Source organism: Sabethes cyaneus, chromosome 2 (genome assembly GCF_943734655.1).
Source record: "Sabethes cyaneus chromosome 2, idSabCyanKW18_F2, whole genome shotgun sequence".
NCBI classification, from domain to species: domain Eukaryota; kingdom Metazoa; phylum Arthropoda; class Insecta; order Diptera; family Culicidae; genus Sabethes; species Sabethes cyaneus.
Window position 1 is genome coordinate 147,157,256 of NC_071354.1, and position 121,115 is coordinate 147,278,370.

General features: G+C 40.0%; 3 protein-coding genes across 7 annotated transcripts in view; 1 reads left to right on the top strand and 2 right to left on the bottom strand.

Moving 5' to 3' along the window:
• LOC128733804 (uncharacterized) overlaps nt 1-1,009 on the bottom strand; it is a 10,744-nt gene extending 9,735 nt beyond the window's left edge. Inside the window, exon 1 of the mRNA XM_053827608.1 lies at nt 745-1,009. Within this exon, the coding sequence (XP_053683583.1) occupies nt 745-794 (50 nt within the window). The 5' untranslated portion in view covers nt 795-1,009. The remainder of the gene's footprint in view (nt 1-744) is intronic.
• A 6,879-nt stretch (nt 1,010-7,888) lies between these two features.
• Nucleotides 7,889-13,688, bottom strand: LOC128733712 (tyrosine-protein kinase transmembrane receptor Ror). Its single transcript, XM_053827480.1, has 7 exons — nt 13,457-13,688; nt 12,744-13,156; nt 10,903-11,991; nt 10,637-10,841; nt 9,863-10,575; nt 9,482-9,807; nt 7,889-9,422 (listed from the first exon to the last, which is right to left on the bottom strand). The coding sequence occupies exons 2-7, from the start codon at nt 12,839-12,841 to the stop codon at nt 8,437-8,439; spliced, it is 3,417 nt and encodes a 1,138-aa protein (XP_053683455.1). The 5' UTR covers nt 12,842-13,156; nt 13,457-13,688; the 3' UTR covers nt 7,889-8,436.
• A 32,150-nt stretch (nt 13,689-45,838) lies between these two features.
• LOC128738444 (G-protein coupled receptor Mth2-like) lies at nt 45,839-111,622 on the top strand. 5 transcript variants are annotated; one of them, XR_008412115.1, is made up of 9 exons: nt 45,839-46,081; nt 66,779-67,465; nt 87,305-87,443; nt 97,661-97,925; nt 98,063-98,232; nt 98,334-98,508; nt 99,300-99,485; nt 99,919-100,159; nt 110,877-110,987. XR_008412115.1 is itself a non-coding variant. In XM_053833574.1 (8 exons), exons 2-8 carry the CDS (start codon nt 66,971-66,973, stop codon nt 111,189-111,191), a joined length of 1,749 nt encoding a protein of 582 aa, XP_053689549.1. In that variant the 5' UTR covers nt 45,839-46,081; nt 66,779-66,970; the 3' UTR covers nt 111,192-111,622. The 5 variants fall into 5 exon arrangements, 3 of the variants coding, with proteins under 3 accessions (XP_053689549.1, XP_053689552.1, XP_053689551.1); XR_008412116.1 differs by having other exon boundaries at nt 99,922-100,159; XM_053833574.1 differs by lacking the exon at nt 99,919-100,159 and having other exon boundaries at nt 99,300-99,489; nt 110,877-111,622.
• The last annotated feature ends 9,493 nt before the right edge of the window (nt 111,623-121,115 follow it).

A 121,115-nucleotide genomic window follows, 5' to 3' on the forward strand; every position in this document is an offset into this window, starting at 1 on the left:
ACAAATGGTTTAACTGCAAATTTTAACAAATTTCTTCTAGGTTGGAACCCTATTAATTTTCTTATTGGAAACTTTCTCATTGTAGATTAGTTTAGAAAACTACATTCATCCTTGCGGACTTTGTCAACACATTCGTGTTATCTATGTCGCTTCTAATACAAATTATATTACTGGATAATTTGCCAACAGAAACGCTTGGCTGTATCGTACATCGCTTCGTAGCTAACCTGTTAATGATATTCCCCTTCATCCTATTGATATTTGAGTATCCTTTCAATTTAGTTTAATGGATTTAAGAATCGATCGAACCGGTCAAAAATTAATTGCGTAGGACAATGGAATATCCCGACCGGTTTGTGGATACAGTACATACATAAGTATATGCAGGGTCGTTAAAGTAGAATAGAGTCTGTGAACGGCGGTGGTGAGCCGGCAAAACAAAACCATAAACAGATCTAGCCTATTCGCAAAAAGAGCGGCTTTTTTTTCTCTTGCATGACCTCAGCTGATTTTATCGAAAACCAGTTTTCAGCGCAACGTCCGGCCATACGAAGAGGCAACAACACTGCACTGGCATTGCTTTTTAGAATGAACGTCACGTTTCAGCATATTGAAGACAATGCACCTAACCAGACAAGCTGATGGAAATTCAGTTTTTCACCAATGGAATTAGGTTTTGAGTGCTATGTACAATTGGCACTGTTAAGCAACAAACTCAAAGTGAAATGCATTGCTATTTCTTACCTGCCGCTTTCGGGACCTCCCCATATATAGGAACTCAAGGATGAGAACATTGCTCTTCTGCACCAAATATTTCCAACAGCACAGAATGTTAATCTTTCACTTTATGTTAACTATTATCCGTGCAAAAGCAATTGCCAACCTTCTTATTGAACGAAAAATAAAACAAACGAAGGACGATTTTCACTTCACACACGGTAAACAGAACAGATGTTTACGACGTCCTCTCACTACGACTGATCGTGAGCGAGTGGCACGCGTTTGGGCTCAGTTTTGTCTCAATGATTGATGCCGCGACAGCTTTTGGTGGCTGCAGAGATGTGCACACACAAACTCAGAGCATGTAAATAATTGCACATGGGGTTGTTTGGGTTAAAACGGATTCTGAGGGGTAAATTTGAAAAGAGTAGCAAACAGCAACAGTGTTTTGAATTATTTGTTCAATTATTGAATTATTTGATTAAATAAACAGTTAAATATTTCACAAATTTTGAAGAAAGTTGTAAGTTGAACAACTAAATCTGACCACAGCATTATCGTGCATGGACGTTTCAATCGAATTTATCGTCTGCGGATTAGAGTGCTGCTCACTATAATCTTATCGAAGTACAACGACAAACAGTAGGTAAATATAACTTTTAGTGTAACAGCTGGGTTCGGTTCGGTAAACGGAAACGGTAGTTCCGGTGTTTATCTGTCCAGAATGTGCACATTATTCATCAATTACGTAAGAAAGCAACTGGAAAACTATCGAATAATATGCAAATAAATATTGTTTGATAGGATTATCAAACAATTCGTTATTTCATAGCATGGTGGATGGGTCCCATTGAATAATATGACCCATGAGCAGGCTTCATTCTCGTTTTTTTTTGTGCGTTAGATGTTCATTTGACTACAGCGTCTCACCTAAATAGAATTCGAAAATGCAGTATAAAGAGCAATTGTAGAGCTAATTATTATCTACATTATTGTTGAAGAAAGTATAGTTTTATCATTTGAATTTACGGTGTTATGCGATTGCTACCCCATTGGTAGCCAAATGAGCGCTGTTTTTGCTACCAACGGTGTAGCAGTTCCATAGCACTGTTAATACAAAAGACAGAAATATAGTTTCTTCTACAATAATATAGATAATAATTAACTCTACAATTGCCTTTTACATTAGTTTTTCGAATTCTGAGCAAAAAACTGAAAATGAAGCCTGCCCATGAGTACGGAGATAAATCATTGGCTATGTGCTGGCCTAATGAAAATGAATGATATAAATGGAATTGGTCAAATTTTTCCCATGAAAATTTAATTTTTTTAGCATATTATTTATTTTGATTTACAACAAAGAAGGTTAATTTTAATTAATTGTGACGGTGTCATTCATTAATGTGTTGAAATAAAGTGTATTTTTATAAATAATTACGCTGTCCGGATTTAATACCATGTTTTTAATTCCGGACATGTTTGACTATTGATGGTAACTACTTAACGTTTTTCTTAGTAAATGGGAAAGGACACGTTGAACCAGGCAGAAGGTGTGGTAAGAGAAGAAGTCTCGATCCATGGAACCGTCAAAATATTTGGAAATCCAAAATACTTTAAGAAATTTAATGTAGAAGTACTTAATCACTTTCACTCTCTGGTTAGGTAAGTGGGTCTGTGTAGCACTTGACTAAAATCGTACCATTAATTACACCAAAGCGGCATTAAAAGTTAAAAGAATATATAGAGAGATGATTATTTAATACTACGTTTTACAAGTGATAAGTTATATGTTATAGGCATACATTTCTTAGACAAAATAGGAGAAAGTTTTGCCTGTCCGGAAAACGATTCAAAAGTGTCCGGATATTGATTCACTGAGATGTGAGGTGTCCGGATTTATGAACAAGGCAAGCCTGCTTATTTCTCTTATTTTAATGTATTTTATTGAGTTTTCATTGTAAAATTGATGCGTTATTGCAAATTTAAGCTTCATATTTGATTATAGTACAAAGCAATTACTAGAATGTTGCGAAATAATTGTTTATGAAGCATATTAAACATATGACCTGCTTAAGTGTCCGGATATTGATGCAGCATGGTATTATAATTTCACCTTAAAGAAAGATTACTGCTTTCTTTCAATTATTTTTTGTTTATTTTGTCTCAGTTATTGATGTGCTGCTCGAACCACAGATGCTGATTCATTCAAATTTAAGTAATCGATCCGTAGCAACCGAAAGTTTATATGTACGGCCTCTAATCAAAGAGGTGGGACACGTGGCACAGTGGCTCCCGGTAACGTTTAAGCACGGTATTTAATGTCGATTATAGGAATATGAGATCATTCATTTTGAGCTGGTTGTATTTTTACCGCTGACAGTTTTTCGAAAATTGGAAAAAATGGCGTCATCCGAAAAGCAACGTAGCGAATTGATTTTGGGTAAGTACCTGAAAAATCCTTCCTGAAAAATCCTGAAACTCTTTAATTGGGACATAGGAAAACGACTCGGAATCGTGCAGTCATGTGATTAAACATAACTAGGGTATGTTGCTACATCGTCGTAATTGTCTATTCCCGTCCTATTCAACACAAATTATTAAAAATATCACCATTTTTATGACACACAATGCAAAACTAGTTATTCCCTAATATTTTAGTTAGTTGTCTATCATACGCAATCAATCAAAGTGAGCTGAGATCTATTTAAATGCTTTTTATCATTAAAGAAGTCCTACCAGCCAAATTTCCTACGTTTTTTTGTGCGACGAAGAAGACAATGTCGACTAATCGTTTTAATTTCCGTCATTCATAAATGAAAATAACTCACGCAAGGCATTGTCGTTATTCTACAGCCAGAAAAACTTGCCTGACCTGCAGAAATTGTGTAGAATAACATTTGTCATGCCGTCCTACACAAATACATGCGCGTTAGCTTCGTAAACATTGTTGTGATTTTTAGTTCGGGCGATGAAAAATTTTGTTGGACGGATTTTAAAACGGTACGACGAATTTTAGTAATGAAGTCAGTTGCGTAATTTCAATAATATGCTTTAATAGTCACTTTTCAGTGATTTCAAAGTTCACGGATCGGAAGGTAAGTGTGTTTTAGTCAAATCAGTACAAGAACTTTTGGAGTATTCACTAAATCCATCCAGCAAATGATGAAAATTAGAATGGCTTTCCTTATTACGACGGGAATTAGAAAAAGACCCTACGAAACTCTGAGCATCGAATGGAAGGAGAAATGCAGTCAGAATAGATGTTCTACTAGTGATCCTGTCACAAGCGGATTTTAAGCGGAATCCCAATGCTTCGGTCAGGGATGTGGTCAAAAAGTTGAATCTGTCCAAGTCTTTCGTTCAGAGAGTCAAGAACCGGGAGGCACTGTATACGTAAAAAGTGCAGAAGGCTCTAAATCGTGACGAACGGCAAAATACGGTGGGAAAGTCGGGCCCGGGAACTGTACACCCAGATATTGACGAAGCCTCATTGTCTCATCATGGATGATTTCAAGCCGGACTTCCGGCACCTTCGGGAGCTACTCTGTTCTTCGCCGCTCAGCACAAGTTTGACGTTCTGGAGGAAGTTAGGAAACATGCTGCTACATATAATAGAATGTACAAACGTCTGTCTTAAAAGGAAATAAAAACATGTCAAAATTTACATTTTCTCTGACAGCCAAGCGACACTAAAAGCCCTTAAAGCGTTTAATTACTCCTCAAAAATTGTCTGGGACATTGTCTGGTGCATTTGCTTCTTACGGAAACTAAGCTAAGTGAACTCGGTAAATTTGTACTGGGTATCTGGTCATTGCGGTAAAGAGAGGCATGAACTTGCAGACGAACTAGCCAGATGTGGACATAACTCTCCATTCACGGGTCCAGATCCATTCTGCCGAATCTCTGACTGTGTGCTGAAGGGTGAGTTGAAGCAATGGGAGAGCCGAACAATCATGGCCAATTGGACGGCCGTACAATCGCTCAAACAATCAAAAAAAATCATAACGCCGAGTATTAAGGTTACTCAAAAGTTGCTGAGTCTTAATAAGAGAGATCTCAGCACGCTTACCCGTCTTGTGATAGGACAGTAAATATCATCTTCGGAATCTCGGTTTCGTATAAGATGATATTTGTCGCCTGTGTAACGGCGAGAGCGAAACCTCGGAACACTTGCTCTGCAATTGTGGAGCGCTAATAGGATGTACACTGCAGTATCTCGAAAAGGGCCTACTAGAGCCTAGGGAGATCTGGTTTGCGTCGCCGATCATAGTAACAAGGTTCATAAACCAAGTCATCCCTGATACGTAACCGTCTCACGCCAACTTCCAGCCTATCACTTCCTCAATAAGTGATAGGTAAGCTTGAGGCGTACGGTAAAAGAAATAAGCGGGACATATCGCAATAGCTCAAAATAATGGACGCAGTGATAGGAGTACCCAACAGAGGGAGGAGAAGTAAGGAAGCAGAAACTTTCAAAATTTACCAAGAAATATATGATTTGACAAGCGATCTGCTCATGTGGCAAACGGAGTGCGCCGTTCGTGACTACCGGGACAGTAAACGGGCGGATCTACCTGGAGTGTCTACAGTAGCGTCTGCTTCCTCTATTGGAGCAACCCGAGAGTCCTACGAACTCCTGGCCAGATCTAGCTTTGTGCCACTATTCAAAGGATGTTCTGGAGTGGTACGAAGCTAACGGATTATGGTACCCAAGGATATTTACTCCCCCAACGCAACGGAACTAAGGCCCATCGAAAAATACTGAGCTATTATGAGGTCAAATCTGAGGAAGACAAGAAGAAAAATTGGGTTTCCGTACAGAAGAAGCTGCAGCCAATTGTTCTGAGCCAGATGTACAGAACATTATGAGTGGAGTTAAGCGTATGGTGCGAGCATACGGTTATGATATTGGAGTTGAATGAAATAAATATGCCAAACGCTTACTAATGGATTATATTTTATTGTCTGAATGTTTGATCGGTCATCTAGGTAATTTTCTACAGCACTTTTTCCGTGATACAATTTGGTGTGAGACACCCTTTAGTGGCATTGGAGCATTTTGATATATCAACCCACTAACGACTCAAATTATAGTCTTGAGAAAAAACCCATGCTAATCATGGTTATTTGACAATGACTGGCCTGATTCTAAGAAGATTCGAACCCACGACCACTCTCTTGTCAAAGTAGACTCGGTAACCTTGCGACTACGGAGCAATTCAGATAGATTCGTAGTACGATGTAGGCTCTCACGCTTCAGGTCTTAGGTTCAAATCGCTCGGACAAAGGCGCATAGCATATTGCTTAAAGTAATTTTGTTCATTTCCAACCCAACATATGGGGGCCTTTACACTGAATCACACATTGGCGATCCTGCCAATTTGGGCTTTCTATATGCTTGTGAAGGTAAGGTTTTTGTTTTGCAAGGGATGCAATGATGAAAAAGGTTGTTGAAGTAAAGAAATGGAAGACTTGTTTTGGTTCGGTATTTGTGTCTACTGAATTCTCCAGCTACTCATGTTGGTTATCGGGCAAGTAGGGGCATGTACTTATATTTTGTGTTGGTTATTTTTGGTGCTGTTATGCGCTACTAGGCTGTTAGTGTGGTAAGAGGGGGGCTTGGTAGCCGCATGGTTACCGAATCTGGAGTAACGAAAGGGTAAAGCTGAGCAAGTATTGAAAGTAAAGTAAACCACATTATCACAAGCACGCATAAAATTAATAATCGCTCATTCAATAGCGATTATAGCAAAAACAAATGCAGTACAGTTTATACAGCAAACATCCGGACAATATTACAATAGATTCCCAATGTCAATGGTTGTAACACCGAAGAAAACTTAATTTCTAGTATTTATAAAGCTCGATGGAGTGGAAAACAACCACGAACCGTTGGTCGAAAATTCATAGACCTAGGGCACGGGAGGGTATTTTCAGCCCATTGGGCGAGGGCATCTATTTTTTCGGCCTATGGCCTAGTTTTAGTGGAAGAACAGGTGGTTTTGCCATTCTTGAATAAAAAATAGTAGATTACTTACATTCTTGAGAAAATAGTTATAACATATTAAAATTGTATGTCGGTAAAGTATATTTATTAGCGAAAGAAGAGGCCAATAGGCTGAATTTAGAAACCTGCTGAAAATACCCTCCCGTACCCTACGTTGTTAATGGCTATGTAGTATTTTTTTATTTTGAAACATCACATGACAAGACCAAAATCCATTTCTCTTGGTGCGGGTTTCTAATATAACATTGAACCTATTTTAGAACGAAAAACAAAGATAATTTAATGGCTGCACCAATACAAAACTAATGTAAATAATCATTCGTAGTTTACTTTAAATAATATCATATATTGAACTGCCTATTGCATGCGGTGGGAAGATGCGACTTCCGGATATGTGTACAATATTAAAAGGGTTGCCTGATTGGTATACCAGAGTGTTTAAATAATACGGGGAGAGTCGCTGGAGGCGTGTAACTGGATCAGTGAGAAAGTTATACAAGGGGATGGCAACATCCCGCGGCAATGAAGTTTTATAGGGAATTCATATCTTAATCTGGTACCGTGTAAACTCTAACCCGAAAATTTTCAACGATATTCAAAGCTTGACAGAATGAACACTTTCACTTGGATCAACAGTCCTGCAATTAAATCTGAGTGCCAATCGGCCTAAGCCAGGTTTGTTTATGAATTCACTATTGGTGAGTTGTGTGAAATGGTCGCAATACCGGATATTACGGGGTATTTATGAAACCAGATAAGATTTTCCACTGGCTTCTACTGCCTAAACTAGCGATGCTATAGTAATTTAAAAAAAACGGCCATATACCAAGAGGAACGGACTTTGAGATTCTAACCGAGAACCGTTGAAAAATTATTTAATTTTTTTGTCGATATTGTTTTTTGCTGCATAGTCCCATGTTTCTATATTCGTCCAACAATAATTGGAGGATATAGTTTTATGTCACCCGCCATATTCACCAGACTTTGGGTCGTTCATTGATTTTGATCGATGTAAAACATCCTCACTGAAATACACTTCGCTTTTCGTAAAATCAAAGCTCCGCAGTTTACATGGTGAATTGCACGAAGGTTGCAGAAAAGAACTTCGGAAAAATAAAAACATCCAGATGTGTATGTAATACTTAGTTTTATTTCACCCGACATAAAGCTATGTCGTCGTTTTCTTTGAGATTAGTTCATAAAGGGTGAGAACATGATTGAGATGGATGCATATTTCTGTAGCGTACATGGATTTAAATTAATTCAGTGCTATGAACCCATTTTTAATTTATTTAAATACGCGCTTATTAAAAATAAAAAAAAACATTTGTCGGCAAAGATTTGAATGGAAATATAAAAAAAAATAAGGCAGTCTCTAAAAATGCAATACATGTCTTGTAAAACTTCACTGTCTCACACACTGTCGTGTGTTATCCAGCCATACGGACTAAGAGATCATCGTTACACAAAGAGTAAAAAGTCATCCATCTCACTATCTTCTAGCTACTTGCTTGACGACTTTGAGAACCGTTTGTCCTAGGCGCTGCCAAATGAGCTCACTTTCATCCTATATAGTCTTAGTATTGTGTTTTCGCTTATCTAAAATCCTTCCACGCTCATGATTTCCACTTCCTAACTTATCGTATTTATGATAAATGCATGTATTGTGTTAAATAAATATTAAAACAAGAGACACCCTTCTAGGATTATCATTCGTGATACGAGCTTTGCATCAGGGGAAGCCCAGAACTGTCGCCACATGGCGTCGTTGCTGTCACTGCCGGACTATTACCGTTGTTCTGGCTGCTGCTATAGTTGGCGTTACCAAAGGAACTGTTAGTTTCACTGGCGACGCTAAGGATGCTTCCGCTGTTGCTCGGCTTGCGACTCATCAATGGTTGTGCCAGTGATTGAGTGCTATTCTTTGGTATTATTTGATTCTGCTGATTTAGATCAGCCTCACTGGTAAGAGACGAAACTGAAATGGTTCCGGTTGATTGTTCCATCCGCCGACTTCGTCCGGAGCCGTGATGGTGGTGATGATGATGGTGGCGATGCGGGTCTTTGGGAGGACGCTTAGATTCTCGATTGGAGTAGCCCGCTCCAGGACTGCTGGCAGCCGTTGTATCGCCATCTCCGAATTCCAGGCTGCTGTCGATGCTTTTGCGAGGCAAACTGAAGTTCTTGTATGATTGGACGCTTGATTGATGCTGGTGCAGATGTGATTGCGATGGAGGGTTCTCCTGCATAGAGTGTATGCTTTTACTGCTACGACTAGTTCCGGCATTATGGTAAAAACTACGGTTGCTTTGTGTTTCGAACTGTTCACCCTCTTCAAGCTTTCCGCTATTGGAGCGATCCAATGAGTTATGATGTTGATGATGGGATCGGGAGTGATGATGGTGAGGTTGTTGTTGCTGCTGCTGTTGTTGTTGATGGGTATGCTGCTGGCTCGTGCGGAGCATTTTCTCCCTTTCCAGCGAGTGATGATGCTTGCGAGGTTGATGGCTTGGGTACGGTAGCTGCTGTTGCTGCAGCTGATCTCGGGGATCTGCCGAAATGTTTCGATTGAGCGAATGGTGGCTGGACGATGATGAGGGAGTTACTGCATTTAGATTTCCTTGCGAGGACATTCGTTGATTGTTGACACTTAAGACGGATCCTTTTCGATTAAAACCTTGTTCGTTTTGTTCATCTGAAAGTAAATGGTTAGTATTATTTTTTGAAAAAGCATCAATACAATCGATTGCATACTTCGCTTTTGAGCTTGATACCAAATCTTGAGGCGATGGCCAATTTCCGGGAATGTTGGACGGCGAACAGCTTGCTCGTGCCAACATTCAACCATTAGCGAATAAACTGCACTTGGGCAAGCCTCTGGACACGGCAGCAACTGCCTGGCTCGGACCATATTAATAACTTCCTGATTGCTGTATCCGTAGTACGGTTGCAGACCGTAGCTGTAGATTTCCCACAAAACTACTCCGTAGGACCAAACGTCACTCTCAGTTGTAAATTTACCATACAGGATCGATTCCGATGGCATCCAACGAACGGGGAGCAGTGATTTAGATTGAACCCTACAGTAATGAACGTTCAGATAGTAGTTCGCAATGATATAATAAACAAACTTACCGATAATAATCAGAACTGTATATATCACGCGACAATCCAAAATCGGAGATTTTTACAGTTAGATGTTCTCCAACTAAGCAGTTTCTTGCGGCCAAATCCCTATGAACATAATGATGGCTAGCCAGATATTCCATACCATCGCAAATCTGCTGAGCAATTAGCAAAAACTGCAACTGTGTCAGTTGCTTTCCTTCGTTCGGAGAGTTTGCGATAAGGAATTCATGCAAATCGCCTTGTGCCATATATTCAAACAACATGCAAAGAGGCTCTTCCTTCAGAACAACTCCCAGTATACAAACAATGTTGTCATGTTTGAGGTCAGAAATCAGTTCAATTTCTCGTTTAAAATCAGCTTGAGTTTTCGCACTAGCGTTTTCTTTTAAAGCTTTGACAGCGACGAAAATTTTGTCGCCATCTTTTTGCGTAAGTTCCCCTTTGTAGACCTTACCGAAGGCACCCTCTCCTAGTTCTTCTACAAAACGTACATCCTGCAGTGTGTATTGGGGGACGCGAGCTATGCCGTTATTGCGAGACTGTGACGATTGACCCTGGTTTCCATTTTGACCGCTGGTCAATCCTTGGATTCCTCCATTCTCCGAGTTTCTATTGATAGCACCAGTTGTGTTTTGGTTTGCGATAAGAGATGTCATTTCGATTGGTGAATTGTGACGTGAATTTCCGTATATATTCTTGTCTGCGTTCGGTAGGTTAATCTGAAATTATCAATATATTTATGAGGATTGAATCGTGAAGGTTAAAAGAGACCAAACCAACATTTTGAATGTTTGAGACGCCATGTTTCCTGTACTTTTTACAGCAGAGGATTGTGATAATTACGATAATGGTGGCACAAAATGCTACAAAACTAACGATCAAATACAACCACATTCGTTCCGAGCACCTTTGGATTTCACAAAACTCTATGGTTTTCTTAAGATCTACGTAACACCACGGTGAAGCTTGTTCACCTCCCGGGTTCCTAAAAAATAGAAATGCAACTTACTGCGGGTTTTATAAGAGAGTAAAATAAAGCTTTTTACCTGCAATAGTTGTGGCCAGCCAGTTCTGGGTAATTGGAAATCTCTCTCATTAGTTTCGACCACCGCATGCAAGGTTTGCCAGTATTGGATTTTGCCAAAATTCCTCTGTAAGTGATACCGGATTCCCAGTAGCAATCGTCATCTGGGATGATATCCATTTTGATACCCAACCGCATACATTCCATGTCCCCAGAACTTCCGAGCCCTCCGATTCCATTCAGTATTGTTCCATCAACTGAGTCTTGCAGTGGCAGATCGTCACATTCTTCCAGCGGAAGTTTTTGTCCAATTGTGGGATGCCGCTTTGCTATCGCGTATTCCGTTTGACACAGCTCATTTTCCAATAACTCGCAATCATTCCTGCAGATACGTCTTAAGTTTTCGGTGTTTCTCGTTGGAGGATAGTTTTTCTTACTGTTGGCATTAGCCGAGTAAGATGAGTAATAGCCATCATCGCTTATGTAGGTATTTTGCTGCAGGAAACGACGACTTTTGTCTGCTTCAAAATCGCTTGATCTTCTTTTCCGTGTACCATCCAATGTGTTTTCCGTAACAATTTCTCCATGGAAATCATTGATGTTAAAGGCTGGGGTTACTCCACCGCTAAAGTACACTTTCAGTCTTTCCGTAGTTGTCATCACCGTAGAGGGCGTGGTAGTCATTTTTATTGCTGTTTTACGATTGTTCTTCTTCTCATGGGATTTAAACCTTGATCGGTTGTATCCATTGCCGCGTCTGACTGCTTCAGCCGCCGCTTTATTGGCAAAATACTGGTGATTGGTCTTTTCCGGGGTTCGACATACGGGTAAAATACTGTAGCATAGACTGGGAAGAGCGTATACCCGGCAGTTGGCGTTCATGTCCTTCGATTCCTTGATGACACCGTAGGCTGCCTTGAGTCGTTCTTCCAAGACATCCATCGTAATGTCCGGTGTGATGAATACTGTTTGATTCCGAAGAAACTCATCGCAAGTGGTTCCGACGTACACCTGGCATACGCCAAGCTCAATTTTTTCCTCTTCATCGCGGTACGGCAGCTTTTCAGTCTTTTTTCGCCGATTGAATTTTTCCACCGTAGGTTGGATCAACCTGATCAAAAGAAAGGATGCAAAAATTGTGTAGAATTTGTAGTAAAATATATGGGTACTTGGTAAAACTTTTTCCTCTCTACTTAATTTGTTCTACTTATCATCAAAGTCTACCTTCAAGTATGCTGCTCTAAAAACAAATTGAAGCTTAAATTTTCATATATTTTTTCTAACGCGTCATCAATTTGTACTGGACTTGTAGTAAACAAGATGAGAATGCTTCATTCTGAAAACTTATAAATTTTTCATGTTTCTCTTTTGTTCGTATCCGCATGTTAGGATAACAAATAGTATTATATAATAGTGAATAAATGTCTCTTGAACAATACTATCACCTATCGTTGCATCAACATGCTAATATATGGTTATATTGAAAATCTACTTGATATCGGTCACAGCTACGGAAAACCGTCTAAACAACACGATGATTGCTGTATATGTTATTGTGTGTGTACTTGAAATTATTTGAACAGTTATTGGCTTTCTGCTTTCTTTAAACATCCTTATCCGGCACATCTGCTGTAGATTTAATTTCTGAGCTGCAATCAAGTCAATTTCGAGCATATGTACCGCATTTTAAATCTGAACCACTCCGGCACTATGCAATCAAATAAACAGAAATTGGTCATAATTTTATTGGGCTCGTTAAATTTGGTGGTGCCCACATTTCACTAAATATATATATATATTTTTACGCAACCGCACTTCATTGTATTGCATTATGTATGGAAGATAAAAATGACATCCATTTACCCATTATTCGCTATATCCAGCACATTGGTCGTTTCCCCCAGTGATGCCGAGCTTTGTAAACAAAATACCACTGCCGCAATGTAGACGACTGTTAACATAATTCTCCTTCTGAACGTCAATCAGAACCGTTCTGCGGTCAACTTTCTTCGCTTACGTCGCACGCACACTCCCTCTCGTTGGGATTTCTTATCAGCACACACTGAGGAAGATTTTTTATTACTGTTCGGTGGCCATAAAACAAAAAGAACTTCCCCGCAGATCTTCCGACACCCCTGCTATGCAATGGGTGCGTCACTGTTCTTTTTTTTCTAACTGCTTTCTTAATTTTTATGATCACAAACAGCACACACCTAAACGCACATGTGTAGGTTTTCTACACTTTATGTCGCCACTATGCCGCTAAGCTGTCTAAGCTAATCATAAGAGGAGAAACATGAATGGCATGAGAAAGTGTGTCTACTTTATGAACATGATTCCTATGCACTCCCTAAAACAATGCAACTCTTGACACTGTTATTTACCACGATGATTGAACTAGACATACAAATGACAACAAAAGGAAACTTCAGAAGTTTCATAGGAATCATAGCAGCTATCACAATCAAGAATGCACTGCGGAGCGCTACTGTTATTTCGCATGCCGTCGCCTCCCCCGCCAGTGTGACGCATGCAAACACACTCACACCGCCAACCAAGCGGCGACTTGTACGTACAACACTCTTCAGCACTTCTACCAACACCACTGAAACGATGGGTCGTTCCCCCTTTGCTGCAGATCTCCGAACTGAATGAAAATTTCAATTCAATTTCCACCCGTGGAAAATTCGATCGCTTCTGCTAGAGAACACACTTTCCACATGCCACCATCTATCACTCGTGAAGAATACGCTTTAGGTGCACTTTTTTCACAACAAAATGCATGTTTTAAGCATTTAAAACACTTTTTTCGCGGATGCTTTTGTTTATCGATGCGACGAACGCAGAAGAATAGTGAGCTGAACAAAAACTGGCAGTCGTCTCATGGGCAGATCACAAAGTAGAATGAGAGAGAATTTGTGAATTTGTCACGCAGTGAGAGCGCTTCGAATGGGAAATTCAACAAGAATGAAAGAAATTGCGTGAATGCGATGAAATGTGAGAGAAAGGAGAAAAATTAACGCACACAGTGTTGATTCTAAATGAGATGGTTTTAAAGTGTTGTTGTTTAGAGTGTGCAGAAATCTACTGTGGTTTTCTTTGAAACAGAAACCCGTTGGTTTTTGATTAGACCTAGCAGTTTCTTATAAGATGGGTAAAGGTAAAACCTGAGTTGAATGCTTCGCCCAAGTAGCACACGTTGTCACAATTGAGTCGCAGCGGCTGATATGCGACAAATTTAAATGTAAAACTTCGGTTACAGTAACCTAAAATATAACAGTTGTGTAACCGAAATAGCGCAACTTATGTAACTAAATCTGGTTGCATTAACAGTTACTCAATAACCAATATGTAACATGTATAGATACAAAATGGTTACTATTGAAGTTACACATAAACTGTAAATTGACTTTCAATTGGTGGCAAATTAGTTATCTTGTAACTTTTATTGCATAGCGAAAATGTAGCAGGTTTATTATTTCAATCTATGGCTGTCAACGTCAAGCAGTAAATTTAACTATTGAATATAGAAGAGTGTATAAATTATTATTTCAACACAAATTTTAATGCAGTTTCAAATTTATGGTGAAATGCATGATTCTAGCTTTGAAAAATTCACGCGCTCTTATTTAATATAGCTTTTCGTTACTTACTTCTTTGAAAAATTGATGTTTTGTAAATCAAATATAAAAATTTAAATTTTAATTTTTTGATTTTTTAAATTTATTCTTAGCAATAATGAATTAGTGGAGCATTCACCTAGAAACCATTAAAAATCAAGTTGTTTTCGCTATCACTTGTATCACAGTAAAATTCACTACTACACCATCGTCCTTGAATCGTTTTCGTTTCCGTATCGTTCGTTTTGTATCGTTTTCGGCATATTGCATGAAATGATTTTAAGCAGCCATTGTTCATTGTTCACATTGTTGATATCGGGAAAAGGTATTTTTTAGTGATTGTTGTGAAAAGAAAGTGTTAATTTAATATCAAAGAATAGTTTCAGTTTGAATAAAACAGTTACCACTAGTGTTAATCATAGAAGGTTACATTTCAGTTACATTCTAGTTGTACGTAACCTTAGCCTTCGACCTGGTTACGGTATCGGTTATACGGTAACCAATATTAAATCTGTTGTAGTCACTTATTTCTTATGTCGTCATTTCTAAGTTACACTGTAACCTATTTTCATTGCCGGTTTCGTTTCGATGTAACTTGATCGTTTTGACGTTTGAGAATAATCATCATTTGTTTACTTAATACCAATGTCTGGGCGGAGAAGATTCCAAGTACCATCAATTAAGTAAATAAACGCATTTACAAGAGCATTTCACAACCCGTGTACCAATTGTTTATCTTTACCATTAGCAATATTCTTCAGGTCTAGTTTTTCCTTAATTCGTTGTGTTTACAAGGAACAGTGAACAAATTGTTGCGAAAATGTTACTAGCCGACTTTTTTTGACTTCGTAACTGCTCGTAACGGAAAATTAACTGTTTTGCGACCAGCAAGTTGATGACAGTTTGGAAAAAGGTTTCATTTGTGTCACTTGATAACTATTTGGTAACTCGTAACTGAAAGGTGACTATTTTGCGACGACCAAGTTGTTGACAGTTCGAAAAAAAGGTTTCAATTTGGTCATTTGGTAACTACCTGGTAACTTTTTGAGATTTTTGTCACTAGAAAACTAAAAAGTAACTATTTTTAATTTTATGTAACCTAACTCGTTACAAGTATCCTAAATGTAACTGCTGTGCAACCTTTTTGTATTTTTTTATTTTTATGATTAGTTACAAGTGCTACTTGGGCGTTAACAGTGGTTTTCCATTTCAATCATGGACATTCTTTTCGACTTTGACTGGCCAAGGTTTTCTGTTTCGGAATGAACAGGAGACGCAAATGGAATCTCTCATTTGCACATGGACCTTTTAAAATGTTGCTTGTCAAATAATATGTAAATGTACCCAACTGAATGTTGTGATTCTATAACCTAGAAGAAAATTGAGAGCACATAAATGAACTAAGCTCTCCTTCTGTCGTTCATCAAAGCAAAAAATAAGCGCTTTATCGTAAACCCAGCGGAGGAGAAAAGCTATTAATCACTGGATATTTACGTATTCCACATTTTCTGTTTACAGCCCACTAAAGGGCCAAACAGAATGCTGCGTCAACGCATCCGTCGCCGTCAATTTGACAGTAAATCCATGGGAAAACTGTCAGAAACTCTGACGGACGCGTTGACGCAGCATTCTGTTTGAGCCTTAACCCTTTATAAGGCAGTGGCAACTATATTGCCACCAACAAAAATTTTTTATTTTGCTTCTATAATTATATTAATGTCATTATAGACGCAAAACAAATCTTTTTCGTTGGTGTCAAAATAATTGCCACGGCCTTATAAAGGGTTAAGTAGTAGGGAAACAGCCTTCAGATGATATTTTTCTATTCATTGCTCAAAAAGATCACAGCACGCATTGCATTTGTGGATTTGAATCGTACCGTTTTGAGCCTGAAACCACGCGAAAACATGTTTAATCGCAGTCCTAAAAAATCTTGTTGAGATGAGGGGATTTTGTCACTTTTTCTGACGCACTTTCCTAACACAGACATTAAATTAGTCTAGGTTTAATCGCGGTCGTAAGAAATCGTAAGAAATATCCTTTCAAAAACTACTAATATTCTCTTAAAAGATTGTTGCGCACTGGACCAAACCTTTGATTTTCCTTTATCATATTTCGTCCCGGCCTATCAGGCTGATCATCTCCACTGTTTATTGGTAGTTCGAGCTTTATAATATCAGAAAAAACCGGTTTTGCAGAATGATTCCAGTTTCTACGAAGCATATAAAGGGTTTTCTGTAGCACTATCTTCTCAATAAGCTGAATGATATTTCCGAATTCACGAAACCCGCGCTTAGATTATTCCACGATAAATGCTTGTCCATGTAAATTGATTTCAGAAATTTTGGTAAATAGACAATCGACTGCAACGTAGCATGCGTTATCGCCTTTGCGAGTGTAGGAATTAGGAATGATAATTTCGGAAAAATACTTCAGTTAAAGTATTATTATAATATTGAAGTATTTCACGCCAACTCGACCAAATGAAACTTTGTGTGTGAAGAGAGTTTATGCAAATAAGCAACTTGGCGTACTTAGTTTTTCCAAAATAGGTCTAGACTAACTTTTGGATAGGGCTTAAATTTTTGTCGTACACACTTAAAAAATGGCACCGAGTTCGGCAAAATTTTGCCGAAATCTCAACAGCCGAACGTTCGGTAAAAATATCGATGGTGTATATCGACGTTTACGCATCTTTAGTAACGTTTGGCAACATACAAAATTCTACCGAACGGTCGGCTGTTGAGATTTCGGCAAAATTTTGCCGAGCTCGGTGCTTTTATTTAAGTGTGTAGGACTACATCTTACGGCAAGGTCATTCCAAAAAATTAAAAATCCGAGGGGTTGTGTACAAGACACGACCGCATATATAGGTGACGCAGGACTACGTAAGTCTCTTTGTAGTGATAGTAGCATGTATCCATGCTTGTAATCATACGATTCTTCATGTATACATGCTACATGCAACATAATACATACTGCATGCGTGGTATATAACATTTATCAAAGTAGTAACATTGCATACGTTCAATTCTCGAAAGATTTCAGAGTTATTTCTATGTGCATTTGGAAACAATTTAACAAAATCAAGAACACAAACTATTGCTTTCCTGCTACCTTACAGAAATTAAAGATTGTTTTTATTACCCATGGTTCCCCACGTTGAAGGGATTTTACCAATTCAATCCTATTTTATCAACAGCACATCTTTTCACTACACTTCTAATGAAACGGCAAGCATGCGTATGAAACACTGTACTGTATGAAACAGAGTCATATTATAACCGAACACACAGCTGTAGCACATTTTTCCAACACAGATATCAAATTCGCCTAGGTTTAATCGTCTCGCAGTAAAGAATTTGCGATATATTGCGGTATATTCATAATTCCCCCCAAACAAATAACATTTATTTTAATTAATTAACTAAATTAAAGTTTAGTTCAAATCGTACCCTGTTACTTGTGTGCCTTCATGTGATCTTTACGGACGAAACGTTTTCCGCACTGGTCACAAGCATATGGCGACGTTCCATGTCTCACGACCTTGTATCGTTCAAGATCTCTGTGGTCAGCGAAGCGCAGCTCGATGCCATCGCTAGCACACTACTAGCAGGAGAATCGCTTAAAACTTAGAATTGATTCTTTTCATGATCAGCTAGCCTCAGCAGACTCGGAAAGTATTTCCCACAAGTGTCGTACTTGAACGACCAACCACGCCAATGCTGAGCAATCATGTGCTTTGCAGCCGAACTTCCTCCCGCATATATTGCAATACAAATCAGTGTCGTAATCTATCTTTTTAAATCAGTGTTCGTGATCGTCGTTGGGGTAGTCCGGATACTAACGAGACTGGCTTCTTCACAAAATAAAACACTAGATTGTCTGAGAGCAACCATCCGCCAGCGACGGTGGCTGCTAGTACACTGAATGCTATTTATTGATCGCCTTTTATACACTTGTAGTAAATAGATTTCTTTCATGTTCAGAACAATAGCTCCTGCGTATCACGTATGGTCGAACGGACAATAGTCTTTTGTGACTAGATTCAGCTGGACAAGCTAACTGCGAGGGAACATTACAATGCGGCTTTCTGCCGCAACATATTTCACTACAAAACCAACGGTTTTTCATTATGGTGTACGGATGAACAAATTTAAATGGAACAGATGATCAGCATTTAGATGGAACGGATGAACGATGTCAGCGGATTAGCTGAATTCTGCTTCTGGCGAATGACGCGGATGGTAATTGCACGCTGGTTACAGTGACACAATCCAAGTCTGACTGTGCGTAGTCCAAGGCCTGCATTCCCAGACGAATTTTTCTAACCGCAAACTGAGCACTTACTGAGACGAATGCATTCTCGGATGCTGCAAGCTTCCGTGCTGTACAGTCCTCCTACTACTACGCTGAATCCAAGAACGGGAGACTCAGGAGCTGAATGTATCTTGCTAAGCGGCTGTGATTCGCCCACACCGGCCGCATAGCTCCGCTGCGGGAATTGATTGCTAAGCGACTGCGAAGTCACCTACACCCAGTGTTGCCACATATTCATCTGTACTGGAAGGTAAAAAAATCTTTTTCATCTGTACTTTTGCTTTCAAAAATCTGTACCAAAATCTGTACCACAAAGTTGGTTTGTTACATAAGGAAACCTGGTTTGTTTGCTTTAAAAAATACAAAAATCGCAAATTACCAATTTCTTTGATGATATTGGTACATAACCTTAAAGACAGACACGTTTTGTTTTGTTTGCATTCATGTCAAGAGGTGCTCCTCTATTGATTTCAAGTAACAAAACTGAAAGAAAAAAATTATTTTTTGACACCCAAAAAAATCTGTATCCATCTGTACTTTATGACAATAATCTGTAATCTGTACCGTACAGAATCTGTACCAAAAAAATCGGAAAAATCTGTACTTTTCCAGATAAATCTGTACATGTGGCAACACTGCCTACACCGGCGTACGTACCCGATAACGACTAAACGCCGCACTTCCTCTAGTACGGCAAACAAAATGAACGTCTAACAGGAACTACCAACTGTCTTGATACCAAATGCACCACCTCCAGCAGTTAGTCAGCAACACGGTCGACGGACTTGATGTCCCGCGAGTAAATCGATGCTGATGCAGTCAATAAATCAGCTCCAAAAATATCGTGTTGCTGCGAAACGATAGAACGATCGTTAAAACTGACGTTCCGTTAGTAACACGTTGTTAGTGTTAGGGCAAATCCTGGTCACGGCACCAATGTTCGTGATCGTCGTTAGGGTAGTCTGGTTACTAACGGGACTGGCTTCTTCACACAGTAAAATAAAACACTAAATTGTCTGCACGTAACTATCCGCCAGTGGCTGCTAGTGAACTGAATACTGAATGCTATTTATTGATCGCCTTTTATACACTTGTAGTAAATAGATTTCTTCCACGTTCAGAACAATAGCTCCTGCGTATCACGTTCGATCGAACGGAAAATAGTCTTTCTAGATTGAACTGGACAATAGAAGCTAACTGCGAGTGAATATTGCAATACGGCTTTCTGCCACAACAATCGGCGTTTCGGCATATGCTGCGTATCTTGTTGCGAAACTTGGACATTATCAGGTGCTGGATGTCCAACAGGGATGGTTACCGGTGCGGTGGGCCAGAAGAGCACGGTTGAAGCGGTAAATGACCCAGCTGGCTAAATTCTTTAGAATAGAGCTCAATTGGATACTCAATATACTGCACTTGTGCACCTTCTGGAATATTCACGACTGTACCCACCATCGACCACTGAGCTGGTTGATCATTAAAATTTCTGTTTGTGACTTCCGATGGTGTTTGTGACTTCCGAGACATTGAATCTATCGAGCAGGGAAGAATAGTTCGTGAAATGAGATGGCATAACTGCACTTTCTAAATCATAATTGCCTCTTTGATATCAGTTGCATGATGCAGCTCTGTAACTGACGACGGTGTTATCGGGCGCTAGTAAATTGTTGATGGTGCCTTCCGACGGTGGCGCTGTTTCATGCGGTATCGGGATATTGAATCCATCGAGCTCGCACTGGCTGCACTTGCCGGATCATTTGTCGCATGTTGATATTCGTTGCACTATGCAGTTCTGTAAGTGACTGTAAGTGTCGGACGCTGGCAAAGTATGCATGGCGACTTCTGCACTAACGGGCGTCGCTTCCGATCTTCCGAAATTGCTTAAGAATGTTCGAATGCCCATGATGCAGTGTTTCAATATTATAATAGATCGATCTTCACTGGATGAAACTTGAGAAGCGTATGTTGTTCTGAGCCGATTTTCGCCATCTTAAATTTTTTTTCCATATGTGGACTCATTACTGCGACCCGTATAGTTATTCTATTGTAATATCGCCCGGGTGTTTGCTGTATGACCTGCACTGCATTTCTTTTTGCTATAATTGCCATTAAGTGTGCGAAATGCTTATTAAATTTATGCGTGCTTATGTGTATTGGGGTTTACCCTTCCTTCAAAGCTTGATCTACTTTACTCACTCCTCACTGCCTGCTTGATCTACTTTACCCATTCCTCACTGCCAGCACTATCCCATATTATAGCCGTCCCTGGCGAGGACTCATTCGTACCTCTGACCAGTACACTTAACTATAGGAGGGACATTTGCACTGTCAGGAGGCTTCAGTGGGTAAATATATAGAATTCAGCATGAAGGAAGGGTATATGGAGGGGCCTGAGAATAAACCCATGCTAAAGTCACTTGACATCGAATGGCTTGATTCTACTAAGATTCGAAACCACGACCACTCGCTTGTCAAAGCAGACTCGGTAACCTTGCGGCTACGGAGTCCCCCCGCCTTGTTAAATAGTATAGCAGGTAGTTATTGAGCTGAGCTGGTTGATCATATAAATTTGTGTTCATGACTTTCGACGGTGGTAGCGTTTCAACCGATATCGAGATATTCAATCTATCGAGCAGGGAAGAATAGCCCGTAAATTGGAATGGCATGGCTGCACTTATTGGATAATTTAAAACTGCCTCCATGTTGATATTCGTTGCTTTATGCAGCTCTGTAAGTGACAACGGTACACTGTCGGACGCTGGCAAAGTATGCATGGCGACTTCTGCGCTAACGGGTGTCGCTCCCGGTCTTCCGAAATTACTTAGAAATGTTCGAAGGTACATGATGCAGTGTATCAATATTATAACAACTCGATCTTCACTGGATAAAACTTGAGAAGCGTATTTTGTTCCGTCAAACGGGGTAACTTGCAACAGCGGGGTAACATGCAATAACGCTATATCGATCCAATTTATTGTACTTTTTGATCTGTTACTTCAATTTTTAATCTATATCAGTCACTGAATCTTGTTGTTAATAGATTTAAGAAGACTTGGATACTGTTCTGATGATTTTTTGCTGTTTTGGTGATTTGTAATAAATCGCACAAGATGATGTCAAATTAATCGTCAATTTTTCGTCTGTAAAACTTTTGTGTCGCCCTCAAGCACTTCAAATAAAAGAAGCTTAACATATTGTCAATTGCAAGGAAAATTGTACCATGCAAAGTGCGATATCGCTCATAAAAGTGCTATTTTGCATTAAATCGTTTCGGTATCTTCGGCGCACTTATTGCTTGGAAGATAACGAAAAAGTGCGCCGAAGATACCGAAACGATTTAATGCAAAATAGCGCTTTTATGAGCGATATCGCACTTTGCATGGTACAATTTTCCTTGCAATTGACAATACATTTTTTATGTAGGACTACGTCTTTTAGGAAGGTAGCTGGTATAGGGGGTAATTCCAAAAAATCTTTCTTGAAAAGTGGTCAGGTTTTGAACGCTAATAGCTTAGTGGTTACCAGAACGATTTTCAATATTCTCACACCAATCGATTGGAAAATCTTCTAAGAATTGGCCCAAATGAAGAAAAGTATGGATTCTTGATGTTGAACTATTGAAAAATTGAAAATAATGAACCTATGTTTTACAAGAATTCTCGCTTCGTGATTGGTTGGAAGATTCTTTACGATGATCTAAACCTATACCAATTTGATAACTGTGCTTGGGAAGCAAGCCAAAACAAGATTTCTTAACACCGGGATTAAGCCTAGACCATTTTGACGTCCTTGCTTGGAAAACACGCCAGAAAGAGTGACAAAAACCCCTCGTGCCAACAGATTTCTTACGAACGCGATTAAACCTAGTCCAATTTGATGTCTGTGTTAGGGAAGTGTGCCAGAAAAACTGACACAAGTTCGTTGTCCCAACGGATTGCACTTGTCGGATCATTTGTCCCATGTTGATATTCGTTGCACTATGCAGGTCTGTAAGTGACTGTAAGTGTCGGACGCTGGCAAAGTATGCATGGCGACTTCTGCGCTAACGGGCGTCGCTTCCGGTCTTCCGAAATTGCTTAGGAATATTCGAATGTCCATGATGCAGTGTTTCAATATCATAATAGATCGATCTTCACTGGATAAAACTTGAGAAGCGTATGTTGTTCTGAGCCGATTTTCGCCATCTTAAATAGTGTAGCAAGTTGTTATTAGGCAGTGCTGCAATCCATGAGACAATGTCGCTCGTCGATGGGCATACATATATCACGCTGTAGGTAAAGGGCGGCGGCCCATGTTACATGACCTCGTGTCGTTCAAGATCTCTGGTAAGCGGAGTGCTGCTCGATGCCATCGCTAGCACACTGCGAGCAGGAGAATCGTTTAAACTCAGAATTGTGATTCTTTTCATGAGTAGCTAGTCTTTGCTGACTCGGGAAGTATTTTCTACAAGTGTCACACTTGAACGACCAATCACGCCAATGCTGTGCATTCTTGTGCTGTATATAGTTACCTTTGCTTCCGAACTTCCTCTCGCAAATATTGCAATACTAATCAGTGCCGTAATCCATGTTCTTAAATCGGCGTTTCGGCATATGCTGCATAGTTTGTTGCGAAACTTGGACATTCACAGGTGCTGGATGTACAACAGAGATGGTTACCGATGGGTCAGCAGAGTACGGTTGAAGCGGTAAAGGGCCCAGCTGGCTAAATTCTTCAGAAGAGAGCTCAATTGGAAACTCAATATACTGCCTTTGTGCATCTTCTGGAATATCCACGACTGAACCCACTGCCGACCACTGAGCTGGTTGATCATTTAAATTTGTATTCGTGACTTTCGATGGTGGCAGCGTTTCAACCGATATCGAGATATTGAATCTATCGAGCAGGGAAGAATAGTCCGTAAATTGGGATGGCATGGCTGCACTTGCTGGATAATTTAAAACTGCCTCCATGTTGATATCAGTTGCATGATGCAGCGCTGTAAGTGACGACGGTGCACTGTCGGACGCTGGCAAAGTATGCATGGCGACTTCTGCGTTAACGGGCGTCGCTCCCGGTCTTCCGAAATTACTTAGAAATATTCGAAGATCCATGATGCAGTGTATCAATATTATAATAACTCGATCTTTACTGGATAAAACTTGAGAAGCGCATTTGAGCTATTTTCTCTACCTTCAATAGTACAGTAGGTAGTTATTAGGTAGTGCTGCATTTCATGAGACAATGTCTAAGTACATTGGAGGTTTTCTTGGCACTTTGCTTCTCAGCTGTTTTTATACTTCACAGCAATTAAATTGAAAGCTTGTAAAAAATTCACGGCTAGTCTTTAAATAAACACTGAAAATTTGTGCCTCATGAAAATTCCATCTAATACGTTTTTATAGGCCATCAATTTAAAATATATTTTTATAGAGAAGAGGTAGGTGTATTCTTTTCTTCAACGGTTTACTTTCAGGACATCAACTTTATCTAAATTTAATGTTTGAATGATAAGATCGATCGTAGGGTAGGAATAATTGGAAGGTTAGTTATACGCTTTTACAAACTTGTTTATTTTCAGGACATCGAATTCGTCTAGGTTAAATGTTTAAATAATAACATCGATTAAAGAGTTAGAGTAGTTTCGAATTTTTACAAAATTGTTTTGCTTCAACACTTCAACTTGGTCCAGGTTTACTGGTAATGAATAATTCATGTCCTGTTGGAAAGCGAGGATTCCATCACTTTTTTTTAGAATCGGAGTAAACGAAACCGCAGGTGTATGAGATTGTGAAACCGGGGGGGTTAACAAAAAGGAGGAGGGGAGGTTCCCTAGTAGGAAGAGCGGATGATCCCTAATAGGGGGAAGCCATAACTCCGGAATGCCTTGACCGTTCTTTGTCAAACTTGGCATACATATTCCTTGACTTGACATAAGGGAATCAGAACTGAAGGAGTTGACAAAAGGGGGAGGGGGTTCATAACAGGGTGAGGCTCGGAAATGTTGGCACGGTTCTCCCATAAGTGACGGTGGGGCAAAAGGGGGAGTTGCTGACAGGAAGCGGGGAGTAACGCCCATATGACCATAACAATTATCCGTACAACAGAAAAAATACCAATACGAACCACTAAACTGCAATGCTCGCGGCTGTTGGTTTGACAAGTGTAATTATGCACCGAATCAAAGTGACCAGTATAAAAAGTGTTCGATCATTAGTGCAAAGTGTTGTTGGTCGATTCTATTTGAGTTACAGGGGCAATCATTCAAACAGTGTGGAGTTGATCTGAAAACACCATATTTTTCTCATGGTCAGCTTTATATGGCATGTTTCAGATTTCAGTATAGGATGCAGTACTAAACTAATAAATAAATAAGCTGTGTTCAAAAAAGTACTATAACAAAACTGTTCATTTCCTATGAGTGCGGTGGCCGTTGTTTAAAGCGAAAGGTGCAAATAAGAAAAATGTTTTTGTTTCTCTTTCTTTATAGGGTTTTATAGGGATTACCATAGGGCATAAACAGATATGTATGTGGAGGGGTAGACAAAAAAGGGGAAGCTGACAAATGGGGAGGGACTTCCAAAAGAGGAACAATATTTTAATATTTTTGCACTATAAGTATTTCGATTACAATAACTGATGTACAAGTGGTTGAGACAAAGGCGCCCCGAGTAAAACCGGGCACTCCGCTAGTTTACTATATTCATCATTTTTTAGAAAAATTTCTGATCGATTGATGCAAATATCTGTAAAATCCACTGAAAAACGGCTGAGTTATAAGCGTGCAAATCATAACCACTGTCGAATTGCACAGGGAGAGCAGTAGAATTTGTTCACGTCACTAATTGGAAATTCAGTCACTTTGTTCGAGCCGCGTACAGTTCTAAATTTGGCGATTTAATTTAGGGTTTTGATCATAGGTAAGTAATTTTATTACAGGTGAGTGTTTCTTCTTTATAGGTGAGTAATTCTTCCTTACAGGTGAGTATGTTTATTATTAGAGTTCGAGTCTTCTTCCACTTTACAGGTAAGTTATTTCACTTCAATTTCCTTTACAGGTTTCCCGGATCTTCACACAATTGTGCAGGTAAGTAAAACGCTTAGTTTCTCTAAATTCTATAACTGTATTATCAATAGATTTTTTCATTCAATTCACAATTCAGTATGATACAATTTGTATTTGCATTTGTAATTTGCTTCGGGTTGAACGTAAACACTTCGGCTGACGTTTAGTTGATGCTGCCAGATGCGTAGAAAGAGGATCATTGAGTGTCTCGGCGACGCTTTTATACTTTAGAGCCCGGAAGTCAGAGACGAGCGAAATAACTATATACTGCTCGAATCAGTTTTCGCGAATGTTCTCTTTATCGGCTGTGGATCATCATCCAGGGTTGTACACGGTTGATGTCTGCATAAACGGTACTAATTCGTCGTGCCAACCACTTTTTGTTACATGCTCATTTCTCGTATTTCTTCAGTGCACCCTAATATAGAAAACATAAACGTAGTTTTACGTTAAAAACATACTAGCAACTGAATATAATATAAATGTTTATTGATTTCACGTGAGAATGAAAAGTGCACGGTGAAGTCGTCTTCTACAGGTTCGTGCATCAACACGACGTTTTTGAGGACTCAAATGAACGCCTTGGGTTTAAAAAGTCCTAACAAACTTGTTACAACAACAACGACTTGTTTGTTTGCATTATTTTTATATTTTTATATGTATTTATATATCCAGTCAATGTACTCAGTGCGTGGCGACTGGTGCCTTCTCGGTATTGTATTACTTAGTTTTCTCAAATAAATATAAAATACAATATATGACGTATGACCCTGTCCCAAATCGTTACATCAATATTATTCGTTATTATAGATTTTCCGTTTCTTTGCCACTTTGTCTGCACGCGAATCGGAATTTTACAGATTGTCGGGGGAAGAGGCAGAATAGGTCATCGCTAAAATATTTTCTCAAAAACAAAAAGCTGTACTGAATTTCAATGGATATAATTTTGAACGAATGGTAGGTAGGTTGTCCCCTCTACATCTCCGGTATTACTGGGGATGTGCTCAACGCAAACACGGCAAGGCGAACTTAAACGCCTGTAAGGCACGGACCGTTACTGTGTTGAGCAATAATCAGCACAGGGGGTGCTATCATCCGGCGAGCACTCCCATCAGCTGAACCCAATAAACGGATTAGAGAAAAGCTACCGGCATAGCCTAAAGTGAAAGGCATCTCAGTGCAGTGGCGTGCCCTGCAAGATTACCCGCCATGTGACCTGTGAAAATGACCTTCTTGTACAGACCTAGGTCAGAAAGCAGGCCCAGAACATGATGAATGAAAAGAGTTGTTCTTATTAAAAACAAACGTCTTCTCTTCGTGATTGGTTAAAAAACGCCATCATAGTTTCAACGTGTTTTTAGAAAAAAAGTGACAAAATCTCCCCGTTCCAACAAGTCGAAGATTTTTTGCGACGATTGAACTTAGACCAATTTGATATCTTTACTTGGAATGTACGCCAGAAAGAGTGACAAAGCCTCCACGTCCCAGCAAAATTCCTTCCGAAGCCGATTAAACCTAGTCCAATTTAATGCTTGTGTGTGCCAGAAAAAATGACATAAGTTCCGCGTCCAAACAGATTGCAAATTCTTTACAGCAAGACGATTAAACCTAAGCGAATTTGATATCTGTGTTGGAAAAGTGCGCTACAGCTGTAGTGTTCAGTCATAATAAATATCATATCTCGGGTAATTTTTCAAATAGACCTAAGTGACAATGAGAGATTCTCTTCGTGTCTCCTCTCTTCCGCTTTTTACGGCGATCCTAAAGCATTTTAACACATCAGCTTTTCATAAAACGGTTGCCGAAGTCATTAGTTAGCTAAATGTTTTGGAAATTTCCTTTTCTATGCATTTATGTAGCCATGAAAGACGGAAGAGAGGAGACGCGAAGAGAATCTCTCATTGTCACTTAGGTCTATTTGAAAATTTACCCGAGATATAATTATATAGTTCTATATGTTTACGTATGGGATGGGTATGTTTACGTTTCATTGGAGATGTACACTCAACCCCCGCTAATATGAAAAACAGCTCGTTCAGATTGGGCGAGCTCATTTTTAATCTGAATATTTGGTAACTCGATTCATTTTCACATACGCGCAAGACGCGCACCCTATGAGCTTGCTGTTTTGATTTGACGAAAACGAACGTTTTGAAAACATTTCAAACATGCGCGAATTCTAAACGTTCGGTTTGTAGAAGACGAAATTGGTTCGGCAGTTTCGACTAAAATGGTCTATTTTGAGTGCTGGAGAGAGGTAAGTTGCATATGAGTTTTATTGCCAAAGCTCCTTAGCAAGAGGAAATGCATTAAGATTTTTTGCTTTTTTTTAATTTACCGGCCAACTTTAACGTCAATTGTGTGTGACGCTTTTACCTCGATATCGATACTCGGTAACGGTAATTTTCCATTCCAAAATCGCCGCCATGAAGATGTTTATTATTTTAAAATAATCCTAAAAATTATAAAAAACTAATAGCTCAAACAATAATAAATAGTTTATTTGTTTATTTAGATCACCGTGACACTAATATTATTAGAAGTTGTCGATTCTTTTCAGTGAAAATCAAAAACTGTTGATTTGATGTGACGTTTCTGTCTACTGTTTTTCTTCGGTCATCATCAGACGTCTACAAAACAATTATAAAATTTATTTACTACTAGCTGACCCGACAAACTTCGTATTGCCACAAATTAAACTGTGTTGTACATAAATCGTGAATCTCGGATGACCTTTGTCATCCGTCATCAAATTTTCCTCACAGTAAAGTAGAAAACAGCTCCTTCCATTGCTTAGTCTGATAAAATAATATATTATATATATTATATAACATTTCTCCGCATACCGTTTTGCGGAGCACCACTTCTCGGTTGACCATAACGTGGAATATCATTTCGCGAAAAACCTTACGCGAGATGTACCATTTCACGCAAAATGTTTTCGTGGAAAGTACCATTTCGCAGGGGTTATTCTCTCCTTACTCGCTGTCGCTTCTTGGTTATCTTGTTTTTGACTAATGTTTTATGGAAGAGTCTAAAATCTCTCGAGTTCGATTAGTTTTGAAATTACGCAAAAATTTTTTGTTTTATTTGTATGAGAGTCCTTATCCCCTTACCACAGGGGTGAGGCGACTAAAACCACAATAAAAAAATTCCTGCCTCCAAAACCCCTCACATGCCAAATTTGGTACCATTTGCTTGATTAGTTTTCTATACATACATCATTTGTATGGGAGGGGTCATAATTTACCTCCTGAAGAGGGGAGTGGTCTCAATGCACCATAGAAAAAGAATTTGCCTCTCAAATCACCCACATGCCAAGTTTAGTTTCATTTGCTTGATTAGTTCTAAAGTTATGGGGAAATTTGTATTTCATTTGTATGGGAGCCCCCTCCTAAAAAGGGGAGGGGTCTTAATTCATCATAGAAAAAATTCTTGCTTCCAAAAACACCCACATGCTAAATTTGATTCCATTTGATTGATTAGTTCTCGAGTTATGAGGAAATTTGTTTTTCATGTGTATAGGAGCCCCCCCCCCCTCCTAAAGCGGGGCCCCTCCTAATTCACCATAGAAAAAAATCTTGCCTCCTAAAACCTTCACATACCATATTTGGTTCCATTTCATGGATTAGTTCTCGAGTTATGAAAAAATTTGTTTTTCATTTGTAGTTATGAAGAAATTTGTATTTGTATTTGTATGCCCCCCCTCTTAGTGGGGAGAGGGGTCTCTAACCATCACTAAAACCTTTCCTGGCCCCAAAAACCTCTACATGCATATTTTCACGCCGATTGGTTCAGTAGTTTTCGATTATATAAGGAACATACGGACAGACAGACAGACAGACAGACAGAAATCCTTCTTTATAGGTATAGATTACATTTTACATACATCATAAAATTTTCAGTCAATTTTTTTAATTACAGTACATTTAGTTGGTCTAATCTATTACTTACAATAACGCGTGAGTGATGATGCAGCATTGACGCGTTATTGTAAGTGGTAGATTAGACCAAGTAAATGTACTGTAATTAAAAAAATTGACTGAAAATTTTATGATGTATTTAAAATGTAATAGTAAATAAATTTTATACTTGTTTTGTAGACGTCTGATGACGGCCGAAGGTAAACGGTAGGCAGAAACTTTACACCAAATCAACAGTTTTTGATTTTCACCGTAAAGGATCAACAAGTTCTAATAATAAATAGTTCAAAAAAAGGAAACACACAACACGGAGCAAAATTGGCGACCGCTAATGTAATTTTTTTGAAAAGATCAAGTTTCGATATAAGACAATTTCGAAATAAGATAACTTTTTGAAATTATAAATTGTCTTATATCGAGGTATTCCTGTATAGGAGCATTCATATTTGTGATTTTTTTGAGTAACTTTAGTTCGCTTGCGACATTTCAAGCAATTTATAGATATTAAAATCATATTATGCCATTACACTTGAAATATACAAACGAAATTGAGAGTTGATCATCATTCAGAGCGATAAGAATGCTTTTCAGATCAATGTTTTCATTCATTTGAATTAAAACGTTCAACCAGATAGATAGATAGATAGATAGATAGATAGATAGAACCAGATATATACAACATTGCAAACCAAAACTCTATTATAGTTGAATAAAGTGGAACATGAAATTTGGTGGACAAGTACATATTAATGTAAATATAACAAAAGGAATAAAAAATAAAAGAATCGAAAAAAACAAAATAAAAGTACATTAGCAAAAATTAAAAAATAAGGAAATTAGAACTCACATATATTAATATTTATTTTAAACACAAACCGAAAATCGAACAATGAGCAGTGAAAGTTTTTATTCAAATCAATTTGTGTGGGCTCGATAAATATCTTTTATCATAGCAATAATAATAAAACGTCGATCGTACACCATAATGACGCCTCACACTGATGTTTGGAATCATTTCCCAATGACGGTCCTTAATTTGATTGATCAAACGATATCGCCGTAGGCGGGGTGCCGCCTAATTCATCCCATTTTGTTTGTTTTATTTGAGTTTTTACTGCTCATCACATCACAATTCAGCACAGTCAAACGATCGTTAATTCTACGATAACGCAATCGCGATAAAACCTTATGTCTAATAATATCATTTGTTTCTTATACTGTGTGGGTTCGAGACTTATTGTTATTGTACGTCAGCGTCACAGCAGTAGCGAGTGATTTGAGCGGTGTAGCTGAACCGAAACGCCGCAAGTACCTACTGTATAGGACAATCGGTAATTAATTTCACCGGCTAATCATTGTCATCGAATGAAGCTATGACCGAGTAATCATATCGTTTATATCCCAATAGTGCCAAAATTATGGTGTTTGGTGAATATTGCATTTCCTGTGGAGTTAATTCTAAAGATAGCGGAAATGATTCTTTGAAATATACTGTGTGCTGCGTATCTAGCTAATTGTAGGGTTTTGTCAAGTATTTATGCAGTATCATAGTTTTCAATAATTTGTTTTAATACTTTAATATTGGAATATTGTTATGGGAACTGAATTATTTATAAACTTTGAATAGGGTGATTTATCTATTTTGCACAGCCGTTATGCGCACTCTATTTTGGCCATGTCCATTTGATTTTGCCGTAAATGTCCAAAATAGAGTCCTACGTGTAACGACTGTGTAACATAGATAAATCACTCTAACTCTGCTGTAACTAAGATGAATTATAAAGAATAATACCTCTTCTGTGTGACAGTACAATAATTAAACTCTTTTATTGCTTCAATGAACGTGCGAAAAGCAATACTTATTAACGTTAGCTGACTTTGCTTTTTACTTTTTTTCTGCATATATAAATAAATAGTATAAAGGTAAAAGAATCACTCAGGAAGCCGAATATCGAAAGGCTCAGTGGGTCGAACTTCAGGTACCATTCGACTCAGTTCGCAAGCTAAGCATTTTTTTTCGTGACGCTCGTCTTTTTGGAATGACTCCCAATATTCGCTACCTTTCAGTAAGTCGTAGTCCTACGTTAAAATCCCGATGACGGACGCGAAAATTGGCTCAAACAACGTGGATCTATTATGTCGCTATCAGAGTGTGGAATAGAGTAGAATAACTGTGCTCCTACTACTCCTACAAGACGCACATATTTAATCTATTAAATGGATACAATTTTTACATGACAGCATGACGTTTACGATATACCGTTACCACACGTAGAAAAGACAAGAGAAAACGGGTAATCCGTTCCGTCTAAATTACACGAAATCTTTGGCCGCTACTTTCGTGCTGGTACAAATGCCAAAAAGACAGATCTGTCCAGTTACTGAATATCCATCTAGAATAACTTAAGCAACGGACTAAACATTTTGAACAACTCTTTTGAGAAACAAATGTCAGAGACCAACAAAACCAGCAGCGCGACTCACCCACAGTTCGTAAAGTTTGAGAGGCCGTCGCAGGCTAAAATTGATGTAGTAATCAAGTGCATAAAATCTCACAGCACGTTAGTGATAGACTATATTTCAACCAAGATGCTCGATGCGGATCCAACCAGCAACGAATCGATGCAAAACGACTTTCTTGTAGCATTTGAGGTACATCACAAACACCCAAAGCCACCTTTCGACATTTTGCCTCTTGTCTTAAATTCGTGCGGCGTCTTATTTCTTACGACTTGGACGAATCCTTACTAATAGTAGGGTGATTAATATGTTTTGGATAAAGCGTTACAAGTATATATTTTGAACCCTTCCATTGGGTTTTGATGAATGTGCAAAAAAAGCGCAACAGATTAATCACTCCACACAATGTACCAACCGAATCAGCTGCGAAGTTTGTGATCCGAGAAATCCTGCGAGCAATTGCTTAGTTGATAATTTTTATAAATAATCCCTGTTTTTTCACGTTTGTCATTTTACAATGAAAACTAGTTTTTTAACCCAACTGTACGAGCGGAAGCAAAAGTAGGTAAATTCAAATGCGCTTCTACTAAATGATTGACCGACTGTGTTAACATTTTGCATTAGGTTTTCCCGAATTTATATTTTTTTAACTCGAAATCTTTTCCTGTTAATGTCATAGCGATTCTTCAAAATTATTGTACAGATTTGGGTCGTAGTATCTCAAAATTTAAGAAAATTTTGCACGTATGGTCGGGGTTCTGCTCATGGATTTATTAACGAAAACCATATTTAGACCATTCGAGGTTTCCTAATTTTCTAGGTAAAATTTTCAATCGTTTCGGGTTTCCACAATATTTTTACGGTGATAAAAATTTTGATAAAATTATGTTCCATTTTATAGAAAACTAGCTGACCCGACAAACTTCGTATTGCCACAAATTAAACTGTGTTGCACATAAATCGTGAATCTCGGATGACCTTTGTCACAATCTTGAGTTTTGCAAGTTTCTGGGTGTTTTAATATACAAATTTTCCTCACAGTAAAGTAGAAAACCATTCCCCCAATTGCTTAACCTGATAAAATAAAGCGGATAGCATTTAAATATTCGCCATCATTACAAAACATTTCGCCGAATACCATTTTGCGGAACACCAATTCTCGGTTGACCATAACGCGGAATATAGAGTTTCGCAGAATACCATTTCGCGAAAAACCTTACGCGGGATGTACCATTTCACGAAATATCTTTTCATAGAAAGTACCATTTCGCAGGGGTGACCCAACTGAAGAAAAGTAATAGAGGTCAGTAGATCTAGGAAAATAAATAAACCTAGATAGAGATGATCTCTACGGCGGGCTGCCCCCCGCAGTGGCCGGCGCTTCCGACACGGCCGGCAACACTCGCGGCCTGTGGCCGACTCGCGCTGAATTATCTAATGTTACTATTGATAGTTTTTGGTGATCTTGTTATTGATTAATGTTTTATGAGTCTAAAATTTCTCTAGTTTGATTAGTTTTTGAGCAAAAATTTCTGTGTTATTTGTATGAAAGTCCTTATCCCCCTACCACAGGGGGGGATCCATCATTAAAAAAATCCTGCCCCCAAACCCCCCAACGTGCCAAACTTGGTTCCATTTGCTTGATTACTTCTAGAGTTATGAGCAAATTTGTATTTCATTTGTATAGTTGCCCCCCCCCTCCTAAAGCAGGGAGTGGCTTCAATTCACCATAGAAAATATTCTTGTCTCCAAAACCAGCCACATGTCAAATTTTGTTCCATTTGCTTGATTAGTTCTCGAGTTATGAGGAAATTTGTATTTCATTTGTACGGAAGCCCCCCCTATTAAAAGGGAGAGGGGTCATAATTCCCCCCCCCCCTAAAGAAGGGAGGGGTCTCAATTCACCATAGAAAAAAATCCTGCCTCCAAAAACACCCACATGCCAAATATGGTTCCATTTGATTAATTAGTTCTCGAGTTATGAGGAAATTTGTATTTCATTTGTGTAGGAGTCCCCCCCCCTCCTAAAGTGGGGAGGGGTATCAATTCACCATAGAAAAAAAATTGCCTACAAAAACACCCACATGCTAAATTTGGTTCCATTTGCTTGATTAGTTCTCGAGTTATGAGGAAATTTGTATTTCATTTGTATGGGAGCCCCCCCTCCTAAAGTGAGGAGGGTTCTTAATTCACCATAGAAAAAATTCTTGTCTCCAAAAACACCCACATGTAAAATTTGGTTCCATTTGCTTGATTAGTTCTCGCGTTATGCAGAAATTTGTGTTTCATTTGTATGGAAGCCCCCCCTCTTAGTGGGGGGAGGGGTCTCTAACCATCATAAGAACCTTCCCTGGCCCGAAAAACCCCTATATGCAAATTTTCACGCCGATTGGTTCCGTAGTTTTCTATTCTATAAGGAACATACGGACAGACAGACAGAAATCCATTTTTATAGGTATAGATTTCAAAATTATTTTTTTCTAATTTGTCAATTCCTACTCTTTTAGTGATAAAAATGTCAAAACAGCGTGCTTTTTTGGATTCAGATTTACGGCGACTAAAAGCGCTCAATTTGCTTTGCTATCTGTTTCAAAAATTCATAGCTCATGAGTCAACTATCGTAAAACTGATAGTTTTGCACTAAAATGCAAGAATATTTGAGGAGTTCCCCGCGAAATAGGTGAATGAAAATGTTGAACCTTTCTGATTTAGAAGAAACATTTTATTTTATTTTAGAAACTCAGGATTTTACCGGCAATGTTATGTTCCGCCAACTAACTCGGTCCATGGCTGTGGGTCTCCAATTTCTTGACTGCCCAAACTATCCAGGTTCTGCTCCACTTGGTCTAACCATCGAGCACGCTGCGAATCTCTGCGTATGGTACCAACCGGATTTGATGTAAAAACCATTTCCGGCCCATTCCAGCTTTAGCAACTTTCTGGATGCTGGGTTCACCGAAGAGCTGCGCCAGCTCGTGGTTCATCCTTCTCCTCCATACATGGCCAAAGATGGCCCTAAACACACGACGTTTAAAAATGACCAGTGCTTTCAAGTCCTTAGACGAGACCTTAGTGTTTTGAGGAGTCCGTAGTAAGCACGACTTCTGGTATCTCGAATTCTCCCCAGTCCACTACCACAGTATTGCCTATGCGAGCTCGATTGCACTCGGTTTCTCCTGCTAACAAATACTTGGTTTTGAACGTATTCACCACTAATCCAACCTTTACTGTTTCACGTTTCAGTTTGGTATACTGCACAGCAACCTTTCATTCTTTCAGTAATGTCCACGTCTTTAGCAAAACAAATGAATTAAATAGACGACCTTTGTTGAAGATCGTGCCCCGCTTGTTAAAACCCGCACGTTTCATAACACCTTCAAGCGCGATGTTGGACAAGAGACGGAAAATACCACCGTCTTGTCGAAGTTCCCTGTATGTTTCAAATGGTCTTGCTAACGCGCCCGACATCCTCACACAGCACCGAACACCAACCATCGTGATCTTTATCAGTCTTGTCAGCTTCCCCGGAAAGCTGTTTTCGTTCATAGTTTTCCATGGTTCTTCACGGTCGATAGTATCGTAAAAAGCAAAGCCTTTGGCTTAAACGCCTTTCTAAGACCTGACCCTTCTTCATCGACGGACTTCACAGCCGGCTGGCAGAGTACAGGACTGTTACGGGGCTTCTTAGGCGGCATTGAGAATGGTGATCGCTCGACAGTTCTCGCATTCCAACTTGTAACCCTTCTTGTATATTAGGAATATTACTCCTTCCTTTCACTTCTCCGGTAGCTGTTCTGTTTCTCAGATCCTGACTATCAGCCTGTGCAGACAGGTAGCCGACCTGTATGGGCCCATCTTGTAAAGCTCCGCTGCGATGCCATCCTTGCCAGCTGCCTTGTTATTTTTAAGCTGCTTGATGGCTTCGATCACATCACTATTGTGGGGCATGGACATCGGCACATCATCATCTTCCGTCGTACTGATGTAGCCTTTCTCGCTGCTGTTTTAGTATTCCGTCTCCATGCCGTTTAGCAGTCCTCGAGTACTCCGTATGCCTTTAGTTCCACATTGGTTGAAGCACTGTACGTCCTCGCTGATGATGATGTCAATTAGGGCTGCCTAACCGGTAGTACCGGTAGTACCGAAACCGGCAATACCGCCCAATTTTTGAATACCCAAATACCGGTTTTGGAAAGGCAAAAAACCGGTATTTCAGGTATTTTTTAATATCTTGGTATTTTGTAATCTCCTCCTTCCTAATTAGAACTAAGTTTGATAGAAGATTGTACAACTTGTAGAAAAACAATTTGGTGTTAATGCTGACGAGATTCTTCGACTACTAGCAATGAAGAGAGTAGAACTGTGGGTCGAATAATTATAGCTCCTGAACCCGTTTAAGGAACAGTAGAACATATTTGCTGTAAAAATCCTTCATTGCATGCGTCAGACGTCGCGTTTCATTTTATTTTTGAACAACCTGATATTTAAAAGCCACCAAATTATTCGAAGCTCTCAAATAACGAATTTAGGAAACAAGATCAGGGACCGGCAACGTCACTTACAGTAGTAAATCGTCACTCCATAATGAAGTAATGATGCATTAGCTTCAACTGAAGCAGCGCCACTTCATCAATGAAGCGGGTTTCTCTTTATCATGACGACTGGTCTTAAAGTTTCATTTGTATTTTTCTATCAAATATTCAGTAGAAGGCCAGAAACTTTGAATGCAATTGAATTGAGTTTGAGTAACATTTCCTACAATTTACCGCATATTCTAATTAATCTTCTCAACATCGACAAACCGTGCCTGACTGTCAGTCGTCGTTATTTGAAACAGTCACTAACGTTCTGTTCAACAAATGAAACAAGTCGTTTAATTTATGAAGCAAGGTAAAAGAAAGTCAGCTTTATTTGTTTGTTTCGACGATGCCGGGCCCGGAATCGGCCAGAATAGAATTTGGAATAAATTTCAAGTCTTTTGAGTGATGCATTGATTAAACAAGCAGATGAAATCTCTAAATCACTATCTGCTAATAGTGGGATTGATAACAGAGAAGAGAATGTATCTGTGACCGACGATGAAGAGGATGATGCTATGCAAGGGTGCCGGTTTGGGGATGGAGGAAAAATTTGTGGAAAGACTATAGGAGACCAAGGCATTTATTATGCTAGAAACTACAATAGCAGGATTTTTTAAATAATTGAAAGCGGATTTCTTTATTATAAATTTGAAGAAATGAAAGGAACATTCCTGATGTACTTAGTTCGTCAGACTTCGATGAAAGCGGAAGTTTTTTCAATTGTTGGAAGAGGTGGCAGCAAAATCTGTTCTAGCAGGGGAAATAAATCACTAAGCGTATTCTATCTGCTTAAATTCTGCATTGCTAAGCAACAATACTGCAGCTAAAGTTTGAAAATAAAGTCATTTATTGAAAAACATCAACTTTTCTATTGATTTCGAATTATGTGCCAATACCGATATTTTACCGGTATAACCGGTATTTTCTACCTCAATACCGAAATACCGGCTTTCGTCAAAAACGCCCAATACCGACAGCCCTAATGCCAATAGGCATCACACCCGCTAAAACGCAGATTGCGTTATGTGAAACTGTGCTTTACGCTCTCGCCACTCTCAAGGACTGGAGACGATAGGTACTTTCCAGCTTACCTAGGTAGCTTTTAGTTCGTAACGCCGATGACCACACTGGTCCGCCATACCTAAGTATGGACTGGACCACGTTGGCTAATATCCTTCGCTTGCTGCCATATACCGCAGAGCTATTAGACATCATACGAGACAATGTCGAAATAGCTGTGGAAGTCTTCTTGCAGGCATAGTCGACGTGGCTCCCGAACTTGAGCTTGTCGTCGACCATGACTCCCAGGAATTTTAAGGATCGCGTTGACGAAATAGTGCAGTCCCCGACGCTGATCTTTGCTTGCTACACCGACTTGCGGTTGTTCACCACGATAACATCAGTTTTATGATGTGCTAGCTCCAGTTTCCTGGAGCGCATCCAATCTTCAAAAATGCTTATAGAGTGGGCAGCTGTCAACTCAACCTCTTTGATAGATTCACCGTGGACTTCCCAGGCGATGTCGTCCACAAAGCCGACAATTACAACTCTGCGCTAATTGGACCGGTCGTTTACGGACTTGAAACAGTAACTTTGCTTACGGAGGACATTCCCCCGTGTATGTATTAGAACAAAAGGTTTTCCGGATTTCGATGGGCCGGGCATATCACAAGAATATCGGACGATTGTGCAGTGACATCCGTTCTCTTCAAGAAACCCATCGGTACCAAGAATAGCCAGACATGAATGCACTGAAAGGTGTATAGTGTGTTTAATAAACAAACAAACAAACAAACCAGGAATAGAGGGGCCCAACGTACCAGATGGCTCCACCAGGTTGAAGTCGACTTGCGTGTGTCGAGACGCTCAACGAATTGAAGACGAGTAGCCAAGGACCAAGTACAGTGGAGAGGAATTATTGATACCGCTAAAGACACCGCGACTCTATGCTGTTAGAAGTAACTAGTAAGGTCGATTTCGCGTGGAATTGCTCAAGCAATCCAGGAAAAATATTATTTGGAAATGTTTACCACGCAACTTCCATCATCGCGTAAAATTTTGTAGAAATCTGCATCCATATTCAAATTTTTTTTAATACTGAGAAAATTTGCTTACATTTTCATTTTTTTTTTTTTTTTTTTGTATGCCAGAAGGGCATTGGGTTAAAAGGCCACTGCGACAGTCTTAATGATCGTCTTTTGTGGCAGGCCCCGATTGCTGTACACAGTTTACGGATCGCTCATACCCATTGATGGAGTTGAGCGGAATAGTTGTAATCCTGTGCCCCAATTCGGTACTACATGGTTTATAAAGCCAATGACCGTTTTGGGATTTAGGCTCCATACCTGATATGGAGTAAGAAGGAAACTTCCTAAGAAGTTGTGCCTTGATAATGCAAGAGCTCCGCAATAGCAGAGCAGATGCGCTGAACTTTCAGGTTCAGAGTTACAAAAGCGGCAGGTGTCAGATGATACCTTGCCGATATTCTTTAAATGATAAAGAGCGGGGCTGTGTCCTGTTAGGAGTCCCGTGATCGTGCGTAGTTCACTACGAGTTAAATGGAGTAGTTTTTTAGCTACTGCAGGGTTTGGGTAGATAAACTGTTTAGCTTGTCTACAACCCTGTGTTTGATTCCAACGGGATGCTATTTCTAGCTTTTCCCATGTCATCAGTTCGCCTTTCACGGCGGATGTGGAGGTGCCCAGAAACGGTTCAGGACCAATAAATTGCTGAGCTGATCCTTGTCTTGCTAGGTTGTCAGCAAATTCATTGCCCTCGATTCCGCAGTGACCGGGCACCCAAAGTAATAAAACTTTGTTTTGGCGGGAGAGTTCCCTCAATGCTGTGCTGCACTCCCAAACTAGTTTGGACACGCATTTGGCGGACTTGAGAGCCAGTAGTGCTGCTTGGCTGTCCGTAAAGATACCGATTTTCGCATGCCTGTACTTTCGTTTCAAGCATATTGTCGCACAGATGTAAATGGCATATACTTCTGCTTGAAAAACGGTGGGCCACTTTCCTAATGAGATAGTTTCCCTGATGCCGGGTCCGTAGACTCCGGAGCCTGTGCAGGCCCCCATTTTTGAACCATCTGTAAAAAAACAGATAGTTCCAGATGGAAGATCTGGCCCTCCATTATTCCACATTGAGCGATCTGTTTCAATCACCTCATATGGAACGTCCATATTGGGCCTGGCTTCCATGCAGTCAGAGACTGAAGTTACTAAGGGTGTCAGATTGAATTCCCGAAGTATGCGAAGATGACCGATTTGGTCACCTTCGAGTATGGTTTTACTCCTTTGCAACCGTAGTGCGCCGAGCTCTGCTTCCTTCTTCACATGAAGATGCAAAGGCAGTAAGCATAGCATTGCCTCCATGGCTGCAGTAGGTGTTGTACGCATGGCACTGGTAACTGTAAGACAGGCCAGGCGCTGAACTTTGTTTAGTTTGGCTTGGGCTGTCACCTCATTCACCTTTGGCCACCATACGACTGCAGCATAGGTTATCCTAGGCCGTGCAATAGTAGTATATGACCAGAAGGCTAGTTGAGGTTTCAATCCCCAGGTTTTGCCAAACAGTGACCTGCATGCCCAGATAGCCGAAGTTGCTTTCTTAACAGCATAATCTAGGTGGGCAGCCCAGTTCAGTTTTTTATCGAGAATTATTCCGAGGTGTTTGACTTCATTACTGAAGCCCAGTCTGACACCATTCAGTATAGGCGGAGTAATGGTATGTTTCCTTCGCCTAGTGAATGGTATAACGACTGTTTTGGTGGGATTTACATTAAGTCCCTCTTGTGAGCACCATAACATGGTGGTGTTTAGAGCTCCTTGCAAGCGACTTGACAGTACTGCGTCAAACTTTCCTCTGACGATAAGTACAACGTCGTCGGCGTAACCAAGCTGTGACAGCTTGTGAAGGAGTGCGTCGGCCACCAGTGACCAGAGCAGGGGGGAGAGAACTCCTCCCTGTGGACATCCTTTGATCACCGAAATCGTGACCGACGTATCTCCCAATGATGCTGTAATTTGTCTGCTCGAGAGCATTGCTTGAATCCAGCTCATTGTAGTGTGGTCGATTCTCTTTTGACAGAGAGCCGTATTAATTGACGCAAAGGACGTGTTATCGAAAGCGCCTTCAATATCAAGAAAAGCACAAAGTGCCGTCTCTTGATATTTGAGCGATTTCTCAATTAACGTCACTAAGCAGTGCAGTGCGGTTTCCGTAGATTTACCGTGTTGGTATGCATGTTGATTTACATGTAACGGAGAGTTTTTTAAAAACTCATTGCGGATATAGTTATCCGTGATTTTCTCCATCAGCTTAAGAAGCGTTGAAGTCAGACTTATCGGTCTGAAAGCCTTAGGCATGGTTTTGTCTTTTTTGCCAGCCTTAGGTATGAACACAACCCTTACTTTCCGCCAATTCTCTGGGATATACCCCAAAGTGAAACTGGCTCGAAAGAGGTTAATGAGCTCGGACATTATAACACCGTCCGTTTTTTGTAAGAAAATGGGTAGAATACCATCCGGACCTGGAGATTTCATTGGTTCAAAAGAGCTGAGTGCCCAATTGATCGAGGCCTCCGTAAACAATCGGCGTGCAAGTAGAACCGAATCATTTGGCACATTGTGTAATGACCCATTCCACTGTTGCCCACCTATGTTTTGCCCAGTGGTCACTGTCGAACCAGGGAAGTGCGTGTTCATCAGAACTTCCAGAGTTTCCCTGGTGGTAACAGTGAGACTCCCATCCTCTTTTTTCAATTGCCCTAGACCATTGCAATGGTCCTTGGACATCGCTTTCTGCAGACGCGTAGCCTCTGGCAGAGTTTGAATGCTTTCGCAAAATTTAACTCGAGATTTCCTTTTGGCTTTGCGCAGCTCAGCGTTGTATTTGGTGAGGGAAGCTCTGTAGTCTTCCCAGTTAGACGTGATTTTGGCCCTGTTGAACAGACGCCTTGCCTTCCGACGGAGATTGCTAAGCGTCTCATTCCACCAGGGCACATCGCGGCAAACTGTTCGCGTGTTTACGGGACAGTTTGTGTTATACGCGTCTGTGATCCTACATTGCAGGTCACTAGCGGCGATATCCAGCTCAACTGGAGTTCGTATATTATTGTGACAGGAATTACGTGAGGCAATCAGATGATCCCTAAAGGAACTCCAATTGGTTTTCCTCGGATTCCTGAATTGTTCTCTCTTTAGAGGATTAGCCTCGATGTCGAAAATGATATGTCTGTGGTCTGATAAACTTGGTTCATCAGAGACATGCCAATTTTTGACTTTCTCAGCTATAGAGGCGCTACATAGAGTAAGGTCTAGGACCTCTTGTCTGATAGCGTTTATAAAGGTGGGGTCATTCCCTACATTGATTACATTGACATCGTTAGAAGTAAGATATTCAAGTAGGTACTCACCCCTGTTGTTTGTGTCCGAGCTGCCCCATATCGTGTGGTGCGCATTTGCGTCGCAGCCTATCACGTACGGCTTGTTGACTGCTCTGCAGTACCGCACAAGTTCAGCAACCTCGGGCGGTGGTATTTCGTCCTTGTCCCCTGGAAAGTAGGCGGACGCAACGACTATCTCCTGCTTCCCTCTAGTCGTCGGGACTACCACCGTAATGGCAACGACGTCGCGTTGGATGAATTCTGTAATTGGAGAAAATGTTATTCTCTTATTTAACAGAATGGCAGTCCTAGGCTTGGACTGTGTATTACAATAGATCAACTTACCATTAGCGCCGGATAGACCGAGGATCGTGGTATCGTTGATCCATGGCTCCTGGATCAGAGCAGCACTCAGCTGCTCTTTGGTGAACCTCCGGCATAGGACACTAGACGCGCCCTTAGCATGGTGGAGGTTCACCTGAATGCAGCGAAAGCTGCTCATTTGGAGGCAGGATTGCCGTTTTCAGCTTGATCCAGTACTGGATCGAGCCTTGGCGAACGGGTACCAGCAGCGTTTTCGCTGAGTTGAGCGGCTGGGTCGCTCACACCGGCAGGCTTCGGTTGCCGCAGGCGACAGGCCACAGATGTCCGACCCGCACTTAACGGCGGATTGAGCCTCTGAGGTCTGCTATCGACTGGTGATTGCTGCGTACGCCTCTTGCGAGGTTTTCGCGGCGCTCGCCTAGTCTTCGCAGGATTGCATTGTTTAGGTGGCGGCGGGGCACTTCCAGTGGGAAGTTCCGCACTTCCACCCTCAACGTTGCAGGATTGCATTGTCTTGGTGGTGGCGGGGCGCTCCCAGAAGGGAGTTCCGCTCGTACCTTCCTCGACTTTGCAGCAGAGACTGTTGCGCCTGTGTTGATCAGACCTCTGCCAACCTGTCGCATGCGTGCTTTGCCAAACATAAAATTTAGCGTAAAGCGCTGCTCAGTGATCTGACTTGCCGACTTTTGGTCAACCTCCATTAACAGTTCCACGGTATTTCCACGCACAATGCGACGGCGTATCTGCCACGCTTGCGTTGAAAAGCCGTCGTTCTGGTTCTGGAGGAATCTCAGGATTTTCTCGTCCGTGGTACCGACACTGTCCTGGAAGTACCCTATGAAGGTGTGAGCCTTCGGCAGGTCCTTCGTGTCGTAGGCCCGTAGTTGTGCTCCTTCCCACGGGACGAGAGTAGATGCCGTTTGCTCCAGCCATTTGACCGTGTTCTGGTCAGAGCAAGCCAGTATCAAGTAGCCGTTCTTGAACTGGCAGCTCCTGAACTTGGGTCTAATGGCTGGAGTCTCCTGGTCAGCTATTTGATCCAGAAGAACGGCGCGGACAGTCTGGAGCTGATCCGTAGTGAGCAGGGAAACGGGATAATCAGCCGTAGTTATGGCTACACTGAAAGCATCCACCATTTCCCTGTAGGTGCACCCCGAGGATGGTTTTGGTGCCGAAGGACCCGCGCAGGCTCGACTGCGTGGTCTCTTTTTAGTGGGACCTTTGCTGCTGATGTTCGGCGACGCCGTATCAGCGGATCGTTGCCTTTTGGTAACGACAAGGTCCCGCTGGCTAGGCTGGCCGGCCGGCAGAAGGGCAAGTGCCTCCGCTTCGTCCTTTGAGTAGCCCTTGCTCCGATACCACTTCTGCCGTCGCCGTTGCGCTTTGGAGAGACGCTTGGCTACAACTCCGGAAGTCCCAGGTTGCCCCTTGACTTCAGGTAGCGTCACCGGATCGGGAAGGTTATCCGCGTCGCTTTCCGCATTCCCTGATGGCGAATTCAGGATCAGAGATGAAGCCGAGAGTCCTCCTTCCAGCGACATGCTGTCGAGGTTAAAGTCCTCTTCCATCCCTGTATCCATTACTTCGCCAGTATTGTCCGTGCCGATCGGACTGCGCACTTCCGGTCTACCGTCGTGCGCCACCTCTACACCTACTCCGGTGTTTATCACCAACTCTTGGGGGTCGTTGGTTGCCCCATCAATTATTGTTTCAAGGTTATCCATGGCGATGGTTGTACTCTGCTGGGGAGAAAATCAACGGTTCTTTACCAGCTTGGAACAGAGGGAGCAATATACTGCACAGGGTGCTCTGGTACCATGCAGGCTCCGTTCGACCTTGGGAAACTTTATTAGACCCCCCCAAGCATTCATCCCTAGGCACGGGTCGCGTTACACCGAGGATTGGGGTCCTCCTCCGCACTTTGCTCAGAATGTAGCATGCTCCTTGACTACTTGCTACATTGAGAGCAAAAGATTTTTACAAGATTTGCCGCGGAAGAGACTCGATGTGCAGTTCCGGATGGATCCACCATAAACTTACCATGGAGCCATCCGGAGCTGCAGACCGAGCGACAAATCTCAACACTCCTCCTTTATCCTGGCTTGTGACAGACAGCTCGGGTCCCGATCCAATTTCCCCATCACTTGTTCACTCTTTTTAGGGAGCCACCCGTGGCGGTTCATCAGCGAAGGTCCGTCACTGGCGGAGTTTTACATTTTCATAAAAGAATGTTTGTTCCACGATGCACAATTATGCCCTGAAACTAAATTTCCTAGAATTCCGTACGATAATTTTGATGATTTGAAAAAATGCTATGAAAATTTTGGTGTTACTAATACTATAAACAAGTGCTCGTTACCTATGCGTTTTAGATATCTTTTCGAAGCTTGTTTGCACAGTTTGCTTATCTCGCTGAAATCTGACCTGCTCTAGAGGGTTTATTTTAGCATACTTCCGGAATGAAATAAAAGAGATCGTAAAAAAATATATACTTTACAGCAATATGAACGTGATAGCAAAGTAAAAAAAAAACATGTTCATCTGCACTTTGCATCAGTAACAGTCATCAGTTACAAGCACACTTGTATCAGCAGAGGTATCCGATCATTCGATCAGATGTTTATATATACTTATATGTAGAGGATTCGGGTCTGTATGCTCCAAAAAATACCAGTAGAACGCGTGGTTGAATTACAAAAGCTTATTGTTTGTAATAACTTAGCCGAAGTGTAAACAATCTTCATTACCGCTATTAGCCGGTTAATAGCAAATGCTTATGCCGCTCATTGCATCTCCTCCTCCCTATAATATTTCACGACGTAGGCAGTTAAGCTATGTAGTAGATATCTCTAAGAAGAAGTAACAGTAACATGTTAATTAAACTCTCAACATAAGGCTTTTCAAGAAATTAAAAAAAAAATTATATTTAATCCGAGCCCCATTCACGTTTTATTTATCTTGCTAGTATGAAGCTGGTAAAGTTTTAAACTTTAATATTACGAAACCGATCACCAACCCACAAATGCTAAATCTGTATGTGTGGTTTACATTTTAGCAACCCTCCTTCCAGCCGGCTACTGATGGGCGGAAAAGGAATTCCCAAAAATTGGCCCATGTTCCATGTTGTGGTCGTGATATCGGGCCGCGTAGGTATAGTTAGTCGACGCGACGTTGCGGATCGCGTTGGTTCAATACAAATAGACAAGCGCGAACTCGGTTTGAATTCGAGAGGTGCAGCAATGTTGGCAATGCGTGCTAACAAGATTCAGTTGTCTCCGGTTGCTCGACGCGATAGCTCGCATCTGCGTTGTCTCTCCGGGTCTTTGGGATTCGCCAAACCGCAACCGGTTGTGATTGGAAACCCAGCTCAGCGGAAGCGAAGAGTTGCAGTCAGTTGCTATGTTATTAAGTTCCCGGTTTGTTTAGTGGTAAAACGAAGGTGTTTATTTTTCTGACAATCAGTGATACGAGAATCGATCCGATTAAACGCTCTGCAGTGAGTCGGAGGACTGTATTCCGAAAGGCATTAATGTTTGACAGGTAAAAAATTAACTGTGTGCCCATGTTGGTGGTTAATATTGAAATATCTTTTCCATTCACAAGCCTCTGACCATGTGAGTCACAGGGAAACCAGTTTGAACGAAGAATTGTGTGTATATTGTAAACAAAAGAACTGAACGATATGAAAGACCGCTCTGTTTCTGCTAATTGGCAAAGTGTCAGACTTACCGGGTAATGATTGGCGCATTTGTATGTCGATGAGTTCTAACCTGTGTGGCTCTTGGAAACTTGTCCGTGCTAGTGCCATTTATTCTTCGTCAATTTCCGGTTTCCTGCCTGTAGCCTTTCCAACCAGAAGGAATTTCCAGAACAAAACAAAGCAGGTGATTATGATGGCTATCTCGAGGGTTAGCGCGTGACCATTGTTTGACGTTAGGCTGGGAATCCGACTTAATTACAGGTATTGCAGTTGCTTTAACTTAGAAATTGCTGTCATGGGAGGAATGTGTCTCGATCAGACTTTCTCATAGAAGCTGAAAAAATTAATTATACATTACATTACAAAGTTCTCCATCAATGATAATGCAAAACAATAAGCATGTAACAAATTTGTACTGTTTTGAATTTTATTACTTATGTGGTATGTTTGGAAAGAAACGTACTACTGAAGTGGATATTTTTATTGTTGTTTATTTACTAGATGCCAATTATTCAAGTTCTACAGTACAAACTGTTACTGTTACAAGAAAACTTACAAAATCATCGAATAATGTGATGAATGACAACCATGAAACCAATCTCCTAGTTCATCTGCAAGGCAAAAAACGCAATCGAATTGTTTTGGTTTGAAAATGGTTTAGAAAGGAATGAAACTCCAGACTCTATAGATTTTGTATTCCTGGTTGATGCTAAAACGTAAGAATCGTCAGAACATGCTAGCATTTACGAGAGAAGATGCAATACTTATGGTTCCTATCGATACGAAAAAATATTTTTTTTATAACCGGTTTCGGGTAATCACCCGTTCCAGGGTGATGTAAAAGTGGTTTACCTTTCACTGTATTTTTGATTGGTGAGCTATTTTACATTCATTTTTTTTTTGCTAGAAACAAAATCTGGGAATACCCAATTTGAATTCTCACTCCCACTCTATTTGTTCCATTTCGCTGCAAAATGAGCTCTACCAAAAATTAGTTTCTCGAAAATTCTAATCTTGAAAATAAAGTATTAAAAGTTAATACAAAGTTAATATGTTAATAAAATGGCTTCAAAGGTTTCATCCAAATTTTCAAAACCGAATAAAATCAGTTTGCTATTCATTAACACACGTTTGACCGCAGCTGCAATGATAATGGTAAAAAATTATGACAAATTGATTAAATAGTTTAAATTATAAATTTAAAATATCAAATTAATATTTCCCTTTTCGAAATTCAATTAGTATTGAATATAGGAAAAATATGCAGCTTTCGATTGAGCAAATCCGAAGTGGCACGGTTTCTTTTCAACTTAGGTGATCCGATTATGTGGTAGGAAAATGTCCCCGGTTGTAAAAAAGGTTTTGTTTTTTAGTTATAGCTTTTGATCGGATTATTTAATTTCGAATCTTTTTAAAGCGTTTGAAAGATTGAAGACTTACGAATCTTTTTGCTAGACAGCATGTATTTTTTGCTAGAAACAAAAAAGTTATGGCGACATTGAGAAACATAGTATTTTCCAAAATATAATGTAAGCCATCTGCCAGCCTTGGTTCTGCAAAGTCACCGTTTCAACTACGTACTAATCGCATTCAACGAAAGGATTTAGCATGGAAGCGGCTTCATTTGTGAGCGCTCAGCAGTGGCCGAATTGAGTCTTTTTTTACGTTTGATCCTGTTCGTAGTTTGGTTAAATTTTTTGTTGGCCGCGGAATACCACTTACTTACTTTGCCAGCCGAGAGCCGGGCTGTCTCTTGCCGTATCAAGAATTTCTCTCCATTGTTCTCGGTCCTGGGCTACTCGTCGCTAATTCGTTGCGCGTCTCGACACCCGCAAGTCGACTTCAACCTGGTCGAGCCTTCTGGCACGTTGGGCCCCTCTATTCCTGGTGACGGTGGGGTTCTTGAAGAGAACGGATTTCACTGCACAGTCGTCCGACATCCTTGCAACGTGACCGGCCCACAGTAGTCTCCCAACTTTTGCCAGGATTACAATGGGAATCACTGCAAGTAGCACCTGAACCCGTCACTCTCCGCTGTCCGTTTGCACTCCACCAAAAATAGTCCGCAACACCTTTCGTTCAAATACGGCACATGCACGTATGTCTTCCGTAAGTAAAGTTACTGTCTCAAGTCCGTAGTGGACTACCGGTCTGATTAGCGTTTTGTACTTCGTCAGCTTTGTGCGGCGGCGTATGCTCCTTGATCGAAGCGCCTTGCAGAGGGAAAAGTTGGCTCGATTTCCAGCTTGAATGCGTCTTTGAATTTCTTTACTCGTGCCGTTGTTAGCGGTTCTTGGCTACTTTTGTAGAGTTCTGCCGGGAGTCGGTCCTTTCCGGCGGCTCTATTATTCTTCAGCTGACCGATTTCTCGCCGGATCTCTTCGAGATAGCGAGCCAGCACGCTGTTGTCGTTTGTAGGCACTCTTAGGTTAACTTCCATGGCGTCTTCTTTCTAACGCCGTAGAGGTGCTCATCGAAGAACTGCTTCCAGAGCTGCCGCTGAATGGCAACTTGTCTTAATGTGCTTCTCGTTTCCAATAATTTTGTGGCTCTGTTTTCTCGATGGGGCAAAGATTTGCTCGTTTTTGGGTACTACCTATACGTTGTTGGCTGTATGTTGCTCCATGGCGCTGGTTCTGTAATGGCAGGATGCCAAATTCGGCCAAAACAACACGGATCAACAGGCTGCAGACATTTGTCCAGACACTTGTTCACGGAAATTTTTTGGTGTATGGTCATTGTTGCAATGGTAATGTTGCTTTTCAAGCGACACAAGTATAGAAAGCTTGCCAAACTGCTAATTTTTTAGCAAGCTTCGACAGGTTCATATGCTTGAAAATTTTTGTCACTTTTCCCTTACGGCCAAGGAATTTGCTTATTGATCCATGTCCATCGGTCCGGCAGGCCAAAGGCACTTAGTGATCTCGCGCTACCCGTTTTGGCTTTCACCTGTCGCCAGGACAACATTCAGACTCTAGATCTGTTGGTTATCCTTGCAAATTCCAGTCAAGTGCTTCTCTGCAGATCTCGCTGTGTGGATATATCTTGGTACTACCTTCGCCATCGGGCGTTATCTGGTTATCAAAATATTGAAAGGCTTCCACTGGCTTAACCTGTTGTCCTACTACAGTGAAGCCGGTGGGATTGTCAGTGTTCACTACCATAGACACAGGTTTTACTACATTGAATGTGAGTCCTTGCCTGGGAGTTCTCGGAGAGGTTATCTAACTTGTTCTGCATTTCGATTCGGCGTAGCGCGAGTAACACAATATCGTCGTTAAGTCGAGGTTAAGTCAACTCGGGGCGGTTTTAAGAACCCGCAACTTAATATTCCTGATTATATGATTAAGATATAACTTAATATTATAATTATCTATACTGCTTTATAATTCACAGACATGAGTTGTATATGAGGACACGCACGACTGCAAAACAACTTAGTTCAATTTGTTTTCACATACTCTAATCATTATACAATTCCAATGGAAAATTACATGCATACGATTTAATGTGAACTTTTTATTACGACCTTGTGTTATCTGGGTTACGAACTAAACTAGCACAAATTCTGTTTTAAAATAATGCTTATGATTTACTCTTTAAATTCAAACACGTACTAGTAACTAGGAAGAAACGTAGAACTTTTTTCTTAGCGTCTTTTGCTTTCTTTTTAGCATTTCGGGTCTTCAGCACTGTTGTTCCTATAAATACTTCCCTTAATCTGAGTGCGTCAAAAGTTAATCTTACAATGATAAAAATAAAAACAAATAACTTTTTTGTGTTAGTAGTTAGAGACCAGGTTTCTTCAGCAACGCTGTAGAAAATGTAAAGGAACAACACTTTGCTGAGAAAATAACATTTCTGTCTCTATCTGGTGAAAAATTATAGAGCATTTTCTCGAAGAGTTCTTTAAAAATTAGTTTTTCATGCGTAACTTTTGTTGATTGCATTTTACAAGAACACATTGTTTTAAACAATTATCGAAGTACTCAAAACACGAGTTTTTGCAGAATACCGCAAATTTACTTGATAAGTTATCGCATATTCAAGCAGTATTTTTTCTTAACGTAAAATGGGGTAAGTAGATATAGCAAGCAAATCAGTGCTTCATTTTGAAGCTTAGGTCCAGTATTACAAACTTGCACATGTGCCGCATGTCCCCAGCCACCCATATGAGAGTACGGCACGCATATGCTTTATATGTTTTGCGTTCGTCGTAGGCTTGTAGAAAATTTAAAGGTAAAACACTTTGCTGAAAAAATGACATTTCTATCTCTATCGGGTGTAGAACTATAGAGCATTTTCTTAGAAATTTTTTAAAATTAGCTTTTCATACTAAACTTTTGTTGGTTACATTTTACAAGAACACATTATTTTAGGCATGCGTTTTTGCAGAAGGTCGCAAATCTCTATGACTTTCTTCTCAACCTTCTGCAAAAACGTGTGTTTTGAGTAATAATTGCCTAGAACAATATATTCTTGTAAAATGCAACCAACGAAAGCTATACATGAAACACTTATTTTTAAGGTGAAACGGTACTGAATCCCAACATGGCCGGAAAAATGACGTCCATGTGATGTCCATGGGATTCAGTACCGTTTCACCTTAAAGAACTTCCAAAGAAAATGGCCTGTATCTCTACATCCGAAAAAGATAGAAATATCATTTCTTTAGTAAATTTGTTTGCTTTTATCTACAACAACCTTTTTCTACAACTTTGTCGAAGAAACTATGTCTGAATTTCCCAACTCAGAAAAGTTATTTTTAATTTTAACATAGTGAGCAATGTGTAACTTTTGGCAGTTTCAGATTATGGGAGTACACTCAAGTCGATTTTTACGCAAAGAATACGACCCGCGTAAATCAAAACCGCGTAAATTCCGAAATTCGCGTAAACAACCGCATAAATTCCGAAATTCGCGTAAAAACCGCGTAATTTCCAAAATTCGCGTAAATTCCGAAAATCGCGTGAAAAAAACCGGGTAAATTCCAAAATTCGCGTAAAAATAGTCGCAAAAAAAACAAACCGCGTAAAAAGCGACTTCAGTGTATTCCTATGAACAAAAGTTCCGAAGTCACTATATTGCTAAAATGAATGTAAAAGACGGTAGGAAAAAGTACCACTTTTCACCCTTTTGGACCCTTTAGAAGGATACCAAACTATGGCAGAATGTTCCAGCACAAGACGAACCAGAGAACAGTACAATTTTTTTAGGCATACACATCCGTTAAGCCATTTGCAAAACGGAGCAGGAATCCAAGTTGCAAGGAAGTCACAGACGCATCGAAAGAAATGTGGTTCTTGTAGGTTACTTTCACCTGGGCGCAGAGTGAAAATTTCATTTAATCATGCAAATATTTGTTACGGGTTTGACTGAAGGAGACAACAGAGCACTTGGACACATTTAGTGACACTAAATATAAGGGTTCTCAGATCCTTGTGGGGTGGGCGATATTATTGCTTTTTACTGTGTAGCCTCCCAGTTGGCTTCGAGGTATGACGCTGGTCTGATAAGCCAATCGTCGTATGTTCGAATCTCGACTGGGAGAGGCTGTTAGAGTCAATAGGAGACAATGGCCCTGCAATTGTGCTGCACTCTAACAGCTGTCTGCGTAGTCTGTCGTATAAAAACAGAAGGTCAAGTTTCGATAACGGAATGTAGCACCTAGGCTTTGTTTTTTTACTGTGTAGTTAATTTTCAGGTCGTCAGTATATGATAATCTTAAACATTTGAAGATCATGTTCACGCAGAAACGGGAAAGACCCTACATGACAGCTCTGGGGAACGCCGAATAAAACTACAAGGAGCAGATTTTGACAGACATAGTTTTACCAGTGAGGTAGGATCGCAGTCAGCTCACCAGATTGTCGTAAATGCCTAATTTGTGGTAATTAGAGATGGTCATTATTATTAACAACAATAGGGCATCTTGCCAAAAGGCAAAATTTTAACAGTGATATTAGTTCGAGAAATGAAATGAGCCTTCTTGTGCAATATACATAGAATCTATTTATATAAGATGCTTGTCTGTAGCCAAAACCAGGTCTCTGACAGGACGTCATAAAAGGCTTATCGGTAATTAAAAACAGACCCCTGACAGGACGTCATGTTTTCGTAACAATGTGTTCTATTCTCAGTCACCTCACTGGTCGACTGCTGCACTGCTCGATTACTCAACTGGTTGACTAGACTACTCGACTGGACTGGTCGATTAGACTACTCGATTTTATCGCTCGACTGGACTGCTCAACTGAACTGCTCGATTAAATTGTTCGATTCGACTGCTCGACTCAACTGCTCAATTCAACTGCTAGACTGGACTACTCGACTTAACTGCTTGACTCAACTACTCCACTCAACTGCTCAACTCGATTGCTCGATTCAACTGCTCGACCTGACAGCTCGATTTAACTGACGACTAGACAGCTTGATTCATCTGCTCGACTTAACTGCTCGACTAAGCCACTCGACCTGCCTGACTTAAAAGTTCGTTTTGATTGCTCGACTCAACTGCTCGACTGGACTACTCGACTAAACAGCTCGATTCTACAGCACGACTCAACTGCTCGATGTCACTGCGAAACTTAACTGCGCGACTGAACCACTGAACTTGACCCGACTGCTCGACCAGACTGCTTGACTAAATAGTATATTTAGACTGCTTGACTCAACTGCTCGATTTAACTGCTCGACTTAACCGCTCGACTCAACTGCTCGACCCGACTCAACCGCTCGACTAAACTACTCGACTCAACTGCTTGACTCAACTACTCGATTGTACTACTCGATTCAACTGCTTGACTGAACTGTTCGATTCAACTATTGGACTAATCTGCTCGATTTTACTGCTCGATTTCACTGCGGACCTTAACTACTCGACTAAACTGGTTGATTAAACTGTTTGATTCGACAGCTCGACTCAACTGCTCGACTAGAACATACGATTCAACTGCTCGACTGGACTACTCAACTCTACTACTCGATTAAACTGTTCGGCTGAACTGCTGGATTAAACTGCTCGACTGGACTGCCAAACAACTTGACAAACATGTCAAACAACTTGATTCAACTGCTCGACTAGAATGCTCGATCTGACGGCTCCACTCGACTGCTTGATTCGACTGCTCGACTCGCGTGCACAACTCGATTGCCTGTCGCGACGTCATATGGTCGGTGTTACATCAGACCGGTCCAAGTCGCAAAATTTTAAAAATTAGTTAATGACAGCAAACGATCAAGAATTTTTTAAACAACATTTTACTCTAATCAGACTACATAAATGTCGCAAACAGTCAGAGTTATGAGATGATTTCGAACGATTGATAGCTATAAACCATACAGAGCAGCAAACTTCGAATGCGTTTTTCTCGAAGTCAGAATATTGTCACTTGGTTCAGCCTGGCTCAACACCGACCATATGAATCGATTCGCGGCAAAAAATGGACGGTTCAAAGCCACTCACACGAAAGAGCCCACCTATAGAATCAGCCTAGTGGAGATAATGTTTTTATTCAGTTAAATAAAATCCAATGCGAGCATAAAAAACTATTTGTTTCAGTTGCCGGCTAAGACTCTTTTATGTACAACATCTTAGAGCTATATTATGCAATACAAGAACTCAAAGAACTAATACAAACACTGACCAATGGAATGTATCCGCAGTTTTCTGAACAGGCATTTATATTTTCCGGATCGTAAGATTCTACTAGAGATAATATAAATAAAAATATTTCAATCGGTTAAGCAACCTCTGTAAAAGGCAAACTACTTTTCACATTTTCGCTTGTAATTTGCAAATTAAACATTCGATCAACAACTCAACAGCTCAACCGTACCGTAAGCATGTCTCTGCGCATAATCCCAATTCCCATTAAAACTTGTAACATTCTCAAATTAATAACTACATGTACATATATTTTCGTAGATCGTGTTAATTAAGATAGAAACTAGCAGGAATTTAGAAGTTTTGATTGAAATGCGTGGTGTGCAGAATTAGGAACCATGAGCAGAATTAGAAGCGCTTACGGTAGCAGCGCTAAAAAGTTTCTCAGGCGAGAATGATTTTGTGCTAATTGGCGTTGATTCATCATCGGAAAGTGGGCGGTAGTTGTTATATAACATCTAGTTCTAGTGACATATTATACGTTGATATTTAATTTACATTTGGCTCTAGCTTAAACTAGAATGTGTATAAAGTATTGAACATTTAGTAAAATACAATTCTATAAAATAACACTTAATGCAATTCTATTTATAATTCTGTAATTCCAAAAGACCATTTATTGCTTCGAATCAACCCTAATAAAACACCAACATGCATTTCGCGAATCTTTTCGAAAGACAAAAAACAACTTAGAATGTAACTGCGTAATTTAGACACGATAAAATACAGTTGGGATTCATTTGGGATATCTAACAAATTATTTTGTGATTCTTTTTCAACGTTTAAACAAAATGTAAAAGCAAAAAAAGCCAAAGTTTTTGTTTATGCCGGCTATATAATTAAGTAATAAAAAATACTATAAAACACCTGAAACGTTTATATGCAGTGTTGAATAGAAATAGGGTAGCATGAGAATCTTTTTTTCAAATGTTTAGCAATTTTGATTGTGCTAATTTTGCCATAATAATAAAAGTTTTTAATACAGAGGGATTAAGCAATATAATTTAATTCCTTTATAATCTCTGTCCGTCTTCGACATCATTCGTTTATTACCATCTCAATATTTATTATTCTAAGTTCAGATTTTTGATATTGTCTTCTGAAATTATTTTTTTAAACCTATATTTACGTTTATATGCGTATGGATGAGGGGACTACCAAACTTTCGATTCTTTCGACAAGAAATCCTGATTCCGGTAATATTTTTCACGTTGGTAACATCTTCGCATTTTCATCATTCATTTTATGAACCAAAATCAAATTTTACATCCAAGCTCGATAGTACTTGTTTTGTTGAATGGTTGCCTTAGCTTCTACTATCATTCATTGATCGTAATTTCTAATTTCGTCTGCCATTATTGTGCAAGTACAATACATAAACGAAACAAAGATAAACATTCATTAACCAATGACTTCTTAGAAACAAACAAGCGCACCTCTAACTGTTTCACAATAAGTGCCGATGAGAAGGTTCATTACGATCGAAGAATGGCCGGCGCCCACTCGGAGAAAAAAGAAATTTTCTAGCCAGTATTTGTTTACACGTCGCTAGTGGAAAACACAATTGCGAACCGTTTGACCACAGGGAAAAATCAATGGAAAACTTCGAAAGCATGAGTGCGGGAAACAAATGATCCGCTCACGGTGCTGTGCAGTTTCCATTCCAGCAGTCTACCCGGACAGTCTATCATTTTACAAACGGCGCTGCGCTGCGATAAACTCGTGCCTCTGTAATTCAGCCGGTTTCACTCATCAGATTTAATGTGGGAATGTCCTAGTGCAATCCAGTGTATAAAACTCGTTGAACAAGTTTGCTAGTACCGGCGATCGTGATGATATGATTGAGTGCCGTTGGGATGCTAAAAACATATACACTAGTAGCGCATACGTGCTTTCCTACCGCAGCGATTGCATTGGATCATCCGTTTGATTTGATAATAATTGATTACTCTATTAGTCAGCTTTTTTTTCGTGCGGAATCAATGTGACTAGTACGTCTACCGGGTAGAATGCATGAGTTTGTTTGAGATTGATTTAATATAAAATATCGTTTAAGTAAATTGCTTATTATAAGTCGAATTACGTATGTAAATTGGCTTTCAGATGTGTAGGGTTAGCATTTATATGTAATCGGAATCGGAAATCCGGGTGCAACAATTGCCTGTAATGTGATGGTGTCAATTTATAAAATACTAGCTGATTGCCCGATTTCACTCGGGGCTCCTTTGTCACTCAGTCACTTGTACATCTGTTTTTGTAACGAAAACTCTCATAATGCAAGAAACAAAACCCTTTTTTTCATTTGAATATGTCTACTCCAAGATTTGGGATACGGAACGACTACCGGAGGAGTGGAAAGACGGGGTTATCTGCCCTATCTACAAGAAAGGTGATAAGCTGGATTGTGAGAACTACCGAGCCATCACTATCCTGAATGCCGCCTACAAAGTGCTGTCCCAAGTCCTCTTTCATCGACTATCGCCAATAGCCAATAGATTTGTGGGAAGTTACCCGGTCGGTCTACAACAGACCAAATCTTCACCCTGCGGCAGATCCTCCAGAAGTGCCGCGAATTCCGAGTCCCCACGCACCACCTGTTCATCGATTTCAAAGCCGCATATGATAGCGTAAACCGACAAGAGCTATGGAAAATTTTGGACGAAAACGGCTTTCCGGGCAAGCTTACTAGACTTATCATGGCTACGATGGATGGGATCCAGTGCTGTGTGAGAATCTCGGGTGGATTGTCGGACCCATTCGAATCTCGCAGGAGACTTCGACAAGGAGGTGGCCTTTCCTGCCTGCTATTCAACATTGCGCTTGAAGGTGTTATAAGGCGAGCAGCGATCGAAATGCGGGGCACGATTTTCAATAAATCTAGTCAATTTATCTGCTTTGCTGACGACGTGGATGCTGTCGGCAGAACATTTGAGGCGGTGGAAGATCTGTACACCAGACTGAAACGCGAAGCAGAGAAGATTGGATTGCAGATAAATACGTCTAAAACGAAGTATATGCTGGCGGGCGGGACCGAGCGCGACAGGGCTCGCTTTGGCAGCACCGTGGTAATCGACGGGGATGAGTTCGAGGTAGTCGACGAGTTCGTATACCTTGGCTCGCTGGCAACAGAGGACAACAATACCGGATACCAATACCAGCCGTGAGATTAAAAGACGTATTATCAGCGGAAGTCGGGCCTACTACGGACTCCACATACACGTGCGGTCGAACAATCTGAGCCCCCGTACAAAGTGCATACTGTACAAAACGCTAATTAGACCGGTTGTCCTCTACGGGCACGAAACGTGGACATTGCTAGAAGAGGACCTACGAGCACTCGGAGTTTTCGAACGGCAGGTGCTAAGAACCATCTTTGGCGGAGTGCAAGAGAACGGTGTATGGAGGCGAAGAATGAACCACGAGCTCGCGCGTCTCTACGGCGAACCAAGTATTCAGAAAGTGGTTAAAGCTGGACGGATACGTTGGGCAGAACATGTTGCTAGAATGCCGGACAACTATCCTGCAAAAATGGTTTTCGCATCAAATCCGGTAGGAACAAGACGAAGAGGGGCACAGCGAGCGAGGTGGCAAGACCAGGTGGAGCGAGATCTGGCGAGCACTGGGTGCCCGCGGAACTGGAGATCAGTTGCCATGGACCGAAACAGATGGAGAAATTATACTGCGCAGGCCTTGTCATAAGACGTTAGGCCAATTAAGTAAGTAAGTAATGTCTACTCCCTTTGTCAGTTCCTCACACGTTGTTCCCCAACCACTTGTAAATCTGTCTTTTTCTTGGTAATCCCTATAAATCGACACAAAGCCTTTTTTACGTTTTTGAACCTATCCCTTTTAATGGCCACCCTATTCCCCCTTTCAGAAATAAAATTACTTGTACAACTGCTATCGTTCCTAATGTAAGAGAAACGCGCCCCTTTACCTATTTGTACCTTTCTTTTCCCTTGTAAGAGACTGTCTCCCTCTTTTGTCAACCCCCCGGTATAAAAGGATCATGCCAAAAAACATGTGTTTGACAAACGACGTTTGATGAAGAACAGTCCTGAAGTTCCGGAGCTATGGCGGAACATACATTCATACTTACGTTCTTTCGTACATATCAGTTCCTTCCCAATAAGCACCCGCTTCTGTTACGTAGCTAATTATGCATCGGTATGCTCAATGAAAATCTCTATAATGGAAACGAAACAAAGGTTTATTCAGCATATATACCTCCTCGGTGGAACCCGTTATTTTCTCAAGGTCAGTTGCACAACTGACTTCGGTTTAAATGCAAGAGAAACGCAACTCCTTTTACTTATTTAGATCTCTCCCCCCTGATTAGGGATTCCCCCTGTTTAAGATTCGGAGTTGTGGCTTCCGTCCTGTATTGATTCCCCCACCCTGTTATGACCCGCTCCCCTTTTGTCAATCCCTTGAGTTCTGATTCCCTTATGCTAAGGAACATGTGTGTCAAGTTTGATGAAGAACCGTCCAGGCATTACCGAGTTATGGACCCCCCCCTCTGTTACGACCCCACTTTTATCAAACCCCCAGTGATAATTCTCTTATATCAAGGAATATGCGTGACAAGTTTGGTGCATTTCATTAAAATTCACAACTTTTGAAGTATTGGACTAAGTTTAATGATTTTGGCAGCAAACGATTGAAATTGTCAGAGACAAACCATAGACTAACAGGCTTCAAAGAGAGGAACATACATAAAAAGCCTTGGGTTATAAACGTCTTTGTGACTTAACTCTTCTATATCGACAGACTTCACAGCCGATTATTAGAGTACAGGACAATACGACGATTGGTTTTGCTAGACCAGCATTGAATCTCGAAGCTAACTGGGCGGCTGAACATACATGCTTCCTGTGAAAAGCGATCGTTATCAAAAGCGGTAGATAAGATAGGTACTTATAATTAGTATCCTTCGTGATCGTCGACACTAATGCAAGCGAAGAGATCCAATCGTCGCATTCAAGTTAAGTTCTTCAAAAGATTTCGATCAAAAAACATATTCTGCAGCGTAAAATGGTCTCTAACCATCATAAGAACCTTCCCTGACCCCAAAAACCCCTGCATGCAAATTTTCATGCCAATTGGTTAAGAAGTTTACGATTCTATAAGGAATATCGCGACAAACAGACAGAAATCCATTTTTATAGGTATAGATTGTGATATTTCCAAAATTTGTTATGAAACAAACTACAAACGACACAGTTTTGTAAATAGGAGAGATAGGGCTTTTAAACGAAGTGAAAATATTGGGGGCCATCTTAGAAAAATCGCTGTTTTCGCCATAATTCGCCCAACCGATTTTAATTTTAAGACCACCATCAGAAAGCAGAAAAAAATGCTACAAAAAACATTTATCAAATTAGTTGTGTAGTGGTATGAACTAAATGAAACAGTTAATTTTCTGTAGCAATATATACTATTATAAGAGTATTATATTATTGTATTGTATTATAAGAGAATGTGAAACTAGGGGTCCACTATTTCGAGGTATTGAAAGTGTAATTCTCATTTTTTAACCATTTACTCAGGCTTAAGAACTCAGGCTTAAGAAAGCATTTGGGTGATTAAAATGCGTTCGGGCGGATTAGAATTAGTTCCAGTATCTCGAATTTAAATGTGAAAAATCAAAAGTTTAGCCTAATAATAGTAACTTTCAACGGAAACAGCTTGAAAAACAAAAGTTAACAAAAAGTTTGGTATGCTTAGTCACTTAGTCAATCCATCGCTTATGATAAGGTAAAACAATTTGCCATCTACACCTGCTTGAAATTGGTTCTTTATCCTAGTTGTCTTTTGCTAGCTGCTTTACTATAAAGCTAAAACTTGTGGTGTGAGGTTTGATTTCAATTGATACATAGTTCTTTGAATTCAAATTTTGCTGACATAGAATGGGATCGTTAAGCAAAATGTCACGAGTGTAATGACCATAAAAGGTGCAAACCAGTTTTAATTTTGTTTCTACAGTTGGTGGCGTAAAATCATGCCGAGAGTCTTTTAAGCGGCTTATATTGGATTGAAAATTCTTTTTCGATAAACTGCCAGTTTCGCTGAAATACTCGTATCACAACAGCTGAATCTGAACTATTTGCATTTTATTTTATGGCGAACAGGCGGAAATAAGCTAATTACAAATAATCTGTCTCCCTATGTATATTTACCAAGATTTTCGGGACAGATATACTATTTGCTCAACTGTTTGTTAGCAATTGTTTGTTCAGGTAAAAACAAGCATGGTGGTGCTTGTGGCATCTCGAACCGGTCAATATTTTTTCACCAACTTTCATTTAAAAAATCGTCTCATTTAGTATTTTGATTTCGGAACTTTGTCTCTTGTGACAGGTTTGTTGTTAGCGAGTTTCGCGGCAAACCGTAAACAATTACTTATCCCAATTTAATGCCGAAGGAAGCAGAAGCTTCTGTGAAGCTCTGCTTCTAATTCTAGTGTTTGTCTAAAATGTGGACTTGATTTGCTCAGCGAAGTTTCGGTGAGTTGAATATTATTAAACGTTTACTGATAGTACCAGTACCAGTAGGTGTGCATTACTCAAAATTTCAATGTTGTTTACAACCATATTTACAGATTTGTGTCAAACAAGCCTATAAAACCTATTTGTTTTAATTATTCAAAAATTCAAAGCGGTTTCTCTTATATTGAGGCGCAATCAGGCAGGTCAATTTTGCCGGGGCTAAACTATTCAACGCGATTCACCTCATTTTTCGTAAACCGGATTTTCCATATTTCGGGGGAGATTCTCAAAAATTGAAAAGTGGCAAAACTTGTTTTTGCAGCAGAGCTACGTTCTGTGTTTGAAGCCGCTTAATGACCTTTGGATTTAAAAATATACATGTTGAATTTTTGGTATCAATCGTTTGTATAATAAATTGTTTACTTCTTTGTTGTTATTGCATGGTTCTCACAGAGTGGATGGGTATAAAATGTGTCCTCGGATTTTGCTTAAGCTCAGGGCAGTAGGGTTGTGTTTTAGTAATATTCTTCTTACCTGCTTAGGCATAATACCTTTTTATGGCAGATCCACCACAGCCAGTGCGTAGTCGACGGTCTTATCGCCTGTTGACTCTTTGAACGTAGGTCGCGTTGCATTGGAAACCGTGCTAGCCGATACTGACATTCGATAAGATATGTAACTTATCAAACGTCTTTCGTGGAATAGACTGAATCGAATCTTTATTATTAGTGGCTAACGGTAAACGATATTGAACGGATGTAGATACGAATTCTGAGTGTAGTTTTGATGTGTCTGGAAAACAGAGTTTAAATATACCGTATGCAAAACACCAAATCAAGGCGCCACGCAGGGATTAAAGTAAAGTTGGTACTCTATTTGTTGCAAAGCTTTGATTGCGGAGCACGTGGTTTTACTTAAGTGTTTGATTCAGTGTCAGTGATTTTGCTGCAGTTAGTGTTTTTAGATGGTGAGTATAGTAACAAGGGATCGTGAATCAGAAAGTACTTGAACTAGAAACACTAGCTAATGTTGGTAGAATAACAAATATAAGCAGATAGCAACATTTTCATAAACGCAAGCTGCTGATCTTATGTAACATTATTAATGTGTATTGTTGTGGTAGTGCTTTAAGAGTTTGATCCATTTGATCAAGCTATTGCGCAGATCATAATCTATGTTCGAGAATGATTCGGAAGCAGATACATATATAGATTTACTGGTGTTGAAACACTATAAGCACTGACGAACTGACAAGATACATAGAAGAAAATCCTTTAAAAACCATCGTCCTACACATTTTGCTTGCACACTAGCACCCTCTGTTATGCATGTTGCGGAGTAGTTTGCATTTGCAGGGTTTTATACTGTAGGGTTTTTAACGATTGTATGGTTTTATACTGAAAACTCGAAGCAACACTCGCGCGCCGCGTTGTGGTCATTTTGCGAAACATGCTTTTTTGAAAAATGAGTAGTTTTTGATAGGACGATGAAATGAACGCGAGTGTCTAGTCTGTTTGTCTGTGCTATAAGTTATGGTAAAATTTTCTGCCAAACGAATGAACAATTCAACTTTATCCTCTCCGACTTGAATGAAGCTTTCAAGGTGTCTTTAGTGTAAAGATGTTTCTTCATAAGTAAAATGAAGAAGGCCTATGTTGAAAGCTTAAACAAACCGCGTAAGAGTTCATTTTGCTACGCTAGTCCAGTTAAGTAACAATAACTCTCACTCGATTTAATTATATTTTGGAAATAGACCCCTTTCATTACATACTGCCCTTCTAAGGACATATGGAAGATTCTGCTTTGTCTCGAACTTACTCTCCTGTGTCACATTAAGCTCTTTAATAAACATTCAACTATTTATATTTCAATTAAACCGTAACCAGTCTATTACACTACTATATAGTACACTGTAGTTGCTCTTTACGGGATTTTTTACATTTGTGCGTGTTTAACGCGATTTTTGGAATTTACACGGTTTTTATGCAGTTTTAATTTGACTACTTGAGTGTATTACTAATTACACTTCTCACCCACTTTGTAAATGACTGAGTAGCTCATGCGCAGAATTAAGTTTCGATTTCAACTTTAGAATGTCGTAATAGGTTACAAATGAAATAATTATAATATGTAATTGGCCTTTGATATACTGTGCTACACATACAGTCACTTCGTAAACAACCTCATCAGTCAGTATGGAATACTAGCTATTAGAAATTAGTATATTGACCGAGTTAGTCGAGTCTGATCAGATCGAATGAAAAGTGGGGGTTTTTATAATAGATATAACCGCAACAACTGCTAAGCTATTAGTTGCAAGTTGCTACCAGGAACTTTGAAATTAATGTAGAAGCTTTGTATATTCTAATGAGAGAATGGCAATAGATCCGTTTGCTATTTTACCACATCCTGAATAACTCTTTTGCCTGAGGAAACACGCTTTGTTTCGAAATTGTGTCCAAGAAATACACTGCATTGTATTAAATAATTACTTATGTTCTGTTCACCGTGACTTATTGTTATATTAAGGGGTGTGTTGGAACAGCTAAAACCCCAAAAGTTCGGCATCGGTGCTTTGTCGTGAATGCGAGAAGATTTGGAGGATGCGTGATGGGAAGACCCAGTTTCACCAGAGCGATAGAGCTTGGAAAAGGTTTTGAACAGTTGAGCAGAAGGTAGTGTCGTTTGGTGATGGATTGGAAGGCGATCAACGAGAGTTATGTTGAACATAAAACGCCCTTTATTGAACTACAGCATCATTTGCCGATAAATTTGCGCAAATCATTTGCGATGAAGTGATCCCAGATGACTAGGTTATCTAAGCTGCTTGCAATGTTCCGTCAATTACCAGGAATACTCTAGATTCTCGCAACATCGATGCAACAGCGCAGTGGTCCAAAAGGGTGAAAGGTGGAACTTTTTTCCTACCGTCTTTTGCTTACATTTTAGCAATACATATAGTGATTTCGGAACTTTTGTTCGGAGAAATAACCCCATAATCTGAAACTGTTAAAAGTTACTCTTGGCTTACTATGATAAAAATAAAAAAATAACTATTTTGTGTTGGTAGTGTTTGATAAAAAATTTGATAAAAAATACCCTTTCTATCTCTATCCAGTGCAGAACTTTAGAGTATTTTCTTAAAAATTTCTTTAAAAATCAGTTTTTTATACTTAACTTTTGCTGGTTGCATTTTACAAGAATATACTGTTCTAGACAGTTATCGAAGCACTTAAAACGCACCTTTCTGCGGAAGGTTGCAAATCTCTAGGATCATTCTTTACAAAGTTATCGCTTATTTAGGCGATATTTTTCTTTAACTTCACGAAACTTATCCATGTACCACATCTTCGTCAAATTCCAAGCAGCATGCGATGCAGTCGCTCGAGAATGCGATTACGGGTTTTCAGGATAAACTGATACAGCCGCTTAAAGCTATTCTGAAACGAGTGGTGGGCTCCGTGCATGCCTTGGGAATACTCTTGAGCTCCTTCGAATCGCGTAGTAGCTTGCGGAAAGAAAATGGACCGTTTTGTAAGTTATTTGACATTAAGGTTACCGATTGAACTCCACGATTATCCTGCGTCGACAAATCGAAAAGGTCAAAATATATTTTAAACAGTGTTGCAAAGCCCACACTCGAGTGGTCTAATTTTCTCACACACGCATTCTAACGAACGCGCCGGCATAAGTGTCCCTTTCTGACTCTCGCTCGTTCTTATTCATGTATTGCGACCACTGCTAGGCAGCCATGTTTTTGCAGTCAACATCTAACCATTTGCGTGAATGAAACAGCATGATACCACTATAAGTTCTGTTCCTTTCACTCTGCAAAGCCGGTATGCTGGCAGATGGATATTATTTTCAAATCTTAGCCAGATTTTTGCAAATAATACCCAAGTCGGCAGTAGATGTTGGCTACTGTCAAACACGTAGAGTAGGCATAGGGTTGCCAGTCCCTTGATTGCAACGAGTTTTTACGAGTATGTATTTAGCTAACACAATAGCTACGGTCGTCAATCTCGTTCTTCGTTGCAGCCCAAGCTACTGAAACCGATTACTCGCGGAGATTTACACTCTCGTCCGTGAGTAAAATCAAGGGCGAGAATGGAGAAGAAAAGAAAAAGTAATGCAAAACTTGTATCCTAGTGCGCCACTATACCTCACGCGCAGCTGATTGCTCAGGATGTTTTTGACTCGGGAATAAGCTATGCAGGAAGACGATGTGAGGATGTGCGTGCGCGAGTGTGTAGGTAGCAGAATGACTGCACACAGCAACGGTGGCTGTTTGTTTTACGCCTGCGTCTGCGGCGTAAGCGTTGAATGCCCTGCTTCTCATAATTACTCGCGTGAGAGCTAATGATCTCTTCATGGTCATTTTAGGTATGATGCAGCGAGCAGGCCTAAAGGCACGAGAGGAATGATTTTTAATAAGGGTAGCAAAATTCGCAGACCACTACGACATTAGTGCTAGAATTTTTGGGACCGTAGAAGCAATCTACGCCTAACTAAAGATGGACTACTTGGCTAAACTTGGAGAATTTAGCTAAAAATCAATACGTCGAAATTTGACCAAACCTCGTGATTTTAGTCATGACCTGAAATGCGGTCAGGCATATATTAATATTTTTTTGAAACGATGGTTGAACAATTGATGAGGGGACGGTAAGGGAAAGTAATGAAGGATTTTTTGGGAATGGAGGGGAAAGAGTGGAAAGGAAGGCGGGGGGGGGGGGGTAAAAGGTAGCTACGCTTAACAAGTTGTCGTTGTCAATTGTAGAACCATCGTTTCAAAAAAATATTAAAATATGTCGAAAAACAAATACATGATAGGAAGAGACTAACGAGAAAACAACATTTACTGACTCGAGGTCGAGACTAATAGCTTTGCACATGGAACGTATTTGAACGAAAGGTGCTGCGCGCTATTTTTAGCAAAGTACGAAAGGAAATCGTAGATTGGTGCAGAAGTATGAACCACAAGCAGTAGGCACTCCTTGAAGAGATATCTATCACACATCTGGCAAAATTCTGTAAGCTACGGTAAGCCGAACATGTCGCAGAGATGCCGGGCGATCAGCAAAAGCTATTCTTTTCCAGCATCCGGAATAGAAGGACTCAATGCGATTCGATTAGAATTGATTAGATTCGATTAGATTGAAGCTGAATTGCGAGTGTCGAGGCTCTCAACGATTGGCGACGAATAGCCTAAGACGGAGTATAATGGAGAGGAGTTCCTCATATAACATGAGTCACTTCGGCTCTGAGCTGCAAAACAAGAAGAAGAATAAGAATATGCGATAGTTTTGGCTTTTGAAATACTGCTCCAGAACAAATAACCTTTCGTTTGAAAAAAATCGGTACATAATTGGCAGGCCAGAAATTCTCGCGATTCTTGATACCTTCTTTATTTTTCTACTTCCAAAACGTCATGAACCCAAAGTTTTTCGAATGATTTGAGTCACATAACTAAGAGCGAATGGTTTTTTTTGAGAGGATTCCGGCGTACGGCATTTTTTTATGTGTTTGGTAAAAATAGGCAAATAGCAAGAATTTTTTCGGTAATGTATATGTACCACCATCAGTTGTTCCATGACTCTATTTTCTATGAGCAGAAAAAACAGCAGCCACACAAAAATAATATTGTCGCTGGGTAAGTGTGTGGAGAATGGTAAAATTCGTAGAGCGATCAAGTCCAGTTTTATAACTAAGTTCAAATCTAGTTTCTAATCCACTGGGATTAGAATTATTAGATTAGGAATTAGGTATTAAAACTTGGGCGGGACACTTTAATGTAAAGAAAGTCGTTATGATGTAACCCGGAAGCCTGGAGTTTTAAACTAACCGGCTGGTATTTTTGCAAGAAGTAAATTATTTGCCTATAAATTGACCCGCCATCCTACGATTACCTACTTGATTTTTCTAGGTCAAAGCATGCTTTTGAAACGTCCGTGCCGCAACCTTCTGTTCACTGGCTAGACGCGCCAGTTATTTCGGAACAGATCCCAACGGCTTCCCTCTGCCACCTGGTGGCGGTCTTTCAACAGCTCAGCACATCATAGTTTTCCCCTTTCGAGAAACATATTTGACTGTAAATTCCACCCGCGAGTTAAAGCAAGAAATACAGGTGGCTGCTGCCGGATTTGTTTGTTTATTTCTTAGCTGAAATTGACGTTGAACATTGACCATGCGTGTTCTACACGTTGTTTTATATTCCATAGTAGATTATCGTGAAATATCCGGGCAGCTGGTTTCTCTGCGTCATTGTTGTCTACATCACATGTTTGTAATTTATTTTGAAAGCCTTATTAGTTTTCTCTCGCACTGATAATATTGAAAGTGACAAACTTTGTAATTTTTTTATTTTTGATTTTCTTCGACAGGTCTAACAACCGCTCGCCGTCACCTGTTGTCCCAATGAGTTTGATACATCATCGCTGCTGCAAAGAACAGTGAGTGCGAAGCACCTATCTTTAATCATCATGTAAAAGCCTGTTTAGAAGAAAAAATCTGCAAAGTGTAAAAATAGTGAGGGGCTTACTATTGTGAAATAAGATTCAGTATTTTTGTGCATCATGAAGTCCAGTTTCAAGTATATCTGCTCGTTCCTGGCAATTTTCAGTGTGAAGCACATCACGTGTGATAGTTTGCCGTGTGATTTCATCGATTCCGTCAACATCACCGATGGGGTTCGCGACGGTTCGGGAAATATCATCCACAACAACATTCTGTACAAACCCAAGTATTATCGGACAATCGATTACGACTATGAGCACTTTTCGCAGAAAAAGTTTGTAGCCAACTACGTACGGGGATGTCCGTGTGCGGTTCGGCTGTGCGTGAGAATGTGCTGTCCTCAGGGACACGTTTTCCACCGACGGAAGTGCGTACTGTCCGATGGAACGCTAGAGGTGCGTGTCAATACGACATTGTACAACACGCAACGTAGCTTCGAAGTGGTGGATTTAGTGCAAAACCCCATGTATGGCTTCCTGTATGGAAAGCCGTGCGAGTTTGTGTACGAGCTGGACCCGTCGGCGGACGAAGCGGACGAGTGGTCATTTGCGAGAGTAAGTATAATCTACATGCAAAATTGAATTGATAAATAAGCTATTTTGATAGTGATAGTGATAAGTCGCACTGTTATAAGTCTTAAACCAATTGAATATAAGGTCAAGTGGTTGATTACGGAAATGAAGATAATGGATAGTGAAACTGTTAATTTGTAAACATTTGCATGAATAAGTATATTTAACTAATCATTAAACATAATTAAGATGAAATGAACTAGATATTTTTGTTACAGTATGTTGAACCAAATAGTATGCCATATTTTTAAACTTAACGTACTCTTTACTAATTTCTGATTTACTAAAATTTTATTAATTTTATGGTAACATGCTAGTTTTTATGGAAACACCAAACGAAAATTACGGCGTAGTTATAACTACAGGATGGTTACTCATCAAATATAAAATCAAGGCCACGTCTTCGGTATATTCCTTCTCATATCTGATTAAAAATAAAACTTGTCAAGAGCAATAACGACCAACCTGCTCGGTTGATGCTATCAAAAATCATACGTAATTGTTTTATGAGCTTTGGGAAGCTCAAAAGAGCAGAAATAATTTCGGATATAGGCGATAAAACATTTAACGAGAAGTGTTTCAGTTGTATTTTGTCATTGTTATGAATGACGTTATAAAACTTTTTGGATTTATTATCAAGTTTATGATTATTAAATATTTAGTTTGAGCAAATAAAACAAGAATTACATTAAAAAGAAATTATTGAGACTATTATAGAAATTTTTTTATACATGTGTTTATGAAATATTATTTTAGAATGCGTACTGTTGCATATGAGCGGTCATAATAATATCTATACAAGTGGGGAACCTTTTTCTATGATAAATTCAAAAAATGTATTGTATCATGTATGATTCTGTTTTGAAAAGATGAGGCTCTTTTAAGACAAATCTACGTTTTGTGTTTTCTAAGGGTATGAAATGGGGAAGGCAACTAGGAAGAAGCGCCCAACATAGCTCTAGCCATCCCAAGCCCCTACCTAGCGCCTCCACGTGGCCATACCTGGAAATACTTCAATTTGTATAATTGAGTAGCCAAGCTAGGAGGTGCGGGGTCGTGCGGTTTTCAGTTCCTAACCTTACAAATGTAGTTTTAGGCAACCATTAAACCACACGACTTTAATTTCAAGTATTATATGATTTATATACTAATTTTTTGGTAAACTAATCTATTTACAGAGAGCGAAATAAGGCGCTATATCCTTGGCCAATTGCAGCCTGTCTTCTGGTCTAAATGCCATTAGTTCATCCCTGAGGGTCCGGAGTATCACTTAACCCTTATTAGCAAAGATACTCCCAACGACTGTAAATAAATCATTATCTATGTATATGGGAAGCGTTTGGTACGGGAGGTCCACGCTTTCTTCCTTCCCTTGATTTCAAGGAGTTTGATGGAATTAGGTATTTTTTCTAGTTCCACTTGATTCCTTGGAATTCTCTCTGCGGTACATGCTGCGCAGTTGGCCTGGCCGTTGACAAGAAAAATGATTGATTCAAGTAATCGTCATTTTCCAGGATGCCTTCCAGAATTGGCTGCGTTAGTGTGAGATTAGATTAGATTAGATTAGAAATCTACGTTTTGTGTTTTCTACAGAAACAAGCTGAATGAAACAATTCTGGAGACTGTATCGTGTGCTGTATCCTGAAGTTAACGCAAAAATGATACATGGACACGTTATAAGCCGACAGTTCTGAAGGATTTGTTGGAGCGTAAAAGTCAGAATCGTAGTAGCGCGGGCTTTATAACGCCTGCCAGGAACCCGCACTATAGAAGATAGTTGACCTCCCGTAATCCTGTAATTTTTCCTGCTCTCAAATCCTGGATTATAATTATCCAATGAAGTGCCGTTACTGCTGGTTTCTTACTATGTTTGTAGAGTTTTGTCGGGAATCGGTCCTTTCTGGCAGCTCGATTAGTCTTCTGATTTCTCGTCGCATCTCTGTTAGATGGTAGGCTAGGATGCTACTATCGTTTGTGGTCACTCCCAAATTAACTTGTTTCCGCCTCCTTCTGTTATATCGCCATTAAGTAGCTCAGGGTAGTAGTATTGCAATATCTGCATTCGTATGGTCTGTTTTTATCACACGCGCGTTCTCGTTCTATCTGGTTAGTATAAGTGCGAGTTACCAACAATTCACGTGAATGTTACTTGAAAAGTGTGATGGATGAGAATTACCTATGTTTTCACGTAAACTTGACGTGCTGATTTTTTTGAGTGTACGCTTTCTTTAGTAAAGTAAGTATTAGTTGCTATACCTCTCAAACTCGCTTGCGTAAGAGTGGGCGTCGTTTACTTCTCGCTCGCTGTGCAACATAGACGGGAAGAATAGATTCCACCGGTCGATTATCTCGGACTTATTTGTGATTATGAGGTTTCTCTCATCTTCCCTGCCAATATACATTTTGGTCTATTATCCTCAAAAATGATAGTAAAAGGTAATTAAACTATAAAAACTTATTTTCCGCCCATGAAATGAACTCAAATAGCTTCCAAATGTTTTCAAAACATCAGAAGAAGAAGAAGAAGAATATCTCATCCAAACCATTCTGTGCGAAATGTAAGAATAGTCCATTTTGCCCAATTCACCCCTGAATACATAGTAAAACCTAATTAAAGCGATTAAAACTCTATTTAAAAAATTGGATAGCTATTGTGCTATCGTGCTAATTGGAAGTAACTGTGCAGAATTATTTTTAAGTGTTATTTTTAAACAAATTATGTTATCTTGCAACTAGTAAAAGATATATAGTTTCTATATTCAGTAAAGTTGCCTATTTTAGTGTGTTTTACAATTTTTCGGAAGAAATAACGTATTTTGGATGTATTCAAAAAAACAAAAGTTTGTGTCGCCCTGATAGGTGAATTTATGATCACCCTAACAGTGTTAAAAGATGCACTATATTTTACTGCTAAACTTTTCCAAAGACACCATCGTTGAAAAATTACGCATTTTTTACGCAATAGCTCAAGAACGAGTCTTTGTAGATCTAGGAGAGAATCAGACAAATGGTCCGTTTGTGAATTTATCACGGTACGAATTAGATGACATTCAACTCTCCTAACGTTTTTTAAATGAATTGGTTCTATTCGAGTTTATTCCACGACTTTTGAGTTAGCTTCAATAGCTTTAATTAGGTTTTTATACTGTTTAATTAGCTTTTACCATGATTGAGGATAATAGGGCAAAATGGACCTCTTCCTAAGGTTTGCAAAAGATGGGACTACTATCACCAATCGATTCTTTGCATTTTTTACATGCAAATAGGTATCTTGTACGATTGCAACCTAGTGGCTTCTAATTATTGTCATTGCGAGCTCGTTTTTACCCATTGTGCGATGTCAGGTTTAGGCATGAAGTTCTTGATACACTATATCGGTCCTCCTTCCGGTACTTTTTTGCGTGTTTTTTCGATTGGCGAAAATCCGGCTGAGGAGGACGGATATACCCGTATGGTCAGTGATTTCAGTTGGACTGAGAAGGACTTGCTGATTTTTGGGATTAGTCGTTTCTATGATTGAAATGTCGGAAAATATTTAGGGTAGCGTCCAATTACATTCAGTATTACTTGACAAGGAGAATTGACTTTATAATAACCCAAATAAAATGAAAAATATGGACGCATTTTTTATGTCTTCTACCTCTTCCTCCAACTCTAACAGCACGAGTCGAGGTGGCTCGTGCTCTATCAAGAACTTGTCTCCATAGTACTCAGTCCTGGGCTATTCGTCGTCAATTCGTTGAGCGTCTCGACACCCGTAAGTCAGCCTAGTCGAACCATCGGGCTTATTTGCACCCATTTGTTCCAGGTGCCAGTGCCAGTGCGGTTCTTGAAGACAACAGATTTCGCTGCACAGTTGTCTGGCACTATAGCGACATGATTGGCCTGCAGTAGCCTCTTGACCAATCATGTGTACGATGGGAATCTTTCTGAAAAGTGCCTGCAGCTCGTTATTTATAGGTCTGGCTCAAAGTTCGCTTTCGGTTTGTACTCCGCAACACCTTTCATTCAAATACGGTAAGTTCACGTAAATCATTTGTAAGCCAAGTTACAGTGGCAAGTCCGTACAGGACTACCGGTCTAATTCGCATTTTGTGCATCGTCAGCTTTGTTTGAAATATTTTGCGCAGGGAAACGAAAGCCCTATTTCCAGCTTGAATGCATCGTTGAATCTCTTTGTCCGTACTATTGTCGGCGGTGACATTTACTTTATTCAGCCGAGAGCCGGGGTGGCTCTTGCCGTATCAAGAATTCCTCTCCATTGTACTCGGTTCTGGGCTACTCGTCGCTAATTTGTTGCGCGTCTCGACACACGCAAGTCATCCGGCATCCTTGCGACGTAGCCGGCCCACCATAGTCTTCCAACTTTCGCCAGATGTACAATGGGAATCTCTCCAAGCAGTGCCTGTAGCTCGTGATTCATACGTCTTCGCCACTCTCCGCTTTCCGTTTGTACTCCGCCAGTCCGCAACACCTTTCGTTCAAAAACGGCTAGTGCACGTATACGTCAGAGATGCCATATTTTCTGAACAAAAGTCTGGAACTGCTCGAAAACCGAAAAAATCGAGCAGTTTTCCGGCTACTCGAATTTTCTGATTTGAAAATAATCTGCGAAAATCTGCACACTTTTTTAGGAAGTCTGTGAAAGTTTAAAGAGCTTCGAACAAAAATCTGCACCAAAACAATAAAAGTCATAAAAACTGCAAATATCTGCAAATTTATAATGATCTGCAAGACCGTTCCAAAAATCTGGAATTTGCAGACAAATCTGCAAGTCTGGTATCCCTGGTATACGTATACGTATACGTATATGTCTTCCGTAAGCAAAGTTACTGTCTCAAGTCCGTAGAGGACTACCGGTCTTATTAGCGTTTTGTTCATCGTCAGTTTTGTGCGGCGGCGTATGCTCCTAGGTCGAAATGTCTTGCGGAGGGTAAAGTAGGCTCGATTTCCAGCTTGAATGCGTCGTTGGATCTCCTTACTCGTATTATTGTCGGCAGTGACCAGGGATCCCAAATATACGAACTCGTCAACCAGTTCCATCCAGTTATCGCCGTCAATAGTCACCTACCGTGGGAGGCAAACGTTACTTTCTTGGGAACCTCTTCCCGAGTCGGCGATGACTATAGATAACAAATACTAGTTGAGCCCGAATCTTACGATTCGGAAAATATAGATGTAAGTCGAGTAAACTGCGGATACATTCCATTTGCCAGTGTTTGTGAAGTTATTTAACTTTTGCATTAGTTCTTTGAGCTTTATATTAATTTTATTTACATCACGGCATGCGAAGATCTTACGATTACAATAATATAACTCTAAAATGAGTCATAACCTGAAACAAATAGTTTTTATGTTCCAATTGTCGCAGTGGCCATTTAACCCAATGCCCTTCTGGCATACAAAAAAAATGTTCCAATTGGGTTTTATTTAACTGAATAAAAACATTTTCTCCACTCGGCTGATTCTACAGGTGGGCAAAATGACTATTTCATATGAGTGACTCTGAGCCGTCCATTTTCTGCTGCGAACCGATTCATATGAGCTATCACGACGAGCAATCGAGTCGAGCAGGCGAATCAAGCAGTCGAGTCAAGAGCTAAGTTCAGCAGTCGAGTTTAACAGTCGAATCGAGCAGTCAAATCGTGTAGCCTAGTCGAGCAGTCAGGTCGACTAGTTCAGTCGAGCACTCGAGTCGAGCTGTCAAGTCGAGCAGTTGAACAGGGCAGATGAATCGAGTAGTCCAGTCGAATAATTGAGTCGATCAGTTGAATCGAGTAGTCTAGTCGAGCAGTTGAATCGAGTAGTTGAAACAAGCAGTCGAATCGAATAGTTAAATCAAACAGTGTTATCGAGTGGTTAAGACGAGCAGTTGAATCAAGCTGTTTAGTCAAGTAGTCCAGTCGAGCAGTCAAATCGAGTAGTCTAATCAAGCAGTCGTGTCTCTGAGAATAGAACCTATTGCTACGAAAGTATGACGTCCTGTCAGGGGCCTGTTTTTAGTTACCGATAAGCCTCTTATGACGTCCTGTCTGATGCCTGGTTTTGTCTACAGACAAACCTTTTGTAGAATACTGAAGGATATTTTCAGCAGATTTCTAAATTCAGCCTATTTGCCTCTTCTTTCGCCAATAATTTCGCCGACATACAATTTTAATATGTTATAACTATTTTCTTCAGACTGTAAGTAACCTACTATTTTTATTCAAAGAACGTCAAAACTACCAGTTCTTCCACTAGAACTAGGCCATAGGCCGAAAAAATAAATGCCATCGCTTAATGGGCCTAAAATACCTTGCCGTACCCTATACAGAACTTCTACCTTCTATATAGAAGATATGAAAAACTAATTAATCACCATGAGTTCTTCGACGTCAATAGCTACTATTTGTAAAGGTCAATTGCTGTTTTCTCTGGAGCCTTTTCCTACCATATCTTTAGTCTTCGACGCGTTGGTTTTTAGCCCAATCCTCCGTCCTACCCTCCGTTGTTAGTTTGGCGTAGATTGCTTTCGCCGTAATGGTTTCTAGTAATGGTGTTAAGGTCGTCTGCGAAGGTTAGAAGTTGGCTAATTATCTGAAGATTGTCCCTCTCGTATCAATGCCCGTTCGCCGGATCACAGCCAGTGAAGTTAAATTACATACAGGACAGCTCATCCTTGAGCTACAACCCTCTGCACGATTCGAAGGGATACAAGAGTGCCTTCAAAATGGCGCGTGGCGCAACGCTCGCACGCTGTAGCATTGATCAACCGCACCAGTTTGTCTGGAAATCTATGTTTGTGCATTATCTTTCATAGCTGTTTGCGTTCGGCTGTATCGTATGCTGCCTTGAAATACCCGAAAATATAATGCGTTGGTACTCTCTATTCTCAACATTTCTGGAGGATAAGGCGGAGTGGAAAAATTCGTTAATAAAGCTCACTCACTACTGCCTTATGAAATCTCTTGCTGTTGGGGATAGGCGACGTAACAAAATGTTGGAGAGCACCTTATAGGCGGCGTTGAGCAGCGTTATGCCGCGGTAATTACTAATTACTGTAATCGAACCGATTGCTCTTTTTTGCAGATGGAAGTGTCTTTCGCCGTGTCACTTTTGTACAACAAAATATGAAGTCTTTTTGTTACAAATTATTCATTTCTCGATTATTCTATACTATAATTGGAGCTTTTAACATGAAAGCGATATAAAAATCGCTATTCACGCGTTTGCACAGAAAACAACGCATGTTTCGCGTAAATAACGTCTCCACCAGGGTGTACAAGTTAGAAAGTACTGAAACAGCGTATGTTGCTGCTTCGTCGTAATTGCCCATTTCCGTCCTATCCAACACAAATTATTAAAAATATCAGCGATTTTCATGACACAAAATGCAAAATTAACTTTTCCCTAATATTTTAGTTTGTTGACTATCATGCGCGATCAATCAAAGTGAGCTGAGTCTGAGAATGCTATTTGAATGCTTTTTTCATTAAGAATTCCTAGCAGCAAAATTTCCTACGTTATTTCGTGCGACGAAGAAGAAAATGTCGACTAATCGTCTCAATTTCCGTCATTCATAAAATGAAAGATATTAAGATATAAAGTCAGTTGCGTAATTTCAATAAAATGCTTAATAATCGCTTTTTAGTGAATTCAAAGGGCACGGATCGGAAGGTAAGTGTGTTTGAGTGAAATCAGCAGCAGAACTTTTGAAGTATTCTTTAAATCCACCTAAGAAATGATGAAAATTAGAGTGGCTTTCCTTACTACGACGGAAATTAGAAAAAAACCCCACGTTGTATATGGCTTAGTATTATACCTATAGACAGATTTCATTTAGTTTCATCAAATGCATTCTATTTAAAACAAACGAAATTACAAATGAAACTATACTCAAGGCTTAATTTAAGGAAAAATGATTTAGTCAATCATCCATTCTACTAATTTAAAATTTACAAAGGGGAGGACAAAATTGAAATCACATGATAACATTTTTCGACAACTGAAAACATGGTCAATAAGTTAGCGGATAAATGACAACCTTTTTGAATATCAATTTAAATGTGCATGTGACTATCGAATCACCGTGATTTGCCCAGGAATGACGCGAGTGAGCATGAGCAGTGAAAATACCTTGCATGCTCTGAATAGGGAAGCAAAAATAAAAACCACTCGAGTGAATTTAAGGTGGGAAACCACATTTACTGACTATCTTTAATATAAAAATAATAAAAACGTGCTAAATCTAGGATGACACACACTCACAAATCACACTAAAGATAATGTTTTAGCTTAGAATAACTACGTGCATATCCACCCGCATCTTTCCGTCCATTCTGAAGTCCATTTTCTTGAAGGTCATCTTTTTCTATCCGTTTAACATCAGCTTCAAATCCGTTCTTATCATCGGATTTATACTTGACAATCCTTCGCGAGCCGTCCGGTTCAATCAGTGAGTATTCTCCCTTGACCAGATCGCCATCACGAATCTCCCATTGATTCTTCTGATCACCGGTGTGATAGTCTTTAACACTATATTCGAACTGATACTTTGGATATTTATCGTAATCGGACCCATCGTCCTCATTTTGATTATTTTCTTCCGCACTACCACTTGCATTTTCCTCTCCTTGAGAAGCATTTTCCTGCTGGCGATCTCCATTGTCTTCTTGTTGATCACCAGCCTGATTTTCTTCATTTTGGGAATTTTCTGCTTCATTGTTTTCCGCAGATTGCTCCGCTCCTCCTATCGCTTCATCGTCACCTGTCACTACAATTGCCTCCGCTATTCCGTTTTGATCAATACTGTTGACTTGGTTGTCCTGCTCACCGCCGGCTCTGCCACTATCACCATTATTATTATTTTTTGGTATAATATGTTTCACTTTTGTATAATAACTGCTTTGTTTGTAGGCTAAAATGCTTCCGAGAAGCAAGAAAAATACTAGCCATAGCTTTAGCATTGCTGTTTTCAGTTCTGGTTCTGGTTTTGGTTAACAACCAACTTTCTCGTTTGAGTTGCAGTTCAAAACTGATTTATTTTCACCAGCTAGTTACTTTATTTATAGGTATATTGAATGCAGCGTTTAATGTTATATTGAAAATAATTCACATTTCTCGCCCGCAATGCAACTAATCGAAAAGAAAGAATCACGCATGATTTGCCCTGTTCCCCACAATTGGCTGCCCGCAATTGGCCACGAGCCAGTGCGTAAGTTCTGTCGGCAGTTTTTGGCGTGAAGAAAGCCAGACGCCGGGCGGCAAATCTCTCGGCAGTTGGCTTCGAAATGGACTTACCAACCGAAACCCACCTGAATGAAGCCCAAAAAGCCGTCGGCACGATCAGCATGTCAATCCGAGTTGTTCGATAAATTTTTATGTGCAGATGTATACAGTTGTTAACACCATGTTAACAGTGTTATCGTAACTGAAGCGGAACAACCGAGCCTACGTGCTGGAATCGACCCTAGCCAAGTTTACCGGTGCGGTCGGTGGCTGCAAATGCGATATGTGGATAAGACGTCAATCTCATTGACTTACAGGGCGAACAATATTAATATTGCGCAGGCTTGAGCCCGCAAAAACACAACTTGAACAACAGATCGATTTATCGAAATTTGTAATCTGTTCCCTTTTTAAGTGGTTTTAACCAGTTAACCGTTTAACACTTCAATCTGTTATCTGTTTTCTAGATGATTGATTGTTAAAAGTAAAAAAAACACATACTAGTTCGATATTGTGTTATCGACATTTATAAGATAGCTTGAAATGTTCACTTTATTCATAAAACAACTAAACATATGTAGTAGTAATTGTGGATATTTCCGAAAACATCCCTGTTTTTCAATTTTTTTATCTCTCTTTTTGGAATGAATCACTCATTGATTTTCTTCTATACTTCCTTCTATAACTCTAAGCTCTACAACATAGGTTAGCAAAATTTCTGTTTTATTCATGTATTTATTTAATTGTAAGTATAAACGTCGTGAATTGTTTGTTACGCGGAATACTTTAGTCTTTCAGTTATCCAGCAGGCTTAAATTCCATAAACGGGTTGGAACAAAACGTATCCACAGAAAATGTGATTTAAAAATGCAACTCGGTCGGAGATTTTTTTCATTCTTTTTATCTAAAGAAAATTTCAACCAAAAGCAAAAAGAATTTCACATGATACCTAATGTATAAAATAACAATCCAACCCGTTAGGTTTGTTTGAACGACTCGAAACCAATGATATCATCCTCCCGAAACCAGTTTTTCATCCTCTTTGAATTGACTTTTGGTTGACTTTTCATTTGGCGTGTGCTACATTGAATTGAGTTTGCCAATCGACCCACGCGAGGGTCCGATGATAATTTGGTTATTTTTTGACTATCAAATTTTTGCATTGCATTGTGAGCAGTGCACAAAACAGCAGTATCAGTTCATTCTCTGTCGTTTTCATTAAAATAGGAGCCTGTCTTGTTAGCAATCGACTGCACAGCTTGAAGAGTTCACTGGATGGTACCTAACATAATTAATCATTTGCACTGACGTAAATAATTGACATGTTGGGACATACTCCTGCAAGGTTGAGTTTCGAATTTGTCGGAGACTTATCTGCTAATTGACATTTTGAAGTATGTTTTAGAGAGTTGCGAGAGTTTATGCTGCTTGCGTAGGCAACACGTAGTTGTATTTGTACCAAATCATTGAAAAAGATGAATCTTTTTCTCTGAGTTTTAACAAAACTTTCTAGCATGGTAAGTTTCCTGGAATTGTCCCGAAATATTCCCTGAGTGGACTGTGCTTTTTTTTAAATTTGTTCTATTTCAATATTTCCATCCATGGGTTTAGAGTAGAAACTGGAAAGGCTTGGGTTTGCCTGTGGACCTTTCGAACACCAAATGATTGAAGGATCTCCCTCTAGGTCGTTATCTAAAACCAATTTTGACCATCTCGTTTTCTCAAATATTGTGTTTAGTTCCAAATCAAATCCTGATCATTTTTGGATTGAAAACATTTTGGGCGAGCCTTGGATAGATGGTAGAGTTGGGTAAATTGTGCATTGCATTTTTCTATTTTTAGTGTTCTTTGGGAAGCCTGTGTTAACAGCCAGTTCGTTCTTTGCTTTTATTGCCTGTTTACGTTATATCTTCCACAATTTACAGATTTATTTTAATGAGATGCTCTAGCAAATCATTCGTTTTTGTCACAAGGTTTAGCGTTTATGATAATACAATGAATGCTTACAGAATCATTTAATTCTGGTAAAATGGAGTAAACTCCAAAATTCCCACGATCGCAAAAAGGAAGAGTTTAAAATCTATGCCTATGAATCTTACAGTTGGTTTCGAGGTACAATGCTGGTCTAAGAAGACAGTCGTGGTATGTTCGCATCTCGGCTGGGAGAGGCTGTTAGAGTCAATTGACCATATGCATAAAAGAGTTTGCTTCACTTCTTCCGTAAGGATTACACGGGAAAAGCAAAGCAAACTGTTTTATTAATTTGGCCCAATAGGATCGTAGCACTAGCTACGCAATTGTCCTTCACTCTAATAACTGACTGCGAAGTGTGTTGAACATAAACAGATAGTCAAGTTTCGAAAACGGAATGTAGCATCTAGGCTTTGCTTTGCTATGAGCTTTAAAGTACCCTACAACAACCCTTGATTTCGTCATACAATATGATATACCTTCCCCAATATGAAATTATCCGTACAAAAATGTATGTGTAGGGGAGTGTCGTCGTGGTTGGGCCACGTTTTGGAATTCGCCCATTACTTTCGTTTTAAAAAGAATTTTGGAAATCTTAATACATCGTTGCAAAGGTCTAACAATAAGGTATATTTGCGGAAAGTTTTGAACTGATTGCTTGAAAAATAAAAAAGTTATAGGCATTTACATGAAGACAAAAAATGTTGTCATAGTCGGGCCATGTTGTACAGGTTGGGTCACCGCAGAAAATCTAAGACATACGTATTGAAATTCTATTTAGAGGCATGAAAAGAATGAATTCCATGAACAGCGGCTCATATAGGTACAAATACCCTATTTTTAATTGCGTTTTTGCGAAATTTTGGCGATCTTGTAAAATCAATATTGCTACGATCGCCTTTTTCGAAGTGTACAACTACAATGAAAAAAACAACATCAATCTAGGTTTTTATCGTATTAATTTTGCTTTATTTCATCACACTTTACGTGACTGATATTCTCTAGCGATTATTGCGCTTCTGCGCTTAAAATTATGGTGGCCCAACCATGACTACTCAAGTGGCCCGACCTTTACAAATAGCGCTTTTCTAGTATTTCACCTTAGCCTTCCCAAACACCTTACTGGAGGGGATTTTCCTATAGTCTTCGTATGCAGCACATCACGCTTTATACATTTTCAAAATTTTTCTCGATAATTGCATTTCATGAATCATTTCTTGAAGAAAAGTTCATTGCGCCTGGAAAACTTTTTTTGTAAGATTTAGTCACTGAATTCAGTAGGGGTGTTTTGAATACACGATTGAAACTCACAATATTGTGAAAAGTTAGCTATCACAGTAAGAAGTTTTACAATGGTTGTATCATAGATATCATGAGCTACTAAAACTTTAACATCGTGATGGCCCGACCATAACAGTGGCCCGACGATAACGACAATACCCTACTATGTACAATATTGTTAGAAGATCTGCCGATGAAAGATCGATTTTAGAATGTACGACTGTGTGCTTGCGCAGGAACTATAGACATTCAAATATATGCATCATGTCAGACAGCCAAGCAGCTCTAAACGCTCTAAAGTCGGCGACATGCACATCAAAACTTGTCTGGGAATGTATTCAATTACTCCAAAAATTGTCTTGTCGTAATCAAGTCAACCTGTATTGGGTCCCAGGGCACTGTGGAATCGATGGAAATGAAAGAGCTGATGCGCTTGCAAGACTCGGATCATCTCATCAATTTGTAGGACCTGAGCCCTTCTGTGGTTTATCTGCCTCTGCTTTAAAAATGGAGCTAAAAGCATGGGAATGTGCGAAAGTGGAATCAAATTGGAATAACACTTTCATTGCTAGGCAGTCGAAACGGTTTATCTCTCCAAACGTTTCAATGACTCGCAAAATCCTGGAGCTTTCGAAGAAAGATCTTAGCATTTATACTGGTCTTATAACAGGACATTGTCCGAGCCGATATCATCTGAAGCTAATGGGAAAACTTCAAGATGATATATGTCGCTTCTGTGGCATAGAAAAAGAAGACTCGGAACACCTGTTATGCCGATGTCCGACAATTCTCAATAAAAGATTAAGGTTCTTTGAAAGAGGGCTGTTAGAACCCTCTGATATTTGGAGAACAACTCCCAGCGCAGTAGTGCACTTCATCCGAAGTGCATCACCGGGCTGGACAAATGCTATTAGTCAAACAATGACGATCACTTCTGATAGTGGTACGTCATCTTGACAACATAGCTATAATAAAACGGGGGATATATCACAATAGATCAAACAAATGGTCGCAGTGATAAAAATACCCAACATGGAAAAAAAAAGATCGATTTTTATGTTGCTTTATTAAAGACGTTATAAAAGATAGATTGGTAACTGTAGAAAACCAAAGAGAAAACGAGAGAACTTGCTTTGACAGCACTAAATGACTAACTAACTTGCAATCAGGAATCAGGCTTAGCACGCTCTTTTTACTTCGATTTTGCTCTTTTGACTCTTCAAATAAAACAATATTTTATACCTAACTAAACAATTTAACATTTTTTGTCGTCCAGTGTTTGTTGCTGACGACGCTGTTTTAGAATTCTGAATTGAAAGACTGGCCGTGTTACTCAAAAACTCGCATCATTAAATCAACGACACTCACTGATTACGTGAGACGCGTGTCGCTGGTTTAATGATGACAAGTTCTCGCGAGCTACTGAGTTGCCATTGTCAGTATCTCAATTCAGAACTTTAACTGTTACCATATTTTGCTCGTCATGATGTTCGAGTTTCCACTTCTGTTCTGTGGTTTCGGTGTGTAGCTGTCACGAGATTGGTTCTTTCAGAACTTGCGCATGCAGGTTGGAATACACTTTTCGCCTTGATTTTGCTCTTTTGATTACTGCACCTCTGTCAAGCAGAATTTGAAAAAGTGGTGTATGAAACATTTGTAGAGCTAGTAATTATCTATAATATTGCGGAAGTAAGTAAAGTTTCATCTTCAGTATTTACGGCGTTGTAGGGCTGCAATGTCATTGGTAGCAAAAAGAGCGCTCTTTTTGCTACCAAGAGGGTAGGAGTCTTATAGCGCCATAAATACAAAAGGCATAGTAATGCTTACTTCAGCAATATTGTGGATAATAACTAATTCTACTAACGCCCCATACATCACTTCTTCAAATTTTGCTTGGCTGAGATGCAGTAATCAAAAGAGAAAATCGAAACGAAAAGTGTATGCCAAGCCTGTGCGCATGTCATCCGCTTGAAATAGTTGTTTTAGTTCTTCATGATCTCTGTTGACCCCTTGTTGGAATGCCGTGTAAACAACCATTAACAGCGTAGCGGAGAACGTCGTAAGGGCTAAGTATAATGCTGCGTCAACGCGTCCGTCAGCGTCATTTTGACAGTTTTTCCATGGGTTTACTGTCAAATTGACGCTGACGGATGCGTTGGCCCTACATTCTGTTTCTGTTTGGGGATCTTGTGGCACCGAATCGACATGAATAATGTTTTGACGAGAAGTGCACCAGATATTGGATGATAAAAACGGACCGCGGGTGCAAATACTGTATAGAGCCGCCCGATAGGAGCGATACAAACAGAAGCGCAGACAGCAAACCCGTGCATCAATTGATTGACAAGATTTGGGATACGGAACGACTACCGGAGGAGAGGAAAGACGCAGTTATCTGCCCTATCTACAAGAAAGGTGATAAGCTGGATTGTGAGAACTACCGAGCAATCACTATCCTGAATGCCGCCTACAAAGTGCTGTCCCAAGTCATCTTTCATCGACTATCGCCAATAGCCAATAGATTTGTGGGAAGTTATCAGGCCGGCTTCATGGAGGGTCGGTCTACAACGGACCAAAACTTCACCCTGCGGCAGATCCTCCAGAAGTGCCGCGAATTCCGAGTCCCCACGCACTACCTGTTCATCGATTTCAAAGCCGCATATGATAACGTAAACCGACAAGAACTATGGAAAATTTTGGACGAAAACGGCTTTCCAGCTAAGCTTACTAGACTTGGCTACGATGGGTGGGATCCAATGTAGTGTGAAAATCTCGGGTAGATTGTCGGACTCATTCGAATCTCGCAGGGGACTTCGACAAGGAGATGGTCTTTCCTGCCTGCTATTTAACATTGCGCTTGAAGGTGTTATAAGACGAAAGGCGATCGAAATGCGGGACGCGATTTTCAATAAATCCAGTCAATTTATCTGCTTTGCTGACGACGTGGATGCTGTCGGCAGAACATTTGAGGCTGTGGACGATCAGTACAGCAGACTAAAACGCGAAGCAGAGAAGACTGGATTGAAGATCCAGGTTCTGACGTCGATAATGTCTGAAAAGTGCCGACCATCTATCAGAACGTGGTCGATTTGTGATTGGTGGTTGGGCTGTGTGGTTGGGTGATCTCCAGGTGTACCGAAGGTAGAGGTTATGCTGAAAGAAGGTACTACGTATGGCCATGTTCTTGGAGGCGGCGAAGTCGACAAATCTTAGGCCGTTTTCGTTCGTTTGCGGGTAAGCGCTGAACCGTCCAGTCACCGGTTTAAATTTCTCCTCCTGTCCAACCTGAGTTTTACAGTCCCCAATGATAATCCCAAAAACATCATGCCTTGGGCAGCGGTCATATTCACGTTCCAACTGCGCGTAGAAGTCGTCTTTGTCATCATCGGTACTTCCGAGGCCCTCACCTCGGTGCACGTTAATTATGCTAATATTAAAGAATCGGCCCTTGATTCTTATTCTGCACATTCGGGGGTTGATTGGCTACCACCCGATCACCCGCTTCTGTATCTCACCCATCACTATAAAAGCTGTACCCAGCTCGTGTGTATTGCCGTAGCTCTGTTAGATGGTATGACCACCTCTCTACGTACGTACTATCGTTCCTTTCCAGCATACCTCCTGCAGCGCTACGATGTCGAACCTGCGGCTCTTCACTTCTTTAGAAAGCACGTGGGTATTTCCGAGGAAATTTAGAGACCGACAGTTCCATGTTCCTAATTTCCAATCGTTAGTCCGTTTTCGTCGTCTGGGTCTTTGCCGATTGTTCCGATTAGAGTTATTATTATTACTTACGGAGTTCATTGCTTTGATTTTTTAGTGGTTTAAGCTTGCAAAGCCCACAACCAGCCCCACAGTATCGCCTGAGGGCCAACGTAGCTCGAACGAGCCCTCCTCCCCTGTCAGCATACAACCTTGGTTTCCACCAGGGTTGGTTACCCGAACTCCACCGAGGTTGCTCATATCCCGGTTGGTACCGCGAGGAGGTAGGAGTAGGAGTTGCTGGGTAAGAGGCTGTGGACCACTGTGGGGTCTTTTTTATGCCCAGTGCACAAGGCACCGTTGGTACGCATTACCCAGCCGTTTACAAGCCAGGGATATTTATTTATGGTCGCTATAAACCAAATCGATTAGAATAATCTGACAGTAAAACTTTAACTTTGCTGCTCACGGGTGTATTTTCAAGGTGATGAAGCTGGCGAACTTATTTAGCTTTTACCAGAGCCAAAAGCAAAAAGCTTTATCCAATTATGGCGATGGCTGTCAAGCAGCGAAAGCTTAACAGGTTTTATTGCTGCTTTCAGCAGAGCGTGATACGACTACTTGAGCTTATAACCTGATTCTTATAGAGGTTATAAAAACATTCTGTGGCGTGAGCCACTTGGTCAGAAAGTAGTTTTATAGCGGTCATCAGAAAGTTCTGGTGGAGCTCATACACTCATAAAACTTAGAATTGTTACTTATCTACTTACTTAATCAGCTCCAGGCCGTAGTTTCCTCTGCTGTACGAAGACATCGTCTCCATTCCACTCGGTCCATGGCCGCAATTCGCCATCCAGGTAGTCTGCGTAGGGTCCGCAGGTTGTCTTCCACTTGATCGATCCATTTTGCTCGCTGCGCGCCCCGCCGTTTCGTTCCAGTCGGATCATTATTGAGAACATTTTTAACCGGGCTGTCGTCCGACATCCTCACGACGTGCCCAGCTCATCGCAGGCGACCGATTTTTTGCAGTGTGAGCGTTGGGTGGTTCCCTAAGCAGCTGATGCAATTCATGGTTCGTTCGCCTCCTCCACGTTCCGTCTTCCATCTGCACTCCGCTGTAGATGGTGCGCGACACTTTCCGTTCGAAAACACTAAGGGCGCGTTGGTCCTCCACGAGCATAGTCCATGCCTCATGACCGTAAACGACTACCGATCTAATCAGCGTCTTGTAGATTGTTAACTTCGTGCGGTGGTGAATTTTGTTCGATCGCAGCGTCCTACGGAGTCCAAAGCAGGAACGATTTCCTGCCATAATGCGTCTTTGTATTTCTCTGCTGGTGTCGTTGTCTGCGGTAATCAGTGAGCCCAGATACATGGACTCTTCTACCACCTCGATTTCATCACCGTCTAAATGAATCCGGGGAGGGAGGTCAGCATTCACTTCTCTAGAACCTCTTCCTTTCATGTATTTTGTTTTCGATACATTAATGACAAGTTCAATCCGTTTGGCTTCAGCTTTCAGTCCGATGTACGTTTCCGCCATATTCTCAAAGGTACGTCGTACGTGTAATGATGTCAACGTCATCAGCGAAACCAAGAAGCTGGACGGACTTCGTGAATATCGTGCCACTCGTGTCTATCCCCGCTCTTCTTATCACACCCTCCAAAGCGATGTTGAACAGCAAATATGAAAGCCCATCACCTTGCCGTATTCCTCTTCGAGATTCAAAGGGACTCGAGACTGCCTCTGATACTCGTACAACACGCATTACTCGATCCATCGTCGCCTTGACCAATCGCGTTAGAATTGTTACTTGGAATGCTAGAATTGCGACTCGCAGAGACTGTAAGAGTTCATAGGATCGTACCACTAGTCCAGTAATTGTCTTCTACGCTTACTGACCTGGACGCGAAATCTGCCGAATAAAATACAGAAGGTCTAGTTCCGAATGCGGAACCAAGGCTTTGCTTTGTTGCTTCTTAAGGACTCTTCAATTATCTAATTTGCACTCTTTCCCTTTAAGATCTTCCCCATCCTCGCACCACTTATATTTCATGTCTTTCCACTCCACGAAGGAAAGTCAGTTTTTGGAAAGACTATCGTTATAAAATTTTTGTATAAAGTGAAATAACGTGTATTCGTTACCAACTCATACATGAGTTTTTCTAAATGCCACCACATGAGTTTTAGATCAATCAATCAATAAAATCTGGTTTATTCTAGGCATGGAATTGCCCTATTTTTGATACTACTTGACAAATGGTGTCTTTGATGTTGATGATATGCAAAACAGCACAATTTGATGGTATTATCTATTTCTATGCTTGCTGATATGTGACATGTCACGTGCTTTGAATGATGACAGTGGAAATACTTATGGAATTCCAACTGTCTTGTTATCCAATCCGATTTTCTACGATCAGTTGTACGTACAATGTTTATAAAAAATACATTGATGGTCGGACAGAAATTGACGTCATGCAAGACGCCATGTAGTACGAGATAAACAAATAATCGTGAGTGTAGTCTCTACCTACAATGATAGACACCTCATGATGAAAAGATTTTACTTAAAAAAGTGGCTTGGTGGTTTGTTGTGCGAAATGCTTAAAATAACGTACCTACTATGGAGTTGATCATACCTACTTCAGCATTGATGGAGAGAAAAAATTTCGACTTGATGAAGAATCGAATTTGGAATTCCGTTGTGCGTTGCATTCAGACCCATTAATGACATAGGATTATATGGTACCGTTTAACTTGGGAATCGAAAATATAAAAATTAACTTCCAAAATGAATGAGGTTGAAGATGAGGATGAGCGAAAAAATCCGGTTATGATGGATTATGACTTGGGATCAATTAATCTGCTGTGTCTTAGTAAAGGCTATCGTAAATCGCAAAATTTATTGTTTCACATTATTAACATGCTTTATCGTGGCTCTAATTGACTATTATGTGCACTGCCATTCACACGCGCAGCAAGATATCCGCCCGAGATGTAATCAATCAAGAAACGTTGAGTTCTCGCATGATAGCTTTTCAATTTACTAATCAAAACCACTGCGATACGGGTTTATTATTTTTTGTGTTCATATCGTGTAGTACAAAACAATAACAATGACCTGCTTTATGAACACCCGCTGTTCTCGTTTAACACCATTATTGTCCAGAGCAATAATCAGCAGCGTTGGTAGAAAATATAAAAGCTTTGAATTTCCGCCGAAAAGATAAAGGCTTGAATTAGCAGCCATCTTTATGGCACTGGTTTTTGCTGGATCGATACCTATATCTTGCATAGTGTGTATTGAAAATAGCCCCCTAATCTTTCTTTCGAACTAAGGGCGATATCGATACTTAAAATAGAATAATGCTGTTTTTATTTAGTTTTAAATTATTATATTATATTCATATTATATTGTCAGTTTGTAGTTCAGGTCATTTGTAAACTATTGCGAAATACCCGAGCCTTTCGAGGCTCAAGAAAGATTTTTTATTTGTAAAACTTTCTTTTATTTTTTTCTAAAAGTAAGTGCTAATGAAAATCTCACTGTTATTTTTTGTTAAACAGCTTGCATAACAAATCAACTAACTCTACTATGTTGCACCGTGTGTATGTGTGTATTCACTAATTACCTAATCGTTTTCGTATCTTTTCAGAATGGCAGCATCATCTACGACACTAAATTGTTGACAAGGAACCAGTACTGCTTCATGCAAACGAATGATTCGGAGCCTGTGGTGCCTTTTGTCTGCTTCGAGCCGGAGGAGGATTTTAAGTACGCCCTGTACCCCATCGGTAAGAGTTGCGTTTGTTTGGTCGGTGATACGATACTGACTTTTTACGACCCGGACGGACAAAGCGCGTTTACGCGCCATTGGAATGTTTGTTGACCTTTCGTAGAGTCAACGGATCGACCGAATGACTAGCGTCGCCCTTTAGCTGGGTGTATGCGTTGTGATCAAAATAGGTTCAATACCATTTTTTCGTGGCACATTTGTATAAGTCTTTGTATGTTTAGTATTGTTGCAAATGAAATCGGATATTATTCGACTGTTTGTTATGTTGTTTTTGACTCTGAAATTGTCGTAGATTAAACGTTGCTTTGGAGGCGTTATGAAACGGGCCGGGAAACGTGTTTGCGTTGTCTGTTCTTCTATTGTTTGCGTTTATTACATGTCAACACTAAAGTTAGTACAGTATTACATTATCATCACTAAAATTAAACTGAAAATGGAGCAAACACCTAAGGCGTTTGTTTCGTATGTGTAATAGGTCATCGGTTTTGGATTCAATGTTTTTCTGTTGAAAAATTTTAATTTGGAAATTTCGATGACGTACAGATTAAGCAAATGAATGACGTTTTTGAAAATCACTTTATATTTTGCCAAAAAAAATTTAATTGTCACCCACGTGTCACCCACGCATTTGCACGACTTTATTTGTAGAAACGCTTTTCACAAGCCGACAGTCGTAAATTAGCTCTACTTTTCTCGTCAGATCGGTACTGGTATCGTATAAACTTTCGCATTTTATCGCATCACCAATCGTAAGCTATTAGTTGAAACTGGCCCCAATAGGATTTAAATTTAGAACGTCCCGGCCATCCGATATTATTATTTATTTACCCATCACACCGGTCACTTCGTTTGATGACATGTTTAAAACGTTGGCTATTTGGACCATTCATTTGTTGCAGGCGGAATGTTGATTTTATCAAAAGAGATGTGACATTTATTCGACACAGTGACGTTTCATTTTAATCGCGTTGAAAAATGGAAACAAAATAAGACTCAGCCCCTTAAACCATGTCTACGAGTCAGATTTGTCGAAACAAACCGAAAATTAATTTCAAATACCTGTAGGTATTTATCCAGGATTTATCTTTGGAAAAAATAAGCATGATTTTATATTAACAATGCTGATCGCTGTGACAATATCGCGTGCCATACGGTAGAAAAAACGGCATCGAAGGTAGAAAGCGGAGAGAAGTCGTTGTTTGAAGGACGATCCTACTGGTTGGAATTCACACGAACGTGAAAGCGTACGTCAAACGAGAAAATATTTCCATGAAGGAAAACCGTTAGGTGCAGTATTTATTGCATCAAAAGTGCAAAGTGAAAAGAAAAAACGATTTGGTATAATAAATGGAATGTTTCTAATGAGAAGAAAGGACCAGTCTTTAATATCGTAGAAACATCCAAGATTTGTAGAGAATCATGGAGAAACTTCACTATGATTTTCTTATGTCAAAGAATATGCATATCAAGTTTGATGATGAATCCTACAGGTGTTCCGGTGTATAGAAGGATTGATAAGGTGCAAACTGTAAGGACGCCAAAATCACGTACGAATTCGATTGATTCTTACAGATTCTAACTGATTTTGTCATTACGATACTAAACGTTTCCTAACATGCGATTCCTTCGAAACGAAGCGGTGTGACTTCTATGTATTCTCATGAAACTTAGTTTCAGGGCAGTAGATTTTGTAGGAATCTAACAGGCGATTACTTTGAAGATTCTTAACGAATCTATATGCTTTTGTGTTCGTCCAGGAAGAGTATGGCGAGGAAAATACCAGGAGATAAAAGTTTTACGGATGCGTTCATTTGGCATGAAGTTTATGTAATCAAACGTAATCAACGAAAGCCTGTAACTTCAGCAAGATTAATACATTTCTCTCTCGTTGTCTTCGTAAGGATAGTGCTGAGCTGGCTTCCCCACAGCATATTGTTCGCAGATTATTCCGCTCGAACACGACAAAGGCATGTATGGCCTTCGTGAGTAACGTCATAGCTTTAAATCCATAGAGAAGTACTGGTCTAAGAAGGGTTTTGTACATCGCACCCGAGCAGGAGCGAAGAGCAAAATAATATCAAAATGTGTTATGGAAATCGAATAACTCATATCAAAATTTGGTCTTGTTTTGGCTGACATAGTTGGTAAAATAACAAAAAATAATATCAAAATTTTGCTCCTTTAAAGCCAAGAGAATAACTGCTTGTGTTATTTGAATAACAAAGCAATAACATGACTGTATTCAGAGTATGGAATAACATATTTTAGTATTATTAAGGTAGCATATGGTAGCAGTAGCTTATGAGGTATTAAAAAATCATTTTATAAAATATTTATAATCCAAAATCTCTTTAATCAATAAAATCAAATTTTAAGAAATATATCGAATGCCATTTTAAGGTCATAATATGATATGATAACAAAATCAGTTATTAAACTCATCTTACAACCACTGTTTTAAATATCTACTCAATAACAAAATGAGTTATCATTGTATCTCCATATCCATTCAATATGTATGATAATAATAATAAATAAAATTTCAATAAATTTCAATAAATCAATAAAAATGTGGAAGGAAAGATCTGTCGGAAGGTGAAAATTTGGTCCTTAGTAGCGCGAGCTCCCATGAAGCCCGCTCGTTAAATTCCTTTGAAATCTTGTGCTGTCGGTGACTGCCGGGGGGTAAGGGCTAGTAGATATCCCCACATCAATCAGTTATATGAACTATTGTGGCGCGAGATTACAGATTTTGCTTTTATTAGCCACTTGTTTTATTAGTGACTTGTTTTATAACAATGAAAATGAGACCAACATGTGCTACTTGAGTAACACCATGAGGCATCGCTCAACAGAGTGATCGCGCAGACATTGGATCAATCTAGCTTACCGCCCTTTCTGTACATTGTGTACTCTTCTGCCATTTCTCCAGTGAACGCTTCTCTCTCCAAATCTTGGAAATTACCCTGTGCAGTGCTTTACCTAGCGTTTTATCATCGTACTTTGGGAGGTCGATTAAAAATTGGTCTGATTTCCTTCTGAACTTCCTGAAAACTGCTATCCTGGGAACATCTACACGTGCTTTTAGATCTGTCGTCTTCGTTCACTACTGCGTTGTAGTTGAAACACTCTTCATAATGTTGCTTCCCCTTCAACACTACGCCAACAACAAACTCGTTCATGAGAAAATTGCCCTCTAACTCCTGTCATGGCTGTATGCTACTGCAGCATTTTTGCTCTGGCTGCATTGCATTGTTCTCCTCCACTAACTGCTTGCGTTCGCTTCGATGGCATTGAACCTAGTCTGAAATTAAATAAAAAAGAAAACTTTCCAATTAAATTCTACTATGTATATTAATTTTAGACAGATACGTATGTCGCCTACGAGTTGTAGGCTTCATCAGTGTCTGTTTTCGAACTGTTTTCGACACTGAAGAAACCTGCAAGTTGTAGGCGAAATACGTATCTGTCAAGAATAAATAGTTGTTCTGCGTTTCCCAAATGGAAGTTTGTCAAAAAATTAGCTCGCAGCGAAATAGTATGTCCGCTGACCCATACCATTGTGTTGTCCAACAAAGTTTCTGCAGTGCTACTATTATGTTACGGAATTGGAGTTCGTCTTAGATTACCCTATCGCAACCCACGAAACAGAGTCTTTCCAAACGTAATCCTTATTTTTTCTCGGTTATTTGCAACCTTTCGTCTTTAACGAACGGGTTGTGGTATCGACCCCAATCGCTTGTTTCATCAGAGAGTCGTCGTGTACAGTATTATTAAGTGTTCCAAATTGGCACGAGGACGACGATCGAACGCCCCTATTGCAGCTATCCGGGGTGCTAATAATGAGCGTAATTCAGCCATTTGCCAGCTCTCCAATGACTTAAACATGAATTTATTCTCAGGGCCTTTATTACCCGTTGAAGATATTTGTTGCTAAAGTCAATTCAATAGTTATCGTACTGGTTAGAGAACCACAATAGAGACTCGTCAGATGGAGATGGATGGATCGATGGAGACTCGTGAGATGGATGTCCCCTGAAAACGATACTTAATGAAACGGTTCGCATCTCGTTAGCTCGACTACGTAGCCATGATTCTCTAGGTCTATCTCTTCTGCGCCGTCGCTGCGGATTCCATTCAAGTGACTGCTTGTAGAATGCGTTTACTGCGCACCTCAAGGTACACCCGATGGAGTTCCGAATTAGAGTTCCAAGGATTATTGATGGCTTCGAATTTATCTATTACAGGCAATGGTTGGCGAAGATTTCGCAGACCGCAAAGGCACTCCTGATCTTACATCTGCGTGTATCTGTATCAGTTCCACCGTTGCCAAGATACTGACCTTCTCACCTTGTTGTTCCCCCTTCCACTGTGAAATTGGAGTCATTGTTAGTGTTTACTCCCACCGGTTTGGGTTTACCGACGTTGAATATAAGACTTGTTGCCTTGCAGTTGTTGAAGAAATCATCAAGCTTGCTTTACATATTAAACCATCGCGACGACGCGTCGTTGGGAGAGCAAGAAAATGTCATCGACCTAGTCTACGGCAAATAATTGTTTCATTGGCAAAGCGTTCCAAGTATATTGTTTGCTATCAATGTGTCTCGTTTATAACGACGCTGAACAGTCACGGTCAGGGCTGTCATTCGCTCACACTATGCGCCCAATGTTCCAATATTATACCTTGTCGCACAGAGCGATTCGGCAACACACCTCTACAGCTAATATGCACACAGCGTACGAGCGAAAGCGGAGTGGGAGCGAACGACAGCACTCGGTGAAAATCGCCCAGTGAGTGATCATCCAAACAGCACATTCCGTGCGGAATTAACGCAAAAAAATTGTTTTGTATTTACAAATTTTCTGCCCTTTTAAAAGTGAAAATACACGCAGCACTGAACAACTAATATGGTCTATGTTAAGTTAGTACGGATCAGGCGACGCAACAGTAAAAATGTTTTGCCTTTCTACTATATAAATATATAGTATAAAGGTATAGAAATCACTAGGAAAACCGGAAATGGAAAGAAGGTCCTGCGGGCCGAATGTCATATACCATTCGACTCAGTTTTGAAAACTGAGCATTTTCTGTGTGTGTGTATGTATGTGTGTGTGTGTGTGTGTGTGTATGTGTGTGTGTGTGTGTATGTGACGCTTTTAATCTCACTCACTTTTCTCGGAGATGGCTGGACCGATTTTAATGTTCTTAGTGTCAAATGAAAGGTCTAGGTGTCCCATTGGTCGCTATTGAATTTCATACTGATCGGACTTTTAGTTCAAAAGTTATGTATAAAAATACGAAAAATATGGGACTTCATTATCTCATAGGTCCCTTAACCGATTTGAACAAAGTTGATTGCATATGAAAGAGGAGCCTTGCAAACCCTTAACTTCCAAATTTCATGATGATTGGACTTGTAGTTTGAAAGTTACATAAAGAAATGTGAAAAAATAGTATTTAAAACATATTTTTGTAACATATAAGCATTAATTCAATGAAAAACATCACACATTTTATTATTATTTGAAAATTACTGCTGAGATCTATCAAACAAAACCGAGTTATTGAAAATCGGACGGTTCATTCAAAAGTTATTTAAACTTTAACATTTAAGCACCGTATATTAAACCGTTAAAACGTGTGAAATCAAAACAAATGTTGATAGTATTCAATGTGTGTGATATATGAGTGTATGTATGTATGTGTGTATGTATGTATGTATGTATGTATGTATGTATGTATGTATGTGTGTATGTATGTATGTATGTATGTATGTATGTATGTATGTATGTATGTATGTATGTATGTATGTATGTATGTATGTATGTATGTATGTATGTATGTATGTATGTATGTATGTATGTATGTATGTATGTATGTATGTATGTATGTATGTATGTATGTATGTATGTATGTATGTATGTATGTATGTATGCATGTATGTATGTATGTATGTATGTATGTATGTATGTATGTATGTATGTGTGTGTGTATGTGGTGACAATTCGCAATTTTTAAATTTGCATTTAAATTCAAGAAAAGTAAGAAACATGTCAATTGTCTGAAGTTTTTGAAGCCTCTTAGTGGAATACGAACTTTGAAATTAAAGAAAAGAAAAAACTTTTACCGACTAAATTCCACTATTTAATATTTATTCGCGACAGATACGTATACGCTTTGAAATAAGACACTGATGAAGCCTGCACGTCGTAGGCGAACTACGTATCTGTTGCAAATAAATATTAAATAGTGGGATTTAATCGAAAAGTTTTTTCTTTTCTTTGATTTCAATTGTCATTTTGTTCACTTGCTGTTACACACAATAGTACAAGAAAAGCAAAAAGCGAAGAAAAGAAGTTAAATTAAGCATGTAGGTATAGTGGTATATAGGATTAAAAATACTAGTGAGTTGATTTGTCCAAATAAATTTATACAAATTTCAAACAAACTTTGCGCATTAATAGATGCTCTTTTCAATCCATAGATACTAGAGCTTAGAAATGTTATATGAAAAATAGGAAGTAAACGTTGCACGGTAGTAATTTTGTAAGATTTGTTTCCGTTAGTGACATTTTAAAGGACAGATGTCTTATGTCATGTATCATGTTTTATCATGTTTAAATAAATCAAAAATGACAAGCACTAGAAATCATATCGATCATATTTCCCATTCTCAAGCATGTTTGTGACGCAGCTTTTGCACTATTTTTCGACCTCATCTTGTTTTCCCAACCCTCTAACATTGTAAAAACGATGCGATCAAGCTAATGATTATCTTTGCATGAAAGTACATTCAAAAGAAGCTTAAGTTTTGATTTTCATGCAAAAATAATTATCTGAATGAGCGCCAGCTAAGAAAAAGTTCAATTTCTCTTTTTCATATCTAATGCATTTCTAATCTAATGCATATCTATTCAGTTATTTTTTCTAATTCAGATATATTGCAAAATTGAAGCGAAGCAAACTAATAGTAAAATTTTTAGATTAATCATTTTGTTGTCGATATCCTTTTTCTTCAAAACCGAAGTATAATAATAATTTTTCTGAACTCTTGTTTTTCAAAGATGCTAGCTTTTGAACGCATGGTATTAATATCAAAATATCAAAAAATCTGCTGTGAACACATATTTTATATAGTCAATTCAAAACAAGTTTCATATGTGGCTCTGAAGCCCGAAAGTTAACGCCGACCGATTATAAAACTAAATAAGGTGTTACAAGTATTTACGCACCCAAGGAAAGAAAATTTAATTATTCTACGCAATACGTTGGGAATTTTACTGGCAAATAAGGATTTTGAGGAATACGGAACGGATATTTAAAAATATAGTCAAGTTAATTATAAATAGATGTTCCTGAGAAATTAAATAATGATTATTGTGGCAGTAGAAAGGCTAGGTCACGCCGCTAGGTGGATTAATTCGGGTTTTTTTCAATCACACCACTTCAACTGACCCAGCGCAGGGTGTACAATCCAGCCGCGCAGAGTGCGGCTCTTGGTGTGGTAAAGCACGCAGCAAATTTATCACACTGCGTTTGCGACTGCCTTTTCTTGGTGCGCGTAAAACACGAAAGAGCGTGTTTAGCAAAAGAGACACTAAAGGGAATTTGTGGGCGAACACACACCGCATGGCGAGTGTTGTGTTGTTTAAGAATGTGTGTCTTTTGGTCTGCGCTGCGGTTTATGCCACCTCTGGTCACGGTGAAAGTATCTAGTATCTCTCTCCATTCCTTAACCCTTATATGGTCTAACAAGACGCCGCCATGCAACACTTTGTTGCCTTGATGATGTGGACTAGCGTATCAGGGACTCCTTTACGTCCAACTTACTTACTTGGCCTTACGTCTTATGACAAGGCCTGCATAACGTAATTCCTCCATCTAACTCGGTCCTGAGACTCCACCGAATCTTGCTTCTGCGCTCGCTGAGCTCCTCTTCGTCTAGCTTTTTCCCGGATTCGATGCGTAAACCATTTTTATAGGATAGTTGTCCGGCATTCTTTCAACATGTCCAGCCCACCGCATCTATCCAGCTTTCGGAATACCGAGCTCACCACAGAGACGCGCGGATTCGTGGTTCATTCTTCGTCTCCATACACCGTTCTCTTGCACACCGTCGAAGGTGGTTCTTAGCAACCACCAGTCGAAAATTCCGAGTGTTCGCAGGTGTTCTTCTTGCATTGTTCTCCCAGTTTACCTCGAGGTAAGACGTTGGTCGAATTAGCCAGTCGTCGTATGTTCGAATCTCGGCTGGGAGAGGCTGTTAGAGCCAATAGGATCGTAGCACTGACCCCGCACTATCCTGTATTCTAACAGCTGATTGCGAAGTCTGTCGAATAAAAACAGAAGGTCAAATATCGATAATGGAATTAGCACCCAGGCTTTGGTTTCTTGCAATGTTCATTCCCGTACAGAACAACCGGTCTAATTAGAGGGTTGTTCAAGGTGCAGGGCTCAGATTGTTCGAGCGCAAGTCTTTGCGGAGTCCATAGCAGGCGCAACTTCCGCTGATAATACGCCTTGTAATCTTTCGGCTGGTATTGTTGTCCTCTGTTGTTGCCTTAGTGAACCAAGGTACATGAGCTCGTTGACTACCTCCAACTCATCTCCGTCGATTACCACGGTGTCGCTCGCCAGAATATACTTCGTTTTAGATCTTCTCTGCTTTGCGTTTTAGCCAGGTGTACTAATCTTCCACTACCTTAAATGTTCTGCCGATAGTATCCACGTCGTCGGTAAGCAGATAACTGGACTGGATTTTTGAAAGATTACCACTCGTCTTATAACACCATCAAGCGCAATTTTGAATCGCAGGTAGGAAAGACCATCTTCTTGTCGAAGTCCCCTCGAAGATTCGAGTGGGTCCGACAATCCGCCCGAAATTCTCACGCAGAACTGGATGCTATCTATGATCCAAAGCAATGATAAGTTTAGCAAGTTTCCCCGGAAAGTTATTCACGTCCAGGATTTTCCATAGTTTTTGTCGGTTTACCGTATCCTATGCGGCTTTAAAATCAATGAACAGCGACAGGTGATGCGTGGGAGCTCAGCATTCACGGTACTTCTGGAGGGTCTGCCGCAGGGTGAAGATTTGATTAATTGTAGATCGACTTTCCATGCCGGCCTGTTCACTGCTCATGAATGTATTGGCTACTAGCGATAGACGGTGGATGGAAGATGACTTAGGAAAACAATTTAAAGGCGGCATTCAAGAGAGGGATCGTTCGGTAGTTCTTGATCCTGCTTATTGCCTTTATTGTAGCCTGTACGTCTTAGTCCAGCCAACTCATTTTCAAATTCAACAAGTACGAAAAGAATAGAGAAGAGTTCGAATATTTGCTCCAATATAGTACAGTAAGTCGTGGTATGAACCACAGATGATTGGCCGGCACGAAATGTGCCTTCGGAGAGTAGTGTTGATTAAGGATTATGGATAAGTAGGAGTCCTGGATTCTATTACGGATCACCTTGACCGTTAAGTTAGTCTTGAGGTATGATGCTGATCTAACAATCCAGTTGTCGTATGTTTGAATCTCGGCTGGGGTGTTGCAGCTAGAGTCAGTAGGATCGTTACACTAGCCCCGTAAAAGAACAATAACTCTAATAACCGGCTGCGAAGTATGTCGATGAAGAAAAATTTAAGGCCTAAAGACGTATACGTTTATACCCCAAGGTTAACCTTGCTAGTGTACTGCAAGTGATACAGGACAGCATGGTCCCGCAGCAATTACCAAAATTGCTTGAAATGTAACTAATTTTTGAATTGAGCAATCCTTATCCTTGACCTCCTAGAGCCTCGTGCAACTTTCATGTTACAAACAATCGAACGCAAATTGGCATTAACTTTATGTTCGCCAAATAGTTTCATGATTCTTTTTATCATGTTTTATATACTGAATCGCTTCTCCGGTACCTAATCCGTTCAACTGCTGTTTGTTAACCCATTAGATAACAATTTTGGGACGTCTCAACGTGGGCGTTATTGGCAATCGATGGACGAATAATAATAATAGATCAATTCTAGCGATTACGGCTGATAAGACAATTAGCTGAGAGCGCCAATCAGCCAGTTTGCTCCGCTCCGTTTGATGAACGGCGCCGTTCGGCTGAACCGACCGAGACTAACATAAAATTAGTGAAGGAGCCACCATCTGTATGATTTTCGTTATCGTGTGATACAATATTTATCGGCGAATTTTGCTTATCGTTTACAGGCATGCTTCTGTCGGTACCGTTTTTGCTCGTCACCTTCTTCGTTTATGCGTGTATCCCGGAGCTGCGAAATATGCACGGAAAATCACTGATGTGCTACGTGTTCGGGTTGGCCGTCGGATACACGGTCCTGTCGCTGGTGCAGATGCGAATATTCGAGGGCGATACCACCCCCTGCAAGGTGACCGGCTACATGGTATACTTTGCGTTTATGGTCAGCTTCTTCTGGCTGAACGTCATGTCATTCGACATCTATTGGACTTTTAGGTGGGTAAAATTCAATTTAAAAATTTTTTGATGTTGCAATTGCAGCAAATGTATTCCCATCGACATGCCTTGGTTTATGTTTATTATTTTAATAAATGCAAATGGAAAGTGTTCAAATTACCCTTTGTGCTTTGCAGTGGAGTCCGAGGTGCTAAGAGCACGGAACGGAAGAAGTTCGCCCTGTATTCCCTGTACGCTTGGGGCTGCCCGGTGCTGATTGTCACGCTGGCCCTGGTCATGGATCACACCGAGCTGGTACCGGTCAATTTTCGACCGCAAGTGGGCGTGAAGCGGTGCCTGCTGCAAGGTGATTATTCATATTGCAGCGAACTTTTCATTATTGTATAGAGTTATAGATAATAATTAATGGTAATACGTTTTCCCGGTGGATTACTCGCCCTTTTCCAGAGGACAAATATGTGGAATTCCTGTACCTCTACCTACCGATGTTGCTGCTGGTGTTTGCAAATGTAATATTTTTCGTGATAACTGCCATACGGATAATAAAGATTCAGCGGGAGACTTCGATGATTAGGCGCGGAGACTCTAAGCGACATTCCAAGCTGGATAACGATCGGGATCGGTAAGTTGATTTTTTGTGTGCTTAGTCATCGCTGTTGCTAAGCGTTTCATAATTGAGTAAGTTAGTTTGATATTTGGTTTGTTTTTATACTGTCAAATATCTTCTACAGGGGATTTTTATCAAAAAAGTTTTGAGTCATTGTGTGAATATGGTAGTTATAACTGGGATTTTCTTTCTATCATTGCACCGGTTTGGACCGAAGTGTCCAAATGTCTTTTTTTAGTTCGCGGATAGAACTAATGAACCGAGTTTCATTGAATTAAATTTTTAATATAAACCCAGGGTTCATTCGAATAATTAAAAAAAACAAATTCAAACATAATATTTTTTATGTTTTTTCTATACTAAGAGTCATGACGGTTGTAAAATATACAACATCCTACTAAAATTGGTTTCAATTTAATTAATATTGACATGCTGATAGCGTAATGTCAGTTGCTGGCATTTCGCTAAAGTGCATGGTACCACTTGGGGATTATGAGCGGGAAACAACTTGATCAACAGCCAGAATGCCATTGTATCGTAATTAGATAGGTAGAAGAAAATGTAGCACATTGTTAGTCTGTCATAAAATTGTAACGACATAACACATATGGCGCATCATTGTTTCCCCCTATTGATGGAAAGGGAATCCATGTTGCGACTGTCGGCAGATATTGACAGGATTTTATCGTAAACCAAACAACAATTATTCAGCTGTGTCTAAGCTACATAGGTCGGAGGGTACGCTATTTGCCGGTGTTTGCTAAAACATTTTACCAATCTAACGCAATTGTTTGATCTTCCTACAGATTCAGTCTCTATTTGCGTCTGTTTATCGTGATGGGTGTCACCTGGTCGCTGGAGGTGATTTCCTGGGCCGTGGACAACGTGGCGTGGATTTTCTACATCTCGGACGTATGCAACTGCATCCAAGGCTTTCTGATCTTTATGCTGTTCGTTTGGAAGCAGAAAGTCAAGCGGCTAATCTACAAAAAGTATGTATGTGAACGACAATTGTTTTCCTGGCACGCTTTTATAAACTTTGGATTGTTAGGAAACAGTCTTGAAAAAATATGTTTCCCATACCGTTTTGGCGTGTTTTGCAGCGTGAATTACTTGTGTTTGTATTTTCACCGATCGGGCAGTTGGATTTTCTATTCTATCAGTTTAATTTTGCATTCCTTCATCACGCGACGATGAAATCATTAAGCTAATACAACTGGAGACCTTCATTTTCGCCGCTATTCAGAGAAACATAAAGCGGAATTTTCCGTATGTGTCGTTTTCACGTGTGGCAATAAGGAAACCTGAGTCTCTAGCTGTACTAGTTTCATGATATAAAGTCGTGAGCATCGTGACGATTACTCACCCTGTATGTGTAAATATACTTTCATTTCTTTTCTCTTTTTATCCCGTGAAACATCTTAGCAGTACAGTAACTCCTCTGAACGAATCCTAGGAATCCTAGGAGGAGCGCCAGAGGAGGTTAGCACCACCGGAGCAGACATGGTAACCAAAGAGACTGACATAGATAGTGACGAAAGTATGATTTATGATGGCTGTTCAAATTGGAACGAGGAGTGGCTTTAATTCATTAGCCATACCCACAATCACAGATTCGTTGGGGGTTATTAATATTAATTTTCTAGCTTTTCGCCGCGGCTTTTAGGTAATCACATTTACATATCGCTCTTCTCGTTCAATTGTAACAACGTGGATATAGCTACTAATATTTATAGTATAAACCAATGGCACATTTTATTTAGCTCGAAAGTTTTTTGTATACTTAGTGGAAAATGTTTGTAGTTTATATTTGCTCGACTTTTTGGTTCTGGTGGTTAACTTCCCTAAAGGCGGAAATCTGCTCCGATCTAAATCCATGTAATACTGGACGGGAACGCCAATTATTGAGAAGCAATCGGTGTCCAAAAACTAACGGTTCCAAGGATAAAAGGTGTTATTTTTAGAAGCTAAAGGTGTTATAGATATAAAAAAAGAAATCGCTAGGATGAACATTTTAAAAATTGGCTTTCATCTATCTGTTTTATAAGGTTGTTGGCATTTTCGTTTTATCCTATTCTGTTTCGTGCATTTTAATATTGTTTTTGAAGTTTTCTCATCAAGCTATTATATTTCCCCAGTGGAGAAAATAGCTGTGTGTATTTATGATTCATTCATTTTCGCTATAGTTAATATTTCTGCACGGCACCTCATAACCTTTGGCACTTGTTTTTCAAATATATAACCAATTTCGAATTTGACTATTAAGCAGTAATATTAAATACATATTCTGCCCGTATACTTAGACCTACTCCGTTTATTTCGTAGGATGTTTTCAGAACTTTTTACGCATTTGAAACAGTCTTTTAAAATAGGTACTATTTTGTTTTCACCGAATTTTTTTAACCACTAAACCGCCGTCCGAAGACTTTTCTGCCCTGGGAGATCGTTCTCAGAAAGTGAAACTGCATTAAATTGCAAGTAATACCCCGTTTGAACTCTATTGTGCTCTTAAAACAGTTTTATGATTTAGATGCTCTACGAATCGAACAAGGCAGCATTATATTTCCACATCCAAATCTAAAACGCCAATTGATAGCTGAATTGGCGTTTTAGTTGCAGCTTACTCATGTTTGCTAGAAAAACTACCTTCTCAGTTTTTTCGCAGAGAGTTTAATACCTAGCTTTGAGACCTGTACTTTGAAGCCAACTTGTCGTTCAAGATATCTAGAAACTGTTTCTTACCACTCACTAAAGTTCTGAATATAGTCGGCGGGAATATAAGCCGTTTCATAAACTACACCATTGCAAATGTGGGGGTGGGGGGTGGGGGGGGGGTCTCTGTAGCCGCAAGGTTACCGAGTCTGCTTTGACAAGCGAATCGTAGTGGGTTCGAATCTTAGTAGAATCAGGCCATTCGATGTCAAAGTGACTTTAGCATGGGTTTATTCTCTGGCCCCTCATCACCCTTCCTTCATGCTGAGTTCTACATTATCCCGAAGACGCTTCTTATGGTTAGTATACTGGTATGAGGACCTAATGAGGTAATGGTTTTGAACCTCAGGAGGACTCACCAGTGCTAACTATAACGAGGCGAAACAGGTTTGGTATAGTAGGACATGCATCGAAGCATGGGTAAAACCCTCAACACATAAGCACGCATAAAAAAAATCAGAGGGGTTGTGTACAAGACACGACCGCATATATAGGTGACGCAGGACTACGTAAGTCTCTTTGTAGTGATAGTAGCATGTATTCATGCTTGTAATCATTCGATTCTTCATGTATACATGCTATATGCAACATATATACATGCTACATGCGTTGTATGTAACATTTATCAGAGTAGTAACATTGCATACGTTCAATTCTCAAAAGATTGTGCATTTGAAAACAATTTAACAAAATCAAGAACTTTAATTACGTAGTCGTGCCGCTCTTCGGCACGTAGTATCGCCGCTCTTCGGCTTAACAAAGTTAAATCTGTAGCTGCTCTCATCAACATAATTAGTTGGACTCGGCCCCGTAGATGGCTAACTACTTACCCAAAACCGGTCGGCAAAAAAGGTAATTTTTATACTTTGTAAGAACAAAAAAGTAAAGTGTCCAAAGACATTTAAGAGAAAATCAAGAACACAAACTATTACTTTCATGCTACCTTATTGAAATTAAAGATTGTTTTTATTATCCATGGTTTCCCACGTTGAAAGGATTTTACCAATTCAATCCTATTTTATCAACAGCACATCTTTTCACTACACTTCTAATGAAACGGCAAGCATGCGTATTCATACAGAGCCGTATTATAACCGAACACTACAGCTGTAGCACATTTTTCCAACACAGATATCAAATTCGCCGAGGTTTAATCGTCGCGCAGTAAAGAATTTGCGATCTGTTGGAACAACGAACTTGTGTCATTTTTTCTGGCACACTTCCCTAACACAGACATCAGATTGGACTAGGTTTAATTGCGTTCGTAAGAAATCTGTTGGCACGAGAGGGCTTTGTCACTCTCTCTTGCGTACTTCCCAAGCAAGGACATCAAAATGGTCTAGGTTGAACCGCGGTGTTAAGAAATCTTGTTGAAATGAGGAAACTTTGTCACTTGTTTTGGCTTACTTCCCAAGCACAGATATCAAATTGGTATAGGTTTAGATCATCGTAAAGAATCTTCCAACCAATCACGAAGCGAGAATTCTGGTAAAACATAGGTTCAATATTTTCAATTTTTCAATAGTTCAACATCAAGAATCCATACTTTTCTTCATTTGGGTCAATTCTTAGAAGATTTTCCGATCGATTGGTGTAAGAATATTGAAAATCGATTGGAAAACCGCTGAGCTATTAGCGTTCAAAACCTTTCATTTTTCGTGACGCTCGCATTTTTTGATTTTTTGGAATGAGCTGTGCTACTCGTCACCAGTTCGGCTCTCCAAGTAGTGCTTGCAACTCGTGTTTCACACACCTACGTCACTTTCCGCTCTCCGTTTCTACTCCGCCAAAAATAGTCCGAAACGCCTTTTGTTCAAATACGGCAAGTGCACGTGTTTTAAGGAAAGGTGTTGTGGATTATTTTTGGCAAAGTTGTTCCGTAAGCAAACTTACTGTTTCAGGTCCGTAGAGAACTACCGGTCTGATCAGCGTTTTGTACATCGTTGGCATTGTGCGGCGGTGTATGTTCCTCGATCGAAGCGTCTGGCGGAGAGAAAAGTAGGCTCGATTTCCAGCTTGAATGCGTCTTTGAATCTCCTTACTCGTAGTACTGTCGGTGGTGACCAGAGATCCCAAATATACGAACTCATCAAGCACTTCCAGTTTATCGCACTGTCCGTGGGAGGCAGACGTTGCTTTCTTTGGAGCTTTTTCCTACCAAATATTTGGTTCGACGCATTGATTTGTAACTTAACGTAATGATGTCATTTCGTTGCCCGTTCGCTGGATCGCACCTTCAATAGCGATATTGATACAGCATACAGGAAAGTCCATTCCCTTGCCGCAACCCTCTGCGCGATTCGAAAGGACTCGAGAGTGTACTCGCAACGCGCACACAGCACATAACTTGCTCCAGGGCTTTGATTAGCCGCGTCAGTTTGTCAGGAAAACCGTACTCATGCATTGCCATGTCATAGTTCTGAAATCCACGAAAATAAGATGCGTCGGCACGTTGTACTTCCGGCACTTCTGGAGGATTTATCGGAGAGTAAAAATTTGATCTGTAGTAGAACGTGTACGATTTTTACCAAGGGTAGCCAACTTCTAGGCTTTGCAGATGACTTCGATATCATAGCCAGGAACTTTGCGACGGCGGAGGCAATTTACGCCAGACTGAAAGCGGAGTCTAGGAGAATTGGGCTAAAAATAAATGCGTCGAAGCTCGAAGACCAAATACATGAAAGGAAGAGGCTCAGAGGAAACAAACGCGCGTCTCCCACGGATGGTAACCGTTGACGGCGACGAACTAGAAATGGTAGAGGAGTTCGTGTATTTGGGATCGCTGGTGACCGTGGACAACAACACTAGTAAGGTGATCCAGCGGCGCATCCAAGCGGGAAATCGGACCTATTTTGCCCTTCGTAAAACGCTACGATCATGAAGCGTACGCCGCCGCGTACTATTGAATCGGTAGTTCTCTATGGACTTGAAGTCGTGACGCGAGCGGAAAGTGTTGTGGATAATATTTGGCGAAGTACAAACTGAAAGCGGAGAGTGGCGGAGGCGTATGAATCAGGAGCTACAGGCACTGCTTCGAGAGACTCCCATCGTACATCTAGCGAAAGTTAGCAGGCTACGGTGGGACCCGGACACGTCGTAAAGATGCCGGACGACGGTGTGACGAAAATAGTCCTCTTCAACAACTCCACTGGCACCAAGAACAGGGGGCCCAGCGTGCACGATGGCTCGACCAGGTCGAAAGCGATTTGCGACTTCTGAGACGACTAGGAAATTGGCGACGAGTGGCCCAAGACCGAGTTGAATGGAAACGAGTGCTTGAAACAGCACGAGCCACCCCGGATCTATACTAAAGAAGAAGAAGAAGAAGGTGTAGAACGTGCCCTCATAAAGCCCGCCTGATACTGAACTACGAATACTTTTGCTATTGGGGATAGACGACGCAGAAAAAACTGGAAGAGCACCTTGTAGGCGTTGACCAGCGTAATGCCGCGGTAATTACAGTGAACGAGCTGATCGTTTTTTTTTGTGGATGAGACAGATCACACCTTCCATCCATTACCGAAGGGGTAATATCTCCTCCTCCCAAATCCTTGAAACTATCCAGTGAAGTGTCGTTGCTAGCAGTTCTTGGCCATTTTTGTAAAGTTCTGCCGGGAGTCGATCCTTTCCGGCGGTTCTATTATTCTTCAACTGACCGACTTTACGGCATATCTCTTCAAAATCGGGAGCCTTCACGTTATTGCCGTTTGAGGCACTGCTAGGTTAACTTCCGTCGCGTCTTCTTCTGTTACATCGCCATTGAGATGCTCATCGAAGAACTGCTTTCATCTGTCGACCACCTCGCGCTTATTTGTGATCAGGTTTTTCTCCATTTCCCTACACATATCAGGCTTCGTTGTGTATCCTTTACGAGATTGGTTCAGCTTCTCATAGAACATGCGTGTCTCATCAGCCCGGAGCAGTTGTTCTAGCTCTTAACGATCTCTGTCCTGCTTTTGGCGCTTTTTCCTCCTCAGGATCGTAGTCAACTCACTTCACGCTCGTCGATACTTGGCCTAATGCTCTCGCGCAGGAATGCTTAAACAGTTTTTCCAAGCTCTTTTTTTTTCGCTGCATCACTTGTTGGCAGTCCCTGTCAAACCAATCATTTCGTGCGCTCGAGGTTTCCTTACCTAGCACCGCGGAGTTGGCCTCATTGACGGCCAAGCGTATGCTACTCTATCCGTCTTCGACAGTCGAAGCCTCTAGCTCCACAGAGGTATGTAGTGCTTTATCCAGTATGAGCGCGTAGTTCTCGGCAACTTGCGAGTTGTTGAATTGCCAAGTTTTTAACTAAGAAGGACGGCTTTGTCGCGAGGTTTAATCTATCGATAGTTTGGAGCACACACATGCTGCTACTAGGTAATGGTTTGAGTCGATATCCGCACCCCGTAGGGAGCGTTGGTGATGTTCCAGAAAAACCAGCCATCGATGATAATATGATCCATTTGATTCAAAGGTCGTTGGTCAGGTGATCTCCAGATGGATTTGTGGCTATGTTTGCGGGGAAAGAAAGTGCTTCTGATCACCAAGCCTCGGAAAGTTGCAAAGTTGATGCATCGCTGGCTGTTATCGTTTGTGTCGGTGTGCAGGCTATGGGGCCCGGTCATCTGACTGTACATTGGTTGCCTGCCGACCTGCGCGTTCATATCCCCGAAGATGATCCTGATGTCCCTTGGCAAGCAGCTATCGTATGTTGTCTCCAGCTGCGCATAGAATGCTTCTCGTCGTCGGGTCTACCTTCGTGTGGAAGGATGCACGTTTACAATGGTGTAGTTTATGAAACGGCTTTTTATCCTCAACTTGCACATCCTCTTGTTGATCGCTTTCCATCATTATGTTCCTGCGTTATGCCCTACGAAGCCCATTCCCAGCTCGTTGGTCGCTCCACCGCTCTGGTGGGCTTTATTGCCACGGATTCTTCACACCTTCTCGCCTTTGTAACTCCTGTTCCGAGTAGAATTTCTTTGATTGTTTGTAGTGTGTTGGATTTAGGTAGGGTACTAGGGCCACGCTACCGAGTCTCGTGATGCAGTTGCCATCTTATAGTGCCGAGACAACATTGCGCCTCCTCCCCTGTTGGTATACGACTTTTGTTTTCAGCGGGGTTGGTTACCCGATATTCGCTAAGGTTGCAAGTATTTCGGCTGGTACGGGATAGGACTGCTGGGTAAGAGGCTAAGAACCACTATGGGGTGTGTTTTACGCATTATTCAGTCATTCACCAACCAAAATTATCATATTGGTTCAGATCTTTATGAAATTTTGCATGCGAAGGTAGTTTATTGACTCATTAATGAAATCTATAACAACAATAACAAAATTCTAAGTTTCCTATTTTCTCAGAAACCTCAAAAGGAAATTCAAGTTTTTCACTATCAATTCTCTTGTATTTATCGGATCAATGGAAAAATTTGTAGCGCAGTTTTCTACACGTATTAAGCTCAATTTGCATACATTAGATCTATTATTACAGGTTGTTTGGCGAAATACTCGACATTTTCGTTAATGCCGTCCATACGAGTTGCACAGTCGTATCCGGTACCTTTTTCGCATATTTTCCACTTCCTTAGCATGCCTTTCATGTTTTGTATCAATTTATAGAAATATATTCTGTTGTGAGCTTACCCGTTCCGTTCTCGAAGAATTTTCCACCGTCGCGAAATCGACGGCCCAGAAAGTCGAATCAGTACGATAGGTCCACCGAAGAGCCAGACACCATTCCTCCGTCTGTTGTGAATTTGATTGCTACTTGGATGCCCTTCACGGAGATGAACTTGCACTCGTATCGAACCACAACAACGCCTACCTGGTGTGATTTTCCCGGGAGGCTTGGACTTCGTCGCTCGTGACTGAACCTGCTGGAGGTGTTTTGGTGCCCACCTGGATTCGCTGGAATCGTTTCCATGTGAGCTCAAAATTACTTAGACGGTTATCCAGAATATCACTCAAGCTGGTTTACGGGACGGCTTGTAAACGGATTTGGCTGATTGTGGCACAGTCCACTAAAATGCAATGCACGTGGAGGGTTGAAACAACAAAAAAATTAATTTTCCGCGTACCAATCGAAGATTGGCTTTCGGTAATTTTTGTCGGATTTCAGAAATTCGTAGATTCTGTGCAACTCGTTTGCTGTACCCTTGAAAGTAGTGCCGTTGTCACTGTGGATGAATGAAATATCCAGCTTTGTCGGTCCACGAAACGGCGGAGTGCGGCTAAGAAAGCGACCGTGGATAGGTCGGTAACCAGCTCGATATGCAAGACACGGATATCTGCTGGGTGATATCTGCTTCACGGAAGTCAGCACTGGCCAAATATTTAAATGGTACAATGGTGGTGTTCTGGTAGGCTACCTTAAAAGCACGAAAATATCGCATTCAATATGCAATACAATGACGAAGCTTGTTATAGCTGAACAATCGCCTAGCTAGTGGATCGGAGACCGTTGAATCGATAGTACCGATCATGACTACTTTGTAAACACGGTGATTCTTTAGCCCACGTATAGGGAATACTCGTACTTAAGTATAGCCATGACCCAGATGCTCCCTTCTTTGATCTGAATTCAACAAAGAGCTATCAACCTCACCAATCTTTAGTCAAACCGAAATGAAACTTTTGCATGCATTATAAGTGGTTCTCAACCTTGCAAGAATGACATAGAGTAAAAATACATCCAACCAGATTGAACTGAAAACCATATTCTTTCACTTTCATTCAGCCAAAGTGAACTCAGTGCACTCATATCAAAACTAAAAGTTCATTATTTTGATAATATGCTATTTTACGGATATTCATAATCTCAGGGTATTAAAGACATCCTGTTTGTGATATGTGAGTGGTAAAATTATTTATTAGGTCAGCTACAAGCAGTTGGTGGGACGATAAAGTTGAAGTTTGAATTACTCAAAATAATGTTTCTGGCGCTTGGTTCATTCTGACAGAACCCCGGCTATGTGTTCAGTGGAAATCCTTCCACTAGACTTGAAGATATGGAGGAATGGGACGATCTCACTTGTAGGAATCTCCTTCATCGGTGTTCAGCGCTGCATAAATTGGTTCGCGATTATTATCACTGGTGCCAACAGACCAAGTCAGTCAAATATCTGCTCCACGTACGATATGATCTTCCGTTTAGCTAGAGTTGCTGCTGGTAATGGAAGTTGAAGTTTGAAGCTCATCATTTCGAATCTTGGATCGGATTCCAAATGAATTCGAGTATGGATACGGATTGATCATTCTGAAGATCATGGTATGCCGCAAAGGCACGGTCTTCTGCGGGGATGCCGGCAGGATATCCCGGGCCATTTTTTCCACGTCGGCATCGAATGCAATCGGCATCGAATGCAGAATCAGGTGTGGAGCGACAGTAGATCTGCTCGAACGGCGGATCCAACTGGCTGTAAGTCATTCACCGAGAATCTAGAAAAGGTCTTGCAAGACGCGTTGAACACGACTCGAATCTTCGTGGTTGTGCTGGACTCTTGAAATACCGGATGGTGTGGCTGGTTTTCGTCTATTGGATCCGTATGTTTAACCATATGGTATAGATGTTTGTATTCTTCCATGAAGCAGCAGTAGGCCTCTTTGGTGGTTGGATTTCTTTTAAAACATCTTTCGAGAATTAATAAATGTGGTTCTCGGCAATTGTACGTGAATTATCGAGAGTGACGAGTGCATCGCGGGTGAGTGGCAAGGATGCAACGTAACGACCCGACGAATCACGAGTGGTGGTAGCGGCACACAGTTCTTTACTGAGATTTTCTTTGGTCGTGAACGTACACCAGGTTATGACTGCTTCTAACTCCCAGAAATTCTGGAGAGATTGTTCCAAGTTTCGGTCCACAGTGGTGAGGTCACAGATTCGAGGGATTTCAGTTAATTTGATTGATACCTTCCGTGTGAATGTCTATTCGCAGAAAGACTCGACGAGAAGGACGACGATTGTCCTTCAACAAGCAATACCTTGTTGCCAGTGTGCGACAAGTCGTGGTAGATTTCCCCACCGACAATCATATCAATTTCGGCTGGAATCTGGAAGTATGGATCGGCTAACGGAACTTCGGGGAACTTTCGCACATCAATTAACGTAATTGGTGAGCAGACTGTGTGTTTTTCAGGATTAGAAAATCGAGCATGGTACCGTACAAAGGCAGTTTGGATTTGATTGTAACAGTCAATTTGCGCTTGATCTACTTCGACGTTTCGCCGAATTTAGCAAATTTTAACGACTTCGCGATTTTTGAACTTGACTATGTTGGATTTTCAAAGTGGGTGTCCAAAATTAATTTTCGGCCCGCAGCTTCCATCATACAAAACTTACTTTTGCTATGATTTAAGTTTAAATATGAAGAGTCAAATTGACAGGGTAGCCACAGCAAACAATGGTTTAAAAGGCAGGATTACTTTTAGCTAAACATAAAAGCTAAAAAGGTACTTTTTGCCTAGCGTCTTGCGGAGCGAAAAGTAGGCTCGATTTCCAGCTTGAATGCGTCGTTGGATCTCCTTACTCGTATTATTATCAGCGGTGACTAGAGATCCCAAATATACGAACTCATCAACCACTTCCAGTTCATCGCCGTCAATAGTCACTGTCCGTGGGAGGCTAAGGTTACTTTCTCGGGAGCCTCTTCCTACCATATATTTGGTTTTCGACGCATTAATTTGTAACCCTATCTTCCTAGCCTCCGTTTTAAGTCTGGCGTAGATTGAGTCCGCCGTCCCACGGTTTCTGGTAATGATGTCGAGGTCATCTGCAAAGGCTAGGAGTTGGCTACTCTTGCTGAAGATCGTTCCTCTCGTTTCGACGCCCGCTCGCCGGATCACACCTTCAATAGCGATATTGAATAACATACAAGACCCTCTGCGCGATTCGAAAGGACTTGAGAGTGTCCCCGAAACGCGCACGTAGCACATCACTCGTTCTAGAGTAGCTTTGATCAGCCGCGTCAGTTTGTCCGGAAAACCGTAGTCGTGCATTATCTGCCATAGCTGTCCGCGTTCAACGGTATCGTAAGCTGCTTTGAAATCCACGAAAATATGATTCGTGGGCACGTTGTACTCTCGACATTTCTGGAGGATTTGTCGGAGAGTAAAAATTTGATCCGTAGTAGCACGGGCTCCCATAAAGCCCGCCTGATTTTGCTCTACGAATTCTCTTGCTATTGGGGATAGACGACGCAACAAAATCTGGGAATCTTCTTGCCTAGACGATGCTTATTACCCTAGGTATTCAAATATCTTTGCTGAAGGCTGCTTCATTTAAATTTAGAAATAGCAGCGTCGACCGTTTGCAAAGTTTTTTAAAAATAGAATTGCTAATGTAAATTTAAAATGGTAAGTTTTTTAATTAGAACAATGTACGATATATTGAAAGCAATTTGTTCCATCTCACAAGGTCATTACTTCAATTCAAATACTAACACTCTACAGGCAATTTCTAACATGGAATATTTGTCTCTAACAGTTTTAACATCTTGTGTTTATATTATTTATGTGCACTTGTAGTGTGGACTAGATTTAAATTGTGAAATATTATCGTGTTTCTCTTTGCAGTTAGATAGGCGTTGCCTGGTGTGCATGTTCTCGTACTAATCAATTAACCTTGATAACTTAATACAAACTCAAACACAAAAACTGGTAACTTACTAATAACTCTTTACTACTTTCAGGTTCGGAATTCCGCTGGGCGACCAGGAGCCATCGCTGTCAACCTGCAGCACGCGTACGACGGCAACGGTCATAACGTCCTCGTTCAACGGGTCAAGATCGGAGAAACCGCTCGTGACTCGGGTGAGTGTGGACCACGGTGCGATAAGGACACCTTCGATACCGTCGGAGACGGCGGCGAAACAGCTGAAATTGCATCAATTCGGTTGAACCGAACCGGGAATCCGATGCTGTTGCGGATTATCAGTGTGGATCCAACTACCGAGGAGAGCTTACTGATGATGCACTCCCAGCCGGATCTGTCGGAGAAAAGCTAAAATGAAGACCAAAGAAAAGCTGCTGGTTTTGATTGCTTAGGTTACCAAGTACAAACTATTTTCGCTTCTGAGACAGTATGAATATTAATGTAATATTAAGTGGAATCCATAGTGTATACACATTGAGTGTCAAACTAATCAAGCCATCTAAATGTATTGTACTTAAATTAAGTCTAGAGTCTTGTCAAGCCATTGTTGGTTGTAAATCAAACTTTGAAGTTGTTTATGTTGAATAAATAGAACCTCAACTAGTGCCACGTAAAACAATTCACCGATATGATGAGTCAATCGAAAACTATCGTGAAATGGATGAAATCTTTCCATGAAATATATAAACCTATAGGTGTATATTTACAAAATTTAGCTTTTAACGTTATAGTGTTAGCCTACTATATTAAATTAGAGGAAAGTATATCATTTAATGTGTAAATATCAATCCAAATTTTATCGTAAATGCTTCGAAAATCAAGTCTCTTATTAGCTTAATAAAATAATTTAAAGGCCCTATATAAATTATTTTTAGAAAATCTCTTACATTTTATTTACTGTTTGCTGTTACGCTATTGTCATTGTTTACATAATTTAAAAGTATTATTCTCCTTGATTGAACTGATATTTATCAGACTTCCTATTGTGAATTGTGATCTGGAACCAAAGAATCGTTTTAAAGTTCGTGAATTCGAAAAGGAGTTTCTCGTTGTACCTTTGCAAATCGTTCTGTATGATATCGAGCCAACAAATTACGTCTGACGTAGCAATCAAAATTTTTTTAATGTGGTTTTTACCCAGAGGGTCATTAAATGAATTAAAAATCAGAAGGGTTATGTACAAGACACGACCGCATAGGAGACGTAGGACTACGTAACTCACTTTGCAGTGATAGTAGCATGTATCCATGCATGTAATATGATTCTTCATGTATACATGCAGCATAATATATACATGCTACTTGCGTTGTATGTAACATTTATCAAAGCAATAACACTGTGCACGAGATTATTCCCTTATATTCCATCATTAATTTTTTGGATCATCTATTCATCATAATCAGTTTTATCCATTATGACAATTTTATTACCAATAATGAATTTATTACTATTCATGTCAGATTTATTCCCATAAAAAGGAAATTTCCCATAAAAAGGAATTTCGGACAATAGTCCGAAAAGTTTCGAACAATTCAGTCACATCCTTTCTGCATGCATTCAATGCATGGTAAAATATTTTATTTGTAAGGTAAAATTGTAAGCTTTATGTCCCCAACATCCAAAATTAGGGTAAGTTCTTGGACACTACGGAATAAAACGGCCAATTTCCGCCCCGAAAGCCCCGAAAGCACTGAAAGCAGATATTCCGCAGTGTCTAATTTGTTGTATTTCTATTTTAATCTATCTACTACCGATGACAGCATAAAATAACCGTCCTGCAATTCGGCATATATCCGTCAAAAGCGGTATCAAATTTCACTAATATATTGTTTAATTTATTGATGCTTCAATCTAATTCGGTTCTTTTAAAACAAGTTAAAATAAAATGGAATAAGATTTAAAGTAAATGGAGCGAAAAGTCTGGTTTCAAGCACATCCAATTTTCGGTTATCGGCACTTTATTTTTTTGCCCCTTCAATTTTCGAAAATTTTGGAAGGGGGCGGGGCGACATAAACTTTTTTTCAAATTTGTATAAGCCAATTTGATCAATAATTAGGTGATATTTAAACGCTAATCAGCAGCTAGAGCTAAAATGACCCACAATTGTTTATGACCCATGATTGTGGACTGACTATAATTATTGTTAAAATAAAAATCTCGGGTACTTTTTCATTTCGACGTATCTGCAAATGAGAGATTCTCTTCGTGTCTCCTCTCTTCCGCTTTTTACGGCGATTCTAATGCATTGAAAAGAAAATTTTCAAAACAGTTGGCTAGCTGGTGACTCCGGCAACCGATTCAGGCAAAGCTGATGTGTCAAAATGAATTATTATCGCCGTAAACAGCGGAAGAGAGGAGACATGAAGAGAATCTCTCATTTGCAGATAAGTCGAAATGAAAAAGTACCCGAGAAATATTTCTTCTGGGATGTTACATTTATTGTTTTTATTGGGTTACATGTAATTTAAAAATATGCTTGAATCAACATGATGCAACATCATGTGACATTATTGTATACTTACTTACTTTACTTATGTGTCCATGTCCGCCGATCCGGCAGAACAAATGGATGAAATCAGAGATCTCCACTACTGACCCCGCCATGGCTTTTACCTGTCGCCAGGACAGGTTCTCGTCTACAGCCCAGATATCGTTGTGGCTATATCAGTCTTGGTACCACCATCGGGAGTTGTTTGGCTACCAAGTTATTGCGATTATTATCTAAAATTTTTCTTTCGTAGGTTAAGTTGTGCGCCTAACAGTTGCGCGCAGCTTTGTTCTGGTTGCTCGCAGTCAAAGTATCTCTTTTACACTCACACGAAATCTCGTAAGAAACTGTCAACGCAAGAGTGATGAGAAAAGCAACAATATTTCTCTTTCGCTCATCAGCTGAATGCTAGGGTAGCTTGCTTCGTGTTTGTCCGTTGAAACATGGACCAATTTTTTACAAACGCAATCAGCATTTAAATTTTATCATTTTCGGTTAACGTAAGATATTGTAACTGTGTTGTTTGTAAGTCTGTACGTAATAGAACAAAACAAATGTTATCTAAGCAAAGAATAAGAGCATAAACATAGAAAACTTACACGTGCTTACACTGTCAATAATACATGATTTACCTTTGCGCACAACTATATAAAGCTGAAAAACGAAATATTTTCTCGGGAAGCACAATATTGAAACAAATATATAAACAAGATATAAACAAATAATATATAAAGATATAAACAAATAATATGCAGCCCTGTGTCACGCCAGCAGTAACCCTTATGGGGTCGGACAAGACCCCGTCGTCGTGCAAAACCTTGTACGAGAACGCCTCGTACTGAGCCTCGATGAGATGGACTAGCTTATCTGGAACTCCTCTACGCCTTAGTGCGCCCCAGATGTTTTCGTGGTTGAGTCGATCGAACGCCTTTTCGAAGTCAACGAACACCAGCAGAAGAGAGTCCTGGAATTCGTTGATCTGCTCCAATATAATGCGGAGCGTTGTGATATGGTCTACACATGATCGGCCAGCACGGAATCCAGATTGCTGACACCGAAGAAGAGTAGCGTCGATCTTCGGAGAGTAATACAGAGCAACGTGATGCCACGCCAGTTACCGCATTCAGTTGGGTCTCCTTTCTTAGGGACTTTGACCAACATGCCCTGCATTCAGTCCACCGAAAAAAATGCGGTTTCCCATATATTGCTGAAAAGCTGATGCATCATCTGGGCTGACAAAGATGGGTCAGCTTTTCGGCTGAAATACAGTCTATCCGTGGCGCTCTAGTGCATTTCATACTCTTGATGGCTGTTACAATTTCATCCAGCGATGGTGCCTCCGAGTTGACGCGATTAATTCGACGAACTGTAGGCGTCATACGCTGCTGGTTTTGTTGGTCTCTGACATTTGAAACTCGGAAGAGTTGGGGTAACTTTTTTGTGTTCAGGTACAGTAGGCTGTTAACCTAAGCTCCTTATCCCGCTGATGGGGCTGCCATCTTAATGTGGGCGGAAGCCACTGTGCCCCCTTTCGTGTTAGCATACGACGACCCCAGCCGGCACCTCGTGGAGGTAGGAATAGGAGTTAATGAACAGAGGTTATCGAATGCACATGTTCACCCTTTGCCAGCCACATTACTGTATTCACACTATTGTATACCAATGACATTATAATAACACGATGTTGCGATGAACTTTCATGTTACTAGATATAAACTAATATATTTGTGACAGCCAGTATAAGTATTGGATAACCTGAATCCAACGTATTAATAACATAAAGTTGCTCATTTGTTATTTATTTCAATACTTGTGACCGGCGAAGTTGTTTGCAATTTAAATAAGGTTTAATAGCAACATGGAAGATGTTGCAAGTACTGCTTGGGAGGATTACGGTCCAGAAGGACGATTTTGCAGTCAAACGGAAACTCAAAGTTTAATATATCAATGCTAAGGCAGGTTTGAGTCAGTGCAACTGAATGTAGCAAGCCGTGTAAAAAGCAAAGGAGGTGCTAAATTCTGTTATCGAAACTTGAACTTCTGTTTTTATATACGACAGACTTCGCAGCACAGTGTTATAGTGCAGCTCAATTGCAGAGCCAGTTGCTATGATCCTATTGACTCTAACAGCTTCTCCCAGTCGAGATTCGAACCTACGACAACTGGCTTATGAGGCCACAGTCATACCTCGAACCCAATTGCAAGCCGTATATGGGTCATTCCATGGGAAATTTACAGTCAAAATTTTTTTTCTCTTCGGAATATTTGGTTTTACGTTCTTTGTTAAAAAAAAAATCGACACGTATTTTTGTATTTCGATGCTACTGTTGGAATTTGCAAGATATGATTTTTTAAAGTATTGTAATCCGAATAAATCTCTATTTTTTAAATACTGCTTCTAAACATAGTTTGTAATATCAAAAAATGACTTTCTACCAGATGTGTTCACTATTCCACAAGCTTTCAAAATTGGTATACCATACCTCCTCTCGATTGTTTTTCAATAGTTAAATAGTGCATTTTTATAAACAATTGCAATTTTTTCAAAGTTGGAACTTTTTTTTCTCGATTTTTTTTACTTTAAAATATGTGTTAATCTTTCTCGAAAAAGCATGCAAAATTTGGAAATGGAGAAATGAAAACTCTAGAAGCTATGAATTTTTATATCGAAGCGCGCACGTTAATGCAAACGAGCGGACGAACGCGTGTGCTTCAACGACACGTTACACTTAATAGCATCAAAGGCGGTCTCGTCATGAAGCTGCCCGTGGCACTATGGCGCAAAGCTGGCCAAAAGTCAAAAATCCAATTTCAAGATTTTTCCATTATTATATTTTTATCATTTTCTGGAATACTTTGGGAGGTTAACCTGAAAATTCTAGCCAGTTTGAAGTTAAAATGAATTTTTGACAAATGTCTGAAGTTGAACATGTTGAAGAATGATATTTTGTTCTTCCATACAAAATGTATGGGAAACTCAATACCAATATTCAGCGATCAAGAAAGTATGGCGGGAAACGTCAGAAAACGATTACGTTAAATGCATCTTATAGGACATTTTCTCTACTTTTTGGAAATCTAGGTGGCTTTCTGCGCTTTGCTGCGCTAAGGAAGTAATATCGACTTTTTGGCGATTATATTAGAAGCAATTTCTTCTTCTTACTTGTAGGAATGATTTTCTCTTCCATAGTAGAATTCCACGAAAGTCCTAATTAGAAATGCTCAGGGGTGTTCAAATTTTGTGTAGTTGTTTCTTTTCAGAAAGTTTTAGACCCCTGACTTTTTACTTGGTGCTTAGGGTGTCTTTTTCTGAGTTAGGGTGATGCCAAAAATCATCATTTTTGACCAATTTTCTTTCTTTAAAAATTCGCAACTGTTGAATTACTGAACCGATTTGAATTTATTTTTATATGGTTAAGATACCTTACAATGACGCTTCGAAGAGCTAATTCTATAGTTTGAACGAGCTTAGTGGATATCGCAATTTACTAAAGTTTTTTTTGTATTAATTTTTTTTATGGTTTGTGAACCACCCTAATGCATTATGATACAAGTTTTTTATGTTTTAAACAGTAAATACAAAATTTGCCATCTCAAAAACAAAAACCACAATAAAACAAGTAAAAAACGAAACTATATTTTTTACATTTTGTGAACCACCCTAATGAGCGATCAGTTTTTTTCGATTTCTGATCCCAAATTTGAAATCAGTGACCCAAAATTAGTTAAAGATGTTATATTCAGCCGATTTGAAGTAACTTTTGACTTTTGGCCAAGCTTTGTATGGAGGAGCGCCACTGTGCGTGGGTTAGAACATCTATTGAGCATCACCGCTCGCTTCACATTAACACACGCGCTGAGACATAAAAACTCATAACTTTCAGAGTTTTCATTTTTCCATTTCCAAATTTTGCATGCTTTTTCGAGAAAGATTAACAAATATTTTAAAGTAAAAAAAATCGAGAAAAAAAAGTTCCAACTTTGAAAAAATTGCAATTGTTTATAAAAATGCACTATTTAACTATTGAAAAACAATCGAGAGGAGGTATGGTATACCAATTTTGAAAGCTTGTGGAATAGTGAACACATCTGGTAGAAAGTCATTTTTTGATATTACAAACTATGTTTACAATCAGTATTTAAAAAATAGAGATTTATTCGGATTACAATACTTTAAAAAATCATATCTTGCAAATTCCAACAGTAGCATCGAAATACAAAAATACGTGTCGATTTTTTTTGAACAAAGAACGTAAAAAAAATATTCCGAAGAGAAAAAAAATTTTGACTGTAAATTTCCCGTGGAATGACCCATATACAGGTTAAAAATGAAAGAAATAAAACTTAAAAAGAACATGCTATTCAATTTGCATAAGCCCGTGGACCATTTCGAAAGCGACATTAAAAAACAGAAATAGAATTGATAAAGAACACAGTATACAGCTTAGATAACGAAATTAAATGCTAGGCAATGCAAGTTTGTAGAAACAGAACTTAAAAGATCATGCTATACCATCTTGCTAGTTGCTAAGAGATGCATCACAAACCCGCATAGACCGGATGAATCCCTTAAAAATATTGACGAAATCGGTAGCAATCGTCACATTCGGTATGCACACTTTGATGTCTCGTCAGCAAAATGGTGTACCGTGCTAATATTGCACCTGGCAGCAATTTAACGAGTTCTACGCAAATTCTTTTTTAATAATAATTATCTTGTACTTACTAAATACATTGAAAATATGCTTGTCAAGCAAGGAGGGGTGCAGTGGGGAGTCAATAACGAAAAACTGATAGTTCAAATTGCTTAATTGCAAACACGCGTGGTAAACGCAGAAAATAACCACGCTAATAATTTTCGCGTGGGACTCTAAATAGGTGGAAACTCCGCAATAATTCGTTCGTAATTATATTTACGAAGAATTGGTAAAATCAATGGCAGACACAATAAATCAATTCGAAACGTCTGAAAATTACTGAAAACGTCTGAAAATAGAAATTGTTCAGAAGAAAGAAAATTGAGTTATATGCAAAATAAAACCGAAAATTTTCAAGTCTTAAAGATGTATATCCACATGAAATGCACGAAATGTTATTTTCAATTACTTACGTTTACACAAGACTTTAATTTTAAATGTATTCTTTTAGAATATCAATGCTAATAATTCGTTAGGGTAATCTTTACTTCAGGACATCGGATTGCTTTTGACTCTATGATCAATCAAGGAAATTCGACTCGGAACATTCGGCATGGACAAAAACGACATGGCACTTAATACCTTGAACTGCAAATCGCTGAATTTCGTGGGAGGTGATAGAATACTGCTCGATCAGTTAGAACCCTGTAAGATCGGCATCGTGGCACTGTAGAAGATCTGTCGCATAGACGAGAAGGTGTAGAGTGTAGTGTAGTGGCGGCAAAACCAAATTTAACCAGAGCGGTGGAGTGACCAATGCGCTGAGCCCGGGTTTCCCCATTTTTCTCTATAGTGATGGGCAGAATGCATGATCACGTGAAGGATTAAAAGGCGATTAACGAGAGGATGTGTGAGTTGGAGGCAACGTCCGATGTCTGTTAGCCACGGGACATCACGAGATTGATCACCTGATCAGTGAACATTGAACCAAATTGGCCATATTCTCATTGATGGCTGGCAACATCCGCTACCTACGACTCAGATCATTACCTAGTTAAAACTATCAACGACAGCATATACCTCGTGACAATGCTTTCCGCAATATATCTCGTGATTACCCACAAGTTGCGTATAACTAGGCGTGCTTACTGGATGAACATCTACCTTCCTCTGTGAAGCTAAGTTAAAATAGTAATAAATATAACATCGTAAACAAATGATAGATACCAGTAAGTTAAAACAATTTTATATACCCAATTAGAAATCGTAACTAAATTCTCATTATCGTAAACATTATGTAGCAAAACAAATTTTACCAAAATTCAAAACCAGACAACACTGTAGGCTAAAAGAATTTAGACAAAGACGATCAACACTTTGTAAGTAACTAACAAATTATAACTCAGACAACAACAGCTAACAAGAATACACGTTATAGAAGCCCTGGTGAAGAACCAAATCCGCGATCGAAACGTTGGCGTAAAAAGTAAAATCTAGCGTCTACTATAATTTAATAACTGAACGGCCAAAACCACAATCACTAGATACATTTATATCAGTCGAAAAATACCAGTTCATTATAACTTTATGATAAAGGGTTTTCCACATCAAATTGGATAACGGAAAAAATGTAGGGAAAAAACGATATAGAAAATTGCCCATTGGATATTTTCTCTTGAAAATTTGGATAGCAGTAGTTTAGAGTGTATTGTTTACACTGTATTTTTATCGCTGTTAGTTTTTTGAAAACTCGATAAAATGGCGTCACCCAAACAGCAACGTCGCGAATTGATTTTGCGCAAGTCCCTGGAAATCGTCAACTCACTCATCGGGACATCGAAAAACAACTGGGAATCATACCGTCAACGGTGAGTCGTGTAATTAAACGTTATAACGAAACTCTGAGCATCGAATGGAAGGAGAAATGCGGAAGGCGAATTGTTGATGAGACTTACGTCAAGGCGGACTTCCGCCAGTTTCCGGCTTTTGTTCTTCACTGCCCAGCATAAGTTTGATGCTTCGGTGGAAATAAGGAAGCAGACACTTTCAAAGTTTGTCAAGAAATATATGATTTGGCAAGCGATCTGCTCCGGTGGCAAACGGAGTACGCCGTTCGTGACTACCGGGACTGTCAACGGGCAGATCAACCGCAAGGAGTGTCTACAGAAGCGTCTATTCCCTCTGTGGAAGCAGCACGAGGGCCCTACGATCTTCTGGCCGGATCTAACCACTTCAAAGAATTCATGCCACTATTGATGTCCTGGAGTGGTACGTTCTGTACCACTCTCCCCTATGTTAGTGGAACCATCGGTTGGTAAAGACTTGCAAAATAATGTCACGTAGGGGAATGTTCCCGGTTATGAAATAGGTTTTGCTTTTTGGTCATAGGTTTTGATCGAATTATTTATTTTGGATCCTTGTAAGGTATTTGAAAGATTAAAGACTTACGTATCTTTTTGCTTGAAACAAAAAAGTTATAGCGAAATTGGGAGACCGAGTATTTTTTGACCAAAAAAGTAGAAGGGTCTGTGCCTCGGGGCACGAACGCAGGCTTGGCGTAGGACTACGTAAAATAAGTATTCACGTTGAGTTGAAGAGAAGCTGCGTCTATCCTTGTGATGGTTTCGCTACTGTTCTGGGAGATTCACTCGGCAGATTAATGTGGACGAATATTCCACATTCGCGTATGCAGGATAGAAAAATTCATCTTTTTCTTCAAAATATTACGGATTGTCTTTAAAAAGACAGTTTTTTGCTATCAGCAGATAGGAAAAACAATGTCATGTGAGATAGCGAAAACCAGCGCCCGATTGTTCGGTTACTTCTTGGCAGTCGTGGTCGCGCAGTTTTCTCTGCTGACACGATTGTTGAGCCTTCCTTCGCGTCTGTTCCTTCATGCTGCTAAATTTACTCGCTGCTATCGTTGCTGCCGCTGCTCCCGCGATGTGTGTTCCCGACAAAGGTTGAGTAGAAAAGAAGCTGCTTTCAGATCGATCGCATGTACGGGTAATTTTACCTCAAAAGTTTTAGTTAATTTTGGTTATATAACAATTAAAGAACGATCATTTAATAGTAACCAGACAATTGTTGCATCTTTTATAAATCGAACGGTATGCGTATCTTTGTACTAAAAGAGCTATTAGCGTTTAA

Coding starts and splice junctions, on each gene's coding strand:
- LOC128733712 (XM_053827480.1), bottom strand. CDS start 12,841: ATGTTAACAGTCGTCTACATTGCGGCAGTGGTATTTTGTTTACAAAGC. Junction 11,992..12,743: donor CTGGATATAGCGAATAATGG/GTAAATGGATGT, acceptor TCTTTTGATCAG/GTTGATCCAACCTACGGTGG. Junction 9,808..9,862: donor TACAGTTCTGATTATTATCG/GTAAGTTTGTTT, acceptor TCATTACTGTAG/GGTTCAATCTAAATCACTGC.
- LOC128738444 (XM_053833574.1), top strand. CDS start 66,971: ATGAAGTCCAGTTTCAAGTATATCTGCTCGTTCCTGGCAATTTTCAGT. Junction 98,233..98,333: donor GAAGCGGTGCCTGCTGCAAG/GTGATTATTCAT, acceptor GCCCTTTTCCAG/AGGACAAATATGTGGAATTC. Junction 99,490..110,876: donor GGCTAATCTACAAAAAGTAT/GTATGTGAACGA, acceptor TACTACTTTCAG/GTTCGGAATTCCGCTGGGCG.